This window comes from Pogona vitticeps, chromosome 2 (genome assembly GCF_051106095.1).
Source record: "Pogona vitticeps strain Pit_001003342236 chromosome 2, PviZW2.1, whole genome shotgun sequence".
In the NCBI taxonomy this organism is placed as follows: domain Eukaryota; kingdom Metazoa; phylum Chordata; class Lepidosauria; order Squamata; family Agamidae; genus Pogona; species Pogona vitticeps.
In genome coordinates this window covers 62,554,686-62,698,864 of record NC_135784.1, presented here as the reverse complement: position 1 = coordinate 62,698,864, position 144,179 = coordinate 62,554,686, and the positions used below count along the sequence as shown (strand labels likewise).

The 144,179-nt window shown below is 41.9% G+C and overlaps 2 protein-coding genes and 1 long non-coding RNA gene across 14 annotated transcripts in view; 1 reads left to right on the top strand and 2 right to left on the bottom strand.

The window, feature by feature from the left end:
• The window catches only part of MGLL (monoglyceride lipase), a 282,792-nt gene extending 216,179 nt beyond the window's left edge, over positions 1-66,613 (top strand). For 5 of the 8 annotated variants that reach the window (XM_072989545.2, XM_072989547.2, XM_072989549.2 and 2 more), the window contains 5 exons: positions 29,469-29,605; positions 34,300-34,410; positions 40,678-40,767; positions 57,699-57,914; positions 60,712-66,613. In XM_072989545.2, the coding sequence (XP_072845646.2) occupies positions 29,469-29,605; positions 34,300-34,410; positions 40,678-40,767; positions 57,699-57,914; positions 60,712-60,837 (680 nt within the window). In that variant the 3' untranslated portion in view covers positions 60,838-66,613. The remainder of the gene's footprint in view (positions 1-29,468; positions 29,606-34,299; positions 34,411-40,677; positions 40,768-57,698; positions 57,915-60,711) is intronic. The other 3 variants (XM_078385255.1, XM_078385257.1, XM_078385256.1) reach the window with 1 other exon arrangement.
• Positions 66,614-82,801: 16,188 nt separating this feature from the next.
• LOC144586687 (uncharacterized) lies at positions 82,802-86,320 on the bottom strand. Its single transcript, XR_013541643.1, has 2 exons — positions 83,278-86,320; positions 82,802-83,109 (listed from the first exon to the last, which is right to left on the bottom strand). It is a non-coding gene; the product is annotated as an uncharacterized LOC144586687 (long non-coding RNA).
• A 6,841-nt stretch (positions 86,321-93,161) lies between these two features.
• ABTB1 (ankyrin repeat and BTB domain containing 1) lies at positions 93,162-142,819 on the bottom strand. 5 transcript variants are annotated; one of them, XM_020798060.3, is made up of 12 exons: positions 142,397-142,801; positions 138,440-138,502; positions 132,880-132,935; positions 130,598-130,742; positions 128,585-128,744; positions 125,693-125,738; positions 123,222-123,338; positions 117,116-117,231; positions 110,940-111,038; positions 110,286-110,453; positions 102,349-102,549; positions 93,162-97,305 (listed from the first exon to the last, which is right to left on the bottom strand). In XM_020798060.3, the coding sequence occupies exons 1-12, from the start codon at positions 142,450-142,452 to the stop codon at positions 97,099-97,101; spliced, it is 1,434 nt and encodes a 477-aa protein (XP_020653719.1). In that variant the 5' UTR covers positions 142,453-142,801; the 3' UTR covers positions 93,162-97,098. The 5 variants fall into 5 exon arrangements, with proteins under 5 accessions (XP_020653719.1, XP_078241379.1, XP_078241380.1 ...); XM_072989543.2 differs by lacking the exon at positions 93,162-97,305 and adding an exon at positions 97,342-97,503 and having other exon boundaries at positions 142,397-142,811; XM_020798061.3 differs by lacking the exons at positions 93,162-97,305; positions 102,349-102,549 and adding exons at positions 104,321-104,823; positions 105,340-105,360 and having other exon boundaries at positions 142,397-142,819.
• Between the last annotated feature and the right edge of the window lie 1,360 nt (positions 142,820-144,179).

Genomic DNA, 144,179 nt, shown 5'->3' with positions numbered 1-144,179 from the left:
AATCTACAGTTTATACGTCAACTATGCCGATTTTAAATTTACTCTGATTTTCAAAAACCACGTAACACTAAAAGTTTTGTGCAGGAGCCATGCAGCTGAATTCACCTCAACGGTTGAAAAAAGAGACAGACAGGCATTGAAGGTAGCTGGAATAACTTTTGAGTAAACGTGCTTAGGACTGGCATGCCAGTGTAAGACTGGGAAAGAGCTAAAGAGAGAGAGAGAGAGCTTATTTGAATCCAAGCTTTTATATGAAAAGGTCTTTATTGGCAGTGTGTCAGGAACCCCAGGCTTCGTTTCATGAACTTCAAAAAGAGCTTCTTTAGGGCATTCTTTTGGATAATGTCAAGCAGATGTCAGCCACCCCAGAGTCCCACTCTGTGATCTTGCAGTGATGTCCTCCATCCTGACCTTCAGTGTTTTCTCATTCTTTTTTTCTTGGTACAAGGAAGTTGTGCATGAGGAGTGAGGCCAACACTTTCCTGTTTCAGAGTCATCAGGAAATCACTGAAGTCAGCCTTGAAGGTGAAATCACCTGTGATCTCTCTCGCTCTGTAGGAGGCTTCCTCTGCATACGTGTGCCTTTTTCTTGCTGTGTGTGACGTTCCCATGAGGCTCAGTGGAGGGATATTGTCAAACCAAGAAGCAGCTGGACCACACAGAACTAAAAATAAAAAGACAATGAAGCGGCACATCCAGCCTCTGCAGCTGACAGTCGAATGAATTCTCCAAAGACATTCAAGCTTGGAATATTGACTAACTCAGCATGTATTCGCTCCCATTTATTATTTTTGGCACCAGGTTGAGAATTCAGCTCCAAGTTTCCTGCTGTAACTAGTGGTTCAGAAGAATCTTTTTATCCTCTCACCTACCTTGGGAAGTATGTGGATTCTTGACAGATTCTGATTTGTGTGAGGATTACTGACATACTCACCTGCCTTCCAACAGTTCAGTGTAGGGATACACCTGCACCCCACAGCATAGGGAAGGAACAGGGAATCTGTGGCCCTCCAGATACTGTTGTACTCCAGCTCCCATCACACCCATCCAACGTGGTCAGTGGTCATATAGCTGGAAATCACAGATTCTCCACCCACTCCTGTTTTAATAAATAGATGATGGAGACAGTGTCAACCTTCCGATTCTTTGAGCTTTTGCCTTTATGATCATATGATTTCTGCATTCCTTTCCATTCCCAATGGATGCTGTTATGCAGTTCTGGTTTGTAAATCCTTTATGAGCTATAATTTAGGATAAACAGAGGAGAAGGTGGAAAGCGCGGATCATGGGATGCTTATTACTTGTCAAGCAGATTCAATCAAACCATTCAAGGCAAACACATTTTGATCTGTACTAATAGCTAAATGGCAGAACATATGTAAAGTCCTGCTTCAGTCCCTGACAGGTAAGGCTGGGGGAAGATCTCCATCCAAGACCATTATTAATCGATGAAAGTATGTATTGATGAATGGTCCCATTTACTGTAAACCAGCTTTCTGTTTTCCTATAATGCTAGTAGGTATCTTTCTTTTCTTGTATTTTGGAGATTGCAATGAAGGAGCAATAGTTCTGTTATTGTTTGCCATAATAGTTACCTAAACACTCAAGACTGTTGATTCAGGGTTTTTTATTTATTTATTTATTTATTTATTTGATTTATACCCCGCCCATCTGGCCTATAAGACCACTCTTTGCAACCATTCTTTTTGAATTGTTTACTTGCAGCCGTGGAATTCTAGTATGTATTAAACCAGCATCCTTGCTAATTATCTCATGTCACCACGAACTTGCTTCTAATTCTTCTTACTGCTCCAATTTTCACACATTCAGTTATCTCAAGTTTTTAAAAAATGTTTGAAGAGTCCTTAACTGATTGGCTTTTTAATGCAATTTCAGTCTTACCCTTGAAGATCTGTAGGATTAGGGACTGATGAAGATGTAACTCAGAATCAGATGGACCTTTCTGATCATCTGATTAACCTGTATGTTCTCTAGATTGGTAATATATTTGGGAGTATGTAATAGTATATTAACATAATGAATCTGTACATGTTACTTGGATATTTTCTCTTTCTCTATTCTCTAAATAAACTTTTTATTAAGGATGGGTTTCAGGCTAGATGAGAGGAGCCAGAGGGTATTTTCCAGCTTATTATTGTGTGAATAAGCTGAGTTGTGGTGGTTGAATTATGATTTGACATTCATACGAGTCACCACCTGACCCGAGTAATTAACATGCATAAAAAACTAAGCCATAAGAAACTAGAACTGATAGAATTCAAATTAAGACAACAAGACAAACTGAGTTGTCATGGAAATGTCTGTGCAAATAACAGAAGGGGTTGATTTGGCATCATTTGTCCCTTTTCCAGGCCCTGCTTTTGTCCTTATCTTAAGAACTGAAGAGATTTTTTTTCCTTTTTCTTTCTTCAAGGAAGCAGTAGGATAACATGGCCTTTCCTGCCTCCCCATGCAGAAGGCTTTAAGAAGCTACACAAAGGAGCTTTGGAAAAAGCTGTTCTTCTTTTGACTCCCAGCCCTAACATGGTTGATTCTTGGCCCAATCAAGGCATATTCTGTAAGAAAGCTTCTTCCTGGGACAGGAATGGAGCTCATCCCATACTTTAAGCACCATTGCTAGGAAGGGGAAAGGGTACATTGTCTCTTAATGAATACTCTGCTGTTCCTTTAACCTGACTTTCCAGCAGCATCTGTTTCTTAGAAGAGCCAAGAGATAGTCTGCTGTGAAGCCAGCCTGTTTTAACAGCAACATGAGGGAAAGAAATGACAGATTGTTAGGTCTGGCTGGCCTCCTAGTGTTTTTTATAATTATTCTGCTCTCAAGCATGCATACGGGGAGGGGAATGCCACAGGATTGTTCTGCAAGGTAAGCTATCCCATCACCAGATGTTACTTGGTCACAGTCCCCATTCTTTCAGCTCTGGCATGAGGGCACTCTGAATATATGCCCCACCTGACACCCCTAGAACGGGAACTGGAGATGGGGGGGGGAAGTATGGGAAAAGAGAGGGGGAAGCACTGTTTTTGAAAACATAAAGCTTTGTGGTCAGACTGTTCTTTGCACACAGCTTCCAGCCTAGCAGGGCCAGAATTAGAGGATGAGTGACTCTAATTAAAGCAAGAGAGTTTCAAAGGGAAAGAACAGTACTTTTAACCTGTGCTTGTATCTGTGGCTCCTGTTAGACAGGAAATCATCTATATTTAAAAAAAAACCAGGCCCAGGAACTCAACTCCCAGCCTTCCATTAACGTAGTCCCTAGATGTCCGTATGAAACAGTAACGCCTAAATAGTTGATGAAATTCATCATAAAAAGAATGCATAAGAGTAAGGTTGGGAATGAAATTCCGTTGGTTTCTGTTTTAATACAAAGCAACCAAATTCATGTTTCCTGTACTAGTAGACAAACTGGAACACCGTTACTCTTTGATGTTCATGTTTCTCTGAATTTCGTGCTGGAGGTGTGTGATACAGAAATATGTTCAAAATACATACATTATGGAAAGCTGAATGTGTATGCATATATATATGTCTGCATCAGAGATAAGGGAGATATCACAAGGAAGTGCTTGAGAAAATATGTATATTAAGTATATTAATGCATATTGTTGTGCACTTAATAAATAAAACATTTAAAAATTGGCAGAGTGATGTAAAAATGTATTTGGACAACATCAGTCCATCCTGAAGGAACATTCTAATCCTTTCAGTATAAAATAATGCAGACAGGTTTCTTGGGCTTTCTCTTCAGAGCAGGTTGCAATCTAATTTGCCACCTTATTGGCAGAGATCTAGTAGGACCCCTTATCTGCAGGATCAGTATTCACTTATTCACAGTCTGAAAATAGTAAAAATGTTAAAGGAAAAGTCTTAGAAATATATATTTCTAAATGTGAAGTTTCCAGAACTGACCACTAGAGGGAGCCAGAGGCCACACTGTATATCAGACTTGGGCAAAGTGCGGCCCGAGGGCCACATACGGCCAGCGAGCTGCTCCTGTGCGGACAATTTTGAGCATCAAAACCATTTATAGCTTTTTGGCTAAAGTTGATCAGTTGCTTATCGTTAACATACCGCAAAAAACCTCTTTAGTATTTGTGAAGATTAACAAGTTTAAAATAAAAACAATCATAACATCACTGCTTCATTTTATTTTTAAATAAAGTTGGTTCAGCCCCCGAACACAGTTCAGATTTTTCATGTGGCCCCCCTATAGAAATTAATTGTCCACCCCTGCTGTATATAGAGAAATATACTCCACTTTGCCATTACCAGAACTGGCTATTAGAGAGAGCCAGAGACCATGCTATGTATAGTGTTCGCTATTAAAATAGCATTCACTATAATCCGTGGTTTTCAGCATCCACAGGTGGGGAACTTCGAACCGATCCCTCATGGTAACAGGGTTCCTACTGTAACTGGCAGCGCAAATCTACCCACAGGTTACAACAGTTTAGTAATAAATTTGCTCTAAAACTCTCTATTCTGATCTAGGTACAGTGACATTGCACACAGGATTGCAACACCTCCACTGTAATAAAAATGTTGAAGTGTAGAAATGGGAGGAAATCAAGCCCAGTCATGAAATACTGAATATGGCAAAGCCCCTTGAGTGGGAATTGCCTGTCTCTTTCCATTGAGGTATAACAACATGTAAATGGGGTTCCATCTGTGAATGGCACATGGATTGGGATGGGGGGAGCCTCATCAAAATTTTTAGGGCAGATCCCCAGCCCATCCACGTCCTGAGCTGTCACTGATTTCACCCATAGAAGACTGCATTGCTGGACCCGCAAACGCTAAATGGCTCAATCATTCACTTCTCTTTTGACTCCTTGTGAGGTTCCATGTTCAGGGCATTGTTCTTTGGAACAGGGGGCTTGGTTCTAGTCCTGCCAAAGTTACTGCTGCCAGCAGGAGCTGAAAATGTAAGCTTTGTCCCATTGAAGTCATGTCTGCCTCTCAGACTTACAGGTCTTGTGCGCTGTTGTTTTGCTTTTTCCTCCCCATGTGAAGCCATAGTGCTACTGTCTGTAGGTTTCTTGTTGCAGTGTTCATCCTTTCTTTTCCAAGCAGCAGCATTTGCTAAATGCTTGTTCTAACCATACAAAAGAGAGCAAATGTCTATTGTTTTGAATGTAGCTGGCTTTGTTACTCCTCCTGGTAAAAACAAAGCACAGGGCATCAACTAAAGGTGCAACTACATTGCCAAATTAATGACGAAAATGCTCCAGCACTGGGATGGTCTGATTAGCATTATTTTCTGTTGACTACATGACATACAGTCCATGTGAATCAGCCTGCCTTCCTTCCTTCCTTCCTTCCTTCCTTCCTTCCTTCCTTCCTTCCTTCCTTCCTTCCTTCCTTCCTTCCTTCCATTTTCTAATCTGGCTTCTTCCTCCTCCTTTATTGAGGAACATTGGTAGCAGTAGCAAGAAACACCCCCTCTACTTTCCCCCTACATTTTCATTGCAACAAAAATGTAGGGGAAAAGCAGAAATCGCTTCCCCCCTGCATTTTCTTTGCAAACAGTGGAGGGGGGAAACTGCTTTTTGCAAAGTAAACATAGGGGGGAATCAGAAATCATGTACAGTACTTGAAATATAGTCATACAGATTTGAAGAGACCTTTGTCTAGAAGGCTGAGGCAAAGAGGCAGTTACGAAAGCAGCAAAATCAGGAAGCTGGACAGGGGATAGATTTTATTTTTCTTCAGTGTGGAAGGGATTGTCACTCTCGAATTGGCCTTCTCAGCCGCACTAGACACTGTTCCAAGACCTCCATACAGAGCATGTTACCATAGTCTCTCGAGACTGAAGGATGCCTTATCTAAGTCATACAGAGGACAGGATCTATTCTTGCTCATCCCAGAGTGAAGGACATGTAATAATGTGCTCAAGTAACAGGAAGCCAGATTTTAGTTGAATATCAAGAAAAACTTCTTAATGTTAGAGCAATATGACAATGGAACCAATTACCTAGGAAGATGGTGAGCGCTCCAACACTGGAAGAATGTAAGAGAAAATTAAATAACCATCTGTTACCCTGTTTCCCCGAATATAAGCCCTAACCTGAAAATAAGCCCTAGTATGATTATTCAGGATGCTCATAATATAAGCCCTACCCCACAAACAAGCCCTAAAGTGAAACCCCACCCTCCACCATTGTGCAGCAACCAGAAGAAGATGACATGACTGTAAAATAAAACATCCCCTGAAAATAAGCCCTACTGCGTTTTTCAGAGCAAAAATTAATATAAGATCCTGTCTTGTTTTCGGGAAAACACGGTAGATCTGCTCTGATTTGTTTTCCAGCATTGAGAAGCAGGTGAACTTATAGGCCCCTTCCAACTCCATTATTCTCTAATTCTATGAAAACTTTCTACATCCATTTTTTATTCCCAGTAATGCAAACAATGTATCAAAATAGTGATGAATACTCCTTGTAATAGTCTAACAGTCTCAAAAGATGTACAGTGGTGCCCCACATGACGACGATAATCCGTTCCGATAAAATCGCTGTTAAGCGATATTGTCGTCATGCAAAAAAAAAAAAACATTTGGAATGCATTGAAAACCGGTTAATGTGTTCCAGTGGGGAAATACCTCACTGTCCAGCGAAGATTGCCTGTAGAGAACCGCCAATCAACTGTTTAAAATCGCTGTCTTCCGAAGCTTCTGTCCGGTAAACGTCTAGCAGGACACCACTGTATTATCATATATAATAATAATGTGTCGTTCTTTATATTTTGGAGAATAAATAATAATTAATAATAAGGCTCAAGATTTTTCAGTACAGTAGTGTGTGTTGTCAGTTATTGATTCCACAAAAAGCAGTTCCAACAGTAATATGAAAAACCATGCACCCTCAAGTCATCCAGAGAAATCCCACTATGGTGCCACCAAGTTTAGACACTGATCAGTTTATTGAATTTCAGCATATCCACATTTGTAGAGGTACAGGTTTCAGTAATTTTAGTAATAGAAGAAAAAGGCATGGTTTGCCTGAGGAGTTATTTTGCTCATTTGTTTATTTTGTAACAGCAAGGCTGCTGCAGCTGACATAATTCTGAAGGCCACTTTCACATATTTTTTTCCATTCAAGGGGACCACACCTCTGCACTCACTGTAGAAAAGCAATGACACAAGCTTTTTATCCAAGAACATTTTTTAAAATTACAATGTTAATCCCTTTTTCTTTTTGTCCCTTAGAGTATTTTCTCTTCTTTTTGTGTATCCAAAGTCTTATCATATCCTCTTTCACCCTCCATGCACATACATTTGATATATTATTTAGCAAATGTGTCAGCTGCTTACATTTATATAGAGTTCTGTTCTGGAAGAAGAAACAGAGTTGGTTCTTGTGCAATGCAGAGATGGTACATTTTTACCTTTGACTATGTGGATAACAGAGTTTATTCACAACGTTGCTTTAGATCTTCAGCTGGTATCAAATAAAGCATTTTAACCTGCATGACATCCGTCATGTATTACTAAGTCAAGGTAGAATTTGGAAAAGACCGCAGTATGAAACTCTGGAAGGTTACTACCCATCATTATAGACAATAATGAGGTCTATGGACCAGTGGCCTCAGATAGTGCAGGACATACTTACAGGTTAGAGTTCTGGAACTTTTCATGCTTGAGATATTCGAGAGACCAGTGTGTATGTATCTGTGCTCAAGAATGAGAAGTTGCTCATCTTCATCTTTATTGGCAGGTTATAATTTGAAAATGTTGAGATGAGAAATACTGTACGTTGTGTCAAGATTGTGGCCTAGTTTTCATGAGAGGATCTAGTTGTCTTGGACCAAAGGGCATACAAAAAGATGTGTCTGCTTCTTTTGTTTTCGTTTTACTGTTTATGGGGACAATATTTTTCCACAGTAACAGCATTTCATTAACATAATTTCTATTTTGTTTACTTGTCAGGAATGCTGGATTTGAAAGGTTGTTTTTCTCTTTTTTAAAATGGATTTTTAAATGACTGTTCACGCAGAATACATCTTGGCACATTTGCCCTTTTAGCATGAGGAACACATAGTTTAGGAACAAATTTTATGAGTACCTAAAATGATAATTAGTTCAGTGAGCTAGGTATCCAGTAGCAGAGCCAAAGATTGAGAGTTCGATTCCCAACTGTGTCTCCAGGGAGCAAAGCCAGCTTGTGTGGTCTTGGGCAAGCTGCACAGGTTGAGGGCACTCATAGAAAAAGGGAACTGGAAATCTCTTCTGAGTACTCTCTACCTAGAAAATCCTGAAAAGGTTTGTCATAAGTCAGGGCTGACTTGATTATTATTAAATTAAGCACAATCTACAATACTCTCTCCTTGTTGGAAGTGGAAAATTAAGACTGCAATCTTATATATACTTATCTCAGAGTTTGTCCTATTTAGCTCAGTGGGACTTTCTTTTGAATAGATATGTCTAACTGTAAATTTGTTCAGTTTATGTTAATATAATTTGAACTTCCCTGACTGATACATGAATGAAAATGCAGTTATTTTCACATTCTTGCGCTTTCCAAACTTCGATGATCAAGGCTACGGTTAAAAAATGTGCACATTAGGAAGAATGCATATGAAAATGCATCTGTGAGGAGGGGTTGTTCACTAAAGTATATATGTTCAAGAAGAATTGATACATACACGCATACATGCATGCATGCATGCATGCATGTACATGTGTGAATGCATGCATGCATGCATGCATGCATGTATGTATGTGGCCTTTTGATATTTTTTCCTACAAACTATGCAGAAACAGGATGAAACTGTATACTTCAGAAAATTTAAACATGAAAAAAATGTTCATGCCTTAAGATATAGAATATAAAGTGCTAGAAATACAGTATTATACATTTATTTTCAAGATTTTTAAAATGTGTAGAAGAGTCTTTGGAAGCAATCTGAAAGCTGGTCTAGTGGTTTTACTTGTGGAATTGAATGCTTTATTATCCTTACACTTTGCATTTTCACACATTGTAAAACATTATTTTTCTTCTTTTATTCTTGCCATCTTGGGACTCTTTGCTTTAAATTAACTGTTAAAATCGTAAATTTATATTACATTTTATATCATTTTGTTTTTAATGTAAAACTGTATATTTTAAATTGTTTTTATCTTCTAAATTGTGAGCCGCCCAGAGTAGACTGTGTCTAGATGGGCGGCATATAAATGCAATAAATAAATAAATAAATAAATAAATAAATAAATAAATAAATAAATAAATAAATAAATAAATAAATAAATAAATAAAACCCAGGCTTAAAGGCTTGAATTAGATTGACTTTTTCAGTTTTAACTCATAAAAACAAACACATAAAATCTGAGGGGGGAAAGTATACAAAAGTAAACATTAAACATTAAATTCTGGAGACTAACCACTTCAACTGGATAGTTTAATTTATAGAGATTCCCACAATAATTATTTTTTCTGTTCATTTGATTGTTCTCTGAATAAGCATCATGCTTTGTGTGTGTGTGTGTGTGTGTGTGTGTGTGTGTGTGTGTGTGTGTATACACAGTATATTTCTTGAAGAATACTTCCGCACAGTATATAAGTCTTTCTTTTATAGCCATAGTCATAAGGGTTAGACATAAGTTCAGTTTCTTTAGTGAGTTTGCTAGATTCTTTTGGAAGGTATTCTCATTTTTCCCCACCTTCACAAGAAAAACGTAACCCACCCAGAGTAAAGGCCTTTTTAAAATATCTACTCATTTCGATAGGAGTAGCTTCCAGTGAACAAAGTGTGGGCTATTTTTCAGGAGTGACGGATAGGACAGTAGTGCAAATAACTTCAGACTACTTAAGTGCAGTCATTTATCATCTAAAATTCATGGTGATACACATTTGTTTGCAGGTGTATCACCACTGTAGTAACACATCGGTTTAGTGTTTGACAGGAGTCTTGTTCTACGTAAAAAAATTAGTGTTTAAAAAAAACCCTCCTAGCCTAACTGCACTTTTTAAGCCTATTATTGTAAAAAAGTTACTTCTTTATTCTGACGAAATGCATCTCATTCAAATGGGTTTTGACTTAAATGTTTTCATTATTATACGTATCTCTAAGACGAACAGTGCAAGCTGCTCTTTTGTTTTTTGTTTGTTTAAACAGGTAAATTCTTGCACTACACTGTAGGGCCCTAGTTTGCTTTGGGAGCTCTTGCACAATACAACTGTTTCCTAAGGAAATTCATTGTCTCTGGTGGGTTGGGGTCACCTCCTTGATCACAGGCTCCTTATGCCTCCCCTTAATGCCAATGCAAAGGCCTTTGACTGTGTGGACCACAGCAAACTATGGCAAGTCCTTAAACAAATGGGCGTGCCTGAACACCTTATCCATCTCCTGAGAAACCTATATGTGGGACAGGAAGCAACAGTTAGAACTGGATATGGAACAACTGATTGGTTCAAAATTGGGAAAGGAGTACGACAAGGCTGTATATTGTCTCCCTGCTTATTTAACTTATATGCAGAATACATCATGCGAAAGGCCGGACTGGAGGAATCCCAAGCTGGAATCAAGATTGCCGGAAGAAATATCAACAACCTCCGATATGCAGATGATACTACTCTGATGACAGAAAGTGAGGAGGAACTAAAGAACCTTGTAATGAGGGTGAAAGAGGAGAGTGCAAAAAGCGGTCTTAAACTCAACATAAAAAAAACTAAGATCATGGCCACTGGCCCCATCACATCCTGGCAAATAGAAGGGGAAGATATGGAGGCAGTGACAGATTTTACCTTCTTGGGCTCCATAATCACTGCAGATGGAGACAGCAGCCACGAAATTAAAAGACGCCTTCTTCTTGGGAGGAAAGCAATGACAAACCTTGACAGCATTTTAAAAAGCAGAGACATCACATTGCCAACAAAAGTCCGAATAGTCAAAGCTATGGTTTTTCCTGTTGTGATGTATGGAAGTGAGAGCTGGACCATAAAGAAAGCTGACCGCCGAAGAATTGATGCCTTTGAATTGTGGTACTGGAGGAGGCTCTTGAGAGTCCCCTGGACTGCAAGGAGAACAAACCTATCTATTTTGAAGGAAAGCAACCCGGAGTGCCCACTGGAAGGACAGATCCTGAAGCTGAGGCTCCAGTACTTTGGCCATCTCATGAGAAGAGAGGACTCCCTGGAAAAGACCTTGATGTTGGGAAAGTGTGACGGCAAGAGGAGAAGGGGACGACCGAGGATGAGATGGCTGGACAGTGTCACCGAAGCAACCAAAATGAATCTGACCCAACTCCAGGAGGCAGTGGAAGATAGGAGGGCCTGGCATGCTCTGGTCCATGGGGTCACGAAGAGTCGGACACGACTAAATGACTAAACGAAACGAATGCCATTGATGTGAAGGGACCGCTTCATACATTCATCCCTTTGCATATCAGGAGCTTTTTCCTCCCTAATCAATTAGGATTTATTATAAGCATTATAACTCTAAAGAAAGACAAATAAGACACATCTCTGTGCTGTGATCATCATTTTGCCAGAAGTCTCAAAGATTCAGGCACCGCAGGAAATCACACACAAAAGAGTAGTGAATGTTTATTTCAGATTAAAATGAAGCAGAGCAAAGCTGTTTGTCAGGAGCTAATAAAAGATAGTATGTCAAGCTATACTGCTCTGACTAGTCAATGCACAAATACATAGTTTGAGTCACAAAGAAAAACATTGCATTGGTGAGAACAGTCAAAGCAAATCCTCCCTAGTATCTGGATTAGCAGACATGTTTTGCTCACACAGGTGCTTCAGTAATCTAAAGTAATTATAACAAGACCCAGCGGTATACAAATACTTTAAACACAATAGCTGTGATCCTTTGTACTCTTGCATTGTGTTAATTTATCTCTTAAGGCCCTGAGAATAGATCTGTCTTCTGCTTGAACTTTTTCCATTCTAATAATATCCAGCATAGAATCATAGAACTGGGTCACTGAGTCAATCCCACTGCTCCAGCCGGAAATCCACAGCTAAAAGATCCTGAGAGACTGCCGACCTCTGTTTACAATTCTTCAATAAAGGAGATGTCACAACATCCCAGTGTAATCCATTGTATTGTCAAACAGCTTTTCCTACCAGGATGTTTATTCAAAATCATTTTCCTTATAATTTCAGTGCATTGCTTTGGGTCCTACCCTCCAGAACCATTAAAAAAAGAAGTTTGCTCAGTCTTTCATGTGACCGTTCAAGTTTGCGAAGATGGTGACCATATCCCCTCTCAGTCTTCTTTTTTAGGTTAAGCTCCCTCAGTTGCTCACAGGGCTTGGTTTCCAAACCTTTCAGCTTGTCATATCTCTCACCATCCTCCAGTGGACACCAGCATGCTAAGTGACATCCTAGCACAATATTAATGCCTAGTTAATATAAAGTGGTTGTAGTAATAAGAAAAAGTAAAAATATTATTCTCTCGTTTCTCCTTACTTCTGCTCCTCTATCCTTTCTCTTTTGTTTTCTCTGTATTAAATTCTAAATTGCAAGCTTTGCCATTTTTTTTAACTTTATAAAGGCTCATACATATGTTAAGGCAGTAATTGCAAGCTATGGTGTTCTACTAGTCATGCCTTGGCAATCTGAAAAAGCATTTCAGCTCTCCATCAGATTCTGTAGTTAGGTACACACTGTTTTTGTTTGCAGTGATGAGGAAGTTCATATACATGAAAGACATTCCTAACATTGCAGGTTTGGTTCATTTGTGTCGGTCCTAGCATTACAATATAGGATCAGAGTATTACTCACATATACGAGAACACCAAGGCTGATTTGACTTTTAGACTATACCTTTAAAGAGCACATGATATAATTGGACATAGGAAACACCAGTTGAAGTAGCATCTACATATAGGTCATTTACTCCACAATTTTCTTTAGATCTGACCCAGTGGAAATCACATTAAAAACCAGCAACTGTGCAATGCAAAACTAAGTGTGGAGAAGCCCAATGAGGGGTTGTTTAACTTTTTGTTCCATAGTAACCTCACTTTTCTCTACTTTCTGTCCTCTTTCATTGCCTGGTGTGATACAAAGGGGCTCTTACAGGATGAGCACCTTTGTCTTTAAACAGTTTTTTTAGTGGGGGCTCTAAAATTAATGCTGAAAGGATCTAGCACTAAATCACTTCAGAAAAATTAATTTGAAAAAGAAGTGGAAATTGCCAGTTAGCCCCTTGTTAGATCAAAGCTGTCAGTGTTTAAAGAGAAAGAGAAAACTTTTTGTACTTGTATGGACATGACAATGATTTCACCCACAGTCACCAATTAAAACCCACTTTGAAAAACAGCAGATTCCAGCAGATCCAAATTATTTTCACTGCTGTATAGTTACACCCTTTGAGGAGACAATTTGGACATATAGGCTGTATTTGAATGATTTTAAAACTGTGATCATATGGAAGCAATCATATCTCAGTAAGCCAACATATGGTTATCAGGACTCAGCCAGAGTTCAATCCAGGCATTATACCAAATCAAGATTAAGAAAGCTTAGCAACAGCATGGTACGGTGCCCAAAATGATAAAACTGAATTGTGACTGGCTGAAAAGCCAAAACTAGAAGCTATCTTTTGAAGTGGAATAGCATACCATGGCTCATAGTAACTACAGTTTTATGAGATGTCTGAATTAACTGGTCTCGGTTATATTGATTGCTGTGCCTGTGGAAACCACTGTAGTGATGTGCCATTTGGAATGTTTTGACCCAAGGAAACTTGGGCAGAGTTAGGCTTCGCTAAGCCACAAAACCTTCAAACTTAGATATTAGGAGAAGTGCATTTAGGTGTCTCGGTATCTGTCGCTCAGGTGAAATTTTGGATGGCACCTCCCTAGAAACAACCAATGAACAGATGTGCCGACCAGAGAAATGATTAAAGCAAGCGCTATGGGGCGGTATATAAGTCCAATAAATAAATAAATAAATTAACAGCTTTAAGCACTTGTCTTCCTATTGGTTTTGAAGCTGAAACTATGGTATGGATTTTAAACTATGTTTCATGCAAGCTGTAGTTTGGCAAGGCATCTAAATTAAGGTTGTTTTTAAGAGACAGAACTCAAAAGATGGTACTGAATGAAAAAATTTTAGCAGATAAAATAATAATTGCACAATATATCATCCCGTATTGTAGAAAAAAAAAAACTGGCTGCATTTCATCAGCATACTGGGTAAATAGCAGTGGGTTTTTTTTTTGTTTTTTTTTTACCAGCATGAGGTTGTGTTGGGTATTCGTGACACAGAGAGTAATTTGTGGAGGGTTTTGGCACTGTTTGCAGAAGAAAAGAATGCAGAATATTAAGGGCAGCACAGAAGTAATCAAAGGCCGGACTGTGCTGGAACTCCCTCTTAAGGCCAAAATACTAAAAGAAACAGGATTGTCTTTTTGAAACAAAGAAAGAAAGCGAGTTCTGTGTTTTCTCTGACACAAATGTATTTAAAACCTGTGCTTCCATTCCGCATTATAAACAGGAGGTACATGGGATCCCCGTTGTCCCTTTATCGTTACCTCCTCCTTCCCCCAGGATCTAGCAGCCTTTTTCTTTAACCCAGGGGTGTCCAACCTTTCACCTTCCCTAGGCCACATTAGAAAAGGAAAATTTGGTTTGGGCCGCACATACATTTGGTTTGGGCCGCATGGGGGGGGCAGCCCTAGCCGTCCTCCGCAGCCCCGCTCGAAGCGTGCTTACCGGCAGCTGCGATCTCAGACAGCAGAGGCTGCCAGCTTCGACTTTGGCGGCTTTATGGGGCCGGGAGGGGGTCCACCTATTGACGGGGATGGCGCAATGCAGTCACGCAGCCCCCCTGCCCCCTCCCCTGCCCTCCCACTCCTTCCTTCCTTCCCTCTCTCCCCCTCTACTGTTGTGACATGCCCCGGCCACATTCCGGCCGCAAGCGCCAGCAGTGTAACTTGAAACTTTGGAATTTCTTTTAAAATAACAAATTGCACTGGGCCGCATTACGAGCTGACCTGGGCCGCATGTGGCCCTTGGGCCGCAGGTTGGACAAGCTTGCTTTAACCTATGGCAATTCACGTAGAAGGAAGGCCAGTCTAGTGCATTGTATAAAAACTCAGAAACAGGATGAACAAACCCCATCAAAAGAGCTGGAAATGGGTGAGTTTATGTTGAAAAGAAATGAAAATGTTTTCTAGTTCAACAAGCTGTTGTTTGGGACTTAATAGCATGTGCGTGTTCAGAAGCATTGTCACATGAACTGTCCTCACAGCCTGCAATGCAAAAATGTGTGGTGTAGTAATCGGCAGATATGCACCACCAAAGCAATGTTCCGTTTTCATTCATTGGCTATTTTTAAAAGTATCCTGTTACTGAAAGTAAATAATTTTTTTTATTTTAAAAAAATGCTTTGAACTTGATAGCATTTCCTTTGGCCTTTTTAAATGTTCTTCTAACTCCTCTCTTCTCATTTTCCCCAAAGCTGCCAGTGTTTGAATTTAAACATAACAGGGATACGAATGATGCCTGATGTCATCTCTTTTTGAAACCTGTCACAATGAGTAATGGCACAAATTCTCACAGTGCTCAGAACAAAACTGCACCGTGTTAGCCATCTTAACATTCAAATAGCTGCAGAAGCTTAACAGTGTGATACACCATTTTAATAATGAAGAGTCTCCCAAGAATCCTCTAGCGTGTGCACACACACACGCACACACATTTGTTGGCTGTGCCAGTTAGGGGATTCTACGAATATTCAAAAAAGTTCCTTCTGTGAAGGAAGGACAGGAGGAGGATCAGTCCTAAAGACGTTTCCTCATTGTAGATTATGATGGATAATTTAGCCCAGTGCAAGAGAATATTTACTCTTTCAGCTATTCTTGGACTTAGATTTCCCATCATACTCAGCCTACTTAGGCAATGGGGAAGGATGATAGGAGCAACATCTAAAGAGCCATTTGTTTCTTATCTCAGATTTGGATGTTTCAAAACAAGTTTTCCAAATCAAAGCAAAATGATGTCACAAAAGACACCGAGAAACTTAATTATAAAGCAAGCTTTGCAAATAAATCCCCAAAGCTTAATAGCTTATGCAAAAATGTCATGGGCTGCCTGTTAATACATACCTAGAATATGTGGCACTAGTGACTTCAAAGAAATTTTGCAAAGTGCTGAGACAGGCAAGTCCCCTCACCTGCCCCCAAGCCATTTCAACTGGTGGGAATTAATGTCTTTTTCTGCCATTGAGAATCATTTTGTTTAGTACTTGTGGAGAGGCGATGGATTTACCAAGATGTCTGATCCACAACCATAAGGCAGAAATAATTTTAGCCTGGAAAACTGCCTCTTTCCAAATACCCACCACCACCACAACAACAAAACAATAATGTAAGTGTTGTGTAGGCAAAAGTCTAAAAATATCTTCTCTCTGCAAAAATGTGGTCTGGTGGGAGGAGATCCTTCTTAATGTGTTGTACTGTGAGAGGCAGGGAAAGAAAAGTGATATTGTGAACACTAAAAAGAAATAGTCTTTGATTGAGGACGAAACAAAAAGATCATGTGTCCCAGTGAAGAGACATCTGTACTATAAGAAGTTGGACAGATAATGCTTTCTTACACAAAACAGAAGATGAACTCAACCCACAGTAACAGCATGAAACGCTGCTCTGGATTGACTCCCAGGAGTATGGTAGTGGTCTGGTGGCCGTCTCCAATGTATGCACATGATTTAGCTTTGACATAGTGACCGTGGTAAGAAACAGCAGCCTAAAAAACAGTGTCTAGTGCAGATTGGTGGATTATTTGCAACTGACTTGCTATGGACTGGCAACTGGAAAGCATTATGGGGTTGCATTTCCCTGGCGTTGCCACTGGCTAAAATGATAAGAGCATGACTCTGAAGAAACGTTCAAGGAGTATGCATTTCCTACTCTGGTCTTGATCTCATTGATTTAAAAAAAAATCCCTTGTTTGAATCATGTTGGGCTGAAAACAGCTCGATTTAGATTTTCGTGTACACATGGGGCACATGCACCTGCAGAATACTGTGCCAAGAGAGTGATTTTTTATTTATTTATTTATTTTGCTCCTCTGGCAGAGAACTGATTCCACATGTGTGTATGCCCCTGCCACATTTTAGATACAGTGCTGTACCAGATAGCAGGAATTGTAGCATGCTTGCCTTCCTCCCCTGCCCCCGATCACCCCCTCGCCAGTAAAATCACTCCCCTCCCCTTCCCAGTTGCCTGCCCAATCACCTCCACATCACCCATCCGCCCCCTCACCAGCTGAATCTCCCCATTGCCTGCGCAATCTCCTCCCCCATCACCCATCTGATCAGATTGGTCCCCCAAATTGCCTGCCTTTGCCTGCCTATTCCTCCCTGCTCACCCATTTTCCGCTCTGCCATCCGTGACTTACCGGTACCTTCCTTTTTTTGACAGGCAGACACATGACTTTAGCCTAAATCCAAAAGTCTGCTGGTTTATTCTAGCAGTGGAGATATGCCCTCTGATAGCTTTTTCCCACTAGCGTTTCCTTTGTTATGCTTTCTTTTGCAAATAGATCTGCAAAGGAAGCTGGTGTTTACCTTCTAGTCATCAATCACACTTTGCTTTACAAACAGACATCTTTCATGACCTGAGAGAGTGCTACTTCCAGATATGAGATTAGAGCCTCATCCAAAGGAGGCCCTGCATTTCTAAGGGATGGTCAGGATACATCTAGGTTATATCTTCCACTGATGATTCAGAGCTATAGTGCTGCATGGAAGAAGGATTCATTTTGCTTCTGCTCCTGGTACATTCTCATGCTCAGTGCTGAAAGCCAGCCACTAGTTGCCTGTTAGTTGCGGTCTTCTGTATGTTGTAACTCAGAATAGTGAAACTTCTAAGCTTTGGTGATGTGTGTTGAAAAGGAAGCAAGTACAGAAATTGTTGGAAGGAAGAGAATCAATACCTAAAATGAGTTTTGTTAAAATCCCCATCATCAGCGCTAAAAAAATAGTTCCCAGATTGACACCCTATGTGTCCTTTTGTTTGTTTTTTAATTTAAGGTATATCCTCCTTTTCAGAAGGACAGAGAAAATGATTGGCTTCACACTTCTGGAAGGATGCAAACCCTTGACTTTTCCAGATTTTGATGATATGCCCTTAGCATTTCATTCTGTTTGAATCTGATAGCTGAATTAGCAGTTTCACTGTTTCCATTAATAATGAGACATCACATATTTTTGTTCTTTTATCATTGATTTGTGTATTTTTATGCTGTTATGGAATCTTCTGACATTTCAAATGTGTACACGTCAGATCTAACTGAAATCAGTGGCTGAGTTTTTATACTATTCTTAAGAAAAAGCCCAATTTTTTAAATCTAACGTCGCAGCCTCTGTATGCCCTTGTGTCAGTGTAATCCTAAAGAAATTGCACTCTTGTTTATCCAAACTACTCATTATTCAAATATTTTGTGTGGCTTTCAGATCATCTGGGAAAGAGAGGTTATACTGTACATATGACTTGACTTCATTATTTAAACTTGAGGTAAACATCTGCACTAACAGTCAGGCTGGGGAGCTTTGTGTAAGAGCTAATAAAAGAAGAATCTGATGAATGTGTTCCCGGCGATGATCAGGTCATTTCATTCACTGTCGTTTCCCCTCCCTCTTTCACTACATGTATTTGAATTTCTAAACTATTTACCTTACAAACGTGGGTTATCAGGAACTCACTTTTAACCACTGTTACTGTTAGAAATAAGAAAGAAATATGTTTTTCATCAACATGAAATATGTTTTTCATTGTGATATGAAAAATGTTTTTCATTGTGAATTTGATTTTTGAAAGAAAGATTTAGTTAGAAAGCTGATGAAAATAATATGCTTCCTGTTTACACAATCTGGACATTAATGAGGAGAATATAGAAGCTGATAAGAACATGGGATGTATCCTGTTTATTTGAAACAAAAAGTTCATCTAGGCCATTGTTTTCTTTCTTAACAGTGGCCAACCAAATGCTTTTGGGAAGCTGACAAGGCAGGCATGAAAGCAGAAATAATTTTGATAGTTTTGAGTCTTAACACCTGGGGTACTGATATATAGTGCCTCTGGACTTGGAGGTTCCATTTGATTAATAGAGCTCATTAGTATTCTCTATGAATTCATCTAATCCCTTCGTATCAGCAAATGAAATCCATCTTTGTAGACAGCTTTCTGTTGTTCCAAAGAAGAATTTACTGTATTCTTAAAGGACACTTGCAGGCTTAATGCCAAGTAGTTATTTCAATTGTAACTTTTTGCTTGATTGAACCCCCTGATTTAGCACACCAAGGGTTTGTTTTATTCCTTGCAGCTTAGAATAATAAACTGTAACACACTGATAGCTACTGCAGCGATAGCGTGCCTTCTGAAGAGCAAATTGGGCATTACAGAATAACTTTCCATCCTTACTCTAACTTATTAAATTAACTAATACTAAATTGGCCCAGAGCTTGCCTTCCTCTTTAATACAAGACGTTTCCCCTTGTGTCTATGAATTCTACCTCCTGCTGGTGATTAATTTCTAGTGGTTGGAAAGTTCTTGCCTTTTTTAAGGACAGAGCATTCAAACCTTCAGAATGCTATTTAAACTTAATTTTTAATGTATCCAAAAAACCCCCCAGCATATCATGGTACTGCAACTGCACTTTAATGACCTCTGAGGTAGGTCACGGGCTCTGCTCCATGACCAAACGAGCCAATGGACAGCTGTCAGATCCACCTCCTATTTCTCTGTCAGAACAATGAAGCTTCTGTTGTATTTCAGAAATCATCCTGCTGATATACATCTACATTTCTTCAAGCTGTACAATATTGATTTTACCACTCTTACTTCATGAGCATTTGAAAGAAGCAAGCATTAGGGAATTAGAAATCACCCATCCGACGACATGCTAATCCTTTTATTCACCGAAAGTTCAGTGACAGCCAAGGAGAGAGTTGGTTCCTTCAGAGTAAGAACACACACAAAAATTACAGTGGGGTCTTGACTTAAGAACGGCCCGAGTTAAGAACATTTTGACTTACAAACCACTCTCATAGGAAAATATTGACTTGACTTACATACTTAGATTTGAGTTACAAACTGAAAAAAACAATGTGGGAGGCAGGGAAAGTGCAAAATTTGAACTTTCAGTTAACTGTTGGCCAGTGAAAAGGGTGACTGTCTGCTTCCTCACTCCTCCCAGCGTTTAGAGAGTGGATTGGGAGACAGTCTTCGGACTGCCTGGACTGTATTTTCCCTGCCTTCCCTGAACCTTTCTTGACCTAAGGAAAAAAGAAACAAAATATCCCCCTCTAGTGGTCGAAGGTGGAATAGCAGCTTCCCATTAGTTTCTATGGACGGAAAAGAGCAGATACAGATCAAATGGTTCTCAATGCATTCCTATGGGAAATGCAGATTTGACCTGAGAACTTTTTGACTTGAGAACCGCCTTCCAATACGGATTAAGTTCTCAAGTCAAGACCCCACTGTATGCATAGGCATCCTCTGGCTCTGCCTTATATGATGTGTGAGCCTGACAGCTCAGACTGAGCACTTTGGAGAGCAGGAATGTGTTTCTTTTTCTGAAACAGGTGCTTGGTCTTCAAGGCTGCTTGCAAATCCCAACCTAGCCTCTTGTCTGTTGTCTTTAAAGGAAAGAGGGCTGTTTGTGGTTACCAAAAGATGATGGTGAAACACACTTCATATATGCTCAGTGTTGTTCTTGTCTTTATGATTTCCTGGATTTTAGAGCTGCATTCAGACATCTACAGTGGTGCCTCGCATTGCTACGTTAATTTGTTCCGCAAAAGTCGCTGCAGAACGAAAACATCGCTATGCGATATTACAAAGCCCATAGAAATGCATTGACACCCCTTCAATGCATCCTTATGGGCTTAAAACTCACCGTTCAGTGAAGATCCTCCATAGCGTGGCCATTTTCGATGCTTCTGAAGCGAGGAATCCATCCCTAAACACAACAGGTGGCCATTTTGTTTACCCGGTGGCCATTTTGAAACCGCTAATCATCTGTTTTAAAATCGTCGCTTTGCGATGCTCGGTTCCTGAAGCAGGGAACTGAGCATCACAAAGGGAAATTCCCCCATAGGGAACACCGCAAAACGATCGCTTTTGCGATCGCAAAAAATGTGTCGCAAAGCAATTTCATCGCTAAACGGAGCGATCGCTATGTGAGGCACCACTGTATATGGTTTTCGATTGCTAAATCCTAGTGGGTTGTTCTTTGATTTAAACCCCAACTTATATAAACAATTTTCTAAGAGCCTGCATTTTCTTTTAAGAGGCTAGGTAATACTTGTACTGCTGTATGCTACCTTCAGGTATCTTCTCCTGATGCCCTCACTGCTTGGCAAGTGGAAGAATAATTTCTGATCTGTCTGTACAAAGCTCTTCTGTCCTGATTCTCCGCCCTATGTCACCCCCTTTTCCTTTATCCCAAATTTCTCTCAAAATACCTTTATTCCAATATATAGTTTAGATAACAGGGATGAAGCAAGTGATAAATACCTGAGGAAACTGACTAATAGTAGGTCAGAATACATGCCCACCTAATACATGTCCAACCCATGTGTACTATGGGGCAGTGACTCGTCAGCGTCTCATAGAGAGATCTTTTCCATTATCTGCTACTTATCTTTTTCATCTGCATTGGTTGAAAACTAGGACTTTCTGTATGCAAAACATGCACTCTGCTGGTGAACAGTGGGTTTTTTCCCCAGCTATTCTGGGCAGAGGTACTGGCACAGGAGACAGGAAATAAATTATATGGGAGTTGTTCTGAAATGAACAAAAAAGTTTTACACAGAATTACTAAAATTGCCCAACATATCATTGGACTTCAGCTTCCAACCTTGGACAACATCTTTGCATCCCACTGCTTGAGGAAGTCATTAAATATTCTCAGAGACTCTTCCCACCCTGCTTATAACTTCTTTGAACTGTTGCCTTCTGGCAGAAGATACAGAGCAATTAAAACTTGGATAACACTTTTTTTGAACAGTTTTTATCCGAGAGGTACACAGTACTGTAATTGCACTTAACATGGAACTTAAGAATTACCAGCAGTGAGTTTTTGGACTATATTACTTGGTCTGTTGTGTTGTATGTTGTGTGGATCCTATGACTTTTAGGCAGGGTTGTGGGATTTAGGGTTTGTTATGAGGGTGTGTGTTTTTGGTCTGGTATCTGAGTGTTCTTTGTGAATTTTGTTGTATGTGTATATGGTGTATATACGTTCAATGACAATAAATTGAATTGAATTGAATATGGGACTGCTTACTAGGTGGAACATTCACTGAACACTGTATCAAGTACGTCTGCCCATTGCCCGCAAATAAAAAATGAGGACTGAGTATAGCTGACTTAAAAGTATACCAATTTCCTGAATTGAGAGGGAGAGTATGGAGAGATTTCTTCACAAACCCCCAGGTTTAGAGTAAGTAAATACAGCATCTAATTTCATTTATCCTACTGCTGTTCTGCAGTGGATCTCATACTGGGATCATACACAGAGTCTTACCAGCCTGGAAGAACATGACAGAGCTTACACCCTGCTGTAGTTGCTTTTTAAGAACCTACGGTCACCTTTGTGCCATAAAGAAGCAGTGGAGTTGAACTTTGTGGAGGATTATCCCATTAAATCTTACTTATACTTGTGAGGAAGACAGAAAGAATGAATATACTAGCTCTGGCCCACATCACAAATTTTCTGCATTCTGGAAACCCCCCCCCCCATGTACACCAAACTCCTTGTTGCAGCAGTTAATCTTGAACGTGGAGAAGAATGAATCTGGCGTATTTAATGTCACTCTTTCTTGCATTATAGGGAAGTAAGATATATAACACTAGAATAAGGTTGGTGTTTCACCCATATGTCCTTACTATGTACCTTGTTGTTGTTTAGTTGCTAAGTCGTGCCCGACTCTTCGTGACCCCATGGACTAGAGCACGCCAGGCCCTCCTGTCTTCCACTGCCTCACGGAGTTTGGTCACATTCATATTGGTATCTTCGATGACACTGTCCAACCGTCTCGTCTTCTGTTGTCCCCTTCTCCTCTTTCCTTCACACTTTCCCAACATCAGGGTCTTTTCCAGGGGGTCTTCTCTTCTCATGAGATGGCCGAAGTATTGGAGCCCCAGCTTCAGGATCTGTCCTTCCAGTAGCACTCCGGGTTGATTTCCTTCAGAATGGATAGGTTTGATATCCTTGCAGTCCAAGGGACTCTCAAGAGTCTCCTCCAGCACCACAATTCAAAAGCATCAATTCTTCGGCAGTCAGCCTTCTTTATGGTCCAGCTCTCACTTCTATACATCACTCCTGGAAAAACCATAGCTTTGACTATGCAGACCTTTGTCAGCAAGGTGATGTCTCTGCTTTTTAAGATGCTGTCTAGGTTTGTCATTGTTTTCCTCTCAAAAAGCAGGCGGCTTCTAATTTCGTGGCTGCTGTCACCATCTGCAGTGATCATGGAGCCCAGGTAAAATCTGTCACTGCCTCCATATCTTCTCCTTCTATTTGCCGGGATGTGATGGGACCAGTGGCCATGATCTTAGTTTTTTTGATGTTGAGCTTGAGACCATTTTTTGCACCCTCCTCTTTCACCCTCATTAAGAGGTTCTTTAATTCCTCCTCACTTTCTGCCATCAGAGTGGTATCATCTGCAAATCTGAGATTGTTGATATTTCTTCCGGCAATCTTAATTCCAGTTTGGGATTCATGCAGTCCTGCCTTTCACATGATGTATTCTGTATATAAGTCAAATAAGCAGGGAGACAATATACAGATTTGTCATTCTCCTTTCCCAATTTTGAACCAATCAGTGTTTCCATATCCAGTTCTAACTGTTGCTTCCTGTCCCTCATATAGATTTCTCAGGAGAGAGATAAGGTGGTCAGACACTCCAATTTCTTTATTACCATTTTTATTAAAATAGAAGTCCTATGAGGAAAGACTGAAAGAACAGGGCCTTGAAGAAAGATGACTGAGGGGAGAGATAATAGCACTTTTCAAATACTTGAAAGGCTGTCATACAGAGGAGGGGCAGAATCTGTTATTGGTCATCCCAGAGTACAATATCTCGAGGGCTGTACTTTGTTTACCCCTTCTTTTGACCTGTAGTTTCCTACAGCTGGCTAGATAACTCAGTGAACTGAGTACCTGGCTGTGGAGCCAGAGGTCGAGAGTTAAATTCCTCAGGGTGTCTCCCAGGAGAAGAGCCAACCTCTGTAGTCTTGGGCACTGCACACTCCCGGAGTGCCCCCCAAGAAGGAAACCCTGAAAAGGGTTGCCATGAATCAGAATTGACTTGATAGCATATAACTATTTGAATATACCCCAGGAAGTAGGAATGGTAGTTAAACCAGTCAAAATGTCTGGTGTGAATAGATCTGAAGTTTGATTGTTTTAGCTAATTTAGTTGTAAATAGACCTTAAAATTTGAAATGTGCTAAAGGCACATATTCTTTGCGAAAGGGAAGTGTGACTCCAGTTTATAAATGTATCACATAACTCAACAGAAACACATTTGATTACAAGTAATGTAGGATGGTGGATTAAAAGAGAGCAGTTTTTATTGCTTACAGATTGAAACAGGCTATACAACTGGAGAGATCTAAACACAGGAAGGGAATAAACAGGTTGCCTCTTTGAAAAGGAATGAGGAGAGATAAAATTAGGGTGATTGAATCTGTGTGTGCAGTAGAATACTGTAATCTGTCAAGTGTATCAGTAGAAGGATCATCATCTGGTATGTGTAATTAAAGTAAGAGGGAGAAAAAATAGCACTAATTATCTCTTTTTTTCAGAATAGTCTCAGAGGATCAGAGTGCTAGGTTATGCTAGGAATAGTGGATGGAAAATTATAGAGCAGTATAGCAAGTTATTGGATTGTGTTATTAAATGAAAGGAGCTCAATTTAGATCAAAATCTCTACGGACATAGGATTCAAGGACCATGATGCTGTTAAAATGCCTCAGAATAAAAAAAAACCCTGCTTATTGTGGCTTCATTCTTGGTTAAACTGCTTATCGTGGCTTCAAAATTCAGGTGTAGAATTTTGCTGCTGTTTACATTTTCCTCCCCAGTCAGGGAAGGAAACTGCTGTTCTTCCCAGGTCTAAATCCATCCTATTGCAGGAGGAGGAGGAGGAGGAGTTTCACTTTTAAGTATAATTCTTTCCAGGACTTTATAAAGATGAAAAAGTAGTGAGAAGTTTGGCTTGAAGTTTTTGGAGTTGTGTGAATTCAAAATGGCAATCATTCGTGATTTTTCCCATATTTTCAGAATATGGAGTCAGTGACAAACTGACTCTTATTGTTCTAGGCATGATACGTAGCCTGTGGAAAATAAGATAGGACCAACAGAAATTGGTTCTTTTTTCCTTTTAGATCAAAACCTACCAGCATAAGAAAATCTGAGCATGAACTCTAAGCATTTTTGGGGATCTGTTTGCTTTACTCACAGAAAAGCTGGACACTGTTTATACAGTTCATGCACAGTATATTCTGCTCACCACCATTCACACTTGTTGAAAAATAACCCTGACAATTGCTAGCTTCTGGGATTTTCCCATGTGTGATGTCAGTTTGTGAAGACCATCTTGACTTCTGCCGTTGGTGTTTCAACATTTAGGTTGCTCTTTGCTATGTAAAGCTTAGCATCCTTTTTCCTGCAATGTGGGCACAATGTTGTACAGCAATATCAGGACATTTCCTGGTTTTTCAATCATAGATACAGATGCATAATATCCTATATTCATAAATCAATTTTTTTGAAGAATTTTATTTTTCTAAACGTTGGATATAAAATACTGTGCTGTCAGTCCATTGCCTATAGGATTTGTCCTTGCTTAAAGAGTCAGAGAAAGTGACCAGCACAGTATGCATTTTCAGGAGTGAGGAGATAACAGTAACTTTATTGCAGGTCTGTTGTTTTCAATTAATTTTAAAAACTTACCTGCCTTCGCTCCCTGTCCACATACCACTCTTTCTTCCTGCAAGTCCAATGTTACATAAAACCAACTAAATAGCATAAATTACAAATATCAGGAAGGTCTTCCCTGTGTCAGGTTTAGAACCAATTCTAAGAATGAGGCATCATTAGACAGAAGATATCTGATTCAAAGAAGCACTTAACAGGATTTGGTTGAGCATATCTGGTTAAAAAGCTATAGTGTGGGCAAAAGAAACCTTTTACCAAATGATTTGGTGGCTAAAGACAAAATTGTCTCAGTGCTCTGAATTCCTCCCACGCCTCAGCTTAGCCATTCAGCATTTTCCCCTTTGGGAGACAGAGCTGCAATGACTGTAGAGCTGTAATTTTGTCTCAGTAATATGGCATTGGGCCACCTATTTAGATCAGTTTATCATCAGCGCCTATTGCTGTTCCCTAGTTCAGTTCCTCAAGGAATAATTATGAATTTCAATAGCCCAGTGAAATAAACAGTTCTGCTCTGGCAACAGATAAGGAAGGAAGAGTGTTAATAATTATTTTTCCTTTCTATTTTTAAATGCATCCAGCCATATTCTTGCGATCTGCAATCAGTTCTTATTCAGTCTATGAACACAAAAAGAGACCCCCTACTGGTTCAGACTGAGCCCCATCTTAATATATCATTTTGTTTCTCATAGTGGCCAGCCAGATTAAATTCATTCATTTAAATCATGTTTTTCCTCCAAAGATAAAAACAAGAGCTGCCTGCCTAGTACCCTCCCCATCATGTATCGTCAAAGCCACCCTGAGAAACAGTAACTCAGGCTGAGAAGTAGTGGCTTATTTTAATGGCCAAATCCTAATCTGAGTCTCTAACTCAGGAGCCCAGGGGGTGGGCCTTTTTTTCCTTTAAGGGGCACAAACCCTTGGGATAATCTGCCAGAGGAGTTGCATACCAATGGGTAAAACTAAAGGACGAATGATGATGGCGGACAGTACCAGAGCCAAAAGTTGGCAACCTTTCTTCTATTTCCTCCCCAATTAGCAGGTTGCTAGTATAAGATGCTTGTCATTCTTTGAGAGAGTTTGATTGATCACTTTTAGAGGGTTTTTACATGAAATCAAGCCACAGACTAGGGCTGTGTTTACCACTCCCTACCTACTCACCCGTTCACACACAGTAGCTGCTACACTATACTGGCTGTGCTGCCCAGCAATTGGTATTCAGTCACGTATTAGCCCTGTTCAAATATTGTTTGCCTGATTGTATATAAGACTAAAATTCAGAATTGGGATTTAAGTGGGCATGAAAATCCAGTGTCCGTAAGTGCAAGTGGAAGAGCTTTGTTAGAACTTTGCATGTCTATAGAGAATTCCTGTTACAGAATTCTGTGATTAGGAACACATGCTTAATAGGGTTCCTGTTTGCAGAACTATGTACAGTACAGTAATTGTATTCAACTTTCGTCACACCTTTACACTTACTACCATGCCGTGGTGGCATCCCCAGTCATTTTGGAGTTGTCCTAGGTTGTTCCGGTATTTCTTGTTAGAGATTTGAATAGATCCTTCCAATATTGGCATCCACACATGGGGAGAGGGGTTTGTTGCTAGATATATTGGGATGCAATGGGTTCTTGCAGTAGTACCACCTGTTCACACACATCTAGAGTTGCTCTGTCTGAAAGAGTTCTTAGTGTAATTTCTTTTTTAAAATGATCTAAAGATCAAGCTACACATTATATTAATCACAGGATTTGCCCATGGTGTTTGATTTTTCTTTTATAAGTATCCAGCACAGAGATGGCATCTGATCTGAATTGAATCTCAAAGGAAAAAATGTGTATTCAAGGATAAATCACCTAATCAGAACATACTGTTGACCCTACTTTCTGTGGAAGTAAGTTTCCAGAATCAGTTACGAAACTGCATAAGGAAGTACTTTTTTAAAATCCTGAATCAACTGGCAGTTAATTTAAGTACAGTATATAACTCTTGAGTTCTTCTTTTTCTTCACACCAGGCATCATTTTGTAAACCTCTGTAATGTTTTCTCTTCAGAACCAAAATCACACCCTGCTGCAACCTGATACTTTTGCTTGCCATTTTCTGTATCTTTCCAGACTGTCAATAATTTCATTTTTGATATGAGGTGACCATAACTGCACACAGTATATCAAACAAAGCCACATTATAGAAAATAAGGAGCATCATGATTCTGTCTGTCTTATTTTCAGTCCCTTTCACTTGAAAGTCCTCAGTGTGGAGGTTCTCTTTTTCACTGCGGCCACACACTGTTCGTTCCATGAGTCAGATCCCTTCACTGTATCTCTGAAGTTAGGATATCTTGCCCAATCCGACATCCATTTACATTTTCTTACACTTACATGTGTAAACTCTTCCCATGAGGTTTTGAGGCCAGAATACAAGTCACCAAGGGCTGAATGTAATGCTCTGATTACAGAGCTCCTGCAATTGCCAGCTTGCCCTTATGCAGGCCAGGGATAACACCTGTTGAATTCAGTGGACTTACATTGGTGTTGGGAAGAAAATAAAATTCACTGGCTGCCTGAGATACCCAAAGGTTAGGCTGAGGAAAGCGTACAATTCTTGTTGCTAAAAACAAAACAAGAGACAGGAATGCCATGTCTTAGAGAGTCATTTAGTATCCTTATGTTCCTTTTTCCTCAAATTAGGTAGGTACACTGAAATTCACATGAAGAGTTGACAACTCTTCTTCCCAGCTTTTGCTGCTCCTGCATTTCCTTATCTCCCTTTATTTTAGGTTCCACCCTTCTGATCGTTTCCGTAACTGTCAGTTCTTTCCCTCCCTCCAGTCTGCAGTTTTGGATCAAAACAGCTGTTGCCTTTGAATCAGAAATGTCCTTTTAGCCTTTCCCAGAAAAAATCTGCATCTCTTTTCAAGCTGCATGTTTTGAATAGTTGCAGCACAGCATTGGCAGCCAATCATTTATACATATTTCCTGGAAAATAGCCTGCTTTCTTTGTTGTTGTGTACAAGTAGTCATGTAGTCGTGATGACTGGCAGAGAAGGCAGACAGTCAGTGAGCAGAAAAGTGCATCCAGATCCAACAAAGAAAAGACCTTCCTAGTTGTCAGTTTTGAGAGATGGCCGTATTTCTGGTTTCGTTTGGAAGATAACCAAACTTCTCCTGATCCCACCAACAGGTTCTTAATACTGCCAAACTTAGCAATCTTGTCAAGAGCATGGTGCTTATTTGCACAGAGCAATACATCTTGTATCAGCCTTTTGTCTATTTTGTCAGATGGTCACTGTTAACTAGAAATATCAGGCAAAGACTAGAAAGACATCACGTTGTGTTCTAGAGTAGCTGAATAACATTAGAGTCATAGACTGATATGCAAAAAGCTGTTTGTCCATGAACACAAATATATTATGTACCTCAGGTGCCTCATTTATTTGTCTTTTGGGCTTCAGATGCTGTCCTGCCTGGAACATCTTTACAATCAAGATATCCATATGTGCTTAATACCAAGCAGTTTTTCCTTTCCCTTCCACAGTTGGCCATGGGCAGAGTGAAGGAGACCGTATGGTTGTGTCAGACTTCCATGTGTTTGTGAGAGACTGCTTGCAGCACATTGACCTCATGAAGAAAGATCACCCAGGCCTCCCTGTGTTCCTTCTTGGGCACTCCATGGTAAGAAAGCTGCACTAATCCTATTTAATGGAACCTTTGCCTCTTAGATGCCTTTTCTGTCTCCTGTGGATACTAGGAACAAGACTGGGCTTATATTCTGCCAACAGACATGGCCATGAACGATTGTGCAATACACACACACCACCCACATCTCTTGTTTCTCTTTGGTCACCAAAGAACTATCAAACCAGAAGTTCCAAAAATATTTTTCCAAAAAATATTTGCCCCCAAAACAGATTGCCCAGTTGTGTCCCTCTCTGAGTAAGAAATCCCTACAGTGGTTCATACATTGGTAATCTCCAAAAGAGACTACTGTAATGTTCTCTACATGAGGCTGCCCGTGAAAACAGTACAAAAACTTCAGCAGGTCCCAAGTGCAGAGGCCAGACTGATTTCTGTGATTGATAAATTTGATCATGGATCTCCAGTCTTGGTTTGCTTTCATTGGCTTCCTGACAGTTTCCATGCTCAGTTCAAGGTGCTTTGTGACATATAAAGCCCTTAGTTGTTTAGGACCTCAATATTTGTCGGAATGTCTCTCTCAGTAGTCAGTAACTATTTTCACCGGCTCCTCTCAAAAGGTTACTAAAATTGGCCATACCAAGGGAGGACAAAAAGGTGAGAACAAGGAATTGGGTCTCTTCTGTGGTAGCCCCCCATCTTTGGAATAAGCTACTAACTGAGATACACCAAGCGCCTTCCTTCCTGATGTTCAGGAAATTGGGGAAAACAGAATTATACAAAGCTACCTTCAGTAACTGATCCCCCAATGCAGTTAATATTAAATTTTTTATTGTAATAACATATAATATAAAGTAAGGTGCTGCACTGCCCTAGGAAACAAGATAGAAAATAAATTGGTTCCACAGCCAACCATAACGTTTCAAATAGGATGAAATGCAACATGTTTTAAAGACCACTGGTCTGTTAGGTGAAAGTCTCCTATTGGTCATTCCATTTCAGCCCCTGATCAGGGTTAGTGATTGGCACAATTGTGCAACCGGGAAAAGTTGAAACATGTCTTCTACTTTATTCCATCACTTTGGAGCCTTTCTGGAACCCCAGTGAATTCTAATCCAGGCCACAGTTGTATTTGCATTAGGAGACAAAGACAGTTGCAAGCTCCAAATTCTTCCTAGTTGGATGAGTAACTATGCGTCACCATTTCCGGTTCAGTCTGGCTTCCCCCGTCTCTTTGAAAGACCTATCTTTTTCAGAGCTAATTTTTTTTTAGGATTGGAAGGAGGGAAAATTGATGGTTGTCAGAAGACACACTAAAATAATTTCATACGGCTATTCTCTCCCTGCCCCCCTAGCACATCTTCAAAGAAAACAATGATTTTTGAGATGAGCCAAGAGGAGTTTACCCATCACTCGTCAGAAAGTGACTCATTTGGATGAAAAGGATGTCTGGTTTGAAGCGCACAGTGTGCCTTTCAAGGGAAGTAGGCTGTAGCAAACGTATTGATATATAGGTCTTCGTCCTAATAAAGGCAGATATATTAATCTTGCTTCTTCTTTGTGGTCTCTATGAATGCACACTAATGGGTTAATTCTGCGCATGCACAGAGATCTCCGGAATATTCTAGAGCTTTATGCTAATCGAACCCATTAGTGTGAATTCACAGAGTACCACTCGAAGAACCAGAGTTACAGGTAAGTAACCTCTCTTTCTTTTGTATGGAAATTTGATTGTGGCTCTTCAGCACCATAATTGTTCTCCAAGGATTTCCTGGGCAACCAATTGTTTGTGACCCGTGCTGACCACTTGTGTTTCCTGATGACGGATACCGACTATCACACTGAACAAGACACAGCAATGTGAATCCCAAGATAGACTTGGTACTCGATCAGTTCAACAAACAAACAAAAACATAAAGAACTTGAGAGACTGATTGGTCAAATATTGTTAAATAATACTGGGATGTTTAATTTATTCATTTATTAAAAAAAGAAAATGATGCTAATTGTAAAGGGTGGAATTTAAAAGTTCCTTAGACCAATTCTTCCCAGAAGCTTGAAAGCTTGAAAAAGCTAGACCACATGGTGGTCATCCTCTGCACAGCAGATACAGTGGGCTTGGTTTTATGCCTGTCTCTTAAAAGAAGCATGGGCAATTCCCAGAGGTCTAGGGGCCATACACATCCATCTCTGGATCTTGGAGTGCTGGACCTACTCCCATGATCTGTATTTTCTTACAGAGATCTTTATCCTAAACTGCAAAGGCCCCCTTTCATCCTCTACTACTGGTTACTCTTAATTGGTTCAAACATCAATCCAAATGGAGACTGCAACCAAGAAATTGCAAGAAGACTAAGGCTTGTAAGGGCAGTAATGAAGGAATTAGAAAAGATCGTCAAGTGTAAGGATGTTTTACTAGAGACCAAGATCATCCATACTCTTGTATTTCTGATCACTATTTGTGAGTGTGAATGCTGGACAGTAAAGAAAGCTGACAGGAAAAAAAAATGATTCATTTGAATGGAGGAAAGCTTTGCAGACAACCTGGACCACCAGAAAGAGGATCAAGTGGGTCCTAGGCCTGAAATATCTCTGGAGGAAAAATGTTGAAGCTGAAGCTGTCATATTTTGGGCACATCATGAGAAGGCAGAAGAAGACCAAATGCAAGATAGACTGACTCCCTAAAGCAGGGGTCAGGGAACTTTTTTTATCTTTTACCTCCCAAAAGATTTCTATAAGCCAACATTACCCCCTTGATTTGAAAGGAAGAAAATGATACAGTATTTGAGGAAGCCACCCTTTTTTCATGCCTTAATTCAAGCCTTGCCTGTTCTTTTCATAGTTTTGAGTCAGTCTCTCTCTCTCTCTCCCACACACACACACACACACACACACACACACACACACACACAAACACACATTCACCCACCCACCCATCCTCCACCCTTTTCCCCACCTTAATTCAAGCCTTGCCTGTTCCTTTTTTCATAGTTTTGAGTCAGTCTCTCTCACACACACACACACGTGCACCCACCCACCCACCCTTCATCCATCCATTTTCTCCATACTTTTAAATAAGCTTGATAAAGCCCTCGGTCTCTCGCACCTTCCTTCCCCTCGTTAACTTGATCCTTTCCCGCCTCCTGCTTGCTTGCAGTCATTTCCGGAGGAAGCAGTCATTCACAAGCCCCCCCATTGATTGATTCCCGGATCTTTTCCACAGCTGTAACGAATCAAGCAGGCTTATCTCCGATCTCTGAAAGAACTGAGGATGAGGGGGATAGCGCTCTGCTCATTACCCCCAGGAGTTTCACGTTTACGCCATTTGGGGTAATTTACCCGTGTTCCCCGACCACTGCCCTAAAGGAAGCCAGATACTTGATTTTACAAGAGCTGAGGACAGGACAGTTGAGGACAGGACATTTTGAAAATCACTCATTCATAGGGTTGCCAGGAATCAGAGGTGACTTGACCGCACATAACAACAACAGCAACAACACAGACAGCACATTCACCAAATATAGGGGAGCAAGTTTGTGCCTGCTAGCTATGCCCCCAGTGGCAGAACCTCTCCTGGCCAGACTGAATCAGCAGATAGAACACAATGCAAGTCTTTCTTCCATGTAGATATTTGACCAAAACCAAATAAAGGGTAAACCACTGACTGTTGTAGTCCAGTAGACATATTTATGACCTTAGAGCTACTGTTTTTTAGTGGAGTTTTAAGAATCTGGTTTTGAATATCAGGAAGTAATTGACACTCTTAAGTAATGGGCAGAGCTCATTACAGAATTTCAGCGGGGACCTCCTCCCCACTTCATTCAGATGCCACCTATACTGTAGGTATACAGTGGGCTAACATTCTCCTGTTCTTTTGGTTTTCTGTTTTGGACTTCGTTTTTATTCATTCTGCCTTGGCTTGCCTATTTGTCTGTCCGCTTATTTGCTATTTCAGTTTTTCTTCTTGCATCATTCCGTAATTCAGTGGCTTCTTCCACTCATTCTCTGGTGCACATTTCTGTTCTTGACTTTTTGTGCCTTTCTTCTACATAAATAGGAATCAAATGTCCTTTCTGCACACCTAGAACAACACAGCCTTAACTTCTTCCAACTGCCATGTTTCTGAATAGCAAATGAAGTAATTAATGGCATTTACTCCCCCTTTTTCTCCTATGTTTTATGTAACTAGTTTGTGTTTGATATACATGAATGAGTTTGAACTTGATCCCTCACATCCTGGCTGTATGCTGATCCTCAGGACAGCTTCTTTTGCCAGCATGGTGCTCTGAGTTTTCTGGAGTCTCCAGATCATTGGAACCCTTTTTGAGGCACAGCTGTAAGCACTTTGCCACGCTAAGACCAGCTGGTGAATTGTACAAGAGGCGCACACTTGCACCAATGATGTAAAAGTCGAGTTTGCCAACTTCACAGTCACTTTGAAACCTGAAAGAAAGACCCATTGTAGCCAGTTAAGATCAATTCTACATGAAAATGAGGCCTGAGCTAAGTTGGACTTTTTGCTGTGTGCAGTAGGGAATTCAAGTGAATAGCTTTTGCTGGATGGTTGCTCATCAGTTCTGTAGAACAAATTGTCAGGATTCCTGGGGCAGAGACCTTGTTACTGTGCCTCTTTGTAAAGTGCTTCAAATCTGTCTTTGCTCTCCTGAGCTGAAGCCTCACAACAGCCATCCAGGCCATTATTCAAAACATTTTCTTGCTTTTCTTGTTGCAGGGAGGAGCCATCGCCATCCTCACCGCATGTGAAAGACCAAATGACTTTACAGGCATGGTATTAATTTCTCCATTAGTCGTTGCGAGCCCAGAAGTGGCGACACCAATCAAGGTAAAGATCTGGAAGGAAATGAATTTCCAGCACACCAGCTAAATGTCAGCTAAGCATCTCACACCTGTCTTTTCCCAGTCCTTCCAGTTATACATGTGGATTTGCACTACAATTACATGCATTGTAAAACTTTAATCTTGTTAATGCAAGAATGGATTCAGAGGAAGGCTTGTGGTCAGTGGAAAAGATGAGAGGCTTAAACATCTGTTACATGTGAAGAGGAAAATCTTACTAATAGCTTTTTCTTACAAAAAGCAGCAGGGGAAAGGTACCATTTGAAGCAGAAAAACAGATGAGACCATAACTTGTTGCCTTTTTTTCTTGCTTTGCCTTGGAAACGCTCCTTTCTGAAGCTGCTTTTCAGTCACGGTATACCAGAGTCAGGGTTGCTTTTACAAAGTCACTGCAAATGGAAGGACACTTAGCATTCATAATTCCACCTTATGACATAAAACTTCCATCCAGTTGGGTAGAGGGATTTGGAGGTTGCGTCTCTGTCTCTGTGTGTTTGAAACGGGGGAGGTAGTCAGTCTGCCTACCTTCATAGGCCATTATAAGAGTACATATGTTTAAATGGATGCACACATCAGTTGGGCTTCAGATAGGAAAAAGTATTGGCATTGCTTAACAAAAAACACAGGTGCATTTACTTAGTCTCTGTTTTTAGCTGTTCATTTATGGTGGAGAAATCTTTTAATAGTTTTTGTGCATACTGCATATCATACTTCCATACCAGCACCTGGTATGGTGTGTACCAGAATGAACCTGTTCTACCAACAATATCCTGGCAGAAAACACTTCTTGCTACCACCCTCCACTTCTCAACTTTGTTTACTGGGAGTTCCATCGGCTACTCCCAGATCTTTATCCATTAAGGATGTGTGACAAAGATCTCAATAACTGGAAGCTGTTGTGAGGGAGTATTAAGACTTCCTCTCCTCAGGCCAGAACCATAGGGGTGGGAAATATATAATGGAGCCAGCTCTACCCACCTCCTTTTGCTAACCTGCTGCTCTTTCTTAATTCCCAAACCATCAGTTAAATGATGGTGATCTGTCATAGCTGTCCCATTCCCAGTCCAGTTGATTGGCCATTAATAATATGCATGACTTAAGTCTTAAATGCCACTTATCTTTAAAAAAAGAAAGAAAGAAACTCCAGAATCCACAGATGGACAATACCATTCATTATACAAAATCATCATCATAGGCATCCTTCAGTCTCGAAAGACTGTGGTAACGTGCTCTGTATGGAGGACTTGGAACAGCATCTAGTGTGGCTGAGAAGGCCAATTCGAGAGTGACAATCCCTTCCACACTGAAGACAAATCCAGTCTGTCCCCTGTCCAGCTCCCTGGTTTTGCTGCTTTTGTGACTTCTTCTTTGCCTCAGCCTGCTGGACAAGGGTCTCTTCAAATTGGGAGAGGCCATGATGCACCGCCTGCCTTCAGGCTGAATGCTCAGATGTCAGGGTTCATCTGCTGAGGTCCATTCCTAAGGCCTTCAGATTCTGCCTGCAGATATCCTTGTATTGCAGCTGTGGTCTCCCTCTGGGGCGTTTCCCCTGCACTAATTCTTCATATAGGAGATCTTTTGGAATCCGACCGTCAGCTGTTCTCACGACACGCCCAAGCCAACGTAGACGTTGCTGTTTTAGTAATGTATACATGCTAAAAATTCCAGCTCGTTCTAGGAGTACTCTACTTGGAACTCTGTCCTGCCAGGTTATACCAAAAACGTGTTGGAGACAACACATATGGAAGGTGTTCAGCTTCCTCTCCTGCCGTGCACAAAGGGTCCAGGACTCACTGCAGTACAGGAGTGTGCTCACGACACACGCTCTATAGACCTGGATCTTGGTATGTGTCATCAGCTTCTTATTGAGCCATACTGTCTTTGTGAGTCTAGAGAACATGGTAGCTGCTTTCCTGATGCATTTATCCAGCTTGACATCTAGTGAGAGGGTGTCAGAGATTGTTGAGCCAAGGTACACAAAGTCATGGCCAGTCTCCAATTCTTGTGTGGAGATGGTAATAGAGGGAGGTGAGACCACGCCCTGGCCATGACTTGTGTTTTCTTCAGGCTGATTGTTAGTCCAAAGTCTTGGCAGGCCTTGCTAAAATGATTCATGAGTTGTTGGAGGTCTTCAGCAGAATGGGCAACAATGGCTGCATCATGTGCGAAGAGGAAGTCCGGTATGCATTTCAGTTGGACTTTGGTCTTTGCTCTCAATCTAGAGAGATTAAAGAGTTTTCCGTCTGATTTAGTCCGGAGATAGTCACCTTCTGTTGCCTGTTCCAAAGGCATGCTTCAGCATGACAGCAAAAAAGATCCCAAAAAGGGTTGGTGCGAGGACACAGCCCTGTTTCACTCCACTTCGGATGTCAAAGGGATCTGATGTTGAGCCATCATAAACTACGGCGCCCTTCATTCCTTCATGAAAGGACCTGATGATGTTAAGGAGTTGAGGTGGACATCCAGTCTTGGGAAGTATTTTAAAAAGGCCATCCCTGCTAACCAAATCAAAGGCCTTTGTGAGATCTATGAAGGCCACAAAGAGTGGCTGTTGTTGTTCCCTGCATTTCGCCTGCAACTGTCTGAGGGAGAATACCATGTCATTGGTGGATCTGTTGGCTGGAAGTCCACACTGTGATTCTGGATAGACTGTCTGCAAGCACCTGGAGCCTCTTCAGCACAACACGGGCAAGCAGCTTCCCTACAATGCTAAGAAGAGAAATGCCAGGGTAGTTATTGCAGTCACCCCTGTCTCCTTTGTTTGTTCTTGTACAATGTTTGCATCCTCCATGTCCTGGGGTACTCCACCTTCCCTCCAGCAAAGACGAAAGACTTCATACAGTTCAGTGGTGATGATGTCTTTACAGCACTTCAACAGGGATGTTATCCTTTCCAGGTGCCTTGCCAGAGGCGAGGGAATCCAAGGCCGCTTTTATTTCTGCTAAGGTTCGTTCGCTGTCCAACTCTTCCAAGACAGGCAGGCACTCAATGTTGTTTAATGCTTCTTCAGTTACTACATTCTTTCTGGAATATAGCTCAGAGTAGTGCTGCACCCAACGGTCCATCTGCTGTGCTCGGTCCTGGATGATCACACCTGTAGCAAACTTCAAGGGAGCAGATTTCTTCTGTATTGGACCTAAAGCCTGCTTGATCCTGTCATACATTCCTTTAATGTTACCTGTGTCTGCTGCTATCTGTATCTGAGAGCAGAGCTGAAGCCAATAATCGTTGGAACATCTCCTGCCAGCCTTTTGGACTTGGCTGCGAGCAGCTCGAAGAGCTTGCAGGTTGTACTCACTAGGACAGGCTTTGTATGCTGCTAGAGCTCTCCTCTTATCCTTGATGGCTGGCATCAACTCCTCCGAATGGGCTTCGAACCAGTTGGCCGTCTTTTTGGTCTTCTTGCCAAATGTGGACAAGGCAGTGTTATAAACAGCATTCTTGTAAATTTTCCCATCGTTCAGGTGCATTTGCATCAGCCGGACCTGGAAGGGTTTCCTGAAGTGCTTGGGCAAATTCCTCCACTTTTCTTTGATTGCGAGTCTTTCTGATGTCAATACATTAGGCGCGCGCTCCTGCTCCTCCTGCTTTAAAGCTGAAACCCTGCCCTCCATCAGACCATATGGTCAGGAAAAATAAAGGTCCGCCTAGAAAAAATGTCCCACCAAAGCATCTGCCCAGACATACTTGCACTAGCTTCCTCTTCAAGGAGGGGCCTTGGAGCAAAATGTCATAAATAGCAGTCAAATGTTTGAGTCCACCAGAATTATTCATTAGGCTGTCTTGGTGTTAAAGCCATGGGCAGATACTGTACCCTGTTGGCTAAACACAGAAGGTAACAAAAGGGGAGTCCCATTAAGTGACCACCTTGCTATGGAAGGCTCCCTGTCATGTGATGAAATCTGCAACCAATGTGAGAACAGGGATGTGACAGGGAACCTGTCAGAGAGGCAGAAGATGTTTACATAATTTCCCTTCCGTAGTGTGTTTAGGCAACAGGATGCTAATTCTTAGGCTGATATCAATGTTAATATATTTTTCAGAGGTTTGACACTAAACCACATTTTGCATGTTGTTAGCTTGGAAATCTCTCTTTTTTTAAATGCTAACTTCCAGAGTTCCCAGTCCCAAGATAGCATTACCAATATTAAGCTAGCTCTGGGATTCTGAAAGTTCAAGCCCAAAAAGTAACTTATCCAAGCTTTGTACAAGCAAAGACTTATTTTCTTTTTATAAATAACATCGCAAAGGTACTAGAAGTTCAGACATTACTCACCAAGGCTAATGTTTGAACCTCCATCATTTCTCATTTTGCCATAAACCATGGCCAACACAGTTGGTATTTGAAGTGGCATATACTGTTGCTCCTTCTTCATGGATTGCTGCCTTCTTCTTGGGAGGAAAGCGATGACAAATCTTGACAGCATCTTGAAAAGCAGAGACATCACCTTGCCAACAAAAGTCCGAATAGTCAAAGCTATGGTTTTTCCTGTCGTGATGTATGGAAGTGAGAGCTGGACCATAAAGAAAGCAGACCGCCGAAGAATTGATGCCTTTGAATTGTGGTGCTGGAGGAGGCTCTTGAGAATCCCCTGGACTGCAAGGAGAACAAACCTATCAGTTCTAAAGGAAATCAACCCTGAATGCTCACTTGAAGGACAGATCCTGAAGCTGAGGCTCCAGTACTTTGGCCATCTCATGAGAAGAAAAGAGTCCTTGGAAAAAACCTTGATGTTAGGAAGGTGTGATGGCAAGAGGAGAAGGGGACGACCGAGGATGAGATGGCTGGACAGTGTCTGCGAAGCAACCAACATGAACCTGACACAACTCCAGGAGGCAGTAGAAGACAGGAGGGCCTGGCGTGCTCTGGTCCATGGGGTCACGAAGAGTCGGACACGACTAAACGACTAAACAAAAAAACATACTGTTGCTCAGAAGGTCCATAAGCTGTGGGAGTTACAGTGAGGAGGGCCTGAATTTTAAATGTAGTGTGTGGAGTCTTTAGTGCCAAAGGAGCATTGAATAGCTAGCAGCAAGGTCACATGCATCATCTGTAAATAAATTCTCCTCAGCTTTGAGACTATGTTGATTCTTAGTGATTTTGGAAGAAGTTTAATTTCATTCTTTAATCTTATATAATATAGTATAATTTCCCAAACTCCTAGCATCTTTGATGCAAGAGGATCACCAAACGTTGTGAGGCTGATTGTGTCTAATAGATTCATCACTATCAAGACCGCACTGTCCATTTTACATCATTGCCAGAAGAGTCTCTGGGTGCAATTACGTGCTGTTCAAATAAGCTAGAAGACAAAAGCCTAGCTTCTGGGTTTCTTGGTTGTCATTGTTTTCAACTGATGACTATTTAATTAGAAGGTAATTTTCAGAAGATCAGAGGAGAATTTTAAGTATTGGCCTTTGTGGAGTCCTATTAGCAGGAGAAAAAGACATTTTCCGTCCTTCTCCTGGCAACGTTATATTCCAGTAACTCTGCGCTTTTACACCATTTAACTCCTAGAGGTCAGGTGTGCAGTACATTTCCTTGTTTTTCTCCTTGTTCATTTATGTTACCCTTAGAATAATATGTGTGCTTATCAGGAGTAGATGGATATTGCAAATTGTACAGATTACAATTCTGCAGCTACCCATCTGGAATAAGATGTAATAAAATAGAGTAACAGGAAGCAAAACTGGTCTGCGTAAAGCAGTGACAAGCTCACCTAGTATTATATTCTTAACAAGGACTCTTTCACTTATTTTTGTGAGGTCAGAAAGAAATGCAGAAGTCCTAGCACTAAACAGAGGTAGGTAAGAGAAATACTTTGTTGCATCATGCTGATCCTTGTAAAGGGGTAGGGATTTTCCTTGTCTTTCTTGTGTGTATGTTTGGAGCTGAGCTCTTTACTGCCATTTAGGAACAGGTCTTTAATTAGTGTGTGTTTGTCTGTGTGTTCTGTGCTATCTAGTCGGAACTGAGTTGTAGCAACCTTAACAGGGTTTTCAAGATAAATGAGATATTTAAGGAATGGTTTTACCAGTTCCACTTCCAGAGTAAGTTTCCATGGCTGAGCAGAGATTTGAACCCTGTTCTCAGAGTCGTATTTACTTTATCCACTACACCACATTGAGAATGCCTTTTAGCTTGTGGGTACTGGTAATGCAGTGAAACAGCATTTATGCCACCTGCTTGATGACTTCTAGTGTAATTCTCTTTTGTGCTCTCTAAGTTAATAACTACATTCATCTCTCTCAGATTTTTGCAGCCAAAATCCTCAACTTAGTCATGCCAAACCTTTCCCTGGGATCTGTTGACCCAAATGTTATTTCACGGGATAGAAAAGAGGTAAGTACTTTTATTACCACACTGCCTATACTTATTACCCTAATTGCACTTTCTCAAGAATTTGCTTCTGAGTTTGACTGAACGAACCATGGGTAGCAAGTTCTTAGTACAAATGAATGAAATGCCTTTGGACAGAGCAGAGCACATCTATATACAGGAAGAAGGAATCTCATATTGCAGCTGGCATGAAATGACTACCTCCACATATGTTTTGCATCAGTGGTCCCTGGCTCCGCAGGAAGCCACTCTCCAAACCTGCAAAGGTATACCAGCTCATGCCATTGTGAAGTAGGTTGTTATTACAATAAGAATCTTTTTGGTTATTCTGGAGGCTGATGATGAGGGGGAAGGGAGGGAGAAGAAATCCTGGAGGGGCCACAAAAAGGCTTGGCGACTGCTTACACCCCCAGGGTTACACATTGCTGATTCCAAGTGCACAACTAAGAGTGAAGAATGTCAGGCTCTGTGACTGAATCCACCCCCCCTAGGTTTGTCCAGCAGTCCGGCCCCGCCCCCCTTATCCATGACGCCATCATTTAGCAGTTTCCCCCGCTTTTGTAACAAGGTTCGTTCCATTCTAAAAAGCAAGGTTGAAATGCTTTTCCTAAGTTTTAATAATCCTAGGATCTTTAAGCTATAATAATTTTGGTCACATCTACTGCTGGAATGAACCCCCTCAAATTTCTCTGAAACTGAATATGGACTTTGGACTGAAAGACATTTCCCACCCTTGACACAGACTCTTGTTAAAGAGTCTTTAGGCAATGGATTTGGCTGGAAGAGACCCATACCTTGCTAGAAGAGCCTCTTGGCAATCAAGTTAGGCCAGATGAACCAATAGATTAAATTCCCTGGAAGACCACTTTCTGTTCATCCAGCATCTCTCATCCCTTGAGTCCAGATGTGCCATGAATCTTGCACTAATACACATGGCTGAAAAAACTGTGGAAAAGGTGCTACTCTGCTATGTATATATAGATATAGAATAATGGAGTTGGAAGGGGTCTGTCAGACCTTTGAGTCCAACCCCCTGCTCAGTGCCTGTGTAACTTTCCCTTGAACGCCTTCAGTGTTGGAGGGCTCCCCATCTCCTGAGGTAATTGGTTCATTCTGTATTAACCCTGTTTTCAACCAGAAAAGGCTTCAAAAACTCATTAATTATGTCTCTAATGCTAATCAATTAGCTTCAGTCTTGGACTTACCAATTTTATTTATTTATTTGTTTGTTTGTTTGTTTGTTTGTTTGTTTGTTTGTTTATTTATTTATTTATTTATACCCCGGCCCTCTAGACCATGTCTACTCGGGGCGGCTTACAACATAAAAATCAATATAAAATATATATAATCATTAAAAATACAGTTATTATATTAATTGAAACAATTAATTTAAGAAAAAAAATTACCAAGGTGGGTAAGATAAGGAAAGAAGAAATAAAAAGACTTAGCTGACTGGAGGGAAGGCCAGCCTAAATAGCCAAGTTTTTAATTGTCTTTTAAAAACACCCAGCGAGGGTGCCAACTGAATTTCTGTTGGGAGGGCGTTCCACAGCCGAGGGGCCACTGCCGAGAAGGCCCAGTTTCTAGTTTTTTTTCTTCCTAAAACACACAAGACACAGAGAAAGGGTTTGGAGGAATGTTGCTGTTACTGGATAACGTCAGACATCATAAATACTGACTGAGTAACTTGAATAACTATAATTCTCTTGTTGATGCTTGGGTATCTTCTGAAATACAAACTGTGAAATGTTTAGGTAGTTTGGCAGGAATCGTCATTCCTCAATTCCTCAGTATTGTGGGTGCTCAAAACCTGTAACTTATCAGATCATCCCAGGAACAACATGGCAATTTATTTATTGTCCACCTAGAATGGGTTAAAAGCCTGTTCCAACTTTAGGGTTTATTTTTGTACCAGTGTGACTAACAGCATAGGCAGCTTCCAAGCAAAAATGTCCAGGGTAGATTTAATTTACATCAAAACAATGATTCGAATTTAAAAATCAGATTTTTACTATCAGTTAAAAATAATTTTAACTTAAATCAATTTGATTTTTAAAAAACCATTTCCACCCTGATATACAATGGGAATTGATCCCCGTATGTAGCAGAATTCTTCAATGTGGCCTCTGTATGTCCCTCCCAGATGGGTTTGTGTACATATAGAGCTTCTATTGAAAGGTTCCAAGTCCAAGCCTTTTTTTGTAGGAAATCTTATCCTTTTTCTTCTATGCATTTCCAAAGGATATGTTTCTCACTTTTCCAGTGAGTTCCTTTCCAGGTGCTGTAAAGACAAGATTGATCAGATTGTTTTCCCTAATTCTTATTTGAGGGATAGAACTTTAGCTGAGAGAATTTCACTTCTTTTTACAGAGCTCCATTTAATTTTCTTCTCATTGTCTTTGTCCACTATTTTATTCATTGTTTCTTGGTCTCTTCATCATGCAAATTTGTTGAAGTAAATTTCCCCACTTTCCCCTATACTTCGTTTATCAAGGAGAGGGACATGTAGACAATGTCTGAGCATGCCATAAAAGATTTTCTAGACAAGCCAGATGGAATCACTTCTTGGACCCCATAGCACTTCTGCAGGAAAAAGTTGCTACAGGTCTCAAATTCTGCCTAAAGTTAGCGCAATCTTCAACTATTAATTCCACTAGAATATTTTCCAGGGATTATTTCTTTCTATCATAACTTCTTCAGAAAAAAATTCAGGTTTGATGGTGGCTGCACTGCCAGCTCTTTCACCAGCTCTGGTGCTGGTGGATGCCACTGCTAGAGTTACACTGCACATACAACTATGGAAGATATAGTGATGACTGGACATAGGATATTTGTTCAATGACTCTTGGTCCCCTGGCTTAGAAAAACAGAAGTAGTGAAAGAGAAATTCTTCAACATTTCAAGAATCCAAAAGGAAGAACTTAAAGGATGAGTTCTCATCCTTATCACCATCAGAATTAGTTTCTGTGCCACCCAGTGTTTTATGGTACTCAGATGCCTCCACTTCTGCCATTCCCCTTGTTCTTCCAGCAGGCATTCACTGGACCTCTCTCCAGGAGCTGCTCCTGAACTACTTAGGAGTTAAACTTTGGGCTTCTCCCTTATACACCTTCATATACCAGAAATGCCAAGCGGTTAAAAATACTGCTGTGTCTAATGAAACAAAATTTCTCCTGAAACAAGAACTGCGAAAAGTCTAGTTTGGTGGAAGAAATCTACAGCACCTTCATTCAAAATCTACAGAACACAAGTTCAGATTGTGCTGTGAACAAGCGCTATTTACATACTGAATATATTCATCTGCCAGACCAATTTTGACTCTCTATAAATAACATTGGGATGTCCTCCAAGAATGTCCTGACTTGTTTGTGTGTTCATAGCAGTTTAGTTTCGCAAAGCAGGAGCTGAAATGTAAATGGTAGATTTGAGACATTTTGTGTAATTTTACCCCTTGTTTGTTGAATCCTATATATCAGTGTTCAGAAATCAGGATCAGAAATCGTGGCCAGCAGAGGTGGTGGTGAAGGCTTCTGGGAGTTGTAGTCCAAGAACATCTGGAGGCCCAAGGTTGAGGACCACTGCTATATATCACTCCAAATGTGTTACAGATGTAGTTCTGAAAGAGAGCAAAGCTGCTGATGAATACCTTATCTTTATCTGCTATGTCTAATAGTGCTGCCCTTGCTTTAGCTAGGCATCGTTCAGTCAGCTGCATGACTACAGTATATGACTTATTTGAGGGCCTTCTCTTCCTTGACTTTAATCCATCTTCTGCTGACCTGCTGAAGCACTACTGGCACCATATTGTGGTGCACAGCTTCAACTGTGTCAAACTGCACATAGCTGACTCAGAAGATCTGGGCAAGCATTACAGTGCAGTTTGGAATTCACAACCAAGTCTCCATCCCACACTGGTGTGTGTGTGTGTGTGTGTGTGTGTGAAGGAAGGAAGGAATCACTGAAAAGCTGATTACACTAAACCTGAGAGTGGACATACTAAGCCAGAAAAGGATCCGTATGTCCATATATCCCTTCTTCATTTTGAAGGATGATTGTAAACAATATGCTTACCCCATGGAATCAAAGTAGCGAATAGCTCCCAGTGGTGTCACATATTAGATATTATCATTTTAATTTATTGTACTACATAATCACTTTTTAACTATAAACACCCATCCATATGTTTAATCTCACCACTTCGAACTTTAAAGCAATTAGAACATGATGCAGGATTGTCATGGAATATATGTCAGCCCTTGCATGAGTAATTACATAATGCTAGGGGTCATGCAGACTCGAGAACCAGCTACACCTACATGTACATCATTGTCAATTATACCTGCCTTTGTATTTAAAAAACACATAAAACCAGTATATTAATATATTAGGCTGCCCACTTCTTTGTATTTACTTTGAGAACTAGAAATAGGAAATGTTATGAAAACACTTTCCAGATAGCTATGGCACCAGTGGTTACTATGGGCTGAATAAAAAAAACCCTTTATCCTGTTTTCCAGCATTAGAGGCAAAACACAAATACCAGCTTTTGTGGGACGGCTGTTGAACATTCAGTTCAGAACATCCTATACGTTCTGTATTCTATAACATCAGTGTTACATACAGCACTGATGTTACCTGTCTGTCATGGGTTGGAGGGAAAGTTCCATCCTATGGGGAGTGGAAGGCGGGACATCAGGAGGAGGGGCTGTACTGTATATATATGTGAAGCCTGTGTGGAGAAGCAGCAGAGAAGCTGGAGAAGAGCTGAGAGAAGAAGCTTGAGTGGGAGTCTGTGTGTCAGACAGGGTACTACTGTGTGTCAGTCAGTACCAGCCTGATAGGTTCAGGTGTCTGTAGGGTTAGCCAGAACTGATAGGTTCAGGGTCTGTGCTTTAGTTAAATGCGTTCTGTGTGAACCAAACTAGTGTATGTATGATTGAGACTAAGCCACGTTACTGTATCTTATTCATTTGATCATTTTATTTTCCCTGTGTGTTATGTAAATAAACCTTGTTCTTTTATTTGTTAAAAATCCATCCCTGGTCTGTGTGACTTCTTATAGGGAATGGTTGGTGGCAGCTTAGTGAAAGTGTGGCATCCTCCAGTAGGTCTGGGTTTGTCACATTGATTGGTGTCCAGCGTGTGGGATACGACTGGTCCAGTTGTCCAGTGGTCCAGCAAAGCCTTGGCAAGTGTGCCCAGAGCAAGGGGGGTCTAGTCAGGGACAATCTGAGGGCGCGTAGGTAATCTTCTAGGCGTACCTCACGGGGAGGTGCGCTAGTGGAAGAACGTGCCAACTGGGGAGACTAGATTAGGGAGCTCTGAGGCAACCTGTTTTGGCGGGAAAAAGCTGAGGCAAAACTGTGTAAAGTAGCAGTGATCTAGCCTGTCTGCTGAGAGGCCTAGCAGAGGGGGGTGGACTCTGGCTGGCTACAGTTGCAAGTTAGTGCTGAAGAACAGCAGCAATCTATAGAAAGCTGGTTCTGAGGCAAAAGAAAAAAAAAGTGGTCGCTTTATTTTGAGGCTTGACTTTTGAAAGCAGCCTGTTCTGGGGGGGGGATTATGCCCTTGACTCGAAGCCAAATGGCAGAAATGGGTGAAGTGAAAGACCCCCAGGTAGACCAAGGTTCTGAGGATGAATTTGGCTCAGTGCAGGGTGACAGCACGGGAGAACAGAACCCAGAACTCAGGAAAATGCTCATAGCCCAACAGCGTGAACTGAGGATGAGGCAATTTGAAGTGGAGGAAAGATTAGAGAGAGAAAAAATGCAGGAAAGGGAAAGGCAAAGACAATTTGAAATAGAGAAAATGGAGAAAGAAGAAAGATTAGAGAGAGAGAGAATGGAAATGGCGAGGGAGAGAGAGAAAATTGCTCTGGAAAAAGAAAGGATGGCGTTTGAGTTGAGAAAATTGGAACTGATGAATCAGAACAATAATAACAATAGGGATTCTGAGGGAGGCCAATTGTCTAAAACTGACCTGAAGAAATTCCCTGTATACCACAAGGGAGATTGCCCTGAGGTGTTCTTTTCCCTAGTGGAGAGAGCGTTTGTGGACTTCTCAGTAAGGGAAACTGAGAAGATGACCATTATGCGATCTTTAATCAGTGGCAGCCTGGCAGAAGTCTATGCAGAGATGCCAGAGGAGCTGCTAAAAGATTTCGCTGAGTTTAAAAAACTGGTGTTTGCCAGACATGGGATAAATGCGGAACAGCTGAGGCAAAGATTCAGGTCCCTCACAAAGAAACCAGAGCAGACTTTTACCCAAGTGGGGGCCCAACTGGTGAGGCTGCTAGAGAAATGGCTATCTCAGGAGGGAACAGAGACCTTCCAGCAGCTCAAAGACTTGATAGCGCTGGAACAGTTCTATTCAGTCCTGCATGGGGAACTGAAGTTCCAGGTGAGGGAAAGGAAACTGAAATCTGTGGCGGAGGCGGCCGAGATCGCAGATTTCATTTCCCAAATAAGAAAGCCCTTAGGTGCTGAGGGGAAATCGATAGGTAAACCCAAAGAAACCTACAGCAAGTACTCTCAGGGACCAGGAAGAAACCAGCAAGGGGGAGGGACCCATGGTGAAGGGAAGCCCTCAGACACGAAACCAAGACCTCAGATTTTGGAGGGAAAACCAAAACAAGATGAGAAAGACTCAAAATACACCAGAAAATGTTATTTCTGTCAAGGAAAGGGCCATCTAATCTCAGAGTGTGAGAAATTAAAGCAGTTAAAAGGAAATGTGCCTCATGATTCGAGTGGAACCAAGCCAAAAGCTGTGTTCTGTGTCCAGAAAGAGCAAAGCTCCTTGTCACTGAGGGAGCCTGTTGCCATGGCTACTCAATCTGGAACAGTTACATCTGCTGATCAGGCTGAGGAAAATGGTCCTCTTGTGGAGGTCAGGCACTGCTTACTTGTGAGAACAGATTCACAGTTGTTTGAAACAGCAGGGGTGGACGTAGGAATACTTGACCATCAGTATCGGGGGTTAAGGGATACTTGTTCCCAGGTGACCCTGTGCCATCCAGATATTATTCCTAGGGAGTATATAATCCCGAATGAGAGCATAAAGGTGGCAGGGATTGAGGGACAGGTGATCTCACTGCCAGTAGCGGAGGTACCTGTGAGCTTTCAAGGCTGGAGGGGAGTTTGGCGGCTAGCGATTTCATCGACTCTGCCAGCAGCCGTGCTCGTGGGAAATGACCTGGCTGAACATGTGAAACGGGTGCTAGTGATTACACGCTCACAAGCCACCACGGGGACAGTTCAGGGGGGTACTGATGAGCCCGAGACGGAAGCAGAGGGGAGTTCCGAGGCTGTGGTGGAAACCTTAACCACAGACAGCCGATTTGGCCAAGAGCAAAAGGCGGACGCCACTCTCCAAAAGTGTTTTGAACAGGTGACAGACGCCCAGCTAACACCTGAAACCCCAGTGAGATTCCTAGAGAAAAAGGGGATTTTATATAGAGAGACCCTGAGGAATATCTCAAAAGGGGGAGATGGGATCAGAAGTCAGCTAGTGGTACCTGAAAAGTATCGCCCCATGATCTTACAAAGGGGGCACTCTGACATGTTTGCTGCGCACTTAGGGGTGAACAAGACACAGCAGAGAATCACACAGAATTTTTACTGGCCTGACATAGGGAAGCAGATCAGGGAGTTCTGTAAAAAATGTGATGTGTGTCAGCGGCAGGGGAATAATCGTGACAGGACCAAAGCAAAGTTGTGCCCTTTGCCTGTGATTGACACTCCGTTCAAATGCATAGGGGTGGATATTGTGGGACCTTTGCCCAAGGCCACAAAGAGGGGGAACAGGTTCATTCTCACCATTGTGGACCATGCCACGAGGTACCCTGAAGCCATACCCTTGTCTAACATTGAAACTAACACAGTGGCAGATGCCTTGGTGGGGTATATGTCCAGGATGGGATTTGCCTCTGAAATAATCACAGATTTGGGCGCATCGTTCACATCGAAGCTCATGAAACGGTTATGGCAAATCTGTGGAATTAAACACAAGGAAACCACTGCCTATCACCCTGAAAGTAATGGGTTAACTGAGAAGTTCAATGAGACTCTAATGCGCATGATTAGGGCTTACTTGGCAGAGAATCCAAACAATTGGGACCAGAAGCTGCAATCCCTTTTGTTTGCTTATCGATCAGTGCCACAAGCCAGTACCGGGTTCAGTCCGTTTGAACTTTTATTTGGGAGAAGGGTGAAAGGGCCCCTTGATTTGATCAAACAAAATTGGGAGCAGATCACCCAGGATGACCCACAAGACGTTGTGACATATATAGACTCTTTAAGGAATGACCTAAAGAGAAACCTAGAGCTAGCAGCAGAGACCCTGCAAGCTCACAAGGTCAGAAAGAAAGCTTGGGATGACCAGGAAGGCAGGGAGAGGCACTTTGACCCAGGGGAGGGAGTGCTTTGGCCTAGGCCCTGCAGAGAGAACAAACTGCAGCTGGGTAGCCCAGAAATAAAATACTTGGGTCACATAGTAGAGGGAGGAGTGATCAAACCCCTAGAGGCCAAGATAGAAGCAGTTCGTGATTGGCCTAGACCCAACACCAAGAAAAAGGTCAAATCATTTCTTGGGTTGGTGGGCTACTACAGAAAGTTCATCCCGAGGTTTAGCGAGATTGCGGCTCCGCTGACCGATCTGACGAGGAAGAAGACTGATGACCGCATCCCGTGGACCAGCGACTGTGAGGAGGCGTTCCAGAGGTTGAAGGAGGCCCTCATCAACTATCCAGTGCTGCGTGCTCCAGACTTCGACCGGGAGTTCATCATCTACACCGATGCGTCTAACAGCGGGGTAGGAGCAGTTCTTTGCCAGGAGGATGAAAATGGTGACCAGCATCCAGTGTCCTACCTGAGTAGGAAACTCCAGAAAGGCGAGAGACATTTGGCAACCGTGGAGAAGGAGTGCCTGGCCATAGTCTACGCGATCCAGAAGGCCAAGCCTTACATCTGGGGAAGACATTTTATTCTGTGCACTGACCATTCACCACTGCAATGGTTAAAGACAATGAAAACCCACAATAGCAAACTTATGAGGTGGGCTTTAAACCTGCAAGACTATGACTTTGAAGTGAAGGTGGTCAGAGGGTCAGTGAACTGTGTTGCTGACGCCTTGTCAAGAAGACCCGAAGAATGAAGACGGCGAAAGAAACATGGACTATGTATATATTTTGATGACAAAAAGTCAAATGTGTCTGTTTATTAAACATGTTGGTTTGTATGAATAAAGGTAACTTGATGTATTGTAAATGGTAAATGTTTAACTTAGAGTGTAAGTATAAGTAAGTATGATATTGAATGTATAACTGGTTTTGTATGTTTTGGATTCAGGTTGTTTTTTTGGTGAAAAGCACCTTAGCTTTCCCCCTACAAAACAACTTATAAAGAGGGGAGGTGTTACATACAGCACTGATGTTACCTGTCTGTCATGGGTTGGAGGGAAAGTTCCATCCTATGGGGAGTGGAAGGCGGGACATCAGGAGGAGGGGCTGTACTGTATATATATGTGAAGCCTGTGTGGAGAAGCAGCAGAGAAGCTGGAGAAGAGCTGAGAGAAGAAGCTTGAGTGGGAGTCTGTGTGTCAGACAGGGTACTACTGTGTGTCAGTCAGTACCAACCTGATAGGTTCAGGTGTCTGTAGGGTTAGCCAGAACTGATAGGTTCAGGGTCTGTGCTTTAGTTAAATGCGTTCTGTGTGAACCAAACTAGTGTATGTATGATTGAGACTAAGCCACGTTACTGTATCTTATTCATTTGATCATTTTATTTTCCCTGTGTGTTATGTAAATAAACCTTGTTCTTTTATTTGTTAAAAATCCATCCCTGGTCTGTGTGACTTCTTATAGGGAATGGTTGGTGGCAGCTTAGTGAAAGTGTGGCATCCTCCAGTAGGTCTGGGTTTGTCACAATCAGTTCCCAGAATTCTCTAAGAAGAAAGGTCTTCTTAAAACATAGAACAGTTGCTACTTCCTTTGGGTGGCGGTTCTTCAAGAGGCACCCTTTATAGAGGGCACCAAGCCTACAACTCCCAGGAGGCATCTTTTCCTGTTTTATACATTAACAGAAGGAAATAAGGCCCAGGATAGCCATGCACCCTTAGAGATAGGCCCTGGTCCAGGTGATGGAAATATAGATGGCCATAAGTGTGAACAATCAGAATTCTCCCTGGGGAATTCTTGGAGAACTCTGGGAGTTGGAATCAGTAAAAAAGAAAGAATAGCACATCCCTATTGGATGCCTGCAGGTCAAGCTTTTGACGCATTAAGTGTTTATGGTACAATAGAATAGATGTAAAAGTATATAGTATGTGCTGTTGAGACATGGAAGGAGCCTCCCTGGAGACTGTGAAAACTGTGAACACCTTTGCGTGTCCTTTAGGCAAAGACAGGATCCTTTTGGCTGATCTTTCTACTCGCGAAGCACCATTGGACTGCTTCTGACTGTAGTAATGACTTGACTTAGAGTAACCCTAATAGGGATTACAATTTATGTGAGATATTTAAGGAGTAGTTTTCTCAGTACCACCCCTCCCCCAATGAATTTCCATAGCTGAGCAGGGATTGGAACCCATATCTCCTCATCTGTGTCCACTTCACCAGACTGGATCTCAGATATAGAATAGCTATATTTTAACAAAAGGTGAAACAGTAAAAAAAATCTCTGAGGTACAGCTATTCCTGATATAAATTTTGGACAAACAACAGCGGCAGTGCTGTGAGAGCTGGTAGAAGCTGCAAGACTAGTTGCAGCCTTGAGAATTCCTGGTTGAAATCATGCCTGGGGATAATAATAGTGACCTGTATTACACCATTGTTTGTGAGAGATAATGTGTGAGAAACACTATGAGAAGTCTGAAGTTCTCTATAAGCTCTACGTCTAAGACTTATCATTAGCAATTCTAGGCCAAGAAGACATATAATCCTAGGGAGGTATTATCACTCCCAGAGGAAAACACAAAGGAGGATTCAGAGATATAAAAAGAAATCAGGGAAGCATCGAAATAGAAAATATGGTAATAGGGTACTTTAAACCAGCATGAATTCATGTATATTTTTTTGGTCATTACTGAGGTGATGAGTAGCCCGAAGAAACATGCAACGGTCATTGTGGAGTCTTTGTTTTGAGTGCCAGCTCACTATGCTGCTGCTGTGAAATTACTGTACTAGGAAACAGACTACAAATAAAACAGATATCACCAGCTACTTGGCTTTTAGAACTGGTTATGTTGTTGTTGTTGCTTTTTGCTGGATTCACAGGGCCACCAACTACAGTCTGTTATAATAAAGGCAAATTGTTAGAATTCTGAGCCCAGAGTTGGTTGGTTTTTTTCTCCATCTAAGTGTCAGGAATGGAGTCCACACAAAAAAGCCCCACTCCTTGTTATCCTGTGGTTTCTTCTTTTTAGCAGTATATATAATTTGGAAGGCAGTGTCTGGTTCTGGTTCTGGTTTTTTTTTCCTGGGATTTCCTTTTGTCTCCTGAGCACATGGCCTGGGGGTGGGGCCTAGGGGTGGGACTTCCTGCTTTATAAGAGCGTTTCCCAGGACCCAGGACCCTTTTCCCTAGGAAGCTGGGCTGAGGGCGAAGGCCAGGTCTGTTTGCATGGATGCCATGCTGAGTTTTTTTTTTTCCTGGGATTTCCTTTTGTCTCCTGAGCACATGGGCTGGGGGTGGGGCCTAGGGGTGAGACTTCCTGCTTTATAAGAGCGTTTCCCAGGACCCAGGACCCTTTTCCCTAGGAAGCTGGGCTGAGGGCGAAGGCCAGGTCTGTTTGCATGGATGCCATGCTGAGTTTTTTTTTTTTCCTGGGATTTCCTTTTGTCTCCTGAGCACATGGCCTGGGGATGGGGCCTAGGGGTGGGACTTCCTGCTTTATAAGAGCGTTTCCCAGGACCCAGGACCCTTTTCCCTAGGAGGCTGGGCTGAGGGCGAAGGCCAGGTCTGTTTGCATGGATGCCATGCTGAGTTTTTTTTTTCCTGGGATTTCCTTTTGTCTCCTGAGCACATGGCCTGGGGGTGGGGCCTAGGGGTGGGACTTCCTGCTTTATAAGAGCGTTTCCCAGGACCCAGGACCCTTTTCCCTAGGAAGCTGGGCTGAGGGCGAAGGCCAGGTCTGTTTGCATGGATGCCATGCTGAGTTTTTTTTTTTCCTGGGATTTCCTTTTGTCTCCTGAGCACATGGCCTGGGGATGGGGCCTAGGGGTGGGACTTCCTGCTTTATAAGAGCGTTTCCCAGGACCCAGGACCCTTTTCCCTAGGAGGCTGGGCTGAGGGCGAAGGCCAGGTCTGTTTGCATGGATGCCATGCTGAGTTTTTTTTTTCCTGGGATTTCCTTTTGTCTCCTGAGCACATGGCCTGGGGGTGGGGCCTAGGGGTGGGACTTCCTGCTTTATAAGAGCGTTTCCCAGGACCCAGGACCCTTTTCCCTAGGAGGCTGGGCTGAGGGCGAAGGCCAGGTCTGTTTGCATGGATGCCATGCTGAGTTTTTTTTTTCCTGGGATTTCCTTTTGTCTCCTGAGCACATGGCCTGGGGGTGGGGCCTAGGGGTGGGACTTCCTGCTTTATAAGAGCGTTTCCCAGGACCCAGGACCCTTTTCCCTAGGAAGCTGGGCTGAGGGCGAAGGCCAGGTCTGTTTGCATGGATGCCATGCTGAGTTTTTTTTTTCCTGGGATTTCCTTTTGTCTCCTGAGCACATGGCCTGGGGGTGGGGCCTAGGGGTGGGACTTCCTGCTTTATAAGAGCGTTTCCCAGGACCGCGCGCCTAACGGCGCGCAAAATTCTCAAATTTTGTATCTGGCCTTAATATGGTAAATAGGAAAGCCAATTAGATTTGCATAAGCCTGGGAGTCTGGAAAGTTTTAAGGATTAGATCATACTTTTGCACTATTAAAGAGCAGGCCGGGTAGGTGGGGCTCATCAGCCATGGAAGGCAGCCCATCTAGGAGAAGGAAAACTCCGATTTCAAACCTCCACTGCCTTGTGGCTATATCCATTCATGGAAAAGGCTTCAGGAGTTAACCTCGAGGCAAAATCCGGAGCTGGAGTCCCGAAGGCAGCATGTGTCGTTCTGCCAACTCCTGCGACATTGCTGGAACCAGTTGTATTGGCTCTTGCCTTTCCATTGGATCATTTCAGCAATGTGGAGAGGGGGGATCTGCTGCTTGGGTAACAGCCTATCCTCCATATTACCTTACCCGGGCTTCATGCTCTGGAGAGGACACTCCTCGATTCAGAGCATGTTACCATAGTCTCTTGAGACTGAAGGATGCCTATGGGGATGGTCTGGTTCTGAGTCTCCGGGGCCTGAATGTTTATGTATAGCAGGAACAAATGTTTTAAGGGTTAGGGTGCTAGGGTGAAGAACCTCTTTCTGTCTGAGGATCTGATTCCACTTCAAAGATGTTATTAGGGACCACATTCCAGTGGTGAGTGAGTGATCAGCGTGTTTTTGTTGTGGATGTATTGTTGTGATAAGGGGGAAGAGATTATCTGTCACTGTGGTTGATGGATGTCTTTAGCTCGTCTTTTTTGTGCAATGATCCTTGGTCCTTGTGGCTGGGTAGAGTTTGTTGACCTTTTGCAGGCTGTATTTTTCAATGCTGGGAGCCAGGCCTAGTTCAGTTTTAGACTTTCCTCTTTTTTGTTGAAGCTCTGCTGGTGTTTATGGATTTCAGTGGCTTCCCTGTGCAGTCTAACATAATGGTTGCTGGTGTTGTCCAGTACTTCAGTATTTTGAAATAGAATTTCATGTCCAGCTTGTTTTAGGGCATGTTCAGCTACTGCTGATTTTTCCGGTTAGCTGATCACCATCATCACCCTATCTCCTGAAAAGGATAAAACCTGTTCCCACAGCTATAAATACTCAGCTATGTAACAAACAGCAACAGAGCATTGACAGAGTTCCTACTCCAGTCCTCTGAAGATGCTAGCCATGGAGACTGGCAAAACGTCAGAAAAAACGACCTTCAGAACACGGCCAAAGAGCCCGAAAAACCCACAACAACCATCAGATCCCGACTGTGAAAGCCTTCGAGAATACCTTAAGATTTCCATCTTTTCAATGTGAGGGGTGCATGGGGGGAAAATCATAGTCTCGTGGGGGCAAAGGGCTTGGCTGGACTTTGTCCCAGGGCCTAAGGTTCCCCACACCTGTCACCTTAATTCCCTCCTTGAAAGCTTCCTAAGCTCATTGTTGGAGACAGGGTACCAGAAGAAATCTGGTTTGGGCCTTCAAGGTTACTGTTATGTTTTAGACATCCTCAGCATGGTGAGAATATAGAGAGACAGTGAATTGCCTTATACAGATTTGGGTTATTTGGCCATTTGCTGCACTGTTATCTGTCTTGACTGGCAGTAGGAATGCAACTAGATGGCCAAATTGTAGCTGCCTGGATCATCCTAAACAGGGTCACTTTAAGGCATAATATGTCGTTCTGAGTGATACTTGCATCCACGTGCAAGGATTGAATTCACCCAGAGAAACCGAGCTTCCAAGGTGTGAATACACAGTGAATCACTTTGCATTTTTCTTGCTGTGTAGTTGTAAGCTAAGAAAGGAAAACTGAGCTGCATTACCTGATGGAATATAAATGGAGACAAGAAAGGTGTGTTCAACAATGAATGCAGAAATGCAAGTATACAAAAAGAAAGACTTTTAAAGTGTCCCTAGTTTTTCTTCCTGCTTACGAAAAGCAGTTTCTTAGTGCTTTCCCCAAAAGACAGTGATGTGAATCACCTTGATGAAAGTTTCAAAGGTTTTCACTTTTGTAGGAATCAGAAGTTGAAGTGAAAGCCCTCATTTCTGCCTATTCTTCTGTTTTTCCACTGAGATATGGCCCATGCTGGATAGTTACATCATGTGCCCTGATCATTATCTTCCCAATAAGTCTTTGTTTGTTGTTATGGTTCTGTGTTAGATGATTCTTCCATTTTTCTGGATTAAAAAAAGAAAAACCAGCATAAAACAGGATTGGGGAGGAAAAAAACAAGCAAAGGGGAAAAAATACTTAGGCCATCACGTGGCATTTGTGGCTTTGCCTGGGGGTGGTGAAGAGGGTACATCATACAAATTTATCTACATTATTTTACTCTGCGGGAAGAGAATGTCTGTCAATCCAGCCACCCACTCCTTTGTGATTTTATTCTTCCCCCAATAATCCTTCATCTGTTGCCTTTTAGTAAAAGAAGCAACGTGAAGCTGTGTTGCCTTCGCCTGGTACCGTGTGTGACACAGCACCAAACAAACAACTTGGCAGTTCTGACTCTGCAGCCAGTTGCTAAGTAGCCAGAGGAAGTCAGCCCTTTTGTTTAGATTGGAAGGGGAGGGGGAGGCAAATGAGCCTTGGATTTAAATGGCAGACCACACCCAAGCGGGAGGCTGCTGTGGCAGAGTTAGCTGACACAATTACGCACATTTGTCTTGGTTTTTCCATTAGCCAGAGTTTCCTCCTTCGTTGAAGTACGTGTGTGGGAAGACCCATCTTTCTGATTTGAGGTGGTCATCTTTAGAGTGTCTGTGGTCAGATTTCCACTCCTAGGATCCACATGGCAGGGAGGGGGAGGTGCACCAGCCTTGAAAATGAGAACATATTATGAAAAATCCAAACGAAAAGTTTCTTGAAATCCACGTCTGCGATTGCTTTGGCAGCTACAGGAGATGTTCCCCTCTGGCCCTTTTTTTCTTTTACTTTTTATTCATACCCTGCACATCCATGTTCTAAATCAAGGCTTTCTCTAGAAACAAATTGGGAAACAGAAGAGAGGGAGGGGGGTGCAAATAAGGAGACACCATGAAAGGAATGTCTTGATGCCTGCCTGCCTGCCTTGTGAAACTGGTAGGAAAAGTTTTCTGACAAAAGACACAGCAACACTAACAGCCTTGCACCTGTAACAACAACAACAGTTTTGTGCCCAGCCTGACCTTCAAGCTACTTTGGATATAACTTACAGTACTAGAGTAACCATTGTTACCTGCAGTAAGTTCCTTTTAGATGTAGTGAGAGGTAACAGTCCTGGGGGTCATCAAAATACCATAGCTATATTGCTAGCCTCCTCATCTTCAGCATACGGACTGGAGAAGGGCCACCTTCTTGTCCTGGGCCAACTCTTGCAAATGTGAATGACCCCGGTTCTATAAGTTCACACAAGCATTTTTTGCTGCTGCTTTGGCAAGATGGGCTCCATCATGCCATTGGTGTAAGGACCAAAAAAGAGGCAGGAGATAGGTGGAGGGTCTGTCAGCAGAATGGCTCCACATACCATCTGTCTCAATGCTGCTGCTCACTCCTGCTTCACCTGCCAGCAGGTGACAGCTGAAGGGTAGAGGACCTCTTACTGATAGTGGTATTGAAGTTCTTGTTATTAGTTAGATTAATAATATGACTAAAAAGATACCGTTATTTTACTTAGAGCTCAGATTTTTTTAATGTTTGTTTGTTTGTTTGTTTGTTTGTTTATTTGTTTGTTTATTTATTTATTTATTTATTTATTTATTTATTTATTTATTTATACCCCGCCTATCTGGCCCACCGGACCACTCTAGGCAGCTTCCAAATATAAAATCAAATAAAACATAGACAAATACATAATAATCAAACAAGAACAGCAGTAAAGATAAAAAGGAAAAGTAAGAAAAAATCAAGAGTTGGCTGGAGGGAAGGCCTGAATAAACAGCCATGTTTTTAATTGGGTTTTAAAGGTGCCCAGCGTGGGGGCCGCGTGAATTATAATGATTCTTGTTGAAAATGTCGGTTCCATCAGTGACACTGTGTGTGCTGTGAGCAGCTTTGAGCACAGCTTTCTAAGGGCATCTAAAGAAGCAGGCTTGCAGGAGAGTTTATATGGCAGATAAAATTTGTTAGCCTCTAAGATGACACAAAACATACTCATCTTTCTGTAATGTTGTGTTATTCCAACAGGTTGAATCTTACACCACAGACCCTCTGGTCTACCATGGCGGCATGAAAGTGTCCTTTGTCATCCAGCTGCTCAATGCCATCGCCAAAATAGAGCGCTCTCTCCCCAAACTGACTCTTCCCATCTTCGTGCTCCATGGCTCTCCTGATAAACTCTGCGATATCAAAGGCTCTTATTTGCTCATGGATACCGCCTCAAGCCAGGATAAAACACTCAAGGTCTTTTTTGACTTGAAGAGGGGAATCAAGGGAGTGGGATCAAGGGATTGTTGTTTATTGCATCGTGGGCCATTCAGTGATATAACAGGGCTGCTTTCCAGCAGATGTAAGGCAGTGCAAAGTGAGATCTTACCCCCCAATAAAAGGCATGCCTGGATATCTATACCAATGTGTTTTCCACAGATCTAAATGAGTTTCTCAGGGATTATCAGTAATAAGACCCCTCAGGCTCTTTTTTAAAAAAACTTCAAAATCCCGAACCACTTTTTACTTTGAAGTGAACCCCATTGATTTCAACAGATGTAATACTGACAGAAGTGTGGTCAGATAATGACCTAAATCAGCAGAGAACATGGGCTGTTTGAACTCAGACCCCAGTTCTCTAAGTTCACACAAGGCGATCCCACATCTGCTCATTTCAAGAAGATGCAGGAAATCTATATGTTAATACTAGTGCATGAATTCAACTCCAGATCATATGTGAGAACCAAATGAAACTGAATATAGTGTAGGCAAGCAGTTATACAGAGCATGGCCATGGCATCTCTCATTGTGCTTCACATTATCAGAACATGATAAAATCATCCCTGTGTACCACTGGATTCATCCATAGCCATGAATTCATGGGGCAGGTGAAAACACATGTTTTTACCTTTATGGTAGAGAAAGTAGTATCTGGGAAATTGCCAGGCATGACATAAGACTATATGAGGAGCTGACTTGAGTCCCCATGGACAGGAGCTAAAACCATGAGACCCAGGGAGACATGAATACTTAAAAGGCTCCCTTCTTAAATAAATAAATAAATCTACACTTTTCATTTTGGAGCATGCTGGTATGGGGGTCATACCAGTACTTGGGGTCAGGTGGAAATGCAATATGCCAATCATCAAATATTAGAGCTGAATTTGACCCAACTCCGGGAGGCAGTGGAAGACAGGAGGGCCTGGCGTGCTCTGGTCCATGGGGCCACGAAGAGTCGGACACGACTAAACAACAACAAACAGGTTATTTGATCCACGTCCTTCTATTTTGAACTTCTGATACCATGAAGTGGCTTAATATTGTGTCCCCATCCCCCGACTCTAGAATACTGCATGACTTGTAAAGATTTTTTTTAAATTCTTTGCTGTGTCTTAAAAGGAATGGTCGATAAGTTGCCACAGTTTCTTAAGTGGCCCTTCAGACAAGGGAAATAAAATATGTATTGTCATGTTATGAACTCCCACTAGTCACAGGAGTAATACTAGCAGATGTTCACATCTTCAGTGAGAAACAGTGTTTCAGGATATTGAAATACCTGATGGGAAAAATCTTCTGCCAGATTTTCCATGGCTACTCAAAAGTGAAACAACTAGCACTTCTTTTGTCAGCAACAATATGGGTGGGGGGGTGAACCTTTTGAGGGCAAGATAACCTTCCTTTTGGGAGGGGGGGAACAGCTTGTATTTTGCACAAAATACATAGTCTCTCATGCAGAATACAGATCTACAAACAAAAAAACACATCTGTACATTTCTGTAAAGAAATGCCAAAATATAAAAATAAAAACCACAAAATCTCTCAGAATACTGCCCAGCAGGAAGAAAACGTCTGAAACATTTTGTTCTCACCTGCAAAAGTTAAACAAGTGAAGATTTACATCCTCAGGGGGTAGCTAAATAAAGTGTTTTCATCCATTACTTGTTTGTTGTTTCATATTAACACATACAATTTTCCCTTTTTTGTTTGTTGCACTCTCAACAAATCATGGGTTATTTTTGTTGGGAGATGAACAAACCAGCAGAGAGAAAGCTCCCATGTCCAGACAGCACATTAAGCAAAGCGTCAGAGCAAATCTTGATTGTTGGTTTTAGTCACCCCTGCTGCACGTGGGAGTAATCAGTATCAGTATGTACCAGCATGCTGCTTATAAGCAGTAAGATAGTTGGCCTTCGTTACTGTGCTGTCCAGTTGTTCCATTGCTTATTGCCTAATGACTCAGGCTAGGTCTGTCAGTAACTGCCACCGGCTATACGGAACTTCCATATTTAGAGGTAGTATGCCTGTGAATACCTGTTTCTGGTGTTCAACAGGAGGGTACATTATTGCCATGTTCTCCCGGAGGCATGTGGCTGGGCTGGCCTTCTGTGAGAAACAGGTGGCTAGACTGCATGGACCTTTGGTAAAGCTTTTCTCATTACCCAAGAGGAACTGTTTCTGATTTTGTCTGAGGAAACACTGCCATCTACATTACACCTCACATTAATTGCCAGTTGTGCAATGTGGTTACCTTTGCCAGGTACTGCTTTTCTGTATCCCTTACCTTTTTAAAAAAAACCACGCATAGATGATCTTGGTGGGCCTGCAGACCTTGTTCGTGCCCCTAGACCCACTGTGGGCCATACCTGTTCTAGAAATGGCCAGGAACTGCCATTTAAAAGGAAAAAATAAACAGACCAGATGTGTCAAGGTTGGAGACTTCTAGTTTGTTTTTGCAGAGTGAGACTCTCCTGAAGCATCCCTGAACTGAAAACTATTATTCCTATATGCCTCTAGGAATGGAAACAAGCTATTTTTAAATGCTTTAAATTTTCTTTTGGAATGATGGAGGTGTGGGTGTGACGTAGGCGACTGAAAAAATGCTGGGGAGGGGGAGGCGCTGCATGATGTTCACAAGCTGCATGTTGCTGGCGCCTGCTTTAAACAATCATTGCCTTATTCTTCTTTCAGGCAAAGTCATTTATCTCTTGCGTCTCTTTTTGTTGTTGTTGTTGTTGTTGTTGCCTTTGACTTCCTTTTTTCATTCTGGTTGCAGGTGTATGATGAGGCTTATCACGCCCTCCACAAAGAGCTTCCTGAGGTGGCTACTTCCGTTCTTACGGAAATACGAATGTGGTTTTTGCAGAAGTTGTCAGCAGCCGAAGAAGCCCGCCACTCTTAAAGAGAAGACCCATTGAGAGACGATCTTCCATGATGTTCTGGGAAAGGGAGACTTTGTGCTTTTTCTTCTACAATCTCTCTATGGAGAGATTTTTTTTAAAAAAAATCTCTTAATGGGACTCCTAAAATATATTATTTTTAAACAGAAGTTCCTGTGGGGTTGTAGTGTGGGATGCCACACTGCTCTTTAAAAGATTATTCCACCAGGGGAAAGAGCTAGGGAAGATATTAATACAGCTTTCCCAGCCATTAGTGCTGGCTGCATTAAGGGGACATCTTTGAATCCCTTTTAAAACCAGGGAGCACTCTACCCCATTCTTTGTTTTCCAAGGAATTTCTGAGGTGCTGAGGTAATTTTATTTTTTAAACTGCAATAATCTTTTGGAATGTTTTAAAAGTTTTGGCACCTTCCATGTCACTCAGTTACTACTCCTCTGGCAGAGTATAATTCCTCTCTCCTGTTCTTTCAAGATAGTAAAGAGGCCTAAAGGAAAGTCATTGTTTGTTGCCTGGAAGTGGAGTTAGGAATGAGATTGGGCTGATAATGATGGAGGGCTTTCCATGTGAATGCAAGACATGAAAAACACTCAGGCTAGCATCAGGGCGAGCATAACTAGCCCTCAGTGGGGCTAGGGGCAAGAAGGAACCCAGGAGGGCTATCGTAGCAGCACAAAATGACATGGTGGCGAGCTCTTTAATGACCAGCCCTTGAGTGGGATAATTGTTGAAAGTTTCTACAGTAATTTATATCTAGAAGTGAAGCACACTAAGGAGCTGCTGCTGCTGCTCCCAGAAACCAAATCTTTCTTCTGTGCAAGAACTGTAAATAGTTGGGAGGGGCTGCGTCTCTTGTCAACTTGTATCATTGATAACTTCAGATGTAAAGTCAAAAAGTTATATTTAAAGAGTAATATTAAAGATAATATATATAACATTTCTATAGATTGCTCAGAGATGTCTGGAGGGAAGAATAAAGGAGAAGAGTACAGGATGGGTCTAGGGGCAGCCATCCCTTCACCCTACATTGTTGTAAACAGAATACAGCCGCCACTTGGAAACGAGTTCCTACACTCATTCCTACTTTTACCGTAATTAGGAGTGTGAAGAGAGAGGCAGTTCACCTGTTAAGGGGACTAATATTTTCTTCCCCAATCACCTTTTTTTTTTCCAATTACCCATGTTTAGAAGGAAACCACAAAAAGAAGCCAAAATAGTGGTGAAGTTGGTGGGGCATTCAGCACCTACATACATAACAGAATGCTGGGGTTGGGACATCTACGGTGATATTGAATCACTCTTGGTCTATTGTCTGTGGCGTCTTGGAACATTGATCACTGGAACAGAAGGGGACAATGCAGGCCGAGAGTTTGTAATACATTCCTGGGAACATGGTGCTTAAAATAGCTGGAGAGGCCAGCAGTTGGGTGGCTTGTGTGTGAGACAGACCGAGATCTGCATGGACGATTGAGAGCTTTGTTTATGTCCAGGTTTGTCTGCAAAACTCAGGTATGGGGGAAAAGCTAAATTAACAGATGGTTGTGAAAATTCTGTTTTGGTTTGTTTTCCACCAGAATTTGCCAGCGTTTGCAAAAGCTAAATGCAAGAGAAAGTGAAACAGAGAGATTTGGACTATCCTTGGAGTGGAGAATCTTGGATTTGCTTTTTTGGATGGATGCAACTTGGAAGCAAAGCAGTTGCGCAGGAAATCTTAATGTCAACAGACTTTGGGCTGTTAGGCTTAATGTCTTGTTGCTGATGAGCTCAGGGCAGCTACAATAAGGAAACATAAATGCACTGCCTATAGCTTAAGTATTTGCTACCTAGCCTGAGCATTGGGCACTGCCGTCAGCCTTACATTGCAGGAAAACCTAATTCAGCATTCTTATAAATTTCCACTGTGAAGTAGTAATGTTGAGCCAATCTCCCATGTGTATGAGTCAAAAGAGACTCAGTGTCAGCATACACTGACATTCCAACTTTGAAGCCAGGATGGGGACATGTGTAGCATGTCAATTTGCCTTTAATACCCTTTTTTGCAGGAGATTTAGCACTGTGAGTTATGGGCTGCTTTCAGATTTATAAATTTTCTGCAAAAAAAAGGCCCTTTGCTTTATTTCACTGAGAACTCAATATCTCCAGTGGGTATACAAGAAATGTGTGTTCAGCAAATATGATATGACCATGTTTTTCTTACCTGCATGTACTGTGGAGGTAGAAAATCTGCCTTTCTGATTCTAATATATATCAAATGTGAGTTGTGAAAGGAAACATGGGCCAGAATCTTACTAGTTTTCACATAAAGTTTGTATATTGTGTTGCAGCTATTTGCAGCTAATTGATGAGGTGCTGGGACATGTCTCTTTCATGTGCCTGGTCACATGTCCAACTGTGCAACCAAGTTGTGATCTTGCATCTCACCAGTTTATTGCTATTAGCTATGACAAGTTGTGCAGATCTAGCCATAGGATTCTAGGTCATGATATGGAAGATTCCAGAACACATAATTCATAATTGCACAAAGATGGCAGCAAACTAAATGACTGGGTGTCTGCCCCCCCCTTGTTAAAAAGAATGAAGCCCCATTTTACTTAGTTGTGCGGATTTGATTCTAACCTCAAAGAGGAAGGGAAGTGGCCGTTTATGAGCCTGAACAGCAGGACAATTGGTACAAAGACCCTTGGATGCAATTGTCCTGATATCAAAGCTCAGCAGACATTAGATACTAGAAACACTAATAGGAAAAACTCAGACAGCTGCACAGTTGTATGTTTTCTAACTTGTATTCAAACAAGGGCTTCCACTTTTCCCTGTCATCTTCCTGAGACATGGCGAGAACCAATTCCTAACAGAATATGCTAGTATGCTCCCCTTCTGCTTATCCTCCATCTTAAAAGCCTCATGGCACAGTGGTTAAACTGCAGTACTGCAGTCAAGACTTTGCTTATGACCTGAGTTCCATTCAGATGGATTCAAATACATAGCCAGCTCATGGTTGACTCAGCTGTCCATCCTTCTGAGCTTGGTAAATTGAGTATCCAGCTTGCTGATGGAAGGAGGGCAATGTGTAGCCTGAATTATTAAATCAGCTGGGGAATGGCCTATGATGCGATAGCATCCAGGTTACAACATTTTCATTTCCTGTCTTCGAATGCTATTCTTTTAGGGGGCTCTTTCTGTAATAATGAAAATGCTTCCCCTGGAATCTCAGTATAATTGGCTATGATCTGTTCTCCAGTAAGAGTGTGAGTGACAGAAGCATTACACACATTATAAGACTTTGGAAAGGAAAGTGCTGTAGGTATTCATCTAGACAAAATGGTACAGGATGCCTAAAATTCCATTTTGATTAGCCCTGATTGCAGGTTTTAAGGGCTTTTCCTATAGCAGAAAGGAATGATCCCTAGGAGAGAATTAAGATGGCTGGACTAGGATGACTAGAGCTGATTATTAAAATAGAAAGTGAGCTGTTGAAGAGTGACATGCACAATGTTATTATAGGTAGCAAAAAGTGTCTCACTTGCAGAAGCCCAGTGACATCAAATAACAGCAGGAATGTAGAATGTGTGCTCCTTCTGATGTTGCTGGACTGCATTGCCCATCAGCCCCAACCAGCTTGGTGAAGGCTGGTTGTAATTGTAGTACAACAACATCTTGAGAGCTGCATATTCCCCATCAGCCCACAACCTGTGCAGGATTATGTGGTCTCCTCCTGAGATCCATTGCACCTTAGAGGAATACTTTAAAAATAGAAGTCCTTTCCTATTCCTGTGTGCTAAGGAAACCAGCATATTACAGGGCAGGTGGAGACAGGTGACTTAACTAAGATGGAAGCCCTTTCATTTTTATGCATGTATGGTAAGAATGGCATAAAAGGAGGAACACATAGAAGAGAAATTTATTTCAAGGCAATCAGTGTGGAAAGTATTCCAAAGATGCTTGTGTTAGCTTAATTCTTCTACTCAAATCAATTGGGTGTTTAGCCACAGTGAAAGAAATCTAGGTCAGTGCTGGCTGCTGTAGAGAAAACGAGCTTTGAAAAGCAATGAACTCTTCTTATACCCGTAAGGCTGCTGCTCTGCTGGTCTCTGATATGTGCATGTACCAGAGGAAATTTCGAGTTCAGTGCCTTTGAATACATTTGGCCAGAGAATGTCCCCTGTAACTCCTGAGCCATGAAGCAATATATATATATATATAAAGATTAGAAACTTTTTTTTCCAGCTCTTGGCAAAGTCATTTAGCCAAGAGAGAAGTATAAAATCAAATGTTTCATGCTTGGCAATGTGAAAGATACTGTTTGTTCCAGATTTGTCTGTTGAGAAATCCCTCTCTTGAAAACGAATTAGATAGCTCCGATTCTTGTAAGACTGGGTTGGAAATGTGTAGGTATCCAGATGTTTTGGGGCTGCGATTTAGTCAGTACATCTAATGGTGAGAGATAATGGGCATTGTAGTACAACATTTGGAGAGCTGCACAGTCCCCACCATGTTCTACACTGAAGCTGCTCGCCTGCTCCTCAAATATCTTTACCTCACTTTTTATCTGCCATGCAGTGAGCAAAGGCTTCCTTGATGGTTCACTTAACACAGAGTACTAATTTAAAAGTGCACAAATAATTGGTTAATAATTCTCATTCACATTTCTTCAATATTAGAAAATTTAAAAGAGTCCTGCATCACAGTTGGGGTGAAATCAAAAAGAGTTTGTAAATTGGATTGTCCTGAAGCTCTAAAGTTCTTTCAACTGCCATTAAACCTCTAACATCTAAGCTTGTGTGTGTTGGCATGTTATATTTCTGAAGTCTGTGAGAGAGAAAAGTCCTTTCTCTAGAACGGTGATTTGGTGAGTGCCTAGAGCTGGAAGCCAAGGACAGCTTCAGGGGCTGGGGAGTCTTTCAAGGGAAGCATTTCACCTTTATGGGATGTTGTAACCAGAGCTTTGGGGTCTCCCACGGGCTGTTGAAAAGGATAGAAGCGGTAGTGATTTGGGGAAGGCTGGCAAAACCTAGGAGCCTGTGTTGACAACTGGCATGGAAGCAGCAAAAATAATCTTCAGGCTATCTTACCTCAGGCCTACACACATTACTAGATATTTACCCAACTGAAATACAGCTTGGCCTGTAGACAACAGACTGCTTGGTGATATCATGTTTTTAATAATCCCAATTGGATAGAAGAAGCAGGAATTACATTTGGGCTAATATCCTACCCTTACTGGAAGCAAGAACAAGGTCCATTAAAAGAATTACTCATGAAGCTTTTAAGAAATGCTTCAATGCACAGAGTGTCTGGAGAGCAAACTTAGAACTGTCTCAGCTCTCAGACTGCTATGCTGACATCCACAGAGGGATTCCCTTTGCAAAGCATAGTTTATTTATGACAGAGCAATAGTTGTAACTAATGTATAGTTTAACATTAGTTACAGTAGTGTAACTAATGTATATATCATCACCATATGCACCAGATGTGGCATGACAGCACTCTCCACATAACATGTCTGGCACAACATTTTATACAGAGCCTGCTCTTTTTATATCATTTACCTTACCACTTTGATGACATAATCTTGCCAAGATAACTTATTTTTCCAAGTAGTTTCTGAACCACTGTATCTTCTTGTTCTCTTTGTGCTTCTGCTCACTTGGTATTACACACTCACCTACATGTGCACTTGAAATACCTGTATTTACAGCAAAGAGAATGTGTACAACTTAGATACCTTTGAGAAATAAAATAAAATGTATATGAACATTAATAATAAAGATATGTTTTCTGAATATGGCATGACTGAGCCCATTTGTATATATCCAGTTATATAAGGACGTGTGGGGAAAGATTTTTTTTACAAATTGCGAATAATAAACATGTTTTAGAGCAGCCATTCTCAATGAGGAGCATGGCACATTTGAAGGGGGTCACAGACTGAAGTCTATGAGAAAGGGAACCCCAAGGTTTGAGGTGTGCTGGTAACTTGATTGATGAAATATCCAAGCAGCATGAACCTGGCCCTTTGCTCAGGCTCCCTGCTATTTTCATGACTCTCTTAGAGCAGAACAGAGGCAACTCTGTCTGCTACCTCCCCAGTGATTGCTCATGCAAGCACCCTGTCTTTATTTCATTGGAAGCCAGCCACCCTGCCTGTTTTTGATTGGAAAACAAATTATAATAACACAATATAAAAAACCCCAATAACACCCACATAATAAATAAACATGAAAAATAACAAAAGATTTTTAAAAATGGATAAAACATAAAGTATAAAATATTAAAGATAATAAATACAATGAAGGCAGCAAAAGCAGGGCAGGTAGATAAAAGGGAGGATGGAGCCCCTGAACAGAAAGGACAAGCTAGAATACCTACCGGCATGATCCTTCTCTCTTATCGTCTTGGATTGTGGCCACCAATTTTTTTCTCCTGTCATTTTTCAAATGCAGGTTGGAACAATACGTAGATAAAATCTTTACAACCTGATTTCACATAGTTAAAAAGGCCACGGGCACAAAGGGATCAATCCAACAACTTTCATCCTATGTCCCATCCCCCCCTCTCCTCCATCCTTCTGCACCACCTTGAAATGGGTCGCAAAGGAGAGCTAGCTTTGTTGGTGCACTGGGAGGAGGACTACAGTTCCACTAGATTCCACCAATTCACCAGCGGAAGTTTACAATTGGCTCTTGTGCAAATAAGAAATCCCCAAAAACACTATTTGCACACTTCCTAAAAAGATCTAAAATTAGATCTGAGTGTGCTATTGCACGCTTCATTGTGTAGGCAAAGGTTGTACAGCCGCGCTGCTTCACTCTCAGCCTCTCTTTAACATCCATGACATTTCTTTGCAGCTCCTGAACACATCTAGTCCTGTACTATTTCCCCTCCAACCTGAGGTAAGTGGGTCCTTAGTACATACCTTGTACAACCTTATGGCTTCTTTCTATTAACCCTAGTGTCTGCTCTTCCTTTATTGCTTATAACATTTCTATTTGATTTTTCAGTTAAAATTACCAATAAAAACAGTACGGTTCTATGATTATTGGTGTCTGGGAATGGGGAGGAAACATGGCAGGACCCATTTCAGAATTAAGAAATAGTTCAAGTAATGACATTTTGCAAATGGCTTGAAGAGAGGAGGAGCTTGAAAGAGCTGGCCTTTCAAGAACTCTTAAAACGACCCAGCTTTCCATCTTGTTCTGTTGCTGCTGAGGTTGCAGACTTGATGAGTGGTTTGTTGTATCAAAACCTTACAGTCAATGAACTGTGGCCACGAGAAGTGCAAGATCTCTTCGGATTTCTCAGAATTGTTCTCATCTCACTCTGCAAACCCTCCTGCTAAGGAAAGAACAGGCAGGATGGGGATTCTGGGCATTGTCATCCAAAAAAAATATATTTTGCAAGCTCTGACTATTGTTTATTTCTTTCCTAATGTTGCATAAGGCTCCTTTTAAATATCTCTGCCAAACTTCCTGTCCTGTTCAGGAGGGACAAAAGCAACCTGGTGTGTTCAAAAATTCCATTTTCTACCTTTTGTTTGTTCGTTCGTTTGTTTTTGCTTCTGTTTGGTTTTCCTGTTACTCCCTAAAAAAGGAGTGTGTTCTAATTTTTGTATAGTGTTTCTGAACTGTGCGGCTGCTAGCCAAGCGTTTTCAGAGGCACAAGGCACCTTGTTGCCAAGGCAACATTCAGTTCCACTCAAAAGTAAAGGGAAGATGGGGGGGGGAGTAGCATGTTCATGCAGGTTGTGCTTATTAGGACAGGTCGCACCAGAATGCCTGCAGAACTATTAATGTCAACCTACCCCTCCCAGCAGCAGAAGGCAAAAGAAAAGGAAACAATCCTAGCATATTTCATTGTCTCCCTATCATCTAAGTAAGGCTGATCTATGGTTTTCAACACTCATCTGGCAGGTATAATTTTATAATCCTACGAACAGGTGTGGGAAACACATCCCTTTTTGCATTCTGTTCAGCAGTAACAACAAGCATGCAAATTGCCCTGCCTCGAAACCTGGTTGCAGGGCTCCCAGAAACAGAAGTGAGAAAGTACTGAAAGGATTTCAGAGAGGACTGGGGATGTGCTTTCTGAGGCAGCATATCGTCTGTGGAGGTCAAAGAAGGTTTAAAATGACCTTGAGGCAGACCTCAACCATAGTCAAAGCTATGGTTTTTCCTGTAGTGATGTATGGAAGTGAGAGCTGGACCATAAAGAAAGCTGACCGCCGAAGAATTGATGCCTTTGAATTGTGGTGCTGGAGGAGGCTCTTGAGAGTCCCCTGAACTGCAAGGAGAACATACTGTACTTATCAATTCTAAAGGAAATCAACCCTGAGTGCTCACTGGAAGGACAGATCCTGAAGCTGAGGCTCCAATACTATGGCCATCTCATGAGAAGAGAGGACTCCCTGGAAAAGACCTTAATGTTGGGAAAGTGTGAAGGCAAGAGGAGAAGGGGACGACAGAGGATGAGATAGTTGGACAGTGTCACCGAAGCAACCAACATGAATCTGACACAACTCCGGGAGGCGGTGGAAGATAGGAGGGCCTGGCGTGCTCTGGTCCATGGGGTCACGAAGAGTCGGACACGACTAAACGACTAAACGAACGAGGCAGACCTCAATTGCTGGTGCTTGGTGGCTATCTTGAGCTTTATGTCTTATCAGACACATATTGATTGCACCATTAGTTCATCTTAGGAAATAAAACCAGGTCCATCCCATTCTTGACTTCTCTTGGAAGCTAATGAGCCTGGTGCACAATCCCAGGTAATGGAAAGAAACTTGTAAAATATCGTGTGCATTGTATTACCTCATTTAGGGGTGTCTGCAGTGGCCACGCTAGAAACCCCTCATGCTCCTGGTGAGCAACATAAAATTATTAAAAATGGACAGAGCCATGACATTAGGCCAAATTCTTACCGGGAAGATGAGCTATGTGGGGAAAATTTATGCTGTTATGCTGTTACAATGTATATGTCTGTGGCAGTAGCAAATGTATATCTATGACAATGGCAGGCCTCATGCTAAAACTGCAAGTCACTAGTTTCCAGTAAGGATGATCATTAACCTGCTGTCTATTGTCTCTGGGTAATGTAGTTAAAGGGTCTACCTGAGGAATGTTTACATTGGCTGTGTATTTGAAGTTAGCTGTGTCTGTTTACTGTTGACTGTCTGGTTACCAGCCTGTCTGTTTACCAACCATTCTGTTTACTGACGCCTTTGTATTCAAGGAAATTAGCTGTCTCTCTTTACCAGCACTCTGGTTACTCTGTTGTGTATTCAAGGAAATTAGTTACCTCTGTATTAATTAACTAGTGCAAAGGTAGTAGAGTACAATAAAGGGGGCGCGGAAAAGGAGAAGAGAGAACTCCCACTGAACAGGTGCCTCACGGCAGGCTGTTCTGTATTCATCCGGATCCCACCCTGAAAACCACACTCGAGTGTCCCGTCTTTTCCTTTCTCCTTGCTGGTTGAGGAGAAAGATCCCTGCCCTGAGGCTTCATCTGCAAGATCCCTACTTCCTCTCATCTTGCAGATCCCGACAAAATGGTGCCCTCTCTGAGGTCCACTCTTGAAGACCACCTACTCATCACGCCCGGTGTGGAAGGGCTACAGCGCGCGCATGCATCCTCTGGATCCCGATGAGTAGGACTGAGGTCAACTTTCGACAATTCGCACTCATCTCGCCTGGCACAGGCCCCAAGACGCGTCAATCATCCGCAAGGATCCCTCGGGTGAGTGGAATTTGTCAAGTAAGACACCTACACGTTTCTACACGTTTAGCAACATGGGAACTTCTTTATCCAATCTTCAAGAACAATTTGTAGTGTGTACTTGCCTTCAAGACACACGAAACATCTTTTTTGATCCAGAATTCGAGGCTAATCTGATTAAACAACTCCCTCAAATTCTGCCTCCGCTCCCTTCAGCCTCTTTGGCTTGCCTGGAGCAGCATGAGAACATCTCCTGGACAATCCAGGATGAATTGAAAGCATTGCCATCTCAGGCGACTGAGATTGATAACCATCCTTCAATGGATACAACAGGTGCTTGTGCAGAAACTGGTGTCATTTCTGCCCCTCCTGTCATTGAGGGAGCAGCAGAAGCACAGAGAAATGTGCCAGCTGTTTCTGCTAGTTGTGAACTGCCACCATCTCAAGGCATCCGCAAACTGCAAAGCAGTAACCAGGACAATGGGATGGACTCTTTATCTGCCCCATGGTTTAATGACTGCAAGGCCTTGACAAAAGATTCCTTTCCACCAGCAGAAGGACTTACTTGCCTTCAAGAATGGCAGGATTTAGCATTTAAGCGAGCAAAAATTAATGCTGGTGCATCCCCTGATGGTCCTCTAATGTTTATGGGAGGAGCTGCATTTGCTACTGCTGTTCAGCAAATCTTCATGACAACAGCTTTAACTCACGCAGCAGAAGTATCTATAAATGCATTCCAATCAGCAAATCAAACTGCATGCCTGACTCCCTTCCTTGCTGGTCTGAAAGAATCAGCAGCTACCTCAGTATCTCCGCCGGTTCAGCCAAAGTTGCATTATGTCCCAGCGAATTGGGACCCAGGCCCAGATTTCTTTGATATCATGGACTGGGGTACAAAAGCAGCTCTACAAGCATTTGATGCATCATATAAGGAAGGGGAGGAAGAAGAGAATCTAAGGGGGGTAACTGCTACACACCAACATGAAGCTTGTTTTGAACTGCTTTTTCCATATGCTAATCCTGTTTGGGTGAAAAATCCTACTCAGCCGGACATGGCAATTATATAGATCACCAAAGAATGCCTCCCACCTGGACAGTAGAGAGACTAATGCTGCATATTGGGGTGGGAGGAGGCGAACCAGAAAGTTTTTCCCCATCACCTTCCAATCTAGAGAAAGCATTGTTTACACTCAAGCCATTTGTAAGGATCCAAATGATGTCCTGCACACTCTAGGTTCCATGTTCTTAGAACTACAAATCCTATCACACCTTGCATTGCTGTGAGCATATGGGACTTCATACAAGCCTGCATTCCTGTCTCTGCCTTCCAGGAGTAACAGTGTCACATCCCTGAGAAAATGTTTGTTCCAAATGCTGTAAATTGTCAACAATGTTTGTTTTTCTTTCTGCAGGATAAGAGTGCATGATATGTGTTTCCTCTGTTAGCCAGATCTAAAAGTATTGAATTTTAGAGACGCAATTCTTAGTTTTATGCTCAGAATTAAATGCAGTTTTAGCCTTTGAGTTTTTCCTAATATGAATTTAATTTTGTTGTAGACACTGTATGTTTATTCTTTTACATGTCACAGGTTTCCTTGAAAATTATTTTCTAATGTAATATGAAAACTTTGTCTGTTTATCCCTGAGACAGAGAAACATATTATTCCCTACAAGTAAGCCCCACAGTAGGCAATTTTGTACACTGTGATGCTAATCCATCTAACATGCTTGTAGAAACATATTTTCAGTCCAGGGGAAATTTAAGGGCACTAGCAGGCAACTTTTTAATTCAGTCAGTTGTACAGTTTAAGAGCTTTGCCCAGAGCCAGGCAGATGCATACCAGCACCATTCTTTACTACTCATCCCTCAAAATAAGTTGCTGTTCTTTTGCCAAGCTCTATATGTATCTCTCCAATCAAGTGTCATACAAGAAATTCATAGTGTGTTTGTCTTCAGTGGGGAAGTTGTCTGTGTCACATATTTCTATGCAAAAGTTCTGTATACCTTAAAATGTTTTGCTTTTGCCTCTTAGCAGTTTATTGTGCTTATATATCTGAATAATTAGTGATCAATATGTTTGTTTTCCTGAAAATTGTTAAGTACTCTTATTATGCAAACATTATTGTAATTGTAATTTTAGCTATCCAATATTGTGTTTTCTTTAATGTACACTGTAATGTTGATGTCATCAGAATATGCCATCTAATTCTCTTGCAAGATTCCAGGTTTCATTCCATCTGAACAATGTTTTAAAGTTGTAAAGAAAGAGTTTTGGCTCTCAGTGCAACAAGGAAGCGGGTTTGGCTATTTGAATGCTTTCCTTATTCCCAGTGGCCTGGAACATGCTATTCCGCCCTCTGCTGAAGATGAGCCTGACTTCATGCCTGTCTTCAACAAAATAAATAAAAAACGGTTGGGATGTGGGGAAAATTTATGCTGTTATGCTGTTACAATGTATATGTCTGTGGCAGTAGCAAATGTATATCTATGACAATGGCAGGCCTCATGCTAAAACTGCAAGTCACTAGTTTCCAGTAAGGATGATCATTAACCTGCTGTCTATTGTCTCTGGGTAATGTAGTTAAAGGGTCTACCTGAGGAATGTTTACATTGGCTGTGTATTTGAAGTTAGCTGTGTCTGTTTACTGTTGACTGTCTGGTTACCAGCCTGTCTGTTTACCAACCATTCTGTTTACTGACGCCTTTGTATTCAAGGAAATTAGCTGTCTCTCTTTACCAGCACTCTGGTTACTCTGTTGTGTATTCAAGGAAATTAGTTACCTCTGTATTAATTAACTAGTGCAAAGGTAGTAGAGTACAATAAAGGGGGCGCGGAAAAGGAGAAGAGAGAACTCCCACTGAACAGGTGCCTCACGGCAGGCTGTTCTGTATTCATCCGGATCCCACCCTGAAAACCACACTCGAGTGTCCCGTCTTTTCCTTTCTCCTTGCTGGTTGAGGAGAAAGATCCCTGCCCTGAGGCTTCATCTGCAAGATCCCTACTTCCTCTCATCTTGCAGATCCCGACAGAGCTCCTGTCTCTTCATACATGGTAAAAGTAATTTGGTTTACCAAAAATAACTCACTGGCAATTTCACCCTCAAAGAACACCTCCAGCTGCCTTTGCTGTTCACAGATCCTGGAAGTCAAGTCTGGGTTTTCACGCTTGTTATGATCAGCGGCCTGTTTACGACTGCAGGGCTTGGAGTAGAATTACAGAGGATATATCTTTTACTCGAGGAGGTGTAGAATAGGGAATTCAAATGTAGTGGCTCAAAGCGTTCATGTTTGTCAAAGGGTTCTTTTTGAGTTGATCAAGCATCTTATGAAACAAAATGTGAACATTCCAGTTTCTACCATAAATGGGGCTGGTGATGTAAGGCAAGCATTGGGTTTGGAATCTATATGATGGGGAGCTGCGCAGTTCGAAGCCCCTGAGAAGGTGAGGTTTTAGACAGCATTTTTGAATGCTGGAAGGCCTCTGCTAGATTATGATATCTAGTCTTCCCCACAAAAAAGCTAAAAGAAAAAGGTATGAACTTTCCTCGTGGTTTGTATAGTGCAGTCAGCAGATCAGTATGCCTCTATTTTCCATGTCTCCCTCCCTTTAAACTCCCCTTTTAGTTTTTATTTCTAAATTGTTAATTTGATTTGTATCATTAAAAATAAAATGGAAAATATGTAGGGCTGCGCATGAATATGGTATCGCTGTTTCTGTTTCTTGGGTTCTCCCTGTGTGCTTTTGGCCATCTGCCATAGAACTTTTGGCCATCTGCCATACAATTTCAGCGACATTCAGTGCAGTTTCAATTGCTTTTTCTAAGCGTTGTGAAATTCCTTGTTCTTCCATAGAGTGTATGCATTGTAATTGTAAAATTGCAACACCTATATTAAAAAGATGCACTGTTCTTAAAAGAACAGCTGGTGGGCAAAGGCCAGTTACATAAAGCAAACAGAGAATGTGAGGTGAGAAAATGACTCCATACCCTACTTCTTAGGGCAGGACACCCTTTATCACAGACAGCAAACCAGGTTCTTCATCACAGACAGTGTGGGTCTGGGCCTCCAGAGAACCACCTCCTCATAACTTTTTAGACACGGAGAATGTGTTTTGACAGTGGCCCTTGCCCCTCCGCCATACAGTACCATGCACATACAGTGGACCCTCGACTTACAGACGGCTCAACTTACAGACTTTTCGAGTTACAGACTTCTCTGGCCACAAAATTTAGGTTCGACCTGCAGCCAGAGAATCAACCTACAAACCAGAAAAAACATAACAAAACGAAATGGAACAAAAACGGCCAGTTACAGATTACCATAATCAGTTTTCAATGCATTGTAGGTCAATGGAGTCTCGACCTACAGACTTTTCGACCTGCAGCCACCGTGCCAATATGGATTAATTCCGTAAGTCGAGGGTCCACTGTACTGACACTCAACCAGTCAGTTCTGTTTCGTCTGACAAAGCAACCACATAGTTGTAGATGTTCTCTCAGAGAGGGAGAGAGAAAGAGGGGCAGTTATTTTTTTAATGAAAAATAATATATTTTTTTCTGCTCACTACTTTACCATACATTTTTCATGTATTCTTCACATTTCCATTTCTTAAGTATTACAGCCAGCTTTTGTTTCTTTTTTCCATGTCAGGTATTCTTTCCTCTGAGGGCCTACAGTCCCAGGGGCTTTCTTAAAGCATTTACTTTAAGTGTAAGAGGAAGATTCCCCTTGCAGATCAGCACAACAAGTGCCTGTTTGCTTGAGGGGAGACTTTTATCACCACCACCTCTTTGTATGGGTGCCCTCCACGGATCTTCTTGCCAGCACAGATGTTGTCTATCTGCAAGTCCTGATAACTCCTTCAGCTTCCATTGTGACTGTAACGATCCTGTCTCCCTAAAGAGACAACTATCATGGTCAGGGAAGCCCTCTGGGTACCAAACTACCACCTTTATTTCCTGAGGTAGGTCCTCTAGTCCTCAGAAGTGCATAGTAAGCCCCACAGACAAGCCTGAACCTTAAAAGTTACCCTTGATTTGCTTCCAAAGCAATAAGACATAGGCTTTTTTTGACAATACCATGCAGTGGCTTAAGAAGAGAGACACACCTCACGATATTGGCAAAATAATCATTTCTTCAGCTCTGTGGAGAGACCAAGGAAGTGGTGGTGGGGAATTAAATGTATATTAGGGCTGCAATATTTGCTGCATCACTTTAAAGACCTAAAAGACTAATGGAAGCGAATGTGTATTTTGACAGCAAACAAATTGACTGCAAGTTGCTGAGGACCAAATAAGGTTTCTTGAGGTCCATACCTTTTTTTTAAAAAAAAATGGTTGGTTGGTTGGTTGGTTGGTTGGTTGGTTGGTTGGTTGGTTGGTTGGTTGGTTGGTTGGTTGGTTGGTTGGTTGGTTGGTTGGTTGGTTGGTTGGTTGGTTGGTTGTACCCTACCTTTCTCCTTTTTAAGGCAGCTTACATCATTAAAAGGCAGCATTTATTACTTTAAGAAGGAGCTCTGGTCACGGGTTCTGGAAGGACTGGGGCCAGAACAGGACACAAAAAAGAAGAATGGCATCCACATGTTCAGAGGAACTTTGAGGCTGGCACCAAGAGGTCACTGAAAATCATTTACCCCCAAACAGCTCAGTTAAGACAAAACGTATTTGTGTCAGTTGCAAAACACTAACAGAAAATATGATGTGGTGTAGAATACCTGTTTGGGCTTGGAAGCCTGAACAAGACATTCTGGTTAGGATAGAAGATAAATTGTGTTGCTCCTTCTTTGCCAGTTTCACTTGTGCCTTTGTGAAGGATGTTCAAAGGTAAGCACGACTTCCTTGTGAACAGAGCTGCACAGAAGTGCACCTCTGAAATTGCATGGCCCATCAAAACAGCATTCCTTAAGCCATTTCTGATAGGAGGAGGCAGTTCAGACAATAAATTGTGACTTTCGATTGGGTCCTTGAATGAAGGCCATATTTGACAGTGTAATGGTGGACAGTCTGGGCTTGCTGTGTGCCAAACTTGGAGAAGGTTAAGCAAGGACATTAACTGATGGTTGTTGTGGGTTTTTCAGGCTCTTTGGCCATGTTCTGAAGGTCGTTCTTCCTAACGTTTCGCCAGTCTCTGTGGCCGGCATCTTCAGAGGACAGCACTCTGTGTCTGGTGTAGCTTGCTTGGGAGTGGAGTATTTATGGCTGTGAGATAGTCTTTTGTCCTGTTCAGAAGATGGGTGATTAGTGTGTGTTGTTGTGGGTGTATTGTTGTGATGATGAGGAGAGATTATCTGTAACTGTAACTGATGGGTGTCTTTAGCTGGTCTTTTGTGTTTAGTGATCCCCAGTCCTTGTGGCTGGGTAGAGGTCATTGACTTTTTTGCATGCTGTATTTTTCAGAGCTGGAAGCCAAGTTTTGTTGAGTTTCAAACTTTCCTCTTTTTTGTTGAAGTTCTGCTGGTGCTTGTGGATTTCAATGGCTTCCCTGTGCAGTCTCACATAACGATTGCTGGTGTTGTCCAGTATTACAATACAGTGCACCCTCGACTTACGGAATTAATCCGTATTGGAATTGTGGCTGCAGGTCAAAAAGTCTGTAGGTCGAGGCTCCATTGACCTACAATGCATTGAAAACCGATTAATCCATAACCGTCCGTTTTTGTTCCATTTTGGGGGTTTTTTTTCTGGTCTGTAAGTTGATTCTCCGGCTGCAAGTTGAACCTAAATTTTGCAGCCAGAGAAGTCTGTAACTCGAAAAGTCTGTAAGTGGAGGGTCTACAGTACAGTGGTGCCTTGCTTAACGAGCGCCCCATTTAATGAATCCGCATAGCGATGAAGTTTTTTGCGATTGTTTTTATGATTGCATTGCGATGTTTTAATAGGGTAAACATCGCATTGCGATGATTGTGGGGAAGCGCTTCCCCACGATCATCCCAAAGGCCCCGCCGATCAGCTGTGTTGCAAGGGCTGGAGAGAGAGAGCCTGCCCGAAGCACAGCTGATGGGCAGGGGTTTGCGAAGATCGCGGGGAAGCCAGCTTCACAAACCCCCACCGACTTCGGCGTGTGCGCTCTCTCTCTCTCTCTCTCTCCCCTGCAACTCCAGCCTGGGCAGGGAGACCGAGGCACCACGCCGCCACCCTGGCCATGGCGGTGTGGTGCCTCGGGCTTCCTGCCCAGGCTGGACCTACAAGGGGAGAGAGAGAGCGTGTCGGCAGGGGTTTGCGAAGCTGGCTTCCCCGCGATCTTTGCAAAACCCCACCCATCAGCTGTGCTTCGGTGTTTAGTCCCGCATAGCGACGAATCCGTATAGCGATGATTTTTTCGGAATGGATTATCGTCGCTATGTGGGGCACCACTGTATTTTGAAATAGAATTTCATGTCCAGCTTGTTTTAGGGCATGTTCAGCTACTGCAGATTTTTCCGGTTGTTTTAGTCTGCAGTGTCTCTCATGTTCTTTGATTCTGGTGCGGATGCTTCGTTTTGTGATTCCAATGTATACCTGGGCACAACTGCAAGGTATCCAGTATACTCCTGTAGTGGTGAGGGGATCCCTTCTGTCCTTTGCTGACTGTAACATTTGTTGTATTTTTTTGTGGGCTTGAATACTGTTTGTTGGTTGTGTTTTTTCAAAAGTTTCCCCATGCAGTCCGTGACCCCTTTGATGTGTGGCAGAAATACTTTATTTGTGGGTGGCTGTTTTTCTTCCTCAGTTCGGTGTTGTTTTCTTGGTTTGATGGCTCTTGTGATTTCATTTTTGGAGTAGCCATTTGCCTGTAGGGCCCAATTCAGATGGTTGAGTTCAGTGCTTTGAAACTGCTATTATTCTTCTATTGTGGCTTCCCCTTCCTCCTCTTCCTCCTCCTCCTCTTCTTTTAATTGAATAATTTGGTTCTAGTTCTTTATTTGGGGGCATTTCCCCCCCCCTCCATTTATGTGCTTTAGGTTTTAATTAGAAGATTTGGGTAAAACAGACAGAAATTAGTCTAGGTGTGCCTTTCCACATTCGATCAGGCCCAGCACAAGGGATCCAGTTTGGACTCACTAGGAAAGGGAGTTCCAGGCATCTCCTCTATTGCCCTTCTCTCTCAGAAGCTGCTGTAACCTCTGTGAAATATTGGTTCAGCCCCAAAGGGTGGGACTAAGAAAGAGCAGGGCTGTGAGTTGGAGATTTCAATCAGAAAGAGTGGGAGAGCTGAAGAGGACAGAGCCGCTGTTGCCACTTAGACTGCATAGACCATTGCCAACTTGATCTAGGTATAGTCCCTATACAGTATACTGTATTTGTGTTGGAGGCATAAATCCACACCATAAAATCATTTTTAAGTAATTGATATTTACTCCAGGGTTTGGAAGACTTTGTATGTGGAGCTGATTCTTTTATGTTATGGATCATCAACCCATATGAAGAAGATAGCTTAGATTTCTACCTGAATTTGAATTCAAAAGGACACTTGAACTTTGCAGTTCTATGAGCACTTTCTGTATTGGGGCTGTTGCTGAGGTCTTGGGCGCACAACCTGTAGCATTTTGTTGTTTTTATAATTGTTCATGTTGTCTGTTATATAACTGTGAATAAGAAGAGACTCATTTTGTGAAATTGCAAGCTTCATCAATAGACAAACAAATAGCTTGCATAGAACTTAAGAGTGTTGTACTTCGTTGAAGCTTTATTGCATAATTAACGTGAGTGGAGCATTAGTGACTCTTATTAGCAGAGGCTGTCAAGATCAAGGAGAGTTTGTAGAAACCATACACAGCCAATCTCTCCTCTAAATAAAATATATTCCTAGTAAGATCAGTGTCCACAGGGAGAGGCAAGGAGTGTACTTGCCCCCCCAAGAATACTAATTTATTATTATTATTATTATTATTATTATTATTATTATTATTATTATTATTATTATTATTATTATTATTATTATTATTATTATTATTATTATTATTATTAAAAAGGACAGAGATACTGTGTTTGTGGTAACAAACCTATGTGCAACTTTGCATCCCAGGGGGAAAAAATCTCTTGCCTGACAAATAATGTTGCTACACTTTAGGGGAGAAGGTGGGAATCCCCTGTCTTTAAACAACTTTTTTCTGACAGGAAGACATCTGCAGGGGCAGCTTTTCAGGGATTGCATCTCCCTGGGGGTGGGAAAAACACCACCTGTTGTATGTCTGCCCATTATGCAGGTTTTAAAGGCCAGGAAAACTGTTCCTTAACAAGATGGCTACCCGACGACCCAACTGCGTGATGCACACACCTCTTCCCACCCTTGCACAGGTGGCTCCTTTGTCTCTCTCGTTCTGCCCCGTATGGGAACACAATTGCTTTGAGCCCAGTCCGTGGGCAAAAGGATGTCGTTAACCCGTTTTTTGAATGGATGTGAAATAACCACTCCATTCCTCCCTCCCCCCCATCTTGAAATAGCTTTCACAAGCACAGCTCCTTGAAGTGCCCAGAGTTGCAGGCGGAGCTGAAGAGAGAAGCAGGCAACAATTAAAGCCCTGCGGCTTCAATCTGTTCTACTACTCAAGAGTGGAGCAGAAGAGAGGTGGGGAGCCTTGGTTGCTGAAGGGAAGAAGGAAGGGCCCACCCGCTCGGTTATTTCCACACTAACTTCAGATTCAGCTTACAGCAGCAGAAGCAGTGCAGTAAACGAATAAGCAGGTTTCTCCAGAGTCTCTAACACCTTTATTTTAATTGAAATTGGCACTGAAGGGAGCACCGGTCTTGGGCATTGCAGTGGAGATTTGGGCTGCTGACCAGATCACCAGCTACAAGCAAAAGCATGTGGCAGCATTGCTTCCGACTCCTTGTGGGTCTTCTCAAAAAGAAAATGATAGGGTTATTGGCAGGCAGGATTTCGGGCTGCCTTGCTTCCAGGAGCTGGGCAACAGTACATCTTGTCTTTCAGCCCAGTGTTGGGAAACGGAAACAATTATTTTTGTACTGCAAACTCCATCATCCCCTAGCCAACATGACTACTGGCTGTGCTGGTTAAGGGATTTGGGGAGTTGTAGTCCAAAAAAGCCACTTCTCCAAGCTCTGCCAGCCACAGAAATGCACCAGGCCAATAGAACTGGTGAGGGTACTTCACTTAACATTCATCTTTCACTCTTGATTTGTTCTCTCTCTTTCTTTCCCCATAATTATTGTGAAAGCGGCATGTTTCAGGAAGCTGCTAAGGCATCGCTGACAGGACACGAGGCCAGCTGATATTTTCCCAAAGCTGTAGAAAAATAGGCATTTCCATCTGGCAGCTGTTGAGTGGCGCTTGCTTGGGGCTTTTCTCTGTCCCCAACCTTGTGAGGACATCTGCCTGCCTCTCAAGTGAGAAGCCATCAATGGGCCTCTTTAAACCAGCCAGGGTCGAAGGTTGAATAGCAACTTCTTTTGACCTCTCCTCACACTTTACTGTCTCCTCACACTACTTGTTATAAGCAGAAGCAGTTAACACTAGACAATAGGCGGCCTGCAACTCGAAATGCAATAAGGAGTGGCCCCTCTTCCTCTGCTTGATGGCCTCTAATTTCTATTTTGGAAAAGTAAAGGTAGTTTTGTCAAACCAAATTTTAGAATATATTAGGCAAAAACCAAAGAAATAAGACCAAAAATGCAAAGTCCAGAATTTTAGCTAGAAGAGTTAACCAAGAGTTAACATTTTAGCTAGAAGAGTTAACCAAAATGTCACAAAATAATACTTTTTTTATTTCTCCAGCGTTCTACCTTAAGACTAGGTGTTTTTTAAAAAATGGAGGATAATGTGAGGAAGTTGGCTGGCATGGAATTTGCATCAATCACACGCTTACCCTGGCTTGTGAAAAGAGGCAGCATACATTGCCCCAGGAGGAAGCATTCAATCAGGCTCCACTGGGATGCCATTGCTGGTGTCCGTTTTTATTTTGGACTGCTGGGATAAAGAAACATGCCAGGGTTGGTCTCTCATTTATGACTATATTATAAAGAGATAGCCCTACTATATCTTCTGAAATTCTTCTCTCCCATTTTTCAACAGCCAGAATCCTGTTGGTGTTCATTTGCTGTACCTTTTGTGTAACTTGCTGCAACTAATTGATGAAGTGCTGGGACATACTGTATACCAGTTGCCCAATCAGGCCCATGACTAGGCACACCATTGACACATGCCCCAGCACCTTGTCAGTTAGTTGCAATAGGCTGAAAGGAGTTAAGCAAACCTTACACAAGCATCAAGAGTATTCTGGCTCATGTACTGTACATTGTCCATCAAAAACATATAGCCACTTGGCAGCCTTGAGGGGAGACTCATCCTCCCTCCCTCTGCTAGGAGTGGCTAGATGACTGGGAAGAGAATGGTTCTCATGAGCGACTGCAAGGGTGAGCAAGGACAGCAGTAGTGGCGGACATATGAGTGGACGGTCCGGCCCCAGGGGCCAGACCCTCATTAACTCCAGCTGTGCCGGGATATTCATATTCACATACAAATACCCCCATCTTTAGTGCTGGTTTGTTTTTTTCAGCCAAACAGGTGTTTGGTGCTTTCCTGTCCTGACTCCTCCAGGTGGTGCCCACTCAGAAGCAGCACTTCGGCTTCCCTGCTCCACCTCTTCCGGGTAACACCGAACATCTGTTTGGCCAAAAAAATTAACTGGCATGAACTGCTGATTTTGGTGGCTTCTGCCCATCTCTAATTGCAACACTCTTTTGATGAAGGGGCTTTAGACATGATACATTAGGGCTATGCATTTTTAACAGAAATTACTTTAAAAAAACAAAAACAAAAGAGAAATGGCTAAAAATGAGCCCTCTGAAGCCAATGGTTTATAGAAGTAGTGAGGAAACACTGCTGGCCGCACTAAAAATCATCATCACATGCCATCAAATCGGTTCTGACTTAGGGTAACCCTTTTCAGGGGTTGTCTAGGAAGAGAGTCCTCAGAAGGGGTGCATCATTCCTTTCTTTTCATGGTGGGCCCTGGGACTGTGCAGCTTGCCCCCAAGGCCACCCAGGCTGGTTCTACTCGCAGGAGGGCACAGTGGGGCATTTCACTCCCAACTGCTGGCTCTGCAGCCAGATGCCTAAGCCACTGAGCTCCCCAGACAGCTACTACTACTAATAGTCCAACAAGAAAAGAAAAAGAAGGTGTGTGTTCCTGAAAGCAAGAGTTAGGACTAACTTTAAAGTGTTCTAATAAAGGTATCACCCACCCTTCCCTAAAAAATGATAGCGTTGTTTAACACGAAGTATCATCTCCTCATCACCCTCCACAACATTACAGATACCATTGTTATTAGTAAGGCATGGTTTCCAAACGGTGACTTTTATTCCGCCTTTCTCTTACAACTTAGTGCCTTCCAAGCCTTTTGCTATGCCACAAAGCACCACGTATACAACCCTCCCCCCTCCATGTTGCTCTTTGAAGCCAGCTCTCTTTGAAGCTTTAAAAGCATATGTTTAAGGGCCTCCTTCTAGCTTAGAGCATTCTCTGCTTCGACGATCAGCTCAAAGAGACCTTCTTTGCAGCTTCTTTCCATCAAGCGTCATTATTCATTGGTCACTTTTAGAATCAGGAACACCTTGTTTGGAACAGACCTGATATGTTCAAGATGAGAAAAAAAGTGTAAGGAGCAGCCTTTTATAACAAGAAATACATTATCATGGTCCCAATTGATCAAGCATAACACAAAGAAATGAGGAAACAGAGAAGATGACTCCACTATAATTAGAACAGCTCTGTACTGTTAAATATCGAAAATGCACCTGGCGTGTGCATGCTGGCTTTCCAATGGTGGTGGATCATTGAAGTTTAACAGCAGCGGAAGAGTAGCCTTATTTTGATATTCACATCAAAACCACCAAAACACTTTCATGGCTCACATTAAATTTGTTGTTGCTTCTACAGAGTCAGCCCAGTCACCTGTGGCAGAGTGAAATTAATATGCAGGAAACTTTAATTTAGATAATGAATCACAGTCGTTGCTCCAAGCAACAATACAGGAACAGGAGATGAGTGGTTAAGTGCAAGATAACAACACAGAGAGACATGTGAATGCACAGGAAAATTATATATTTACAATATTCCCATAACTACCATATTTCTGTACACATGAATATGCCTTTCCTAAGGAGGTAGCCTTGTAGAAGTGGTCATTAAGCTCAATGAGGCAGCTGCTCTAGACATAACAAACAGAGCATTAGTAATGGGAGGGGAGCTGTCATTCTTTATTACATCATTTGAAATAACAAATCTTTCTCAGGGATGGAAATGTTACAGCTCAACATGCTTGTGTATAGAGGTTAGCCGCAATTTGGTAATTTCGTACTGTTTTTTTTTTACTACAGTTCGCAGTATCTTGGACCGACAGCATGGCCAGTGAGTGATTCAGCTGGTTGGGGGATTCTAGGAATTTTAAACCCAGAAGCTAGCTTTTGCAAGCTCTGAGGCAAATTAAAGCTGGTCACAGGACAGGCAAAGACAACGTTGAACAAAATCAAGTGCCTATGATTAGGAAGTTAGGAAAAAAAGGACCCATAAATTCAATATCAAATAAAAATATAGCCTCAAGCCACATGAGTGGAGAGCGTTTCCCAGCAATGGTAACAGCAATAAGCTTTGAAGCAATAGGTGAATCTCAGAGGTAGGCAGTTCTTGGTCTGTATCACTTTTTAAATCACCCTCATCCTCATTTTAGAACTGCAGAGCTGGAAGGGACCCTATGGATCATCATGTCCAGCCTCTGTCAAGGAGGCATAGCCGGGAATCAAACTCCTGAGCTCTGGCTCCACAGCCAGAAGATTACTAAAACCATTGAACTATCCAGCCAGATAAACAGCCTGTAAAAGTGATTTACAATTTAAATCACTTCAAGTGACAAATTTAAAACTTGTCAGCATAATAGTCGTGTTTGACATTTTAAATATAATTTTCCCTTCATAAGGAATACTGCATGTGCGAAAATATGCCTTAGGTGGAGTCTTCACCGATGATGTGCCACCTGTCTTCCACCACTTATGGACATGAAAGTTAGGTGAGCACACTCAGGCCTCCTTTGTTGAGCGCCGACCCTTCTAGATTTTACTAATGCCCTTACCAAGTAAAGTGAAATAGCAAATATAGCTAAACTATATAGAGATCATTCTGAAACAGGCTTACATTCATATTATTACTATAAAATATCTTGGAATATTTTTTAAAAAAAGTTGAGTAAACAGAGACATAAACATAAAAAAGCAAAACATAGTGTAACTCCTATGAAATATTGGTTTAGCCTAAATTGGTGGGACTAAGAAAGGGCAAGGGTTGTGAGTAAGAAATCTGAATCAGAAAAAGGGGGAGAGCTGACGAGGCCGGAGCTGCTGTTGTCGTTTAGAGTGCTAAGGCCCTTGCCAGGTTGGTCTAGGCGTAATTTCTATATGTTTGTTTTGGGAGATGAATCCACATAGTGAATTCATGAATTGAATACAACTGAATTAATATGTTATTGAAGGGTTTTGAAGATTCGACATGTGAAGCTTATTCAGTTGAGAAAGATGCCTTGGATTTTTATCTGAATTTGAATTCTAAGGGACACTTGAATTTGGCAGTTCTACAAGCAGCCTCTGTATTGATGCTGTTACCTAGGACTTGGGTGCACAAATAATAGCAATTTGTTGTTCTATTTGCTCAGGTTCGCTCTCATACTGCTGTCAATAAGAAAGGGCTTATTGTGTGAAATTGTGTTTGCAAGGTTCATCAGCAGATACCAAAGTAAACACTAGCCCCGTAGAACTTTAAAGGGCTACAATAACAGGCAAGTTCAACAATTTTCCAGATTGGTGTCCTTTGTAGAAAGCATCCATTGGACTGCCTGTTCTCTCTTTGTTTCATGAGCCTATACAGTTGTCCCTCAGCACAAAAATGTAGCCTGTAAGCACCTCAGCATCAGGTGGTGTTCTTCACTGGGTGATCATACCAAACGCTTGTTGGGACTCGTGCGCATGTGCAAAGGAGTGGGCGTGTTCTTGTGCGGCCGTTAACATGCTCATGCACATGCCTGAAGGGTGGTGCAGCGCTCAGGGGCACTCATGTACATGCATGAAGGGGTGGGGGAGTGCTGGTGCAGGTGCAGGTGCGCTTGCGCAAAGGGGCTGTGCTGAGGGAAGTGCATGGGGGGGGGAGGTCTGTCTCCACGGCCCGACCTGGCTCAGGCCACAGACCGTCAGGGAGCCACAGACCGGGGGTTGGGGACCTCTGCTTTATATGGTTCCTGAGTGTAGTAAAATACTGTAGGTTACTTTTCTCCATTAAAGAAGAAAATGGCTCCTCCATTGTTTGAAGGAGCAGGTGCCCTAAGCACGCTTCTGAGGTAGGATGTTGGCAACCTCATGCAAAAATATCACCTGAGATCCTGCAGCCTGAAGTGAGGCTCTCCTTGGGCTGAAGTCCAGTGTTCAGGATTGTGTGTCTGCTGTGTAGGAACATTCTTATGTTTTGTTGTGCTTGTATGAGGGCCAAAATGCTTTCTTAACTGCATTAGCATGTATTTTATTATGATTCTTATAACATGGTGTTTCAAGAAGCTCATTATATCTAATGCCTAGTTCAGAAGCTTATTATCTTTTATGATTAGGTGGAATGAAAGCTTCCATTAGGATTTCTTGGGCAAATAGCCCAGTTAGCCCTTAAAGGCGGCTGACCAGCACTCAAAGTGTTGATTCTGCATCCATTTCAGATAGATAGATAGATAGATAGATAGATAGATAGATAGATAGATAGATAGATAGATAGATAGATAGATAGATAGATAGATAGATAGATAGATAGATAGATAGATAGATAGATAGATAGATAGATAGATAGATAGATATGTGTATTATGTATATGTAAACATGTTCAGTTGAGAGAGAGAGAGAGAGACTGAACATGTTTAGTTATAAAAAAATAAAAATCCATCTTATGTAGAAGAGAGAGCACAAAAGATGTACGTAGTATTATACAAAGGAGATAGTATTATATATAATACTACCTCCTCTGTGCTCTCTCTTCTACCTAAGATGGATTTTATTTGTTTACAGTGGACCCTTGACTTACAGACGGCTTGACTTACAGACTTTTTGAGTTACAGACTTCTCTGGCTGCAAAATTTAGATTTGACTTGCAGACTGAGATTTGACTTACAGACCAGAAAAAAACCAAAATGGAACAAAAACGGCCTGTTACGGGATTAATCAGTTTTCAATGCACTGTAGCTCAATGGAGACTTGACCTACAGACTTTTTGACCTGCAGCCACTGTTCCAATACGGATTAATTCTGTAAGTCAAGGGTCCACTGTCCTGCCTGGACTGTATTTTCCCTGCCTTCCCTGAACCTTTCTTGACCTAAGAAAAAAAGAAACAAAATATCCCCCTCTAGTGGTCGGAGGCGGAATGGCAGCTTCCCATTAGTTTCTATGGACGGAAAAGAGCAGATACGGATCAAATGGTTTTAAATGCATTCCTATGGGAAATGCAGATTTGACCTGAGAACTTTTTGACTTGAGAACTGCCTTCCAATACGGATTAAGTTCTCAAGTCAAGACCCCACTGTATAACTAAACATGTTCAGTCTGGGTTTTTTTGATGAATTTGATAAACGTAAGATAAAAATTTCCACCACCTTTCTCAACAACTAAAAATAGGAAATATCTGTGACATAGCCCTTATGTATGTACATGTATTTTGTTTGGGATTTACCCTGGCACATTTAAACTGCAGAGGAGTAGACCACAGCATTCAGAAGCATGTAGACAAACTCTTGCTGCTAGCTAAATTTTAACCCACGCACAAGCCCAAGAGGCGCAGATCAAATAATTTCATGTAGTCCTTAATAAAGAATTAATTCCTTAAGCATCCCCTAATTCAGCCAAGACGTGGTGGATTGTTTGCTGAGTCAGAATTGCAGCTTAATTAAAGAGGCTATGTAATTAAAGCACTGGATTCATTTCATGTCCTAGAGAAGAGCTAAATTTGGGCAGTGGATGCTATTGTGTTTTTTGGAAGAACTTCAACCACTTCAAAAGCGGGTGGAGAAGCAATCCTACAGTTTAAATATGTTTGACAATAAATGCTATGAAGACTGGGCTGAACTTTTTTTTACTAGTCTTTCTATCTCCAAAGTAAGCAGCAGCAATAACAGAATGGAGAAAGTTGAAGCTAGAATGGGTGGAATTATTTATTCACTCATTTGGTTGTATTTGTATCCTCCCCCTTCTCCTATTGCAAGGCCCCAATGTGGCCTATAAAATGGCAGGAAAGAGGAGGAGTCAGATACAAAAAGTAAAATACTAAAAGAGCAATTAAACTTACAATAATGCTGAAAGGCCGTTAAGCTTGAAACAGTTTCTAACAAAAACAACAAAACCTGCAAGGACATTTTAAAAAAAATGTGTAAAGAAGAAAAAGACAGCATCTTTTGTTTTTTTTTTAAATCTTTTTCCTTCTGTTTGTTTGAGTGATTTTTGATTGCCAGCAAGGGAGGGCCTGCTGTGGCAGAGAGTTCCCCAGCCTAGGCCCTGGGCTCACCAGATGAAAACCAGCCTAGGTATGGTAACCTGCCCCATCCAGAAACTCCTGGAGCTGAGAAACTATTTCATGTTTTCTTATCTTGTCCGACAATGGAGTGTTGAAGATAGGCTGGTAATTATCCGATATTCAGTAGGGTTTTCTGAGCAAAAGTCTTACAACCACATTTTTAATGAAGACCACAATTCTGTCCTGCTGTAAAGAAGTATTCATCACACCCCTTTCCCCGCTGAGCCACTCCCCTCCTAGCTGCCTTTATGAGCCAGGACGGCTACGGATTCGATGCACATGTAGGGACTCTCCAAGAATCCTATCCACGTTCCTCAGACTGTGCAAGCTGAAATGGATCCATTTATCACTGCACAAGCAGGGACCAAAGTTACATCCATAGGACCTGTTGTCAACAGCACCATTTGCATCAGACGTTGTCGGAGAAATATGAGGAAGCTCTTTCAGTTCTAGATCATTGTATGGTGTCAGTAATGGACTGAATGAATCTCAATCCAGACAAGACAGAGGGTGTTCCTGGTCAGCTGAAATATCAGGGAAGGCAGCCTGTGCTGGATGGGGTTGCACTTCCTCTGAAAACACACATGTGCAGATTGAGGCTGTGCCTGGATTTGCCTCTGAGCCCGGATGCCCAGGTTTCGACAGTGACCAGGAGTGCCTTTGCACAGTTAAAACTAGTGTGCCAGCTGTCCCCATTTTTGGAAAGGTCTTGTACATGTCTTTGCAGCCATCTGCTGAATGGTCTGCATTGTCTTCTTGCAGGCCAGAGCATAATAGGCAAGCCCTTTAGCACCTGAAAGAGTTCAGCTGAAGGGCTCTGTGAAGATTGTAATGGAGGCAGAGAAGAACAACTTCTTCACCACAGCAGTTGCAGTGGAGTAGACCCTCCCATGGCCTCTTGCCTATACTTTGTCAGAACTGTCACTCCAGTCCAGGGGTAGTGAAACTTTGGCATTCCAGATGTTTTGGACTACAATCCCCCTTTGCTATTGGCAATACAAGCTAAGGATTCTGGGAGCTGGTTGTTGTGGGTTTTTCGGGCTCTTTGGCTGTGTTCTGAAGGTTGTTCTTCCTAACGTTTCGCCAGTCTCTGTGGCCGGCATCTTCAGAGGACAGGAGTCAGAACTCTGTCTGTCTCTGACTCCTGTCCTCTGAAGATGCCGGCCACAGAGATTGGCGAAATGTTAGGAAGAACAACCTTCAGAACACGGCCAAAGAGCCTGAAAAACCTACAACAACCATTAGATCCCGGCTGTGAAAGCCTTCGTGAATATATTGATTCTGGGAGCTGTCATCCAAAACTTCTGGAGTGACAAAAGTCTGCCACCCGTACTCTAGTCTCTTTCCCATTCATATCATGATCATTAACTTCCTAGGAAACTAGGCTAGCTCTAGTAGTAGACGACTAGGAAGCTTAATAATGACCTGGTCATTTTTCCAGGACTTTGACAAGACTGTCTAACCAGCACTTCAACAGGATTGCCAGCTGAGGTCAAAGAAGGTGATCAGAAAATCATTCGGATCCATTCGCGTACTGGGACAGATAATCTTAATTGAAACACATCCATGATTGTCATGGAGGAAAATCCCAGGCTGTTCCTGAGAAAGTGGCATCCACTTGAATGTTGAAATCCTCAAGTTACAACAAGCGTAAGCAATCCCAGCATTGCCGTCAACACTAGCTCAGCTAGCTCTGGAAGGGAGACAGTTGTGCAGGCAGGTGGGCAGTCCACAGAAATCCCTGTTCTGCCCTGGACACCTGTCAACGTTTGAAACCTTGTGCATTTAAGAGAGTATGAAAAATAATGGAATATTATGGGGTGCATGGGGAAAGTGCTTCAAAAGTGAAGCTTGGAGCTTAAACTTTGTTGCTTTCAAAACAATCCCCATTTTCAAAACAATCAGCTCTGGCAGAGCAAGATCAATGAAGTCTAAACAATTTTGGCAACTGAATGGTTGGTTTTTAAGCAAATGTTGTGGTTAGCATGTGTAAACAGAGATATGAGATTATCGAAACCAAAGAGGTAAATGATGTAATGTAGAGTAGAAATGGCATGTTTGATTCTAATCGTATCATCTTTGGGGAAACAAATTAAGATATGAATTACAGGGTTTCCTAGTTAAGAAAAACATGCATCAGGAATTCATCTTTCAGGATTTCCCGGAGTAGCAAAAGCAATCAAAACATACAGGAGATATATGATAAGAGTTTAGTTTCAAGCCCAGGAAAATGTGAAGAAGTAAAATGTATGAGATTTTCCATTATTGTTGGTCACCCAGAAACTCCGGGATAAAACCTGAATTAACAAAAAGAGATCAGAGGAAATAATTGGTAAAGGGTATAAAAACAGCTGAGAACAGATAGCCAGATATTCTTTCAAGAAGCAGATGAACTAATGCTAGGACAGTGATGTTAGAATAAAGGAAAATATAACATCAATGCAGAGAAAATACGCAGAAGACATGGATTTACCTCCAACAAACTTTAATAGTCAGGCTGCATGGGATTTTTAGGGGGAAAATGGGTAGGTCATAGAATCATAGAAATCATTGAAAAGTGAAGTTGTAAGGGGCCTACAAGGCCGTCAAGTCCAAACCCCTGCTCAATTTCTTTGCATTATTTCTGCTGTTATCAAGGATTACTTTTGAATGGGGGGATTGTTTTTCAATTCCTCTCCAAATTTCTTTGGGGATTTCTTCCACCTCTTTTTGTGTGGGTATGTGGGAGTGTCATTTTTTTCTGGATTATTTTGTTGCTGATTGTTGGATTCAAAAAGTAGAAGAGTGGTAGGGGGAAAAGGAATTTCCCCACATTCTAGCAGTTTTGGTTGGGGGAGTCTGATGGTACAGTATTTTTTTTACTTTTATTTGCTTGCTTCTCTTGGTTTTTGACAGAGGTTTTGTGTGGATTTTTAAGTTTTGCTATTCCCCCCTCTCTTTCTCTCCGTGTGCTTCCCCTGTTTGATTGGCTATTTTTAAAATGTTATTTTGTTAATTTATTGTATATTTAGTCTGTCAAAGCTGTCTATTTAAGTGGATGGACTGGGTCTATTTTGTATGCTTCTATGGGGTATGAGGGCTGGGGGGGATAGACTTTGTGAGTGTGCCATGTACCACAGGGCTGTATGGGTGCTTGCATAGCTTTGGTTATGATTTTTCTTTTTAATTCACTGTTGCCTGTTTCAGAGTAGATTGATTCTCTGTTGCCTTGCTTCTGCTATTTCGGAATAGTTCTTCAGGATGCTTTAGGGCTTTTGTGACTGCTAAAACATGAATGGGGAATTAAACTAATGACCCCAAAGAGTCTTTTCCTGTCATAATTATAAAATGCAGTGACCAGTATATGAAAAATACAAAAACAAAAGAGGCATACCCCCAAAGCATTAGAATTTTAAGCAATATGGATATTTTCACTGTACACACCCCTACCTACTCTTGACCACCATTGTCTAGGTTAAAACATGTTTTTGGCTTTTGGATTGTTTTCCCACTATGATAATATGTTTTGCGTGGCTTTTAGCACCTGCTGGAACCCCTTTCTTCCACCACGGTAGCTTTCTTGTTTCTTAATGTTCAAGATAAAAGTCTGAATCCTATTCCTTTTCGCTCTTCTCCAGGCATACCGCTTTAACATGCATTTGACTTTAGCTAGGCTCTCAATTTTCTCTCCTCTAACTTCTAGAAATCCTCCTGTGACCATTTATTTTCACACATATCCTTTACACAACCAATGATGTTAAAAGATGGAAGGTCTTTAAAATAACAAAAATGTGGGGGAAAGTACTGTATAGTGTTGCTGGCAGTGTGTGGCATCTTGCGACTACTGCTCATTGCAAACACCTCTGGTATATTTAATTATTCATGTGAGTTTCATGCTGTTCCTGTGAAGCTCTGGAGTGAAAGCCCTAGAAATGGAAGTGTCTTCTCTCAGTTAGAAAACAATCACAGCACTGTGACAGAAGCTGCAGGATTTCTGTTTTGGTTCTTGTTTCCACATCAGCTGCACAGCCTTGACACCCTCCAGCAAGTACCTGAAGATGGGACCTGAAAATGATGTCTGCACAACCTTTTCCAGGAAGTGAAACAACTCAAGCCTCCTTCTGCTTGTAACACTTAGTAGATGGCAAAGGACATGGAGAGAAGCCTTTGTTTGGGGCCTTGTGCAATTAAAATGTGAAACAAGGACATGGAGAAGAGAAAGCTATCTCCTTTACTCTTCTCAGATTTCCTCAGAAGTTGATGAATGTCCTTCATTGTTTTTAAAGCAAAGATTAGGGATGCTTTACGTAAACTGTGGATTTCCTGCATCGGGGGTCCCTTTCCAGCTCTAAAATTCTATAAGCCATGGATATTACTTTCATACATAATCCAAACTGGTTCGTTCTGTATTCATGTCAGAAGCACCACAGTACAATTAATATTATGTATCACATAATTTTCACCCAATAATGGTCAACATTGAGTGTTTTGGGCAGCTAGCATCTTGAAGTGTAAATTTACATAGGTCTTGGGTTGCCTATTCTTTTCCCACACTCACAAAGATTTGTGTTGGTGCCAAAGCCCCGATTTCTCAGTTTTACTCTGGTTCTGGCAACTCCAGTCCATAGTGCCTTCCAGGTAACTGAGTTCTGTGTAACCAGGGGGTAGACTTTCCTGGGATTCCGTCCGTTTCAACAGGGGGTTAGTTCTTTCTTTCCACGTTATATTTCTAGCATTATCTGCTATTTATTCTAGATTCAAATATGTTCTAATTTTTTTCCTTGAATTTAATTTGAGAGGGTTGGGTGGTAGCCAAAGAGTGGGTGTGGATTTGATGCAGACACGCTGAGTTTTTCACTATTAGCCTTTCTCCATATGTCAATGAATGCAATGCCTGCTAGGTAGTTGATTTTATCAATTAGGTAGGTCCTCAGGCATCCAGTAGACTTTACAGCTTTCATTGAGTGATACATTTACCTCTTTTGCATGGGCTGAACGATACCACACCCATCTGGTATATTCACCTGCCGAGTACCATAGGGCCAAATCTGTAATTCTTATTTTTGTGGTAAGAATGAAAAAAGAATGAATGAGGAGACATGACAAAAGCAGAACTAATGAAATAAACTCTTTATTGCTGCAAACATGCTTATATATTAAGCTATTAAATATATTATCATATTGCTATTCTGAAAAGCTTTACATTCTCTTTATTTTTAACAAACATGAAGGTGAAGCCAATGTAAACAAAATGGATCATAAATACTTAAGAAACATCTCAAGTTGTCTTTATACACTTATAACCCCACAGCCAAGAAAAATACGGTCAATAAATATTGAAAACCTGTAATTTTATTTCTTCTTATTTGCATCTGCAGTATGTTATTTATCACTGCAGATTGAACAGCTGGTAGCATCTGCCCTTCCCCTGCTGATTGGCAAAGGGCAATACACCAAATAAAGCTGTAGTAGTCAAGACATTTGGAGTAACAAGACAATTCATTGGGTTGAACTCATTCTTAACACATTGGCAATCCGTTCTGAATTCATCCAAAGTATTTAAAAGTATGACGGAAGATTTGTTACTGGCAAAGACTTTTCGCACCAGATGTTAACAACTTCTTTGCTGACAAAGTAATTTAAATAAAGAAAAAGGAGAAAACATTTTACTGGAAGGACCCCAGTGCTACACTGGTTATCATTTAACTGATTTTCTGTATGCATTTTGTTTTTTGTTTTACTGAACGCTTCCTAACCTTATTTTTGCCCCAAAAATCTATTGTTCATGTAAATGTTAGCGGTTGTTATCCACTGATAAATTTAACAGATTTTGCAAGAAAGGGTCAAAATAATAATCTTAGATAACTAAGAGTTACATTGAAAGTCAGAGTAAAATTAGCAGCAGAAGGAAGAAAGAGTTCACGGGATCCTCTGTAAACTCATGCCTTTTTGTTCAATGAGATGTCCTTTCCTGATAAAGAGGATTTATCTCTAGGAACTCTAGGATTCAAGCATTCTAGTATCAAACATGGCTTTCAAATCTACCTGTGATGAAAGAAAGGAAAACAACAACCCTGGACTGGTTCATTAGTTTTTTGCTCCTGCGTAAGAGACCTGTTCTGCATGATTTTCAATACACACTACTTCTTTCAGAGCTGTGCCTTTCTTGGTGCATAATCAGCATCTGCACAGATTGGTTAGTATTCTGGACTGGGGAAGACAAAACTCTGGAACGCTTCAGTGTATTCCAAAGCAGAGAGTAAAATAAACACATTTTAAATCCTCGGCCCTGTAGGACAGCCACATGAGTGCCTTATCACACATGTACATAGGGTTAATATTCACCCCTTTGGGGAACGGCAAAGCTATGCCCAATTTCACTCTAATGTTTATGCACCATTCCAATGGCACAACATGCTCCACTGTAAATTTGGGACATATCCATACCTCTGTCCCTTCCACTGCATCTCAATTATGCCACAGAGCATTTAACGAGGATGTACTGCAAGTGAACTCTACTGATATGGTTATATAATGCTGCTTAACTTCAAATCATACCCCCCCACACAAAAGAATAAAAGAGGGGAAAGACAGGAAAATAAAAAGAAATAATGCAGCCTAGTTTTTCATCAGTCATGGCATAACAAAAGAAGAAAAAATTCCTGTCTTGCTTAGGCTGAGAATACTGCAGTGCATGAAAATACAAAAGGATGAGAGTCCAGTACATTTAGCAGGTCAACACCTCTTCTAAACAGAATCTACTAACACAATGGTGGTAATACTTAATCGCCAGTAGCCAATAACAACCTGTTTTATTTCTGTGGAGCACAATGGCTCCATGGCTGGAGTGCTCCTGACCTCTGGCTTGCAGTGATGCAAGTGTGGGATTGCCCCAGTGCTCCAAATGGGGCTTTCCACTTGCACAAAGGGGTGGTGGCTTCCCTTTTGTGCCAGGGGCAGCCAGAGAGGGACAATATGCAAGACAGAACCTTCTATGTGTGCTCCAGAAGCAGGGGATACTGGGAAATATTTGTAGAGGAGCCATTCACAGACATACAATCCCAAACAGATCTCATCTACTTCCTGACAGAAGTGTGCAAATAAGCTTCTAATTCAAGAGAGGTAATGTTAAAAAAAAGCACGCATTACATGTTCTCAGCTAGTACAGCTTCTACACTAAACACCACTTTTTTCTTACATTTCTCATTTTTGTACCCATACCTTCCCCTAAAATTCTTACCCCATTCAAATGCAAAATCTGAGAATCGCAAAGCATGTTCGAAGACTTTACAAAACATTCTGTGGTTAAAAACCCAGAGAGGCTCATGGCCGCTTCAAGATATATCCTATGGTACCTCTTCATTAAATTCAGTGGAAAGTTAAACTCACAAGGGAGCCAGAACTGGCAATCCAGACTGCACAGTCCTCCAACTTTCCATGTTAATTTCAATATGGGCAGAGGAAGAAAAAGGTGTTACTGAGCCACTGTTTACTTTGAACTTGGTCTCCAAGCGGCCCACTCTGATGAGTGGTAATTGCATCAGGCAATTGCCAAAAGAAATGGAGGTCAGTAAAACCCAACCAGAGGAAAACCTAACGAACGGCCTTTCTGTGTTCTTGTGTTGCTGACTTGCATGCAGGTATTCATCTACCCCAACTTTTGTTGATACAGAAGAGAAAGAGGATGGTTCCTATCTTGTTTTATTTGATCCAGGTAAGATTCCAAAGCTGTATTTCTCTCACCTGGCAACTGTAACAATTAGCTCAATATACCCTATTACAGCTTCTGCCACTGAAAACTACATGGAAGATATTGGGATTTTGTTTTTATATGTATTTGTGGACTGAATACATAGCAGATGGCTGTCTCATGTCCATAGTGCATTCAATATCCCAAAATGCCTCAGTCAGAACCATGTAAAGTTCAATTTCACATTTTATAGATCACGCTATTTGGTTCTGTGCATGCATGCCATGATTATGTATAATGTCTGAACACTGGTTGGCTCAAGGGGTGGAACTAGTGGCAACTCCTCTCCACCTGCCATGAATACCAACAGTCCAAAGAACCAATTTCTGCTTCCATTGCAAAAGAAAACAGAGCTATATCTGTCAATCACACAGACAAGCAAAGTCATAATTACACACAGGCATACTCCTTACCAGCATCTGGAGAGTTTGGGGACTATCTAAACTAAGCCTAAGTCCAGTGGAACCTAAGAAATGTCACTATTACACTAGGAATAGGACCAATACTAAACCTCCTCTACACAAGCATCAGCGTCAAAGGAGTAAGTGGCCAAGCATGTTGACCGCCCAGGCAGAATTCAGGCCATGCAATTTGGTAGAGCACTGTATTCCAGTAAGAAGAGCAGATGTGGGAACAAAAAGTGAGCATGAATGAACATGAGCTTTTGAAGAATAAGGCATCTGGATTAGGAAGCTGAGGTTCTCTTCTGCTCTAACTCTGCAAAAATCTGGAAGGCAGGGTTGCAGAAGCAGCCATTTCTGCAAGACCAATAGCAGGCAAAGGTTATTACCACAGCAGAAACACAGCTATCCCTGTAGCTCTGTAAAGGGGTATATCTGTATCTGTATCAAACATAGATCATTAAAGCATTCTCATTAATTCCTAACTAGCTACTGCCTTGAATTTAATGCGCTTTCGTCTTCTTGCCAGAAGCAATTGCGCTGCTGCTTTTTAGCTTGTAACAATTTGAACAGTCATTGCCCGACGGCATATCTGGCAGTATCACCCTGTGCCGAACAGTGCATTCATTCAATTGGGTTTGGTGATCACCCATCAGCATCATCACCCACAGCTGACAATATTTTAAACTCTGTGCTGAGGAGATGGCTCTTTAGAGAAGGAAGAATACAACAGTCAAGATACCGGAGAAGTCAGAAACCAAAACCTTGCATACAAAGATGAAAGAGCTACGATGAGGCCTGAGGGACAACTTTTGTTGGGATGGGAAGGAAGATGACAACTGCATTGATAATTGAATGCTGAGCTGATCCACCGGTCAATCCCACAAGGAGACGTCCCAGGTTAGCATTCAAGTCCTAAACTGGCCAGAAGGTTATCCAGAGCTTCCAGTTTTTGGTTGGCCTCTTCAATGGCACTATACGTTTGTACGTTGCTGGTGATGTGGAAACGGATGTCATCCACCAAAGGAATGGAGTCTGTCTCCTGCCGTTCCTCCACGGCCTCTGCATTCTCCTTCACTGCTGCTGCAAACTCCTCAAGTTCCACTAGCTGGAGAGACAAGAGACAAGGAAACTGGCAACTGGCTGAAGAGGAATAAAATTTTATTTGTATCATGAAAGAGCAACAATTGAGGTGGAGAAAGGACTCTGACTCAGAGTACACAGTTCTGCATTATAGGGGTCTGAGTCTACTATGCCCAGAGGTTCCACAATCAAAAGTGTAACACGGAATGTTAAGAGCGCTCACCTATGGAGGAGCAGATAGAGAAGAAAGGCACATCTTTAATAAAAGTGCATCATCCTTAAAATGGCATTTTAGCTTTCTCATTTTAAAGAACAGGAACACAGCTATTGGATGGGTCCATTACATGTTTACTATGGAAAAGATTTCCACTTGGGAACCAATGATGAGCCTCACTCTTATCTTTTAGAATGCTCTGTACAAACCAGCCTCCCTCCATCCCATCATGTGCCAAACTATCTAACAAAAGCAACAGAAAGCTTCACTCAATGCATATTCATGCAAAAAGTGAGGTTTTAGCCATTTTATCACTTTCTTTGGTTAGAGAGCAACTGGAGATCATTATATCTTCTCTAGCCTTTTTTTCCTCTGTGGACTCAAACATTTAAAAATACTGTGCCATCACAGAGCTCCTACTTAAACGCTCAAACTCCATTGTATCCCTGAGACACAGGAATAGAAATGTTGCGGCAACATTTTCAGAGACACAATTAAGCTGGTATTTTAGGCAACCTACCCGGGGTCATAACAAACAAGCCTTTATCCCATGTTTCCAGATTCTAATGAAAACGCCTCAGCTAAAAGGTATAGTTGGCAGTCTCTTGTACCAGCACAACCAAAACAGAACAAAAGGAGAAGCTCCCAGAACTTCAGCCAGAAGAGTGATGAGGGAGCCCTCCTCATTATTGGTCAACCACAAGGGCTAGCATTTTTGTGAACCAGTTCTGGGCCTATACCAAGATCCAGGTCTATAGAGCTTGTGTCCTGAGCACACTCCTGTACTGCAGTGAGTCCTGGACCCTTTGTGCACGGCAGGAGAGGAAGCTGAACACCTTTCAAATGTGTTGCCTCCGACAGATTTTTGGCATCACCTGGCAGGACAACGTTCCAAACAGACTAGTCCTAGAATGAGCTGGAATTTTTAGCATGTATACATTACTGAAACAGCAATGTCTACATTGGTTTGGGCATGTCGTGAGAATAGCTGACGGTCAGATTCCAAAAGATCTCCTGTATGAAGAATTAGTGCAGGGGAAGCACCCCAGCGGGAGACCACAGCTGCGATACAAGGATATCTGCAGGCGAGATCTGAAAGCCTTAGGAATGGACATCAGCAGATGAACCCTGACATCTGAGCATTCAGCCTGCAGGCAGGTGGTGCATCATGGCCTCTCCCATTTTGAAGAGACCCTTGTCCAGCAGGCTGAGGCAAAGAGAGAGTCCCAAAACCAGCAAAATCAGGGAGCTGGACAGGGGACAGATTGTATTTGTCTTCAGTGTGAAAGGGATTGTCACTCTCGAATTGGTCTTCTCAGCCACACTAGACGCTGTTCCAAGACCTCTATTCAGAGCACGTTACCATAGTCTCTGGAGACTGAAGGATGCCTACATTCTCGGCCTGAGTCAGCTCAAAGAAAATTGAGTTTATACTTAGTTGAGGAGGGGAGAAGAGGAACTTTTGTATAAGAGGACCTGTTAATAAATTATTTTCTCTAGTGAATTTCCTCAGACAAAAAAGAATTTCACACCTCTCTCAAAGCCTGTTAAGTAAGGAACGCTGACACTTATGTGGGAGTGCTAATGAGAGCCATTTATAAAAATCAGTGAATTGACGGAGCTCCAAAACACTTAGCAGAAGCAAAACTGGTCCTTCCACAAGGGTCTGTCCATCCCACAGTGGCCAAGTATGAAATGCAATGGAAAGCACGAACTCTGCTCTCCTCTTGGAACAGATTATATAGTACAGTATGATTACATATGCAGATACACAACCTGTATGTATGTATGTATGTATGTATGTATGTATGTATGTATGTATGTATGTATGTATGTATGTATGTATGTATGTATGTATTTGCTTGCTTGCTTGCTTGCTTGCTTGCTTGCTTGCTTGCTTGCTTGCTTGCTTGCTTGCTTATACATACATATACCATAATTAGGAAGAAAGTATAAGATATCTCAGATATAAAACAAGGGGCAGAATGTGCTCTGTGTATGATCAATGCCTGCATGTAGTCATACCGCTATAAAACTATACTGCAATCTGTCTTCCTTCACAAGGTTGTAGCTTTAACCAGCCCTTATGAAGAATAACCCGTACAGTCCGATATGTCTTATATACTGATAGCTAGGCAAGTGTATCTTCACAGACATTTCCAGGACCATCATTTGCCACATGTCAAATCAGCAGTAGATTGAATGAATGTGTTGTGATGCATAAATGACAGAAGCTGATGTGTATGGGAAATTCTTCTCCCACAGTGTAACCACGTGATAGGGTTGCTTAAGATTCTGAGTTCTTTCATATCTTTCTTCTACATTTGAAAACCCTTGCACCTCCTTAAGTAAATTAGTCACATAACTGACTCAGACACATTCAGGTGACTAATACAACTCTGCAGGTCAAAAGCCTGCCTAAAATGGTTTTGACTATCTCAAACTTTTTTTTAAAATCATCAACATTTCTATTGCTTATTTTAAGGACTCAACATACTTCATACATTCTTCTACCAAAGTTGTCCTGTAGTTCATTCCTATATTTGGACGAAGGGGCTTGAACCAGATAAAACGGTTGCGTCTCCAAGGTCAACAAATTCCTTTAGTATGGATGTGTTTTAAAGCAAAGGATTTCCCTTCACTACACTTTCATCCACTAGGCTACATCAAATCTGAACAACAGTGATCTACTATGGTTTACTACCATAAGGGCAAAGTCCTCAAGAAATCTGGAGCAGTGAAATTTTAAATCTTGCCAAAGAATTTTAAATCATGGAACTTAAAATGTGAGGAATTTTATGATCAAGGGATCTTTTCATTTTTTATGGGGTTTCTCTAATGTGATTAAAAGTGGCCATACCTGAACAGTTGCTAATTAAGACAAATGACTAAGGTTTTTTTACAGATATGACAAGAAATCATAGTGCTGTAACAATCTGACTTGCTAATCCAACTCTTGTTCAAGCGGCTCAGCGCTATTTCTTTCTTTCTTGTTATCCGCTACCAGATTCTTTTAGCTAGAGATGCAAATGGAGTCAGCCATCTCAGTAAAATATAAAGCCTGTGCCCTGCTACGGAGCAACAGTCATGTGAAAAAGAAAGTACACCCTGTTTGAATTCTACAGTTTTATATTATGAGGACATAATAAAAATCATTGGTCTTTAGCAAGTCTGAAAATTAGGTAAATACAACCTCAGAGGAACAACACCACATGATATACACCGTGTCATGATTTATTTAACAAAAATAAAGCCAAAATGGAGAAACTATACGTGGAAAACGAAGTACACCTTATGATAACCTGAAACAATCATTTCCTGTATGACTATCAGTCTCTCACATCGTTGTGGAGGAATTTTGGTCCACTCTTCTTTACAACATTGCTTCAGTTCATTGAGGTTTGTGGGCATTTGTTTGTGCACAGCCCTCTTAAGGTCCCACCACAGCCTTTCAATCTGGTTGTGGTCTGGACTTTGGCTGGCCCATTGCAACACATTGATTCTTTTCTTTTTCGGCCATTCTGTTGCAGATTTGCTGGTATGCTTGGCATCCTTGTCCTACTACATGATGCAATTTCAACCAAGCTTTAGCTGTCAGACAGATGGCCTCACATTCGACTCTAGAATACTTTGGTATACAAAGAGGTTCACGGTTGACTCAATGACTGCAAGGTGCCCAGGTCCTGTGGCTGCATAACAAGCATAAATCATAACCCGTCCACCACCATGCTTGACAGTTGGTATGAGGTGTTTGTGCCAATACTCTGTGTTTGGTTTTTACCATATGTGGCACTTTGCATTATGTCCAAACATCTCCATTTTGATCTTGTCTGTCCAAAGGACACTGTAACAGTTGCCTTGTGGTTTGTCCAGATGCAACTTTGGAAACCTGAGCCGTGCTGCCATATTATTTTTAGAAAAAAAGAGGCTTCCTCCTAGCAAGCCTTCCAAACACACCATACTTGTTCAGTCTTTCTAATTTTACTCTCATGAACTTTAACATTAACATGCTAATGGAAGTCTTTAGAGTTTCACAGTCTAAACCTTGGGGTTTTTTGCAATTTCTCACAGCATTGCATGGTCTGACCTTGGGGTGAATTTGATTGGATGTCAATTCCTGGGAAGATTGGCAACTGTCCTGAATGCCTTCCACTTCAAAATAATTTTCCTCACTGTAGAATGATGAAGTTCAAATTGTTTGGAAATGGCCTTATTACCCTTCCCAGATTAATAGGCAGCAACAATTGCTTCTCTAGGACCATTGCTGATGTGTTTCTTTCTTGGCATTGTGTTAACACACACCTGAATGCTCCAGACCAGCAAACTGCTAAAACTTCAGTTTTTAGAGAGGTGATCACACTTCTGTTGATGATCAATTACTCAAGAGCATTGGTTATCAGCACCTGGCTGCTACTCAGCCTCTTAGTTGCCATGGAAGCAGTAAGGGTGTACTTAGTTTTTCACACATGGCTTCTCCATTTTGAGTTTATTTTTGTTAAATAAATCATGACATATGTTGTTCCTCTTCAGGTTGTATTTACCTAATTCTCAGACCTGCTAAGGATTAGATTATTTTTATTGTGTTTTGAGAGTGGTCCATTGGTCCAGATAGGCGGGGTATAAATCAAATAAATAAATAAATAAATAAATATGTAAAACCATAGAATTCAAACAGGATGTACTTTCTTTTTTATATGACTATCAATAATTAATTCTTTACAAAATGAAACAATCACCTATCCACCAGCTTTAAAGGGCTTTGTTGTTCGAGGTATTTAAAAGAAAGACCTTAGAAAGACAAGTGTGGTCTATTTGACAGCGCACCCGTGCAACTCAGGAAGCTTTTCCCATTACCTTTTCAATTATCTTGGCCATATACTCCGTGCACTGATCTTCCAGCCGGGTCAGCTGGAACAGTTTTGCAGTCTTCCAGATGCTGACCACACTATCCTCATCCAGAACCTGTGCCAAAGCTCTTCCACACAGCCGTTTGAGTCCAGGTAACAGGTACATGTCTGCGACACAAAGCACCTCGTAGGCATTCTCAGGAGATAGCTGCCAGGGTGAAAAGTCAGCAATCAAAAGGGGTCCACCACCAATCTATCTAATCCTCTGGCTGCACACCAAACCACGTGAGATTGCAATCCTTACCCACAAATATGCTCACCATGGATTTATTTATAGGTTTCTATTAGCCCTAACATAAATAACTAACTAACCCTAAGTGTTACCATACTTTAGAAATCTACATCCTTAAAAATTTAAGCATGCAAAAGCTAAATCACAGGTATATTTTAACCCAGAATGCTCAACTCAACACCATAAAAATAGGCTGGAATCTTAATGGCATTCACATAAGATTTTTCATGGCTAATTGCAGCTAACTGGCATACATATCAACTGGGCAACCATGCACACAACCAAGACACGCCCTAGCACCTTGGCTGCTAGCTATGATTACTTATTAAAATACCAATAGGAATCTGATCATAGTTTCAAAATACCACTTCTAAACTTCCTCAGGTCTATGGACAGACATCCAGTTGCAGGTTAGACACTAAATACATCTCACTGTATGGATGACTTTATACAAAAATCCTTTTCAAGATATTATTAAGACAATGTTAGGCATCACAACAACAGGATGGAAGCAAGAAGACCACTACAAATGTGGAAACCTGTTTAGAATGGAGCAAAAAAACAAACAAAAAAAAAAAAAACACAGAGTTCTATAGTCAGATCATGGTGTGATCAAGTTTTGACTAGGTTGATGATCCCGGATAAATTCTTGTTTGTATCACAGAAGGTCTCTCTCTCTCTCTTGTAATATATTAAGGTTAACATTGGATAGTTTCACACTTGTGTGGTATGTGGGGAGAAAGGTAGTTTCTTGTTGATGTACTAGATGAAAGCCTTTTTAAATATACCCTTCAAAATCCCAGTCTCTTCCAAGATACAGTGGTGCCTCGCAAGACAAATTTAATTCATTCCGCGGTTAATGTTGTCTTGCGAAAAATTCGTCTTGCGAAATGCCTTTCCCCATAGGAATGCATTGAAATCTAATTAATGCATTCCTATGGGCAAAAAAGTCAGAACAAAGTCACATTTGGTTTACAAAGTGTTTATTAAGTGCTCTTTAAAGCCATACATACTGTGCAGATGATTTCAAAACTTTCAATAAAAAAACTTTAACTTTTTTAACATTATAGAAAACATTTTAAAATCAACAAACATGAGGCAGGAACAAAAGACAGAAAACATTTGTCTTGCGAAGGATGGCCATAGGAACATTCGTCTTGCGAGTCATCAACCCCATTGCCAAAACCATTCGTCTTGCGAGTTTTTTGTCCTGCAAGTCATTCGCAGGACAAATATCTGGCTCAGTCTTCACCAGTCTTCCTCATTACGGTGGTGCGGGATACTGAAGCATAACACTGGATCTGGACCACTAAACTACTCCCCTTATAAAAGACCAAAATACTTCTTTACAAGCAATTCTTGTCTGAGAAAGAGATTTCTTTTCATAGAATGGCAGAAAGTACAAACAAATTAATTCTGAAGCAAGAACTAGGGCACTTCATTTTATGTCACAAAAATATACTACTTTCTCAGCTATACTGTGGGAGATAGTCCAAGAACAGTCACTCATAATCTGACATTGCAGTCTCACTCAAAGGAGTGACTTCTAGGCTTATCTTTGTATTTTTTCCCCTGTGGATATATACTGTGAAACTTACTATTCAGTCAGCTGAAACACAATTAACTGCAGCATATCATGCATGTTTTACTACAACAGATAAAATATATCACACAGCAGATAATTCACTGGGGTTCTTTAGAATATGAAAGCTGTCTGAAACAAGATTTCTACACCAAACTGTCAAACCCATCACCAAAATCATTTCAACGCTCAAGAAGACCTTCCAGGGCACCACAAAGCTTCTGCACACTCTCAACATCACCACCACCTTCTACACCATACTCATTCAAAAGTAAAAAGGGAGTTTTCTCAAAAAGTACACAGAAGTGAAAGAAGAACGGAAAGTGGAAGCTGCCTCTTTTAGCATAATGTCCTTCAAAGCTGAGATGAGCAGCCAAGCAGAAAATGAAGCAACTAGATGGCAGAATACCCTATAAAATGTTCCAGAAGATGGACAGGAAAAGGAAAGTGTAGAGATGGTGAGAGCGGCCTTTAAAAACATATAGGATGGATGAATGCACTGTGAGAATAATCAAGGTGGCGTTTGTCTCAGAAGGCCAGGGAAGAGACAACAGTGGTGAGGTCAGTGGCTGCTCCATACTTAATTCTTCCCTCATGCACCGAACATACAGTGGGGTCTTGACTTAAGAACGGCTTGAGTTAAGAACATTTTGACTTAAGAACCACTCTCATAGGAAAATATTGACTTGACTTACATACTTAGATTTGAATTAAGAACTGAAAAAAAACCACGTGGGAGGCAGGGAAAGTGCAAAATTTGAACTTTCAGTTAACTGTTGGCCAGTGAAAAGGGTGCCTGTCTGCTTCCTCACTCCTCCCAGCGTTTAGAGAGTGGCTTGGGAGACAGTCTTCGGACTGCCTGGTACTGTACTGCCTGGACTGTATTTTCCCTGCCTTCCCTGAACCTTTCTTGACCTAAGAAAAAAAGAAACAAAATATCCCCCTCTCGTGGTCGAAGGCAGAATAGCAGCTTCCCATTAGTTTCTATGGACGGAAAAGAGCAGATACGGATCAAATGGTTTTCAATGCATTCCTATGGGAAATGCAGATTTGACCTGAGAACTTTTTGACTTGAGAACCGCCTTCCAATACGGATTAAGTTCTCAAGTCAAGACCCCACTGTAGTTTGCAAATGTTCTCAAGCACTGTGAAGTTTAGAAGCAAGGGGAAAATGTAAGTTTTTAATTCAGGGCTGATGAACTTGCATCTTCTTTGAGATCTTGGTTGCAACGTTACACAGCTCATAGTGTTTACAATGATACTCACGAATACATTACAGGGAGTGCACTGTTCACAGAGCTTTTTCTGAAGGAGTACTAGAGCAGATGAATACAACAAAAATCCATGCTCCACACCACAGAACTATGTTTCAATAAGTGGAACCGCCGTCATATGCCAAAAAAGTGTTTCCACAGATGTGCTTCCAGTAGAGTCATCCCAAAACCCATCACAAAGATTGAAAACCCATGGTTTGAAAATGGGCCTTTATTTGTTTATTGACTGAATGCAAATGAACTGATGGGTGGCAGCATTTCTCCATTGTTTCTTAACTCAACCACTTCTGGTCCTCAATAGCTCAACATTACATACTCATGATAATCATGCTTTATTCCCCCCCCCCAAAAAAAAATCTGGCTCAGTCTTCACCATAAGTTTCTGGCTGTATTTCATTCTGACATTTCCTCCTCGCCATCATTTTAAATCACCCATCCAAGCACAAGGAAATTCCAGAATGCAATACCAGCAGTAATCCAACCTTGACTTTCCTCTCTGCCTTTGTCAATTCAAATGCTTGATGTTCATTTTAATTGGGACCGTATGTCGTTAACATTTTGCTGTTCTGTGGAACTAAAAGCAACCATGCTCAAGTCCATTTCCCACAAAGGTTAGCTGCCCTTTGACTACACAGAGCTAACTGAAGAGCCAACAAAAAATCACTTTCCTTTTGCTGTACAGAACCGTATCCTGCACTGCAACAACCCAGTTCTAGAATCCAGCATCCAATAACTTCACTACTGTACACAAAGCAGCAATCATTTAAAGGTGCTTTCTTACAGGATTAATACTAGCACAAGTCTTTGACCTACAACTGAACTCTCCAGTGAATCTTCTGGAGTAGCAAGGCATGGCAAATTGAGGTCGTGGTTTGTTGAGGGTTGTCTGGTGCACAAATGATGCCTGTTTCCTTGCTAGGTCCAGCATTTTTAGCAGTCTTGCTGTGTCACTCAGATACTAAATCCTGTTTTAACTTTTCTCTCTCCACTCACAATGGTGCTGCCCTCCAGGTAGCTGTTTTGCTCAAATGCACTGCAGAACCTTCCCCTGACTGATACTGAGGTGAAGTGGCCTCGATACTGGAACGAAACAGCCTTGTGTTACTGCACTAAATGTTGCACCAAGATGGAGAAAGGGGAGGAGTTCCCTTTCTTCAAAAAAAGGTCCTTGGAGAAAATTCTGTGAACTCTCTACCAGTTTCTCCAACCGTTTCAAAACTGGTTCTGCTTCATATTCACTTTCCTGAGAAGCTTGAATATGGAAGCAGCGACATTTCCCCAAGTAATTCTTTCCTTTTTTAAAAAAACAGGGAGAAGGAAAAGGACAAAAAATGAAGTTACAGGCTAGTGTCTCTAAGGACAGTAGGGATGCCTCCTCCCTTCCACAGCCTGCATTTTAATTTTAGAATTTCTATCTCTCCTGTTATAAAACTGTCTCAAGGTAGTCAACAGTGGGCCTTTTTTAAAGGAACAGTCAGCAGCACAGAACATGAGCATTGCAAAACCAAAAGCCATTGGAAACAAAACACAGGGGAGGATCAGGTATCATCGAGAACTACTGATGGCCCAAGACAAGGATTCAACTATTAGGAGAAAAGTGGCCCAAAAATAAGACAAATAAATTTTAAAACTGTCTGGCACTGAGAAGACAGCAGCAGTGGGTCCTGTGCATGTTAGGGATGAATCTCCCAATTTCTGTCACACCTCTATCAGCCATCCACCTAACCTAAAACAGCATGGAGGTCTCAGGGAAGGATTCCTGACAAGGATGTTAACTTGTGAAAGATCACCCCTTCCTCAGGCCATTTATAGCCTTCTCAGCCCAAGCCTTCATCTTAAATTGGGCCTGGTGACAAAGCAGCAGCCTCTGTACCTCTTTCAACCCTAGCATAATACATTCCTCATAAGCCATTCTTAATTCTTGTTATTCCAATTACAGTGGTGCCTCGCTTAACGAGTGCACCGTTTAACGAAAAATCCGTATAGCGATCCCTTTTTGGGGATCGCTATACGGATCAGCCCCAATCGCCGCACTCGCTTTGCGACGATTGGGGCTCCGGCGGCCATTTTGGAGCCGCCGAACAGCTGATCGGCGGCTCCAAAATGGCCGCCGCATGACCCGAAATGGCCCCTATCAGCGTTTTCGCGCCCTCCCCTTGCTTACGGAGGTCGCGAAAACGCTGCGGGGGGGGGGGCATTTCGGGCCATCCGCGGCCATTTTGGAGCCGCCGATCAGCTGATCGGCGGCTCCAAAATGGCCGCCGGACGCGAAAACAGCGCTGGAGGGGTAAGTTTGCACACTTATTGGAACGCATTAAACTAAGTTTAATGCGTTAAAATAGGTTTTACTTACCCGCACAGCGATGTTTTCGTATAGCGAAGGTTAATCCGGAACGGATTAACCTCGCTATACGGGGCACCACTGTATTTATAGCTCATATTTCCATAAATAAATCCTTCCAAGTTTTTTTTAAAAAAAACTTTAAACTGCATTTGTAAAACAACAAATGATATTAACACAGAAAAAGTATTAAGCTCCTTCACACCCTGCAGAGCAACCCATAGCCCAGGGTATGAAGGAGGAAGCCAAAGGGAGCAAGCTCAGGTGTCTTCTTTACCTGCTTCTTCTTCCTTATGCTGTACTCCTCTCACACCTTCTGAGATGCAGGCCAAACACCGCCTGCCAATTTTCTACACGAGCTGACACTTCTAGGTTTTTCAAGGTGTGTCCCATGAACAACATGTTACAATATTCCACCCTGACCAAGGCTGTGTGCAGTGAACAAACATAATAACAAACGAGGAAAGATCCCACTTTCAGACAAATCAGAAATTGATAAATTCCACCCTCTCAGCACTAAACCAAATGCAGTAAAAGCCTCAGGTGCCATGAAGTTGGGTTAGTTGCAGCCACATACACATGTTCCAAATGGGGTAGAACCCAAGAAAGTACCCCTCTCTCTCTCTCTCTCTCTCTGTGTGTGTGTGTGTGTGTGTGTGTGTGTGTGTGTGTGTGTGTGTGTGCGTGCGTGCTTGTAGGTCTGCCTATAAATAGCCTTCCTAGGTTTTAAAAGGAAAAAAATAGGTATAATGGGGGCATTATAAAGACTAGAAAAAAATTTTAAGCTTCCTTTAACCAAGTAAAGGAAAACAAAGACAGATGGCTCAGCTGGCAGCTTCATTCTTGCCCTGCAGGAAGGCAGATCAAAGGGAAAAGGAGGCTACCCGGCCTCCAAGAGTCATCCAGAGTGGACTGCGCTCCCATAACAATCTACACTTTACCGAACAGTCTCCCAGACCCCAAGAGAATGAAATCCCTTCCAGATGCAACAGACTGGAAGATAACAGTTGAGTTCACTTCTGGGGAAAGGTTACCCTCCTTCATTTAAGCAGAACATGGGAGCAAACATGGTTTGGAATAAGGCTTTTAGGAAGACAGAATCAAGAAAGGTCACTCTTGGGAATAGTCAGCCAACACTTAGAATCCAACGGCGTGGGCAACCTGTCCCTAATTTTTCTGTTTCTAAAACCACTCCTTGCTTCTCTGAGCTAAGTGAAGTGGGATGGAATGTATTCACTGTGTGACATGGATGCAATTTCCCTGGGGATGAGATTTCCATCTCCAGCCATCCCTGTCACTCTCTGGTAGCTGACGTAGAGACAGAAGTCAATGTTTCGCAACAGATTCTTTGCTTCTCAAGACCCCAATAACAGGGCTGACAAGCCAATCTCGTCCTGACGGCTTCATCTCAAAAGTCCTCCTTACCAGAGGACCTTGGTTGTCCTGCTCCTTTCTCCACAGACTCATCACTCGCTGCTATTCAAGTGTTCATAAGGAATTAGAGCGGACAGTTGATCTTGATGACTACAGCATTACCTCAAGTGACTCAGTTCTGTATCATTAAGAGGAAGGCACAACAAAGCAACCATCCATAAACACTTGGACATTATTCTGCAGTTTCACATCCATCTTAGTTTTGCAGAGTTCTTATTAAGCAAAACACGCTGCCGTTTCAAAGTGCATGTTCAGTAACCTCACAGGCATGTTACGCTCAGGCATGTGAGAACGGATGCACACCAAATGTCCTATTCTCACTGCAGGGATTTAGGACTGCTAATAAAAAAGCGCAACCATGACTTTGTTCTGAATGCGACAACAGAATGCAGCACAAACGGCAGAATAGATTTTTCTCTGGCCAGCTCACGAATTGTGTATCGGCACTGCCCTCTACTGGCCTATGTCTTGTACTGCTCACAGACCTCCTTAGGCGACCATTTCCCTTTGGCATCAGAAAAAGAAACCAGGTGCAGCCGAAGTCTTGCTGATAGAGAAGCATACTGCTTTAAAAGAAACATTTTTGAGCAGGAAAGCTACCATGGACATTTATGGATAGTTGCACTGCAGGGCTATGAAATATAATCTACTTCTACCCTGAAGAAAAATGCAAGCAAGAGACTGGTCAACATTTACGAGCATAGGCAATAACACTTGGAGAAACGGTTTAATGAAGCAACATTCAGAAGGACAGTTCACTTCTGCAACATACTATGTACAGGCAGGGAAAACTCTGCAAGAACAGTTCTTTAGCCCTTGGTTGAGACACCAGGAAGGAATCTGGCCACCTTTAATGTGATGGCTTCTGCCCACAAGTCAATCTCGCCCTTTGCCAAGGAAATACAAAAAGGTACACTGAAATTGCACCATGCCAATTCTGTGCCTTGTGTTTTACCCCGAATCACAGTCATTCTTGCTACAATAAACATTCCACAACTGAAAGGAAGATGCCAAGCCTCACCTCTGTGTCATCACTGTAAATGTAATAAAGGACCCTGATGAAGATGTCCTCTGAAATGTCATGAAGGGTCACAACAGGGATACTGGGCTGTGTCTTCAGCTCCTCACTTTCAGAAAAATGATCCTCCAGGAGGGCTTTGAAATAGTCACTGCGCCCACAGAAGAAGGCCTGTAAGCAGAGAAGAAAACAAGCCTGAGACTAGGGCATAATTCTGGGATAAAAGCAAGCAAGTGGCCAAGCAAATCCAGCCATTTCAACAATTCAGAGAAGAACTCCCATCCAGCTTTTTTGACGGTTTGTCAGGATAAATATACAAATAAATATACAGAGTATATTTAAGAAGTTTCTGATAGATAGATAGATAGATAGATAGATAGATAGATAGATAGATAGATAGATAGATAGATAGATAGATAGATAGATAGATAGATAGATAGATAGATAGATAGATAGATATAGACAGACAGACAGACAGACAGACAGACAGACAGACAGACAGACATTGTATGCCACCTTCAGTGCTTCTTGCAGAGTGCAACGGCAGGGTTAAAGCACTGAAAATGAGTATCAGATTCCCATTTCTCCCCTTTACAACACAAATATTTACGGGAACAGGAAGGCAGCCTCGTAATTATAGTTAATGCACGTACATACCTTGTGGCACAAGAAATTGTAGTTTGCCACTCGGAAACACACATCAGGACAGCTGCTGAAGTTGTCGGTGCTATCAAAGGGCAATTCCCCAAAACCTACCTAAATAAACACAAACACAACAAACACAGAAATTCCTGTCATATATATTGAGATGTTAGACATGTACACTAAGATGAGCAATCTGCAGCTCTAGGATGGCAGGTAATCCTTCACCTCACATCAAAGGCCATCTGAAATGGATCTCTCTGGACTGCCTGCAAGAGTCATCTGGCCTCTGAGGACAGTGTGGTGGGGACAGAGAGAGGGAAAGAGGAAAGGAAGGTGGTACCTGAAAGACGGTGGCATATGCAGAGGAAAAGGTTTGGCTCTGTCCTACCCGTGGCTGATTTCAGCCCCATCCATCACAGAATATGGCCCTCAATGGAAGAATGTTTCCCAGATTGACATCTAAAAGCAACACTCCTGAAATGCTAATGGAAGGACAGGTATCTGAGCGCTGAAGGCTTCGCAATTTGTCAAAAATACAAGTAGTTAAAATCAATCAGGCTTCAAAACCCAGTATGGGATATCCTCACAAATACAGTGGGGTCTCGACTTACGAACAGCTCGACATATGAACGTTTCGACTTACGAACCGCTCTCATAGGAATATATGGACTCGACTTGCGAACTTAGATTCGAGTTATGAACTCTTTTTTCCTTTTTTTTAAAAGCTAAGTCATCTTAGGTTAAAAGGAAAAAAGAAAAAAATATACCCCTCTAGTGGCAGAAGGCGGAATAGCAGCTTCCCATTAGTTTCTATGGACGAAAAGAGCAGATATGGATTAAATGGTTTTCAATGCATTCCTATGGGAAATGAAGATTCGACTTACGAACTTTTCGACCTGAGAACTGCCTTCCAATACGGATTAAGTTCGTAAGTCGAGACCCCACTGTACACATTTCCATGCCTACAACCATCCACTAAAGAGGAAGAGAAAATGTTGGCTTAAGAGAGAGCCGGCAGCATCTACTAGTTTAGCTCTTAGTTTCTTCACAGAACCTGCATCCTAAATAATGGAGAATATCCTTAGTATTTCTCTTTCTAAAATACTGCCATCATTATATACTGACCAATATAAGAAATACTAATACAGTGGTGCCTCGCATTACAACGTTAATTCGTTCCAGCGAAATCGCTGTAGAACAAAAACGTCGTAATGCAAAAATAAAAAGCCCATTGAAACGCATTGAAACCCCTTCAATGCGTTCCAATGGGCTGGAAACTCACTGTCCAGCGAAGATCCTCCACAGAGCGGCCATTTTCAGTGCCTGTGCAGCGAGGAATCTGTCCCAGAAAACAGCAGGGAGCCATTTTATTTACCCGGTGGCCATTTTGAAACTGCCGATCAGCTGTCCGAAAATCGTTTGTTTTGTGAAGAATCAGTTCCTGAAGGAGGGAACCGATCATCACAAAGCGAAAAACCCCAATTCAGACCATCGTTTTGCGATCGCAAAAGGATCGCCGTAATGCGGGGCAATCGTAAAGCGGGGCATGACTGTAGCAAAGTTGTTAGTACGATGTGTACATTATAACAGCAAAATCTGCTCAGTAGATTAAAAAGTCCACCCTGACAAAATGTTACGAAGTGATAACATTTCTTCCTAAATGTTCATTATGCCCTGGAGGACCCCGAGTTTGTAGATTAGAGTTTACAAACAAGAGAAATCGTCACTGTATTAAAACTGAAGTGTCTGATTCCTTTGGATCAATCTCTAACCTCACCATTTCTAATTGTCCAGTGGGAAGAAACAGGGAGAACTGGCAAAGGTCTTTGCTGCAAACATGTTTCTTTAAATACACCTTTGTTTTCCATGATTGTTTGAAGAACTCATAAGTATACTACATATTTATTATTTATTGCAAGAGTTCTATGTATCTGTGCACGGTTATGTTCTTCATTATGGAAGTGACCATATTTCTGGCTGTAAGATGAAATAGCTCCAAAAGATTCCAGATGAAGAATTAGGATAAAGGTTCTATTGTTACCTATCTGCCTCAACTCTAGCAAGCAACACTGTGTTGTGCAAAATAAGATATACAGGAATATAGCGCAGTATACTGCTTTCACTAGCTTGAATACAATCAAAGACCAGCTGCATAAGTTACAATGCATTAATCCACCCTAGATAATTTATGTATATCTTCTCTTCCCACTTTATCTCCCATTTCTATCATTAAATCTCACTTGCATTTTCTGACAAGAGGTATATAATACTTAACGGAAAGGTGGGGAAAATACTAATACTATCCAAAGGGCATTGACACACTCAACTGATAAAAGAAACAGCATGCAACAACAGTCTTGCAATTGTTTATACCAGAAGAACCTAGTTTCTTTTCCAAATACCACTTCACTGGATAATAAAACATGTAAGTGTTATACTTTGAGGACTCAGGAGGCTTCAAGGTTCTGAATTTTAATTCTCCGCTGGAGAGTGAATGGATTCAAAATTGACAAGCTGCTACAGTGGTGCCCCGCATGACAACGATAATCCGTCCCACGGAAATCGCTGTATAGTGAAATCCTCATCATGCGAAATCCGTTTCCCCATTGGAATGCATTGAAACACGTTTTAATGTGTTCCAATGGGGAAAATACCTCGTCGTCCAGTGAAGATTGCCCACAGGGAAGCCATTTTGCGAGTGCCGATCAGCTGTAAAAATGGCTGTCCTGTGAAGCATGGGTTCGGAAAACACAGGGCAGCCATTTTGCGAAGCCGATGATCAGCTGTAAACATCATCATCTTGTGAACAAATGGTTCGCAAAGCATGTCCAGAGAAAATCCCGCATTGGAATGACTGTTTTGCAAATCGCTATAGCGATCGCAAAAAGTCATTGTTATACGGATTCATCATTTAGCGGGGTCATTGTCTTGTGAGGTACCACTGTATTTTTGTCATCCTTGCCTTTCTGCAGCAGATTCCACTCTGGAACAATGGTCAGCTATATTAAAAATGACTAAGGCTCAACAGAGACCTGTTCCACCACTGGAAACCAACGTTAAACCATGTTTAAATGTGGTAGAGGAATTTTGTTCCCAAGGTGAAAGAGTAGGGCAGCAGATGACCCCTTTAGCCTGTTTCATCAGAGTTAAATACAGTTTTCTGAAACAGAAAAACTAAAGCACTGCAATCTAAGCCAATAAGAATGAACATAAGCTTGCTGAACAGCTAGAGAAATAGCCATGTTTGCTTTGCCATTTATTACTCCCTGACAGACAAATGTTGGGAGGGGAAAAGATGAAGAGGAACACGGAAGAAGCAATGAATCTAAAGAAAAATAACTGTCTACTTGGACAAATGATATAGGAAGAGAAGATTCTCTCCATACTTGGCAAAGATAGCAAAGAAGTAATCTGACCCCCAGCTAAATAAAAAAAATCCAGTATAATGAAATTCTATTTCCTTAGGGTGAATTTGCTACAGTGAACTTATTTTCAGCACAAGAAAAAGCAATAACTTTTGTTGAATTGCTCAGATTTATAGCCTCCAAGAGTGCCTTAAAATGATGACCATGCTTTATTAATTTGTTTTTGTTATGGATCCAAAAAAGCAGGAAGGAAATTTAGGTGGAATAAAATATGTACACGATTTGATACAGAATTAATTACACACAGTATAAGGCAGAGGACACAGGCACGAATAGGAAAGTCCATGGGAAGTCACAGCTCTAGGTGCTGTCACGTATAATTTTTATATGACAAGCACGCTTTTGCCTCAGTTTTTAATCACACCTGAGAAGGAAATCAGGCCACTTTTCCCTTGTTCTACATCTGAACTACACCTACATATCCTTAGCTTTTCAACGAAGGAAAAGTGTAATGAAATCAGGAAATGGAAAAGCTCTCAGGCATGCATGATCTGTGTCACATTGTAACATGACAAGTGGCATGTTCAGCAGCAGTGAGAATCCCCTCATTACCCTAGGGAACGATGCATATTAATTAATGTGACATTCAAATGATTTAAATGCCTATTAAGTGCCCTCATCGTAAAGTCTTCACAGCCTCATATACTGGAAATTCTGCATTTTTCGTTGAAATGGAAAGAGTGCTTTTTATTGTTACAAGATAGGTCTTCTACAATAATGTTACCTGAGATTGACATATTGGTATTATCCCAAGCATGTGTATAACCACTTGCTTAGGGCTTTTGAAAGATGATTGTGAAAAAGGCAGAACAAATAGGAAAGTTTTGCCTGACTGTCACAGCAAGCTATCAGCCAAGCAAGCAAGACTATTTATTACGGAGGAGAAAGGCTGCAGCTTGCTGGATTTCCCATAAGCAAAGTAAGGTATGAGCAGTACATTGTGCATCTGATCTGTGAATGTCAGTGGACACTTGTGATAGTTCAAGATGCACATGAGTAAAAGAGCATCAAAAATCAAGACAAAGGGAAATAAGATCAAAGGAAAAGATAAAAGGGGCATCTTCAAACAGAGCACCATTGGCTTATTAAATCTGTTATAACACAACGTGGTAATGGCTACCAACTTAGCTAGGTTTAAGAGGGATTCGACACATTCTAGGAGGATGAGGGTATTACTAAAGATGCGTATTTTGGATAATTTGGATTCCAAATCTCATAATTCTCCTTTCTGAGAGTCTAACCTGCAGGACCCAAAACACTGAAGCTGTGCCGGAGAGAAGGCCCAGTTTTTAGACTTCATGCCTTGATGCTCTCAATTTCCTGTACGAAAAGGAAACTTCCCAGCAACTATTAGGGCAGCTTCTTTTTCAATCAGGAAATTAGGCTTATCAGACATGAAACCTGCCAGGGGGTTCTTCTTTACAGGTGACTATGATTTAGGTGTCTGTAAGGTCTGGGTCCTGCAGGTGGAAAAGAGAATTATGGGAACTGTAGTCTAAAAAATAAAAAAATACACACTACTGATAGCAGCAGCAAGTAGTCATGATGGCGCTATGTTTCCACCAGTAACAAAGGGAATGTGTCTACTAGTACAATGTGCCTTTACTGCGCAACACAAATAAGAGGATACCATTGCACTCAGAGTCTACTCGTGGGCTTCTTACAGGAATCTGGACCGGCTGCAGAAGACTGGACTTAATATGCCTTTGGCCAAATCTAAAAGGGCTCTTATGTTTGTAAGTAGCGTGGGGAGGGGGAACCATTTTCAGAGAGGCAGCCACGTTAGTCTGCTAAGCAACAACAGAAACAAAACAGAAACATAAGTCCTTGTGGAATCTGAGAGTCAAAACATTCATTTCAGGGCAAGCTTTCTTCCTGAAGATGTGGAATGCAACCCATGAAGGCTCATGCTGAAATAAATTTGTTAGCCTCAAAAGGTGCTACAGTACTTTTGTTTTCACATTGTTGTAAACAGAGAAAAGGCTTTCTCATGGGAACTCAAGTACCTTACTGTTAGAAAACAACTACCTCCTAAAACTTTAAAATGTGTATGGGTATTGGGACAATTTTCATAATACACGTAATAAGAATTAATGTTCTTCGGCATGACTTCACGAGAACTTGCTCCTGCTTCACTTTCCTGATTCTTCCTACACCCCCACTTGCACAGCAAGCTATAGCGATATAACAAGCTATGTGACACTGGTGCAAAGCAGTACGACAGTGGAACCAATTACCTCAAGAGGTGGCGAGTGCTCCAACACTGGAGGCGTTCAAGAGAAACTTAAGGCAGATATCCTTCAATTTGTATTCTTGCATCGAGCAAGGGTTTCGACTTGATGGCCTTATAGGCCCCTTCCATCTTCACTACTCTATGATTCTATGAAATCAGATAAAGAGACCTCTCTGCCAAACTAATTTCTTTGCTGGGCTCATCTTCCTCATAGATATTCTCAGTCATGAAGCTTCAGCCCAGAATAATGATATGGGAAACTCTCATCCTGATATATCGCAGGACAAACCCCTCTTTTCCACCATAATATGCACACAAGTGTTAGAAAGGTTGACCAGGTATAAGAAGTGAAGAGAGAAGACAAGAATATCCAAATAATAAGGCACTCTCAAAGGGACGTTGCCAATGACTGAACGTCAAATGTGAGGCTCAAGGAAGACAGCCAAAGGGAACCAAACAGAGGCCTCCTGAACAAGCTACTAGGAGAACTCAGCATGGGTGTGGATGGTAGAAAAGAAATTATTTCCTACCCTGAGTTCGGCTGGCAAGGCGCAGTCTGCTAGCAGAGCCAGGTCTTCCTGCAGTCGTGAATCACCTGCAGGATCAATCGTCAGCACCTTCACACAGGTCCCTGGCTTGGAAGAGACTGGAAGAGGCAAAACAAAAATGGAAAGACCCAGAGTACTGATTCCTGAATACTACATAGAAAGAAGTGAGAGCTATCCAGATTTTTTATTTTAAAATTCAAAATCTGTGTATGCCTCCTATGCAATGTTCCACTGACAATCACAGTACCAATTTCTTTAAACCCCCCCCCCGCTCTTGTGGAGGGGAGGAGGGGGCTCTCCCAGTTCTACTGGAGCCCACCATTCCACCAATAGAATGCCACCACTGGATACTGCCCCTTTAATATAACACAGTAGAATAGCCAAACCTCTCTCATGGGTGAATGTCAGAAAGATAAATGAAGCATATATTGTTTATTTTACAGGTGGAGTGAATGTGGAGCACGGTATTTTCTTTTTTCTCTGAGAAAGCCTACTTGCTGAAAAGCAATCAAGCATTTGTTTCCTCTCCCATTCCAACATTTGCACCAAAAAACCCCAAAATACCTCAAAACAGTTATTCCATCATTGTTTTCAAGGAAGCATCTTAAAGTCCTGTATTTTAAAAAGATCATTGCAAATGCTCTTTAAGTTTAGATGCATGATGACACTGCCAAGGAAAAATGCTGGGCGGGGGAAGGCAATAATGCAAGCTAGCTAGCTGGCTATGTATCCCAACAGCAACTAACATATACCATAAGGCATCTATATATAGACCAACAAAACAGATAATGCAGAGCTGACAAAGAAAGGAATGTGTTTTTTTTTCTCAGTGCCTGCCAAAGAGAGATACACCTGACGCTGACATTCTTTCATACCTTTGTATGGAACTTTATTCTATAAGTACCTGGCGCAAACAATCATGTCCGTCCACCAATGGAAAGGATGCAACGTCCCCTCTAATTTTCCACCAGTGCTGCAAGTGGGATTCCAGCTGCGACGGGAACCAAATGGGTGGCAGCATTGGCTGCGGGTATGCAACAGCCATGCACCCGCGCAGCTTAGGGGGAACAGTGAAAGGATGCCACAGCAGAACAGATTCCTACTCTCCCTGGGAGCCTACATGTTCCCCTAACATGGTCCAGAAGTCTCATTTAATCTACATTAATCTTGTTTGTTAAACATTGTGTTACATGGGTTGCTTACAATCATTTGTTCTTTGCATCTTGGTGTCTTCTCAGTTGTCTCTTCAAAATCTATACTTTTTAAAACATTTAAACCGTTCATGTGTATGTTTTAGTATACAATATTGACTACTGTACTTTTATAAAAATTTTCTTTACATAATTGTTTAGCCATTTCTATCTCCACATTTTCTATCATGTCTATATCAACATTGTAACTAGTATATATTCATTAAGTACTATTTGTTTTGCCCCATCTTCATATCTAACTTCAATTTACCTTAAAAGCCACCATGTTATACCTTTACCCTGATTAATGATCCCTTATTTCAGTTTAATTCCCCTTTTTAATACGTAAGATATGCCCCTTTACAGTTCCAGAAGTTAAGTATATACATGCTTTCAACAATGAGGCCACCTTAATATTTCCCCCTTTTTCATCTTTTCTAAGTGATTCCATGTCTTATTTGTATTTTCCCAATTCTTGTTTCTATCTCCCTAAATATTCTGTTGTCCCTTGTGTAACTTGAAAGCATTTTGTACACTTGATCAATCTCCAATAGATCTTTATGCATCTGATCTATCTCCAATATGTCTTCCAGGCTATTTTTAATTAATGCTGCTGATCCCCCCCACAGCTAAGATTCTCCTCAGCTCTCCTGAGTTTCTCCCCGATTTCCTCCAGTCCTTCTTTTCTTTGGCATACATAGTCCTCCACCTTCACATTTCCATGTTCAGTGTTTTCTGTATCTTCTTGAATACAGTCCTTCTTTAGTTGTTCCGTGAACGATTGCATGTCTTGGTTCTGGGATCTCACTATTTCTAAGATTGCTTGCAGGGTAGATTTTGTTTCCTCCCCAAATCTCTCTTGTTGTGACATTATGCCCTCAGACTTCAAGTGAAAAATGTCTAGTAGCTTAGAGCTGTCAGTCCAGTTCCATCAATAGTTGCCTCAGTAAGTTGATCATCTTTGGGATTAACTGAATCCAGTCTCTGACGTAGTTTGGCAGTCCAGTTCACTCAATGTTTGTATTAGACTTTCCAAAGTTAATTGTCTATGCTTTAGTCAGTTCTCAAAGGAAGAAAAAAAACGGAAAGACAAAACAAAGTTTCAAATCAGGTTTCTAGGCTTTTTCAAGGTCATGTTTCTGGGCTACTTGCCAACACTGTAGACAGACATTACTCTGAGCATTGTTTGTAAAAATAATTTTAAGAGGAAGATCTCTTAAGTTTAGAACCAAAGTAATACAAAACTTCTTTCCTTGCAGTATAATTAAGTGTTTTATTAATGTCCAATTTATTTTCTTTGCTTCTCTTTGCGTCTCCTTCCCCTTCTCCAGATCCACCACTGCTTAATTTAGAGTTGGAGCTAAGAGACCCTCTTTTTTCCTGTTAAAGGGATTTTTCCATCGAGGGATAGTTATAGAGCAGTATAATTAAGATTTTGTATCTCACCCAATGTTAACGACGATGTTTAATTTGGCTGGTTTATTGCTGCTTCTTTTGCTGGCTGTCGACGACTTGCAAGCAGGCTTATTCAGCTGCTTGTTTCCACCCACTGGTTGACTGGGGAGTTTCCTGGATCAAACATGGGTAACCGCCGCCCCCCCGGTGATCAACAGGCTTCTCCCCATTTCACCACCTCTTTGGGGTGGTTTTAACCCCCTGGGGGGATGCCAAACAGGTCGGAATTCAGCCCAGGAGATGGAGCTCCGTCCTCCTGCTGCTGTCTTGTCACAGCATCAAGCCAGAAGTCCCTCTCTGGAGATATTTTGAGGTGCAACTTCAGTTTCTGTGCAACTTCAGTTTTCATTTAGTAAGAATCCGTAAGTGGCATCTGATTCCATCTCAAAATACTGGAATGAACAGAGTGTAAAAGTAACTTTAACGACTGGCCTCTCCCACCCACCATACCCATCTCTTGACTTAACTATGGCACATGGCTAGTAAATACAAAAAGATAAAAATCATCCTCTGTCAGACTGTGTCCACTGTTTCAATGACATCCAACACTGTCAACACAGCCATACTTTTTCAAACCTAACTAGTTAAGACACCATTCATACAACTGGCAAGTGGATCAATGGCTTCTCAAGCATAAACTGTAGATAGGAAGCCAAAACCAGATCCTTTTACCCTCTTGTTACATCTCCAATTCAGATGGGGATCCATTTAGAGCAAAATGCTGGAAGGACAGGTTCTCTTGTCTCAGCAAAAGCAAGATGTATAAATCCTTTGATCTGGATTGGGACAATGCGGAGTGAGTGGATTAAAAAAAACTTCATTCTCCCCACAACATGCATTTGCTCTAGATAAAGTGCCCTCCAATACCAATCTAACTTCTTGAACCCATTTATTCAAATGTTAATTGAATTAATGGTATTCTATCTACTTTGCCATGAACTTGGTAGCCAACAATAGGTACTTTTTCTGCAGATAGCCATTTTTAAGTAAGACCAAGTAAATCAAGACAAGAGATTTTGGATGGGAAGAAATCAGATGAGGTGATACCAGCAAACTGAAGTTAGTCAGCATGAATATTTGGACAAGTCACTTTATTATTGATCTCTCACTGCACCCTTATCTAAAAATGCTGGAATGCGACTCCATGCAGGTCTCCTCCCCCTCTACACACCTGCAGTGATTGTTATCAGCTCCTTTGGTTCCTATTTATGCTTCTCTACATAAACAGACAACAAGAAATAGTTACTCACAATACTCACATCTCTTAAAGGAGACCTGTCTCACAATGTGGCAACATTACTATTTTCACAGTTCAAGATCAATCAAGCCTGATGGAACAATTTTTCAAGTAGATGTAATCATCAATTTACATCTGAACACATCTATAGCTCTTATCCTCTGACATCTACATATTTATTTACAAACCACTTCCATGATCGTGAAGGCTAAGTCCACAGAATGATGTGCTCAATCAAAGAAAGAAAATAATTTTTTTCAATTTACTGGAAGAAAAACACTATAGACCCAGAGAACTGCAAGACAAATCTGGATGTATTTAGGATTATGTCTAGCAGAACTGTCTTTATTAATTTGCTGTACAAAGGAATGCCTGCATAACCGGTATAGTAAAGCAAGCTGTTGAGCACAATACTAAGTCACTAACAAGAAATAGAATGCGTGTATTTATGGTGCAGCATTTGGTTTGGGAATTCCCAGTGTAGTGTAGTGGATAGAGTTACGGATTAGGACTCTGGAGAATAGGGTTCAAATCCCTGCTCAGCCATGGAAACTGACTGGGGTGGTGGCAAAACTGGCAAAACCACTCCTTAAATATCTCTTACCTTGAAAGCCCTATTAGGGTTGCTATAACTCAGTTCCAACTTGATGGCACAGACACATCAGGTTTTGGCTTATTTTGAGTTATTTTTTTCTCCACTTTCCCTAGCCTTACCCTGGTAGTTTTCTGCTATGGTGGTCTTTATTTCAGGGAGCATACCTATCTCCATATAGTTTTACTTGGAGACAAAAATGTGGCACTCTCAAAATAAAGTGATTTATTGTGGAGTGAGATTTTGGAACTACAGACCATAATAAACCAGTCAGCACTAAAACAATTTAGACCACTTCATCCGCCTGTGTTTGGGAGACCAGGGGACAAGGGAAGCGATCCCTGTATTGGTTAACACGTTAGTAGAATGTCAGAGAGGTTGTATGGTGTGACTCAGCAGGCTGAGAAGTTCTCTGTCTACCTTCTAACATTTCAGATGATTCACATCACCAAGAGATGTCACTGTTCTTGACATTTTATGGATTACGACATGGAGCTGTCATCTCACCATTTAACTGAGAAGTGGGGAAAAGATGATTGCCACAGTAAAACTCCTTTTCTCAAAAAGCAATTATTGTAGTCAGACATGACCCTGAACGGTAGTGAATTGAGATTCTCAACGAGATACCTAAACCACTGACCTATCCACAGATTTTGTCTTTAACGGTGAAAAGTACACCTCATTGAGGTTCCTATTTTCAACAAATGTACCAACTTGATGAGAACATATTTTTAAATTCTTTGTCAGTGCCACTGGCTATCTATTTGCCTCTGGACACAATTCAAATTGTTTGCCTGGGCTTTTAAAGCCCTAAATAATCAAGAACCAGGTCGGCTAAAGGACTGCCTACTTCCATAGAAATTTATGTTAGCAATAAAATCAGCTTGAGAATTGTGGCTTTCAGTATCCTAAGACAGCATTCTCCAACCCCCAGTCTGCGGCACTATGCCGGTCCGTGGCGTGGGCCGGACCGGACCGCCAAGAGAGACCTCCCACTGCCGCCTCCCGTGTGCACTCACCCCCACGCCACCCGTTTGTGCTTGTACACATGCTCTGGCATGCCCACATGAGCACCGTGCTGCCATTTGTACATGCGCATGGGCCTGCGTGGGCCCATATGGACACTCGCGCGCATATGCAAATGGCAGTGCATGCTCATGTGGGCTCGTGTGCATGCAGAAATGGCAGCGTGCAAGTATGGGGGTGCCCCACCTCCCCCAGCTGGTCAACGGACCAGAAAAGGTTGGGAAATGCTGTCCTAAGACACACACTGAGTGAGCATAGATGTGTCTTTTTCTGATTTAAAGCCAAAACTCTGCTTCAGTTTCCCAATTAAGAAGTACAGATGGGCTTTTGCTGTACAATATCAGGTCGTACTCTTGACCAATTTCATCTTTGACATAATCCATAGTCTTTGTTTTACATGTTGTTCTATCATTATTGTTTCCAATCTATGCTGTTAGCTATTCTGAGCACTTTAGCGGAAGAATGGAGAAAAACAATTAACTTACTGTTACTATACTTATTTTGTGGCCATCTCAGATTGTAAGCCATTAAAACAAAACAGGAACTACTACCCTGCTTTCATATGAAGAGTCTGATAAGGAGGCTTACCAAATTCATACACCTTCTTACACTTCATTTCCAAGTCTTCAATGAGATCCTGGAGCCGGCATTGTTTAGCCAGTCTTTTACAATCATTCACATATTCGACATCTATATCTAAACGACCTGGCAAAACAAAACAAAACAAAACCAATGAGCCTTTCAATCGGTTCTTTTAGTTCACCCTTATTTCACCCGATCCACCGAGGTGCAAAATCCATTCTTATCAACCAAAGCTGCAAATATAAGCTCCAGTACCACCCTGTGGCTTTAGACAGTACTGCACTCATATACAGTGAGTGAGTGAGTGAGTGAGTGAGTGAGTGAGTGAGTGAGTGAGTGAGTGAGTGAGTATGAAGCACAAAGGTTCAACTGATGATCTACAGGCCTTGTGACATCTCTTATACAGCTTTTCAAAAATGTAACCTGAAAGAATTCTGCTTTCACTGTACTAACTTTTGCATCTGTTACCCTGTTTCCCCGAAAATAAGACTTAACCTGAAAATAAGCCCTAGTATGGTTTTTCAGGATGTTCATAATATAAACCCTACCCCCCAAAATAAGCCCTAGTTAAGTGAAACCCCGCCCTCCACCATTGTGCAGCAACCAGAAGATGATGACATGACTGTAAAATAAAACATCCCCTGAAAACAGGTCCTAATGCGTTTTGGAGCAAAAATTAATATAAGACACTGTCTTATTTTCGGGGAAACACGGTACTGCTGTACTGTCTAATTTTAAAAAAAACTTTATTGCATGTATTGGCTATTATATAAATATCCTTAAAAATGAAAATATGAAAAAAAAATCAAGAAGATTTTTGTGGACAAGTAATATGAAAAATCTATTTTTTCTGAGAAGAGAAAGAGATGAATAAAATATCTTCTAGATATTTAGTCCAAACGTACCTTTGGTTTTAAAAAATGTGAATGTATTACCCGCTCTATTAGTACATTAAAGAAAGTGTGAAAATACATTTTACAGAAGCAGGAGAAGGACAATGGCAGGCTAATATGTATTCTACCTGCATAAACTAGCCGGAACTTTCTGACCATGCCCGATGAAGGCTAAGCGACTTTCCCCTTAATACACGTGCATGCTCTCAAACACAGAAAACCTTTTATCCTGGGCTACTTCTCTGCAAGCTCCATTCCCGAACTGGTTACATAGATACAAGTCTTATAAAACATATTAGACAAGAAACAAAACAAAAATAAAGAAGACAAAAACGCTGTGGCCCTTTAAAAACTAACTGCTCTATTTTAATGTAAGCTTTTGTGGATCAAGTCTGCTTCCACATGACTATATGGTAAATATTTATAGGTAAAGGTTCCCCTGGCCATTTAGTCCAGTTGTGTTCGACTCTAGGGGGCGGTGCTCATCCCCGTTTCCAAGCCGTAGAGCCAGCGTTTTTGTCCGAAGACAGTTTCCGTGGTCACGTGGCCAGCACGACTAGACACGGAACGCTGTTACCTTCCTACTGAGGTGGTACCTATTTATCTACTAAAACAAAACAAAAGAACACGCTTTAATTAAAAAATCCTCTCATCCTTGAATGAAGACACAAACTGCAAACATATCAGAAGAGTACCCTGACCAAAAGTGTGCCACTTATCACTAGCAACCTTATGGCCCTTACTATCGTGGCATTCCATGCACCACTTGCAAAATAATTAACAATAGTAGTAATATTTTCAGGCAACAACGTTTTATTACAATATGTGAAAAAAACAGCACTAATTCCACACCAAAATACAGTGGTGCCCCGCATTACAATCGCTTCATTTAATTTTGCTTTGTGATGATCGGTTCCCTGCTTCGGGAGCCGATTCTTCGCAAAACGATGATTTTACAACAGCTGATTGGTGGTTTCAAAATGGCCGCCAGGTAAATAAAATGGCTCCCCGCTGTGTTTAGGGACAGATTCCTCGCAAGACAGGCAGCGAAAATGGCTGCCGTATGGAGGATCTTCGCTACATGGTGAGTTTTAAGGCTATCAGAACGCATTAAACAGGTTTTAATGCGTTTCTATGGGCTTTTAAATTTCGCTTTACGATGTTCTTGTTCTACAGCAATTTCGCTGGAACGAATTAACATCGTAATGCGAAGCACCACTGTACTACAGTGGGGGAAGCAGCCAGGTCTTCAGAAGGCTTGGTGAGTGAAGGTCTGGTGAAGTTCTGAACAGAGACCAGCGACTAAAACACCAGTGTCTTGGGTAGCTCCACCTCCTACACTTCTAAGCTATTATTACATATCCCATATGATGCTCAATAGCTAATCACTTCAAACCCTTTGTCCTTGTCCCCACTCCACCCCCCAAAAAGGAAGCAGCAAATTCTGATGATCTGAATGTTAAAATATTGATTATAAAGATATAGATGTATTCCTGGAACTGGATAATTTATTTCTAACAAGGAGGCAAAGACCAAGTACAGTAGCTACAGTTGTAATACGTCACAACACGCAACTAGATTTACCTGTATAGAGGTACTGCAGAAGTGAGCCAAAGGCAGCTGGGTTGATCTGTATTAAGGAATGAAAGTGGTTACAGAAAGAGGTCTCACAAATGTTGTTTGAAAGAAAAACTGGTATTATTGAGAAGTTAAACTGGAAGATACAGCAGGCCTTCTACATGGGTGAGGAATCTGTGGCCATCCAGATGTAGCCACATTCTAATCTGGATCAGAAAATGGCCAGCCTGGCCAACACCACATGTGGAGGGCCATAGGCTCCTCACCCACAGCCCAGAAGGTTAGCCCTGGAGCACCTCTGCTCTCTGTATCTCCCTTTTCCATAACACTAGCCAACAGCTCACCTCAGCAAGATAAGTTCAGATGTGACAAAAGAAAATGATTTGTGACTCAAAACATACTACAAAATGTGATGATATTATCCAGATTTTGTTCCTGTTTCTTGTGGAAAGTTCAATAGCATCTTTACTAGTTCTGCTAGCGGGAGCTGATTTAGTATTCAGACTGAACTCTCAAGCCAGTGTTGCAGATCAGTGTCCCTGAGGCAGTCTAAGAATAACTGTGTTTTTAAAATGCTAAAGCAGTTCTGATAATTATGCAGGTAATTATAGCCATGAAATCCATGCAGCAAAATGAGGTGGTAAAATGCAATACTTTTCAGACTACAAACAGGGGGAATCACACCTTGAGTGTTCTGAATAATGACATTCTCTTTTAAGTTTTTTAAAAAAATAAACAAAGCAAGGTTAATTTTACAGCTACTGAAAAGGATTTTTATCTACAAGCCATCCCTCTTACCTCCTTGAGGAATGGTTCTTTAAAAAGGACCCCCTGGCTAGATCTTAACTGCCGGGTAGGTTCATATGGAAGTCTGTATATGTGTATGTATTGAAAAAAAATCATGTATCACCAAAATTGTGCTGATCAGAACCATACAATTCAAGGGAGAAGTGAATCTGTAATATGTTCTACCAACTGTCTGCTACTTTAATTCCAAAACAAAAATGTAAGGGGGAGGATTCAGCCAATGTTTGGAGGACATGACTATAAATTGTTATTAATTATTGATTCTAAAAGAAACTGGTCCCTTCATAATTTCCTGCAGTGCATTCATGAGTCTACAGAGGTGTCAGACTACTAGAGAAAGGATTCCAGACTAGACAGACTTTTGGAATAACCAAGCAAGGTAAATCTTCCTCTTCTTTTTTTTTTCCTTTTTTAAAAAGGAGTTAATAAATCCAAGGGGACGTGATGCTACTGCCACAATCTGCAAAATGTTTATTATTATCCAAATCATTACCTTGTTCCCCTTTTGTCTTTCATTCTAATAGACTTAGACTTGTAAGTATATTAATTTATACTGGATCTACTAATTTTAAACACTCTTGTGTTCTAAATCTGAATAATCCAGGGACAAGATATATGGGAGAAGCTACACAGAAAATGCTTCTGTTCTCTTTAACTAAAAAAAGGTTCAGTCATTAATAAAACTATTCATCCATCACCCCAAAAGACAGAGAAAGACAGAACTGTTTTCATATGTACAGCTTTAAACCCCTGCTTAAATTCATGAAACAGAAGTTACAAATAGAAGTGTACATTCTGTCTTTAATGGAAAAGCATCCATTTATTTCCTCTCTTGGCCCAGTCATGGGTTCTTCTTTGCATGTGACTTGTACATGAGCAAGTTATTTTCACAAGTAACTTTGCAAGTACACACATGGGTACCCTGGACATAGTATATAAACACAGCAGAGAAAATAAATACAAAGTAATACAGAGGGTTTATAAAAGAGAGAAGCAAAATTCAAAGTTTAAATAAATCAAACACAGTGCTTATTTTTATGCACATATACACATATACAGTGGTGCCTCGCATAGTGAGGTTAATCCGTTCCAGATTAACCTCCGCTATGCTGAAGCATCGTTGAACGGGGCAGGGAATTCCATTGGAACGCATTAAACATGGTTTAATGCGTTCCAAATGGGCCGAATACTCACCGTTCAGCGATGCTTCTTAATGGCCGGCAGCCATTTTCGCGCCTCTCCCCTCGCTTAACGAGGGCGCGAAAACGCTGCGCAGGGCCATTTTGGGCCATTTCCGGCGGCCATTTTGGCCGCCGAACAGCTGATCGTTGGGCTTCGTTTTGCGAAGATCGGTAAGCGAAACGCTTACCGGTCTTCGCAAAGCGAATTTTGCCCTATTAAAAAAATGTAGAGCGATCGCATTAGCGATCCGAAAAAACGGATCGCTATGCGATTTCGTCGTTATACGGTGCGCTCGTTAAGCAAGGCACCACTGTACTTACACAGACAATAGTTGCCCTTTCTCCTACCCTCAACCCTAGAGGCTGCTGTGGAACTCTTACTGTAATGAATTTTGTGTTTAACATAAATACACTTTTTTTGGTGTGATTCCATGGGAAGTGCTTCTTTATGAAGCATAACTATTCCTCTCCACATTGCATTAGAAAGTGTTTCTGGAAAAACTGGTTTTATGGAATGAGGGTCTTCATAGAAACAAATATGCTCTGGCAATTTCTGACTTTATTTTCATGCATCAATACATACACACACACACACACACACACACACACACATATACAAAATATCACAACACTCACTTGTTTAAAGGATAAGCTTTGCCTCAGAGATATTCCAAAGCTAATCAGATCTTTACATGTTATACTCTACCTGTTTTCAGTCCATGCGGGCATAAGTGGGAATGTGGGGATGGTGCAGTAGACCCATCCCAAATATTGCAAAAAGAAACAAAGATATTAATATAGTCTTCTCTGGTTCCATACTGTTCTCTCTTCTTTATGGAAACACCTGTTTCTGGCTAACAGTAGGTACAAAAGGACCATCCTAAGAAGAATAAAACTTAGATTTCCTTACCAATGGATGCTTCAGTGCTATGACATTCTTTCCCTTCCACTTCGTGTCAAACATTTCAGCAAAATACGTACTTCGGGCACTGAGTATGCAACGATGGGCACAGAAAGACTTCCCGTGGACAATAAAGACGATATCACTCTGGTAACCCTGTTCTAACAGCCTGCAAAGAAAGTTTGGTGAGGAGAATTCAGATAACTGTTAAAATAATAAAAGAGACAGGATTGGAGGGGTCCACAATTCTGTTAAGGATTCAATACATTTTGTTTCAAAGGAATAAAACTAAGGCTCTAAAATAATATTACTAAAATTAGATTTGCACAGAGAGAGATACAACCTTACTTGCCTTTTCCATTAATACAGCAGACGGTAGCAGTCTGTTACTCCCTTGGGGCAGGGGGGGGGGCTCCACAGGCACCAATGTGCTCATGGACCCTACTCTTGGCCCCCACCAGGCTCTTTTCCCTTCTGTTTTTTTTTTTTAAAGTAAAAAAGCAAAAAAAAAAAAATCTTAGAAGGCTGGCATGCTGCAAAGTGAAATGCAAGCTTCCAGAGTCATCTGTACAATACTGCTTCTTGGCCACACATGGAATATTTTTCTTTTCAAGACTATTGGTTGCTGCCAGACACACCCTTCTTGCAACAGTTAAATATCTGCCTTTTTAGGCATACTTTTAATACCTAAATTGGGCAAGGTTCAGTCTCTCCTGAATGCTGCACCTATGTTCTTTTTTAGCTTTTAAATGTTTAAGATAACCATTTTAAATTTCTATTATATGTTCAATTGCTTTTTAACTTTGCACTTTATTGTGCTTTTAGTTCAACTTGCCCTATTTGCGAGCTGTCTTAGGTCCCCTTCTCCAGGAGAAAGGTGGCATATAAAGATTAAAGACAACGGACTTTTTCAATCAACACAATATTTCCAAATGCCAGAGCAAACAGAAAAGTTATATACTGAAACAAGGAAGATTGTGAGGTTCATACCAGTTATACTTCTTTGAGAGGACATTTCAAAATTAGGGTTTAGTTACTGAAAATGTCCTCTCCTTAGTGCATACGGTACACATTCCTAGTTTGGAAAATGCTTGGAGAAAGATCTCCATCTAAGATCTCAAAGTGTTGGCAGGCTGGTATGAAAGGCTGTGCACCTTCTGGTATGTGTCCCCAAACTGTTTAGAGCAGTGGTTCTTAACCTTGGGTTACTCAGGTGTTTTTGGACTGCAACTCCCAGAAGCCTTCACCACCAGCTGTGCTGGCTGGGGTTTCCGGGAGTTGTAGTTCAAAAACACCTGAGTAACCCAAGGTTAAGAACCACTGGTTTAGAGCACTAAAGAGAAGGATCCACACCTTGAATTGGGTTCAGAAGCAAACAGGCAGCCATAGCAGTTCTTTAACATTAAAGTCAAATTAAAACTTGAATTTGAAAATCAGAACTTGAGTTTCAAATGGAAGAATGGTATAATGAAATATGGAATATTGCTATAAATGATAAATTAACTTGTAATTTAAAGGTCAAGAAAGGAGAGGTAAATTAATTTTTATGACATACAGGGCAGATTTATTGAATATGTGCTAACAAAAGGGAAAGTTCCAGATCAGGAATCAATGCAGTTCTGGAGAGGAGAGAAATAAAGGAAGAAGAATAAAGACAATGGAAGAAGACGACTACTACAAGAGGTCCCGACTAGGGTGGTGTGGAACACAATTGATTTGTATTTTGGTTTATGTGTTTTATGCTGTAGTTTATAATAAATTAAATTAATAAATTAAATTAAAGTCATATGACTGTTATTAGCCGAAACTGTTCAAAATCTGGCAGCCAAGTTCCGTAAAACTGAAGTTTCTGAACTGTTTTCAAGGGCGGCCCCCAGTTATAAGGCACCAAAGTCATCCAAATTAAAACAAAAACAAATTCCAAGCACCGACATGGCAGGTAAATGCAAACAGAAGAGAGCATGTCATTATTTCAAAGCCTCCTAGTGAAGATGTCCTTTCATTGTATATACAACTCCTCACCGTTGAAGGAAGACATCGTAGTAGTCCCTCTTCATGCACTTTGCTGTGATCTGCTTGTATTCCTTCAGCACCCTTCGGATAGTGTCACTCAAGGCCCCATATAAACAGCGCTCCCCGTCAAAGGTGTTTGCCTCACATTTTGCACCTGCAAGGAAGGCCAGTCTGTACTTAGATATGAAGTTAATGCTGCAAGTATTGTGAAGAAACATATGGACAAAGAGGAGCTTTTCTCCCTCTGCAACACCTGAGGGCATCAACCAACGCCTAAAGGTGGAGGATTCACAACAGATAAAAGGAAGTATTTGTTTGCACAGTGCACAGTTACAGAGGACCTCGCCATCACAAGATGTTCAATGCTGCGAGTAGCATTGCCAGTTTTCAGTCTCTCATATCTTGCTTGTGGCGTCCTACAGGCAACCAGTTGACCGCTGAGTGAACAGGATGTTGAGCTAGATAGGCCTCTGGCAAAGCCTATCCAGGCAAGGCAATTCAGCAAGGCTCTTCTTAGCTGCCAAAACTCAGTATGCCTGTTGGTAAGAGTATTTCCATTTTTGATGCAGCCTGGTGACATGTATACGTCTAGAAATTAGTTAAGCAAACACTGCCACATCATCTCAGACATGCATTATTCTTCTATGGCAACCTGAGCCTGCTTTGAGTCTAAAATTCCATCTTTTTAGTTCATGCTGTGTTCTTAAGATAATCACTCAAGTACATCTTCCTCAGGACAACAGCAAGGGATGTTTACTGTGAGGTATTTTCCATTATGGAGCTCTCAAAAGCTGTGCTTGTTGCATTCAACACTGCACTGCCAGGCAGGACCTTTATTTCTTACATAAATAAGTAGTACAACTTTCTATGTCTGCCTGGTATGTCATCCAATATGATGTTAGAAACAAGGTTTTAGAGCTCTGCATTTCACTGAATGCAACCTTTACATTATTTGTAAATGTCAAATAATAAACGTAACCATTGTTAAAACAAACATGGGATTACGTAGAAGTACAGTTGCTTAGACTTTAGCTATGGAAATAATTGTTTGTTATTTGCCTTTACTGCTGTTGTTGTTTTTAAGCATAAAAGCAGAATGCAAGTGTAATAACTACATAAATATAAGCAATGAGCTAATACTGACTCAATAGTAGAAAGTCGTAACGAATGTAGGGGAGGGCATGATACTGCTGCTGGATGGGTGTCTGCTGGAGGGGGCGGAGCCGCGGACTACAGATCAGCTGTTTGTCCAGGAAACGAACCACACTGAACTGCCAAATCAGCAGTTCATGCCAATCTCTAGCAGAGATAAAGTAGAAACTTTCTACAAATCTGCTCTTGCCCACATTAATAACTTTGGCTTTTAAGAAGCAGTACAGTGGTGCCTCGCTTAGCGATTGCCTCATTTAACGATGTATTCGCTTAGCGATGAGGTTTTTGGAGCGATCTTGTGCTCCGTTTAGCGATGTTTCCAATGGGGAAATTCCGCTTAGTGATGTTTCCTATGGCAATTTTCGCTTAAGGGCGGTAATCCGTTCCCATTGGAACGGATAATCCGGTTTTCAATGCATTCCTATGGGAAATGCTGTTTCACTTAGCGATGTTTTCCCATAGCAATGTGGGTTTTTTTGGAACCAATTAACATCGCTAAGCGAGGCACCACTGTATAATAATCCTCTGAGGAAACTGCTAGGTGAAAGACTAAATGGTGGCAGAGTTTTAAAACCTGGAAGCCTAGACAGTTCTGCAAATAAAAGTAATTACTGCTGGTTCTAAGACTTTCTACTATTGAGTCTATATTGATTTATTACTTATGTGTATTTGTTACTCTTGCATTCTGCTTTTCTACTAAAAAAAAGCAGTAAAGGCAAATAACAAACACAATTATTTCCATAGTTAAAGTCTAATTAATTGTACTTAGATTTTTACTTTTTTAAAAAAGGGAAAAAACAAATTAACATATATATTTGTCAAATAAAATGAGATCAAGAAGACTATTTTAAAAATAGCAGCCCTTTACACTAGATAACATCTCATTCTAAAAAGGCTAACACCACAGGATTCTAACCAGTTCTTCATTAATACTACTATCACAAAGGAAAGCCTATCTTGGAAGAAGCATAGAAGTTCTTTGCCCAATAGGAAGCAAGAAATCCAATGAAGGTTATGCAGCTCTCCTACACAGCAGGACAGCAAACGGGTTCAACATGCTGCCATTTCATGGAGATAGGGGAACACAGATTTTGCACATATCGTCCAGGAGGAAGAGGGAACCTATCAGCTTCTCTTACCACTGGCCAGAAGGTAGCGTACAAGTTCTTCATGCCCACAGAGACAAGCATAATATCTGTAAAGAAGAGCAAATATATTGCCAGAAATATATTGTTAGAAACGAAAACTTTACAAAATGCCTAAAAATGTCAGTTTCCAAAAGTCCTTCCCCAATAACAGCTTTGTAATGTAACGGAGAACCTAGAATCACATGAATGACTAACCCCTTACACAAGAGTGATCTAGTAGGTTTAATAATGCTAAAGCCTAAACAAGTATGGGGGGGGGAGCAATTTTCCCATGTCTTCAATTCATATGTCTCTCTTTGGGGACAAGAGCCATGAAGACTTATTTCCAACTCTCTTTTCCTCAGGGGTAGAAAGCCTCACAGAGGATGTACTTTGGAAGGGGCAGGCATAAGAGAAAGTGGACTGAGCATGTGAGATAGGCCATCGGTCAAAATTCTTCAAAGGCGCTATGCCAAGGACCACTGGAGACCACCCCCTCTTGTAACAAACAAAACAGAGCTCTAGATTAAAAGTAATGCTAAAAGGCTGACACTGTAAGGCCATGGTGAATAAGAAGGGAGTATCAGATGTCATCGAAGAGTCACCCAGCTGTAGATTAGCTGGGGGGAAACAATGCTACAAATACAAAAGCTCTTTTCCTAGGAAGGTGACAGGATATTAAGGGAAGGCCTCAAACGATGACCTGAAGTAGGAAGATGGGAACATTCATGCAGCAAAAGGGAGCCCATTAGGTTCCAACCTATGAGGTCTAAATAGGCAAAAATAGGATATTGCCTAGAAACAGAACGGCACCTAACACAAATGGTCCAAAGACAATAGAAGTGCTTAATATTTCGTGAACACAGTATGCCACTCCAGAGATGCCTACGTTAACTAGTCTGTTATGGCAGAAATTTTGTATCAAAGGAAAAAAGCAAAGCGTGCTGCTTAAATACTGCCTCATAGTGCTTAAAGCACTTTCTGGGCAGTTTACAATTTAATTATAATTACCCACTCTCAGCAAGCTGAGTAGTCAATTTACCGATCTTGGAAGCCTGGAAGGCTGATCAAACCTCAAACCGGCTATCTGCAATTGAACCCAGACCATGAGCAGAGTTTTGGCTGCAGTACTGCAGTTTAATTACTGCACCACAAGGCTTTCACTTATCAGGTATGCTTTAGGGTGACATACGTTAGGGACATACAGAAGGGTGATTCATGCTTTGATGGCATGTTGGTGTTGGAAAAAGGACACTAGATTAGATGGATCTTTGGCCCAATCAAGCAAGGCTCTACTTAACGTTCTATTAAAATACTTAACACATTCTGCCACAAAAGCAGTGGCCATGGACTCCATTGCCATCCAGAAGCATCTTCTAAGGCAGAAAAAAGTATTGCCAGTGGAAGCAGTCAAGAATAGACAGCATGGCCCAACTGGGTGTGATCATATGGGATTACAAGCAAGAGCAGCATGCAGGATACGGAGTAGTAGGCATCCTTCAGTCTCGAAAGACTATGGTATCGTGCTCTGTATGGAGGACTTGGAACAGCGTCTAGTGTGGCTGAGGAGGCCAATTCGAGAGTGACAATCCCTTCCACACTGGAGACAAATCCAATCTGTCCCCTGTCCAGCTCCCTGGTTTTGCTTCCTTTGTGACTTCCTCTTTGCCTCAGCCTGCTGGACAAGGGTCTCTTCAAATTGGGAGAGGCCGTGATGTACTGCCTGCCTCCAGGCTGAACGATCAGATGTCAGAGTTTCCCATCTGTTGAGGTCTATTCCTAAGGCCTTCAGATCCCGCTTGCAGATATCCTTGTATCGTAGCTGTGGTCTCCCTCTGGGGCGATTTCCCTGCACTAATTCTCCATATAGGAGATCCTTTGGAATCCGACCATCAGCCATTCTCACAACGTGCCCAAGCCAGCGTAGATGTCGCTGTTTCAGTAATGTATGCATGCTGAAAATTCCAGCTCGTTCTAGGACTACTCTGTTTGGAACTCTGTCCTGCCAGGTGATACCAAAAATCCATCGTAGGCAGCGCATATGGAAGGTGTTCAGCTTCCTCTCCTGCCGGGCACAAAGGGTCCAGGACTCACTGCAGTACAGGAGTGTGCTCAGGACACAGGCTCTATAGACCTGGATCTTGGTATGTGTTGTCAGTTTCTTATTGAGCCATACTCTCTTTGTGAGTCTAGAGTACATGGTGGCTGCTTTCCCAGTGCGTTTATCCAGCTCGACATCTAGAGAGAGGGTGTCAGAGATGGTTGAGCCAAGGTACACAAAGTCATGAACAACCTCCAATTCTTGTGTGGAGATGGTAATAGAGGGAGGTGAGTCCACACCCTGGCCCATGACTTGTGTTTTCTTCAGGCTGATTGTTAGTCCAAAGTCTTGGCAGGCCTTGCTGAAACAATTCATGAGTTGTTGGAGGTCTTCAGCAGAGTGGGCAACAATGGCTGCATCGTCTGCAAAGAGGAAGTCCCGCATGCATTTCAGTTGGACTTTGGTCTTCGCTCTCAATCTAGAGAGATTAAAGAGCTTTCCATCTGATCTAGTCCGGAGATAGACACCTTCTGTTGCAGTTCCAAAGGCATGCTTCAGCATGACAGCAAAAAAGATCCCAAAAAGTGTTGGTGCGAGGACACAGCCCTGTTTCACTCCGCTTCGGATGTCAAAGGGATCTGATGTTGAGCCGTCAAAAACTACAGTGCCTTTCATTCCATCGTGGAAGGACCTGATGATGTTAAGGAGATGAGGTGGACATCCAATCTTGGGAAGTATTTTGAAAAGGCCATCCCTGCTAACCAAGTCAAATGCTTTTGTAAGGTCTATGAAGGCCACTAAGAGTGGCTGTTGTTGTTCCCTGCATTTCTCCTGCAACTGTCGGAGGGAGAATACCATGTCAGTGGTGGATCTATTTGCTCGAAATCCACACTGTGATTCCGGATAGACTCTGTCTGCAACCACCTGGAGCCTCTTCAGCACAACACGGGCAAGCAGCTTCCCTACAACGCTAAGAAGAGAGATACCACGGTAGTTATTGCAGTCACCCCTGTCACCTTTGTTCTTGTACAACGTGACAATGTTTGCATCCTTCATGTCCTGTGGTACTCCACCTTCCCTCCAGCAGAGACAAAAGATTTCATACAGTTCGGTGATGATGATCTCCTTACCGCATTTCAGCACTTCAACAGGGATGTTGTCCCTTCCAGGTGCCTTGCCAGAGGTGAGGGAATCCAAGGCCGCATTTATTTCTGCTAGGGTTGGTTCGCTGTCCAGCTCTTCCAAGACAGGCAGGCACTCAATGTTATTTAATGCTTCTTTGGTTACTACATTCTTTCTGGAATATAGCTCAGAGTAGTGCTGCACCCAGCGTTCCATCTGCTGTGCTCGGTCCTGGATGATCACACCTGTAGTAGACTTCAAGGGAGCAGATTTCTTCTGTAATGGACCTAAGGCCTGCTTGATACCATCATACATTCCTTTGATGTTACCTGTGTCCTCTGCTATCTGTATCTGAGAGCAAAGCTGAAGCCAATAGTCATTGGAGCATCTCCTGGCAGCCTGTTGGACTTGGCTACGAGCGGCTCGAAGAGCTTGCAGGTTGTACTCGCTAGGACAGGCTTTGTATGCTGCTAGAGCTCTTCTCTTATCCTCAATGGCTGGCATTAACTCCTCCGATTGGGCTTCGAACCAGTCAGCCATCTTTCTGGTCTTCTTGCCGAAGGTGGACAAGGCGGTGTTGTAGACAGTGTTCTTGAAGTGTTCCTATCGTTCAGGTGCATTTACATTAGCTGGACCTGGAAGGGTTTCCTCGAGTGCTTGGGCAAATTCCTTCACTTTTCTTTGATCGCGAGTCTTGTTGATGTCAATACGTGGTCTTCCTTCCTTTTTCATGCGATACAATTTCTTTGTTCGCAGTTTTACTCTACTACACACCAGGGAGTGATCAGTATCGCAATCAGCACTCTGGTAGCTGCGTGTGATCGTCACACTAGGAAGGCTAGAACGTCGAGTGAGGATCAAATCGAGCTGATGCCAATGCTTGGATCTTGGATGTCTCCAGGAAACTCTGTGTTGCAGCTTCGTATTAAAGAATGTGTTGCTGACACAGAGACCATAGTAACAGCAAAACTCCAGTAAGCGTTGGCCATTTTCGTTCATTTTTCCAATGCCAAAACGGCCTAGACAAGTGGGCCAAGAATTGTGATCAGCACCAACTCTAGCATTAAAGTCTCCAAGAATGAACAGTGACTCTCTTTCAGGGACTTTTTTGATAGTAGCTGCCAGATCGTCGCAGAATTTGTCTTTCACTTCTGTAGTGGATGACAGTGTTGGTGCATATGCACTAATGAGGGTTACTGGTCCTGCTGATGAGTGGAGCTGCAGAGACAGGATTCTTTCACTCCCCACAGTGGGTGGAACAATGCATCTCAGGAGAGTGTTTCTGACTGCAAAGCCAACACCATATTCCCTGGTCTCATTCGATGGTTTTCCCTGCCAGAAGAATGAGAAGTTTTTTTCTTTGACAGATCCCGAGTCTGGCAGTCTTGTCTCTTGCAGGGCAACAATGTCCATCTGCAGTCTACTCAGTTCCATATCAATGACAGCTGTCTTGCGCACATCGTCTATTTCTTGCAGGTCGTTAGGAAAGCCGTAGTCAGGAAAGCCAGGGGTCATTGTCCGTACATTCCAGGTGCCCAGCTTTAGGGCAGAAGTTTTCTTATGATTGTTGCATGGTGCACAGTTGTCGATCTGCTTGTCGGGTTTCACCCTAAACCCCACGCACCCCGTGAGGTTAACAGACCGTGGCGAGGTAGCACCTTACTGGCTGGGGGCTGCCCAGCTTAAGGTGGGCGGTATCTACCTAGTGAGGTGCAATGACCTCTCCCACCGTCAGAAGTAGCCCCTGGCGTCCTGCTCTACGCCAATTGAGCAGAGACTTATAACCGGTAACTGCTACTTCCCGTGTTGTTTCGACGCTGTATGCGAAGCTGGAGTGTCCTCTCCAGAGCACAAAGCCTGGGTAAAATAGTATGGAGGATAGGCTGTTACCCAAGCAGCAAATCCCCCCTCTCCACATCGCTGAAATGGTCCAGTGGAAAGGCAAGAGCCAATACAACTGGTTCCAGCAACGTCGCAGGAGTTGGCAGAATGAAAGAAAATGCCTCCGGGACTCCGGCTCCAGATTTTGCCTCGAGGTTATCTCCTGAAGCCCTTTCCATAAGTGGATATAGCCACAAGGCAGTGGAGGTTTAAATTTGGAGTTTCCCTTCTCCTAGATGGGCTGCCTTCCAGGGCTGACGAGTCCCACCTACCCGGCCTGCTCTTTTACCAAATTAAGTAAGAGATAGGATTAGGGAATTTCATGTGACACACTCTCCTCCTCATTCTCTTTTTAAAGCTGAAATTCTGCCCTCCTTCAGGACATAGGATACGGAGTACAGTATACTTTTTCTTCAGAACAAAATATCCACAGCTGAGAAGGGAAAATGCTGCAAAGCCTTAAAATAAAAATTTCTAAAAATACTATATGGATTATCAAACAGCAGGTCTCAAAGCAAAAGCACTCACAAAGGGGTACTGTCCCATTTATCTCGGACATTGATTTCAACATCTCTCTGTTCAAGAAGGTATCTGAAACGAGAAACAAGGAAACAGATTTAATTTATTGAACTGACTTCAGGTACAGCTTCAGCATCGTTTTGCAATTTTTTTTTTTAAAAAAAGCATAATATTCTAGTCCCTCTATAGAAGAAAAGTGAAACTCCAGCAAAACCTTCCTTTTTGGCTGATAAGCCCAAGGTGCTGAGTTATTTTCTGCCGGATCTTAAGAATGACAGCTGAAAGTAAATCACAAAAAACCAAAAGCAAAGTGTGTTGGTTATATACTACCCCACAGTGCTTCAAGCACTCTCTGAATGGTTTACGTCAATTATGCAGGCTACAAAGTTAATTTTTTTTTTGATACTGGATGCTTCATAAGCAAAATGTTTTAACGTTGTGATCAGTACTGATTTAATTTTAGTGAGTGACATTGTATGCTACACTGCATTTGCTGTTATGTGCTGTCAAGTTGCCTCCACCTTATGAAAACCCTATGCATGAGTAACCTCCAAACTGTCCTGTCCTCAACTGCCCTGCTCAGCTCTTGCAATCTCAAGCCTGTTGCTTCCTTGAGGGAGTAAATCTACCTACCTACCTACCTACCTACCTACCTACCTACCTACCTACCTACCTACCTACCTACCTACCTACCTACCTACCTACCTACCTACCTACCTACCTACCTACCTACCTACCTATCAAAATATTTCTGTCCTGCCTTTCTCCCCAAAAAGACCCAAGACAGCTATTTGATCTTGTATTTGGTCTTCCTTTTTTCCTGCCTTCAACCTTTCCCAGTATTATTATATTTTTCCGAGAATCTTGTATTCTCATTATGTGTTCAAAGTACGAGAGCCTCAGTTTCATCATTTTTGCCTCCAGAGATAGTTCAGGCTTAGTTTGCTCTAGGACCCACTTGACTGTCATTCTGTCAGGGCTAAAACAAAATAAAATAAAATTAAACAGTGGTTGTTGTAGGTTTTTCAGGCTTTTTGGACGTGTTCTGAAGGTTTTTCTTCCTAATGTTTCACCAGTCTCTGTGGCCAGCATCTTCAAAGGACAGGAGTTAGAACTCTGTCTGTGGTCTGGTGTAGTGTGTGGGATAGTGGAGTATTTATAGCTGTGGGATCAGCTTTTTGTCCTTTTCAGGAGATTGGGTGATTATGGTTATCAGGGTGTTGTTGTTTTGCTATGGGTGTACTGTCGTAATAAGAGGGGGAGATGATCTGTCACTTTGATTGATGGGTGCTGTTAGCTAGTCTTTTGGGTGCAGTGATCACCGGTCCTTGTGGCTGGGTAGAGTTCGTTGACCTTTTGCAAGCTGCATTTTTCATGAAATTCTGTTTCAAAACACAGAAGTACTGGACAACATCAGCAATAATTATGTTTGACTACACAGGGAAGCTACTGAAATCCACAAACACCAGCAGAGCTTCAACAAAAAATAAGAAAATCTAAAACTCAACAAAGTCTGGCTCCCAGCACTGAAAAATATAGCCTGCAAAAGGTCAACAAATGGATTCTGGCCCTGAAAGCCTTCAAGAATACAAAAATTAAATACATAAATTAAATACAGTGGTGCCTCACTTAATGGGCGCTTCGTTTGATGATGAAATTGCTAGACATCGATGTTTTGGGGGGGAATTTCGCTTTGCGATGATTGATTCCCTGCTTCGGGAACCGATCATCACAAAGCGATGATTTTCGGCCAGCTGATTGGCGGTTTCAAAATGGCCACCGGGTAAACAAAATGACCACCCGCTCTTTTCTGGCATGGATTCCTCGCTGCACAGGCAGCGAAAATGGCCGCGCTATGGAGGATCTTCGCTGGACGGTGAGTTTCAAGCCCCTAGGAACGCATTAATCGGGTTTTAATGCATTTCTATGGGCTTTTTAAAATCACATTACAACATTTTCGTTTTACAGCGATTTCGCTGGAACGAATTAACATCGTAATGCGAGGTACCACTGTATAATGCTGGAGTAGGCGATGCTTTTGGTAGACTTCTAAAACATCAGTTTCCAAAGAAAGCCATGTGAGAGCATATATGCACAATGCCTGGGTTTCTTTGCTTGAAGAACTGGGGTGTGATATCCAATCAACAACTACCTGAGCTCTGGTTGTAAAACTACACTTCCAATGCAGTCTGTGCTTTTTCTAACCTTCCTGTTAAAAACAAGCCTGGCACAACCATCTACAATGAAGTTTTGGGACTCTAATATCTCTGCACTGTCTACAAGACACCAGTGCATGCTTGAGAAAGTCAACTTTAATTCACAAAAACTAGTAGACAGTATTTTTAATGGTCTAATAAAGTTATCACCTACTCTTGCACTGTATTGTGTAAGGACCACACATTTCACGTAAATTACTGTATTTTTTGCACCATAAGACTCACTTTTTTCCCACAAAACAGGGGTGTGGAAAGTCTGTGCGTCTTATGGAGCGAAGAAAACAGATTATATTTTCCTGTTTTCTTCTCCTAAAAAATTGGTGCGTCTTATGGAAAGGTGCGTCTTATGGAGCGAAAAATACGGTAAAACAGTTTAAAGAAATCATATCTTCTCCAAAGTGGGGTAAATATATTTATTAAAGACCTTGATGTGCCATTTCTTCTCTTGTAAGTTCATGTTTTGGTGCTCTGGGAGTATCTGAAGCTGTCAGCTGTTTCACAACATGAAACTGAACTGATAGCCTAGAAGAGGCAAAAATGTGTTTTTCTTCTTACAAGCATTACAAAGAACCTCCTGTTGCTGACATGAAGCAACGTGGTAACAAGTCAGTTTATTACCAAATACATAGCAATGGTGAGAAGAGGGAAGGTTGGCTAATATACAGACTATCAAAAAAGCTTTTCCTATTATTACAACTATCACAAAATAACATGTGACTATAAAATAATGTTCTGTATTGCTATATAGAAGATAATAAGCCTCAGTGCTGTTTACAGTCAATTGGAATAATCTGATTGGACTGGAGTGGCTTTGCCACTTCTTTTAAAGGCTGAGCAGAAATGAGAACCAAGCCCTCCTAGGAACCCCAGTCCCTTACTCAAGTCTATAGGACGACTCATCAGATAGTTCACATTTACTGCAGCATAAAAGAGCTACCCACACTAGGTATCCCTTTTACACTGCAATAGATGTTAATTATATGATCAATGCCAAGATGCTTTGTGTTATTACTCAACATTGCTTTGTAAACAATTACTGGAAAGGTTCCGTATATGTAGTTTAAACTTTAATTTGCACCATCTGCACTTCATTAATTTCACTTCTGTCTAACCACACTATGAACAATCCCCCTCCCCATGCCTGGCAACCGGTTCTGGGCAGCTATATGTGTCTGCCTGCTTTTCCTAGATCTAGGCACACTAGCCTACAAAAGCTTATGTCGCAGTAAACGTGCCCGCCTCTATCCTAGCACACACCAGGCGAGCGACTCGTTCATGTTTTCTCTTTTCAAGCCCGAGTGGGAGGAGCGGCTTGGCCAAGGTTATGGGAAATCCCCTTCTAGGGCACCCCTCTGCACTCTTACCAGTTTCGTGTGCAATAACCCAAAACATCTCCTGTCGTTACCCTGTTTCACCCCGTTAAAGAAAACTTTGGTACAGGAGCTGCTAAGAAGCAGGAGGTAAACACGCCTGCTTGAACCAGCGGCACCGCCGAGCAATGTCTCAGACGAGAGCGCCTTCTCCGGCCAGCTCCTTCCCAAGCCGTGCCTCTTTAGGAGGGGAGCCTTCCAAGCGCTCTGGTCCCGGTCAGCCTAGGGCACCAGCCAGCCAGCCCCCCGCCCCCCGCCCGGCTCAACTTTCCTCGCTCTCCCAGCGCCCCGAATAGCTTCTCTCTCGCTTGCTCCCACCCACCCCGCCGCCGCCGCCGCCGCCGCCGCCGCCACTCTGGCCCCGGGGGCGCGGGCCTCACCGCACTCGGCCAACATCGCCTTTCTTGCAGCTGATGAAGAGGTCGCTGGTGTCCATGGCTCGGCGGAAGAAGGCGCCGCATTGACTCGGCCTGCGGGACGGGGAAGGCGCGGGAGTCCTGGGGACAGGCCGAGCCTGGGAAGGGCGGCAGCCCGGGAGAGCCCGGCTTCCGAGGGAAAGACGGCGGCCCAAGGGCTGATAAGGGTGAAGGCCGAGCCCGCTGGTCCTGCCGGCGCCCGCGTCGCTTTGCCTCCCCGCCTTCTCTCCTGGGGACACAGCAGCGCCCCCCCGGCCCGGCCCGGCCGCGCCGTCCCGCCCCCTTCTCCGCCCCCTCGGGCGGTCTCGACAGAAGGCCTTGGGAAGCCTGGCTACGGCTCCGGAGGGCGGAGGCGGAGGCGGGCTCTCCGGGCTCTCGCTTGCCCTGCGTTAAGCCATAGGTCCTCCCCCGCCCCTCGGTGCTGGGGGCCGGCGGCCACCCTGGAGCAGCCGTTTGGACTGGATTGAGGGCCAGGGCCGGCGCAGGAGCTGCTTAACCCGCCTAGCAGCCTTTGTCTTTGACCCGGAAGCTTGGTCTGGGAATGACTGAGTGCAGACGTGCATAGTCGGCTGGACTGAGGGTCAGGGACCTTTGCCCGCCCGCAGGCCTTCTCCGTGGATTGAGGTCACCGCGCGTTGTTTCGGGGCTTCTGTCGTCCCGAGGTCGGAACATCGGAACTTCATGGCTGTAGGGAGTGAGTGAGTGAGTGAGTGAGTGGGGAGTCCGTTTCGTCAACAAGTGGAAGAGGAGCAGGCGGGAAATCTTAACACTATCAACCTCTGCTTCTCTTGTGTGAGAGGCAAAAGTGGTCTGGGGTGGGTGGGCTTTGTCCTAAAATTTATCCCCGTTGCATATTTTGCAGGGGGTGAGATGAGGCTGGCAGGGAGGCAGACTGAGTCTTCCGTCTTCCCATGTTAGGCTCTCAAATATTATAGCTTGGAGTTTATTTATTTTTTAAAAACCTTGTCCTTTGTATTAGTTTTCCATTGAATGGGGCTCAAACTAGCCAAACCAGTTAAACGCAAAATAAAGTACAGAATACCAAAATATAAGGCGTGTATGTATATTGAACCCATAAAACATGTGAAGCCTGCTCCCCAGTAATGATGACTCTTATCATGAAAGAGTCTATTGTATTTGAGGCTGCAAATAAAACAATTAATCAGGAGAGGTTTGCCACTCATGACTTTATTCTTCTTGTAGTGGGGTTTGGATGGTTCTGTAGCCAGCATTTTCAGGAAAACATCGCCTGGTGGGATTTTGGGCATCAGAAACAGAATCAGTAGGAGAAAATGTTTAAGGCTTCCAGCTCTAGCTTTTTTAAGAGAATATGTGATACCAAACTCATGTTTCAAAGACAAAATAGGCAAGTTCAATATTTTTTGCTCTTAGTCCGCCTATATTCTCAACACTATGCTGGATATTTCATTTTCCAGACAGAGGACTCAAAATCAAAAGCTGATGTGCTGCTATAACTTCTTTTCCTCCTTGGCAGGTAATTCCTGGTAAGAAACAAGTTGAAAGACAGCCTTTCCCTGGTAGACCTCTATGGTAGAAGGCTGCTGTTGTGGTCAAGTGATGTTTTGAATGTTGAATGAATAATGTCCCATTTCTGTCTATTCCAGTTATCGGTACATCTTGGCTGGAGTACTAGTTTGCTGTCTTTTAAGCTCAATAGAACCCATGTATTAATGGACTGGAGGACTGAATTGTATTATTCATATGGATGAATTTATTGTTTATGTGA

Excerpts from the sequence above, each read along its gene's own strand:
- ABTB1 (XM_020798060.3), bottom strand. The coding sequence starts at position 142,452 with ATGGACACCAGCGACCTCTTCATCAGCTGCAAGAAAGGCGATGTTGGC. Across the intron at positions 117,232-123,221 it reads TAAGAAGGTGTATGAATTTG|TCTCTTCCAAGCCAGGGACC; the intron begins GTAAGCCTCCTT and ends TGCCTCTTCCAG. Across the intron at positions 97,306-102,348 it reads TGGCCAAGATAATTGAAAAG|CTAGTGGAACTTGAGGAGTT; the intron begins GTAATGGGAAAA and ends TTGTCTCTCCAG.